Source organism: Leucopleurus acutus (genome assembly GCF_964270905.1).
Source record: "Leucopleurus acutus genome assembly, chromosome: 1".
NCBI lineage: Eukaryota > Metazoa > Chordata > Mammalia > Artiodactyla > Delphinidae > Leucopleurus > Leucopleurus acutus.
Window position 1 is genome coordinate 202,025,643 of NC_139142.1, and position 144,179 is coordinate 202,169,821.

The following is a 144,179-nucleotide window of genomic DNA, read 5'->3' on the forward strand; positions in this document are numbered from 1 at the left end:
CTTTCCTTCTACTTTTAGTATGGGGCTTTGAGTCCATCAACAGGGTTGAGCTGGGTTTAGGATTTGTTGTACACCCGTCTTCAAATTCTTCTATAAATACTTGTGTTTAGGGTGGGGCTCATTTACCAGAGGATTTTTCTCAGTGTCTGCTCCTCCTTCAACTTTAGGCTATCCTTTTGTGCTATACCTCTTGATTCACGTTCTTACAATTCTTGCAAGCAATGTTCCACTGTTACTTGTTACTTGACACAGTCATGCGGCAGAGGTCTAAGGGGAAGCACCCACTGTCGTTCTGATTAAGCGTCAGTCTAAAGCAGGCCTTGTGTCCCTGAGTCTAAGGATGTGGTCCTCTTAGTGCTTCTGTTCCCACAGTTCTGGGCCCTCCATGTATTGCTATCCTTCCTCAGGGAAGAGGTTTTTTTCTTCCTTTTCCCTTTCTTCAGCTGCAGTGGTGTTTTATCAGTGCCCTCAGAATGAGCATTTGTTACCCTTTCCTCTGCAGTTTAAGGTTTTTAAGGGGGAAGGGATCTGGGTAGGGTTTCATACCTTTCCCTCCAGGCTGGCACAATGAGAGACCATTTCTCAGAAGTTTCATGTATCATTTCTGTGGACACCTGGTGAGGTTTGTGAAGAAAAGTATACACCTGGATGTAATTTTCCCTTGTAACTGCAGTCCCCACATGCTCCAAATTCTGTCACCAATCCACCTTGGCTTTTACCTATTTTCTAAGAATCCTAGCTAAGTTCTTCTTCCTGATGTTCAGCTGCATCTTTCCCAGGTGAGCTTGCATCTTGTCTCTCCCTGCATGTGCTTGCCTCTCCTTAGATTTGGGGCTAGCTTGTAGCACTTCAACCTCCGCTCTCTAATGGGGTCAAGAAAGTTGTGAACTTGAGGTTTGCTCAAGTTTCTTCTTCTCGTGGTTGTAATGGTGACAGTGATGATCATTCCAGCTCACTGCCTCCTCCGTGGAAGCTGGTCCTAGATTAAGTATGTTTAGCCTCAGTAAATACTGCTAACTAGATTCCCAAAATGGCTACAGTGTATCATTTTACATTCAAACCAACAAAGTATGAGAACTTTAGTTGCTCTACCTCCTTGTAAACACATGGTAATATCAATCATTTTTAGGCAGCATCTGATAACCTCTCTCTGCTTTCTGTCTCTATAAATTTGCCTATTTTAGATACCTCATATAGGTGGAATCATACAATATTTGATTTTTTGTGTCTGGTTTCTATCACTTAGCATGTTTTTTAAGACTCATCCACATTGTAGCATGGGTCAGAATTTCCTTCCTTTTTAAGGCTGAATAATACTTCATTTTATTTATAAACCATATTTGGCTTATTCATTTAGCTATTCACCTGGATCATTTCCACCTTTGTACTGTTGTGAATAATGCTTCTATGAACATTGGTATACAAGTATCTGTTTGAGTCTCTGCTTTCAATTCTTTTGTGTATTTCCCAAAGAATGGAATTGCTGATCATATGGTTTGATCATTCTATGTTTACTTTTTGAGGAACCACTAAATGTTTTCCACAGTGTGCTGCTCCTTTTTACATTCCCACCGACACTGTACCAGGGTTCCCATTTCTCCACATTTTTGCCAGTGTGTGTTATTGTCCATTGTTTTAATATAATAGCCATCTTAATGAGGGTTTGAAGTGGTATCTTACTGTGGTTTTGATTTGCACTTCTCTAATGACTAATGATGTTGAGCAACTTTTTAGGTACCTATTGGCCATTTGTATAGCTTCTTTGGAGAAATGTCTATTCAAATCTTTTGCCTATTATATTAACTGGGTTGTCTTTTTGTTGTTGAGCTGTAGGAGTTCTTTACACATTCTGCATATTAATTCTTTATGGGATACATGGTTGGCAAATATTTTCTCCCGTTTTGTGAGTTGCCTTTTTACTCTACTGATACTGTCCTATGATGCATAAAAGTTTTTTTAAAATTTTTATAAAGTCCAATTTATCTATTGTTTCTTTTTTTGCCTATTCTTTTGGTGTCTTCCCTGAGATCATTAGTAAATCTAGAGTTATGAAGCTTTTCACCTGTGTTTTCTTCTCAGAGTTTTATAATTGTGGTCTTACATTTAGGTCTTTATTCATTTTGAGTTAATGTTTATTGTAAGGGTTCAACTTCATTCTTTTGCATGAAAAGACTGTCCTTTTATTGTGGACTAGTCTTGGCACTCTTGTCAAAAATAGACAATATTTATGTGAGGATTTATTTTCAGATTCTCTATTTTATTCCATTGCTGTATATGTCTGTCTTTATGCCACTGTTTTGAGTATTGTAGCTTTGTAATAAGTTTTTGAAATCAGGAGGTGTGAATTCCCCAATTTTGTTCTTTTTAAAGATGTTTTGTCTACTCAGGGTCACTTGAGATTTCCTATGATATTGAAGACCTAACCCTCAGGGTGACAGTATTTGGAGATAGGGTCTTTAGGCAGGTAACTAAGGTTAAATGATGTCATAAGGGTGGGACCCTAATCTGAAATGATTGTTTTGATTTTTCGTTTGTTTGCTTGTTTTTTTGGCCATGCTGCACAGCTTGCAGAATCTTACTTTCCCGACCAGAGACTGAACCTGGGCTCCCTGCAGTGGAAGTGCTGAGTCCTAACCATTGGACCGCCAGGGAATTCCCAATACTGTTGTTCTTAAAAGAAGAGGAAGAAACACCAGTGATCTCTCTCTTCACAATGTGAGGACCCAGTGAGAAAGCTGCCTTCTACAAGCTAGGAAGTGAACTCTCACCAGAGACCAGCCCTGGTGGCAACTTGATCTTGGACTTCAGAACTGTGAGAAGATAGATTTCTGTTGTCTAAGCCAACGGGTATGTGGTATTTTGTTATGGCAGCCCTCGCACACCACTACCCAACTAGTGTGTGTAAATGGAGAGGGGAAAATCAATACTGGAAGTGAGAACAGTTAGGAGTGACAGCAGCTTGAGCTAGGGCGTTTATAGTGGAGATGGTGGAAAGCAGACACAGCTGGGCTATGCTCTGGAGAGTAGCCCACAGGACATGCCAATGGACTGGAACCTGAGGATGTGGGAAACAAAGGTATCAAATTCCAGATATATAGGGAGGTAACTAAATCAGGCCAACTTTCCATTTTTAGTTTGGACTTTAAGAAGAACCATTTGGCTAAAAATGAGAAATAAGCTTGAAGATGAGTCAGAAGATATTTTCAGACAGAAAGAACAGTGAAGTTGTATAGGTCCTAATTGTCATTTAATACTATGGTGCAATTTATGTTTTTTTCATATAACAGGCTCCTGCAATCTGAGTAAATGGAGGCAACACCATCTGAGACAGACATAAATCACTTCCCCCAACTCATCTACATTTCTCCCACACAGTAACGAATAACTTCTTCCCTCAGTGGAGGAAGAATGTACATTTTGACGAAGGTCTATATTGCTCCCAAATCATTTGGGCACATATGAGAATAAATATCATTTTAATTCTGGAAATCTCTGGGAAGCCACTACTTTGGAGCCAAGTTGCAGCCCTCATTTTGCTTTCACATTTCCAGAGAGCACCAGCCCTTTTAAGAATAAGGTTTCCAGTCCACAACAGCAGCACAATCTGCTTTAGTAGCAGAGAAAAAGGGAAGTAATTAGTTTCTAATACACAAATTTTTTCTTGTTACCAAAAGTTTGCTTTTGTTTTTTTGGTCATCTTCAATAGCTTTTGTAATGTGACACCACACCACTAACCTTCCAGAGTAGCTGACTGGCCTTCTCTACCCAGAATGTGTTCTTCTGAGTATAGTTTCTCCTGGATATGAGGAATAAAGAAGAGACAGGAAGAGTATTGGGGGCAGAGACGTGAGAGGATCCTCTTAAATGAAGCAAACTGCCATTCTTTGTTACATGTCTGATTTGCCCCATTCTAAAGCCACCCAATCAGAATTGGAATAATAGCTTTAATTTATCCAGCGCTGACATTGTGATTCTGATCTACTGACCGATATCCAGCCTTACTGCCAGCTACGATGGTAAGCTGTCAAAAAGCACAAAATGCCACTTCTCTGCTGCATGGAAACGCTATGTGGCGACTCTTATTAGCAAAATTACTATTAAATTCATTTCTAAAGTTTTTCCTATCCAAGACTAACTATGGAATTTTCTCTTAGTCACAGCTATAAACTCCTTGAAGATTAATATTTATGTTAAGAAACACGCATCATAATGAATATTATATCCAAAAAGGTATCATGGCTTATTGATGTATTTCAGGACCAAGTATTATTACTGTATGTTTGAAGGATTATTTTTTCTGGCGTTACATCTAGAGTACATATAATCTTGGTATTCATCACTTGTTAACTACAACTTGTACTGGCAAAATTAAAACAATATCCATCACTATTCTTGTATTCTTTTTTCATATCAATGTGAGTCATGAAACTTCTACTTTTTCATCACTTAAGGCTAAATTCCCCTTTCATTTAAATGAGCAGGGCGTTCTAATCTAAAGCAGCTTTCAGAGGAAGAGACCAAACACAGACACAGACCCACAAAATTATTTTCATTAAACCTAAAAAAAAGATATAAATATACAAATTTAGGAGTTTCTTGCTATCTAAATTAATGTTTTTAGATCAAAAGGCATTATTTCTTAAAGAAAACTTAGAACCACATTTCCAGTTGTTCTGTTTCCAGATCAGTAATTAGCATGCCTACTCAAGCTTCCTTTCTTTACCCCTGTAACTGCTGTAATTAATATAAGTCCACAATGACCTAGTGCATAAAATAACTATTTTCCTGAGACATGAAAAATAGCGTACTGGCAATGGATACTTGTCAACACATTCAAAATTTATTTTTTTTCCTCTTACTAAGGGGGGAAGAAAAGCCAAAAGATTAAGATCAGTATAAAGCACTTTTATAGTATGCTTAAAAGAAACTAGGATGCTTTTTTGAATTAACATATTTATCATCATTAAAATGATTTTTAAAAGGTCAAAGAAATACCTTTTTAATGGATAATTGTAAGGTTATCAATGTAAATCTAGTTTACAGAGTAATTGGTAAAACCAAAGATTACTAATAAAAGCCAAGTTTAAAAAATTATAACCCTAAAAACTTTTATAGATTAAAAAAATTAATCAATACTGTCTTCTGCTTCCGCCCAAGATGGAGTAACTAGATTTACTATCCCACTTAAAACAACTAAAATGTTAAACTACGAAAAAACAGCTTTCATGACTTTGGACATAAAGGAAAAAAGAAGTGAGCCCTGAGAGAGGGTTCTCCCAGCTCACTGCCTTGAGTTTCCCAAACACATCCCTGGGAAGGGGACCCAGACAGAGACAAGAGGACTTCCTGAATCAAGAGGATGGAGACCAAGACACTACAGTTTGCAATGCAGAACGTTGGAGAGGAGAGAGGGGCACAAACAGTGTACAGTTGGATCTTGTTTTTTTATCCTTTCTGCCATCTCTGCCTTTTAGTTGGAGAGTTTAATCTATTTTCATTTAAAGCAATTGCTGGTAAAGGTCTTACTTCTGCCATTTTGCTATTTGCTTTTTTATATATCATATTTTTTGGTTCCTCAATTCCTCCATTACTGTCTTGTTTAGTGTTTATTTGTTCTAGGATACTATTATGATTCTCTAATTTACATTTCTGTATATTTTTTACTTATAGGGATTAACATCTTAAATCTATAACAATCTAGTTTGAATACCAGTTTAGCTTCAATAGTGTAAAAAATCTCTGCTTTTACACAGCTCTGTCCCCTCTTTATGTTGTAATTGTCACAAAGTACATCTTTATACATTGTGTGTACATTACATAGATTTATAATCAGTTTTATGCATTTGTCCCTTAAATCATATACAAAGTAAAAATTACCAGAAAAATACAGTAATGCTGGCTTTTCTATTTACCTACATAGTTGACCTCATTCTCGTACTTCATTCTTTCGTATGGCTTTGAGTTATGGCTAATGCCCTTCATTTAAGCCTGAAGGTTCCCTTTAGCATTTCTTGTAGGGCATGTCTCCAGGTGACTGGTTGCCTCAGCTTTTGTTCATCCAGCAAAATCCTATTCTCCTTCAGTTTTGAAGGATAATTTTGCCAGATACAGTATTCTTGTTTGACAGGTTTTTTCCTTCCAGATTTTCAATATATTATCCACTCTCTGGAATCCATGATTTCTGATAAGAAATTGGCTGTTAATCTTATTCAGGATTTCCTGTACATGATGGGTCACTTTCAAGCCTCTCTCTGGCTTTGATGGTTTAATTATAATGTGTCTTGGTGTGAATCTCTTTGAACTTATCCTGAGGTTCTTGCATTTGTAGATTCACATCTTTCACCAAATTTGGTGAAGGTCATTAATTTTTCAAATATTCCTTCCGCCCTTTTCTTTCTCTTCTCTGCTTGGGTTTCCATTATGCATATGTTGTAAGCTTGATCAGGTCCCACAAGTCTGTGGGTTCTGTCCACTTTCCTTCATTTTCTTTTCTGCTCTCTAGACTGGATCTCAACTCACCTACCTTCAAGCTCACTGATCCTTCCTTCTACCTACTCAAATCTATTGTTACATTTTTCCAAAGAATTTTTTAATTGTTATAAGTTTCAAATTTTCTATTTGGCTCCTTTTTATGGTTTGTGTCTCTTTATTGATATGCTCTACTTGGTGAGACATTATTCCCCTATTTCTTTTACTTCTTTGTTTATGATATCCTTGATCTCTTGGCATATTTAAGATGTTCTAAAGTCTTTGTCTAGTAAGTCCAATGTCTCTGCTTCCTCTGGGACAGTTACTGTTATTTTTTTCCCAAATAATGGGCCATACTTTGTTTCTTTGCATGCAACATAATATTTTTTGAAACCTGGACATTTTGAATATTATAATGTGGCAACACTGGGTTTGTTGTTGCTACTTTGAGGGAGGTTGTAGTTGCTTGTTAGTGGTTTTTCTAAAATAAATTTGTAAGGACGGTATTCTTTGTCATTAATGGCCACTGAAATCTCTGTTATTTAAACTTATTGGTCAGCTAGTGATGTAACAGAGATTTCCTTAATTGACTTGATCTAATCATCATTGTCATCACTGTCATCATTGTCACCTCCCAGTCTTTGCAGATTGGCTCTGTGTTTAAGCACTCCAGTGCTTAGTCAAGCTGTGTATGACTGGAATTCCTGATTCTCTGGAGCCTACATGTCAGTTGGAGGTGAAAGCTTAGGATCTTCTCAGGTCTTTAATGAGCACACCTCCAGTCCTGTGCATGTGTGTGGCTTTCTAGATTCCCTGTATACCTGAGAGCTTTTCGAAGCCCTTATATCCCTATGCATTTCCTTTCCCAGTCTCTTCTTTCCTGGAATTTTTCAGTGTGTCTACTGCTTGTCCCAATTGTTATCCCAATTGTTACAGCTATAGCAAGTATATTTGTCACTAAATGCTTTGGACAAATGTTTCCCGGGAATCTCATGTGTCTCTGAGAAGGTTCTGAGGCAGATGAAAGAAAGCCAAGCCCTTGAGTTGATTCCTCAGGGAGTCATCAAATGGATCAAGACACATAACCACAATTATTTGAGAATTGGGTCCATATTACCCCCTCCGCACCAGGAAGCTAACTAAGTAGATGGGTTGCTATCTTCATAGTCACTGCCGAGCATAGGAGTAATAAATGGCAAACAGGTGAATTAAAAGGCCACGTAGCCCTCCCTGAAATTCAGCAGCTTCCTTTTTCATTATGCATCCTCCCATTAAGTTTTTTTTGTTGTTAGATTTCAAACTTCAAGAAAAGTTGATTCTGAAAGATTTTGCCAGCTTAATCCTTGTTTCAGGGGAGGGATGGCATTTCGGAGTTCCCTACCCTACCATGTTCAATGATGACGCTCATGGACAATGGCACGAAGTCAATTTGATGGATAACTGCATGCAAAACAAGGTACTCAATCCATACTCTACACCGCATATAAAAATTAACTCAGAATGAAACATAAACTAAATTTAAAATATAAAACATCTGCAAGATGTAAAATGTAAAAATGTAAAACATCTAAAAGAAAACAAATGAGAAAATCTGTTGCCTTGGATTAGGCAAAAATGAGATGTGACTGCAAAAGCATGGTCCATAAAAGAAGAAATGTATAAACTGAACTTCATCAAAATCTAAAACTTCGGCCCTTTAAAAGATACTGTTAAAATAACGCAAAGATAAGCTACAGATTGAAAGAAAATATACCTGATAAAGAACTTGCATCCAAAGTATATAAATAATATTCAAACCTCAATAAGAAAACAACTCACTTTTTTAATTATGAAAGATATGAAGAAACACCTCAATAAAGAACATATATAAATATTGAGACCTTCAAGATGGCGGAGGAGTAAGACATAGAGATCACCTTCCTCCCCACAAATATATCAGAAATACATCTACACGTGGAACAACTCCTACAGAACACCTACTGAACGCTGGCAGAAGACCTCAGACTTTCCAAAAGGCAAGAAACTCCCCACGTACCTGGATAGGGCAAAAGAAAAAACAGAGACAAAAGAATAGGGATGGGACTTGCACCTCAGGGAGGGAGCTGTGAAGGAGGAAAGGTGTCCACACACTATGAAGACCCTTCACTGGCGGAGATGGGGGGTGGGCAGGGGGGACGCTTTGGAGCCACGGAGGAGCACGCAGCAACAGGGGTGCGGAGGGCAAAGCGGAGAGATTCCCGCACAGAGGATGGGTGCCGACCAGCACTCACCAGCCCAAGAGGCTTGTCTGCTCACCTGCTGGGGCGGGCAGGGGCTGGGAGCTGAGGCTCTGGTTTCAGAGGTCAAACCCCAGGGAGAGGACTGGGGTTGGCTGCGTGAGCACAGCCTGAAGGGGGCTAGTGCGCCACAGCTAGCTGGGAGGGAGACCAGGAAAACGTCTGGACCTGCCTAAGAGGCAAGAGACCATTGTTTCAGGGTGTACAAGGAGAGGGGATTCAGAGCACCACCTAAACAAGCTCCAGAGACAGGCGAGAGCTGCGGCCATCAGCGCGGACCCCAGAGAAGGGCATGAAATGCTAAGGCTGCTGCTGCAGTCACCAAGAAGCCTGTGTGCGAGCACAGGTCACTATCCACACCTCCTCTCCTGGGAGGCTGTGCTGCCCACCACTGCCAGGGACTTATGATCCAGGGACAACTTCCCCAGGAGAACGCACGGTGCGCCTCAGGCTGGAGCAACGTCACACTGCCCTATGCTGCCGCAGGCTCACCCCGCATTCAGAGGCCCCTAATCAGCTGCTACTTTAACCCCGTCCTGCCTGAGCGAAGAACAGACGCCCTCAGGTGACCTACACGCAGAGGCGGAGCCAAATCTAAAGCTGAGCCCCAGGAGCTGTGCGAACAAAGAAAGGAAAATCTCTCTGTGCGGTATCGGGAGTAGCAGATCATATCTCAACAATCAACTTGATGTACCCTGCATCTGTGGGATACCTGAATAGACAACGATCAACCCAAAATTGAGGCGGTGGACTTCGGGAGCAACTGTAGACTTGGGGTTTGCTTTCTGCACCTAATTTGTTTCTGGTTTTATGTTTATCTTAGTTTAGTATTCAGAGTTTATTATCATTGGTACATTTGTTTATTGATTTGGTTACTCTTTTTTTAGTTTATATATATATATATATATATATATATATATATATATTTTCCCCCTTTTCTTTTTTGTGAGTACGTGCGTGCTTCTTTGTGTGATTTTTGTCTGTAGAGCTTTGCTTTTACCATTTGTCCTAGGGTTCTGTCTGTCTGTGTTTTTTTTTTTTTCTTTAGTATAGTCTTTAGTGCTTGTGATCATTGGTGGATTTGTTTTTTGGTTTGGTTGCTCTCTTCATTCTTTCTTTTTTTATTACGCTTTAATTTTTAATAATTTAAAAAATTTTAATTTTTTTTCCTTTCTTTCTTTCATGTCCTTCTCCCTTTTCTTCTGAACGGTGTGGCTGACAGGGTCTTGGTGCTCCAGCCTGGTGTCAGGCTTGTGCCTTTGAGGTGGGAGAGCCGAGTTCAGGACACTGGTCCACAAGAGACCTCCCAGCTCCACATAATATCAATCGGCGAGAGCTCTCCCAGAGATCTCCATCTCAACGCTAAGACCCAGCTCCGCTCAACGACCAGCAAGCTACAGTGCTGGACACCCCATGCCAAACAACTAGCAAGACAGGAAAACAAACCCACCCATTAGCAGAGAGGCTGCCTAAAATCATAATAAGATCAACAGACACCCCAAAACACACCACCAGAGGTGGTTCTGCCCATTAGAAAGACAAGATCCAGCCTCATCCACCAGAACACAGGTACCAGTCCCCTCCACCAGGAAGTCTACACAATCCACTGAATCAACCTTACCCACTGGGGGCAGACACAAAAAACAACAGGAACTAAGAACATGCAGCCTGTGAAAAGGAGACCCCAAACACAGTAAATGAATTAAAATGAGAAGACAGAGGAACACACAGCAGATGAAGGAGCAAGGTAAAAACCCACCAGACCTAACAAATGAAGAGGAAATAGGCAGTCTACCTGAAAAGGAATGCAGAGTAATGATAGTAAAGATGATCCAAACTCTTGGAAACAGAATGGAGAAAATACAAGAAATGTTTAACAAGGACGCAGAAGAACTAAAGAGCAAACAAACAATGACGAACACCACAATAAATGACGAACACCACAATAAATGAAATTAAATATTCTCTAGAAGGAATCAATAGCAGAATAACTGAGGCAAAAGAACGGATAAGTAACCTGGAAGATAAAGTAGTGGAAATAACCACTGCAGAGCAGAATAAAGAAAAAAGAATGAAAAGAATTGAGGACAGTCTCAGAGACCTCTGGGACAACATCAAATGCACCAACGTTTGAATTATAGGGGATCCCAGAAGAAGAAGAGAAAAAGAAAGGGACTGAGAAAATACTTGAAGAGATTGTAGTTGAAAACTTCCTTAGGATGGAAAAGGAAATAGTCAATGAAGTCCAGGAAGCACAGAGAGTCCCATAAAGGATAAATCCAAGGAGAAACATTCCAAGAAACATATTAATCAAACTATCAAAAATTAAATACAAAGAAAAAAATATTAAAAGCAGCAAGGGAAAAACAACAAATAACATACAAGGGAATCCCCATGAGGTTATCAGCTGATCTTTCAGCAGCAACTCTGCAAGCGAGAAGGGAGTAGCAGGACATATTTAAAGTGATGAAGGGGGAAAACCTACAACCAAGATTACTCAACCCAGCGAGCATCTCATTCCGATTTGATGGAGAAATTAAAACCTTAACAGACAAGCAAAAGCTAAGAGAAGTCAGCACCACCAAACCAGCTTTACAACAAATGCTAAAGGAACTTCTCTAGGCAGGAAACACAAAAGAAGGAAAAGACCTACAATAACAAACCCAAAACAATTAAGAAAATGGTAATAGGAACACATACATATAATTACCTTAAATGTAAATGGATTAAATGCTCCAACCAAAAGACGTAGACTGGCTGAACGGATACAAAAACAAGACCCGTATATACACTGTCTACAAGAGACCCACTTCAGACTTAGGGATATATACAGAAAATGAGGGGATGGAAAAAGATATTCCATACAAATGGAAATCAAACGAAAGCTGGAGTAGCAATTCTCATATCAGACAAAATAATTTTAAAATAAAGACTATTACAAGAGACAAAGAAGAACACTAAATAATGATCAAGGGATCAATCCAAGAAGAAGATATAACAACTGTAAATATTTATGCACCCAACATAGGAGCACCTCAATACATAATGCAAATACTAACAGCCATAAAAGGGGAAATCGATGGTAACACAATCATAGTAGGGGACTTTAACACCCACTTTCACCAATGGATAGATCATCCAAAATGAAAATAAATAAGGAAACACAAGCTTTAAATGATACATTAAACAAGATGGACTCAATTGATATTTATAGGACATTCCATCCAAAAGCAACAGAATACATTTTCTTCTCAAGTGCTCATGGAACATTCTCCAGGATAGATCATATCTTGGGTCATAAATCAAGCCTTGGTAAATTTTAAAAAATGGAAATCATATCAAGTATCTTTTTTGACCACAACGCTATGAGACCAGATATCAATTACAGAAAAAAAATCCGTAAAAAAATACAAACACGGGAAGGATAAACAATACACTACTAAATAACCAAGAGATCACTGAAGAAATTAAAGAGGAAATCAAAAAATACCTAGAAACAAATGACAATGAAAACACGATGACCCAAAACCTATGGGACGCAGCAAAAGCAGTTCTAAGAGGGAAGTTTATAGCAATACAATCCTACCTCACGAAACAAGAAACAACTCAAATAAACAATCTAACCTTACACCTAAAGCAATTGGAAAAAGAAGAACAAAAACAAGCTGACGCTAGCAGAAGGAAAGAAATCATAAAGATCAGATCAGAAATAAAGGGAAAAATGAATGACTGGTTCTTTGAGAAAATAAACAAAATTGATAAACCATTAGCCAGACACATCAAGAAAAAAAAGGGAGAAGACTCATATCAACAGAATTAGAAATGAAAAAGAAGTAACAACTGACGCTGCAGAAATACAAAGAATCATTAGAGATTACTACAAGCAACTATATGCCAATATAATGGACAAATGGAAGAAATGGACAAATTCTTAGAAAAGCACAACCTTCTGAGACTGAACCAGGAAGAAATAGAAAATATAAACAGACCAATTACAAGCACTGAAATTGAAACTGTGATTAAAAATCTTCCAACAAACAAAAGCTCAGGACCAGATGGCTTCACAGGCGAATTCTATCAAACTTTCAGAGAAGAACTAACATCTATCCTTCTGAAACTTTTCCAAAATACAGCAGAGGGAGGAACACTCCCAAACTCATTCTATGAGGCCACCATCACCCTGATACCAAAACCAGACAAAGATGTCACAAAGAAAGAAAACTACAGGCCAATATCACTGATGAACATAGATGTAAAAATCCTCAACAAAATACTAGCAAACAGAATCCAACAGCATATTAAAAGGATCATACACCATGATCAAGTGGGGTTTATCCCCGGAATGCAAGGATTCTTCAGTATAGGCAAATCAATCAATGTGATAAACCATATTAACAAACTGAAGGAGAAAAACCATATTATCATCTCAATAGATGCAGAAAAAGCTTTTGAAAAAATTCAACACCCATTTATGATAAAAATCCTCCAGAAAGTAGGCACAGAGGGAACCTACCTCAACATAATAAAGGCCATATATGACAAACCCACAGCCAATATTGTTGTCAATTGTGAAAAACTGAAAACACTTCCTCTATGATCAGGAACAAGACAAGGATATCCACTCTCACCACTGTTATTCAACATAGTTTTAGAAGTTTTAGCCACAGCAATCAGAGAAGAAAAAGAAATAAAAGGAATCCAAATCTGAAAAGAGGTAAGCTGTCACTGTTTGCAGATAACATGATACTATACATAGAGAATCCTAAAGATGCTACCAGAAAAATACTAGAGCTAATCAATGAATTTGGTAAAGTAGCAGGATACAAAATTAATTCACAGAAATCTCTTGCATTCCTATACAGTAATGATGAAAAATCTGAAAGCGAAATTAGAGAAACATTTCCATTTACCACTGCAACAAAAAGAATAAAATACCTAGGAATAAACCTACCTAAGGAGACAAAAGACCTGTATGCAGAAAACTGTAAGACACTGATGAAAGAAATTAAAGATGGTACAAACAGATGGAGAGATATACCATGTTCTTGGATTGGAAGAATCAACATTGTGAAAATGACTGTACTACCCAAAGCCATCTATAGATTCAATGCAATCTCTATCAAACTACCACTGGCATTTTTCACAGAACTAGAACAAACAATTTCACAATTTGTATGGAAACACAAAAGACCCCAAATAGCCAGAGCAATCTTGAGAAAGAAAAACGGAGCTGGAGGAATCAGGCTCCCGGACTTCAGATTATACTACAAAGCTACAATAATCAAGACAGTATGGTACTGGCACAAAAACAGAAATACAGATCAATGCAACAGGATAGAAAGCCCAGAGATAAATCCACACACCTATGTTCACCTTTTTTTTTTTTTGCGGTATGCGGGCCTCTCACTGTTGTGGCCGCTCCCACTGCGGAGCACAGGCTCTGGACGCGCAGGCCCAGCGGCCACAGCTCACGGGCCTACCCGCTCCGCGACATGTGGGATCTTCTTGGACCGGGACATGAACCCGTGTCTCCTGAATCGGCAGGTGGACTCTCAACCACTGCGCCACCAGGGAAGCCCCTGGTCACCTTATTTTTGATAAATGAGGCAAGAATATACAATGGAGAAAAGACAGCCTCTTCAATAAGTGGTGCTGGGAAAACTGGACAGCCACATATGAAAGAATAAAATTAGAACGCTCTCTAACACCATACACAAAAATAAACTCAAAATGGGATTAAAGACCTAAATGTAAGACCAGACACTATAAAACTCTTAGAGGAAAACATAGGCAGAACACTGTATGACATAAATCACAGCAAGATCCTTTTTGACCCACCTCCTAGAGAAATGAAAACAAAAACAAAAATAAACACATGGGACCTTATGAAACTTAAAAGCTTTTGCACAGCAAAGGAAAATATAAACAAGACGAAAAGACAACCGTCAGAATGGGAAAAAATATTTACAAATGAAGCAACTGACAAAGGATTAATCTCCAAAATTTACAAGCAGCTCATGCAGCTCAATATCAAAACAACAAACAACCCAATCCAAAACTGGGCAGAAGACCTAAATAGACATTTCTCCAAAGAAGACATACAGATTGCCAACAAACACATGAAAGGATGCTCAACATCACTAATCATTAGAGAAATGCAAATCAAAACTACAATGAGGTATCACCTCACACCAGTCAGAATAGCCATCATCAAAAAATCTACAAACAATAAATGCTGGAGAGGGTGTGGAGAAAAGGGGACCCTCTTGCACTGTTGGTGGGAATGGAAATTGATACAGCCACTATGGAGAACATTATGGAGGTTCCTTTAAAAAATCTAAAAATAGAACTACCATATGACCAAGCAATCCCACTACTGGGCAGATACCCTGAGAAAACCGTAACTCAAAAAGAGTCATGTACCACAATGTTCATTGCAGCTCTATTTACAATAGCCAGGACATGGAAGCAACCTATGTGTCCATCAACAGATGAATGGATAAAGAAGATGTGGCACATATATACAGTGGAATATTACTCAGCCATAAAATGAACTGAAATTGAGTTATTTGTAGTGAGGTGGATGGACCTAGAGTCTGTCATACAGAGTGAAGTAAGTCAGAAAGAGAAAAACATATGCTAACACATATATATGGAATCCAAAAAAAAAAAAAAAAGAAAGAAAAAGGTTCTGAAGAACCTAGCAGCAGGACATGAATAAAGACGCAGACGTTGAGAATGGAGTTGAGGACACAGGGAGGGGAAAGGTAAGCTGGGAGAAAGTGAGAGTGGCATGGACATATATACACTACCAAATGTAAAACAGATAGCTAGTGGGAAGCAGCCACGTAGCACAGGGAGATCACCTCGGTGCTTTGTGACCATCTAGAGGGGTGGGATAGGGAAGGTGGGAGGGAGACACAAGAGGGAGGGGATACGGGGATATGTGTATATGTATAGCTGATTCACTTTGTTATATAGCAGAAACTAACACACCATTGTACTCCAATAAAGATATTAGAAAAAAATTAGCGAACTAGAAATAATAGGGAAATTCCTTGAAGAAACATTTGCATTTGATATTATTATCTACATAAGCAAATTAAGAGACCATCTAGGCAAGCTGATTTTTTTTAAATTATGGATACAAAGTCAAATAAAATTAGTGTATTTGAACACCACGAACAATAAGTTAGAAAATGTAGTTTTAGTGTCTTACTCCAAGTAGCTAACAAAAAATAACATTCCATAGAATAAATCTAACAAAAGATCTGTAAATGCTTTATGAGAACAAATTTCTTACTTTATTGAAGGATATAAAGGAAGACCAGTTGGAGAGGTATACCACGTTCATGGATGGGAAAATGCACTATAATAAAGATGCAAATGTTGAAGGTTAATCTATACAATCAATATAATTTCAAAGATTTTTGTTCATAAAACTTGACAAACAGACCCTTATATTCACAAAGAAATGTTGAAGCCCAGAATAGGCAAGACAATTTTGAATAAGAACAGGGATGAAACACCTATAAGATGTGAAGACTGGTTATAAAACTTATAAAACTTATAAAAAAGTTGATTTGGTGAAGAAAGAGATAATTAGAAAAATGTAAAAAATAATTACAAAACCAATCCAGAATATGACAGACTATATTCACAATGAATAAAGCTAGAATACATAAAAAGCTCTTAAAATTAATAGGGAAAATACAAAACTGAGTAGAAAAATGGCAACAGCAATTTACACTAGAGGGAACACAAAATAACTATAAATATTTGGAAAATGTGCTTAGGGAACTGCAGGGTTTTTTTTTTTTTTTTTTTTTTTTTTTTAAGCCGTATCATCAAACTCTCTAAGTTTTCGTAGCGATGTGGAAATTTTGAATTTTTGTATTTCTGGTAGGAGGGAAAGTTTTTACAATCACTTGGCAAAGGAATTTGGAGGTATCTGCTGCATTGCATTGATTCTAAGATGCTTCTCCCTGATCTCCACCCCCTACCCCCATACACACACATTTTAACATTTCGGAAATGCAGATCCATTTTACAATTGTTGGTGTCTTAAGATTTTGAATGATAGCATTTTGGGTACAACTTACATTAAATGTCCTCTCAGTTTTAATAAAATATGTAATAAAGTTGAAAAAAAGGATATATATAAAGTATATAAAGCTATAAGTAGATAATAAGAATGTAATGAAGAAGATATTCATAGGACATTAGCAAGATGGCAGACTAGGAGGTCTCAATCCTAGAACCCCCAAAAAACAACTACTAAAGTTTTTATCTTTGAGGTGTTCTTCGTCCTGTATAGCTTGTGTCCTACGAATCACTGTTTTGCTTTCTTCGATGTAACAGGCTTCTCTCAGATATCTTGTGTACTATTTTCCTACTGCTGCACAAATTACCACAAATGTAGTGCCTTAAGACACCACAGATTTCTTAACTTACAGTTCCATCGTCAAAGACAGCAGTGCAGTATCTTCAAATACTTCTCCACCTGACCTCTGAATCCCTCATCACATCTTTTTCCCTCCTACTGACCCTTATGATTACATTGCGGCCACTTGGAAAATCCAGAATAATCTCAGGGCCTTTAACTTAATCACACCCACAAAGCCCCTTTAGCCATGTAAAGTGACATGTTCAGTTTCTGGGATTAGAACATAGACATAGTTGGGGCCTTTATTCAGAGCACAGCTATAACCTTTGACTGTTTACTGATGAGGATGATTACTCATATCAATCTTCATCCTTTGACTCCAGTCCTGAACAAAGATATTTACACTGTAAAGTGAATAAACAATAATTTAACTTTCACAAGGGAGGTTTTCCCTAATGTATTGATTTCCTATTACTGCATAACAAACTCCCACGAACTTAGCAGCTTAAAACAATATACATTGATTTTCTCAGTTTCTGTGGCTTGAGTCAGAAATCGATTTAACTGGTCCTCTTCTCAGTCTTAGAGTGCTAAAATCGATGTGTTGGCCAAGGTGTCATCTCACCTATGCTCAGGATGCTCTTAAAAGCCCCTACATTTGTTTATTATCTCACAGTTTCCTTGTGGCTGGGAACAAGGCCCCTGCTTGCTTGCTGGCTGTTGGTGGGGACGGCTCTCAGCTCTTAGAAGCCACCCTCAGGTTCCAGCCACGTGGCCATGCACAATGAGACAGCTTACTTCTTCGAAGCCAGCAGAAATGTCTCTCTCCAGTCGGCTAGGAGTCATATCAGGTAATAATCACAGAACGATTCAACCATCACCTTCGCCATGTAACACAACCCAATCAAGGGACTGACTCACAGGTCTGATCACACTCAAGGAGAGGGGGTTACACAGGGGTGTCCTCCAGAGGGTGGGAATCTTGGGGCCATCATAGAACCCTGCCTACAACACCATGCATTAATTTTGAATCCTTCTTTTAGAAAAAGAAGTTAAAATTTTTTAAATGGAAGCTGAGCTCTTAAATTTTTCCTAGTACTATTTTTATTTCTTAATACCTTTAAAATCATGGGCTAAGAATGGGGGTGGGATAAGGGAAAGAAAGCAATGTTTATCGATTACCAAATATGTGCCAGGCACTGTGCTAGGTCCTATACTTACTCCATATCAGAGAAAAGAACTGCATTGAAACCGATGTACTGTAAGAAATGTGACCAAATCAAATATTAAGAGTGTTCTTAAGGCTTTTTTTTTTTTTTTCGGTACGCGGGGCTCTCACTGTTGTGGCCTCTCCCGCTGCGGAGCACAGGCTCCGGACGCACAGGCTCAGCGGCCATGGCTCACGGGCCCAGCCGCTCCGCGGCATGTGGGATCTTCCTGGACCGGGGCACGAACCCGTGTCCCCTACATCGGCAGGCGGACTCTCAACCACTGTGCCACCAGAGAAGCCCTCTTAAGGCTTTTAAGTACAGATAAGAAAATCAGACAATCATAACAAATGCCATTAAATTGATAGGCTAAAACTAGTATTTCAAAATTTTCCTAAATATGTGACCGGGTATGCTTTTGATGGTCTTGGATAACAAATACTCCACATTTTCCAGTGCAATGAACTTTTTATTTTTAAAGCAAAACAGATTTCATTGCACAGAATTTAAAACATACCATAGCTTATGTAACTAAATTTAATGGCCTAAAATATTTTCTCTTAAATCACGCTGCACATATTTTACTAATCTATGAATAAAATTTATTCCAGGATGGTACTGTACGTATTTAATCATAGTCAAATCTTTCTTCATCTAAAGATCAAATATAGCTAATATTGCTTAGAAAACGGAAACTACAGAGGGCTTTAGAATTAAGAAACATTTTAAACCACATTTAAATTCAAATACTACCTAACACAATTTTCACCCTGAAGCGTCGAGAAGTTTGAAGTACTGGCTTTGTTCAGAGCAACCAAGATAAAAACACCGAATTATTTTGCTTTTCAAAATGATTTTATTAAATATTTAGACTTGAGTTAAGGTTTCTGGCAATATGGCAATGCTAGAAGACAAGTATCAAATTATAATTTGAAAACTAACTCAAAATTATGATAGCTATTTTTAATTGCTACCTCTCTGTTACCTAAACAAATATAGGCTGATAATATAGCCGAAAAACTACAAATATGAAATAGCTAAATATTAGAAAAATAACTTATAGAAAAGAAACACGAGTTATTTCACTGATGTAAAAATGCACTAAAATCCTGCGTTCATAAATAAGATACTCTAACAACATATGCCTAAAATTCAAAAGGGAACTCTATTATAAATCATAAAATTTCCAAGGGGTTTTTGGCCTAAAATGCTTTCATTCTTGGTCTCAGCCCAGATAAATATTTTGGAAAACTGGAAGAAAAATTGTATTTCACAGTTGTTTGAGGTGTCTGAACATGGTTGGAAAAAGAAGATATTTTCCCCATTCTTATTTGGGCACTTTGCCACTCATTCATTCACACATGGCATAAATTTAAACTTTCAAATGGCATGGACAAAATCCTCTATGAGGAAATCACAATCCAGAAGTAAAAGCTGGAAATTTCTGATTTCTGAAGCCGAGCACAGAACAACACCTGCAGAACCTTGTTTCCTCAAGGGTGAACTAGGCTTTCACTTCAGCCAGGTGTCCGCACTGCTAGGTAAAGCCCAACTCAAGGCTTTTCGGCAACTGAGACATCATGTGAAAGCCCCTTAGAAGGAAGTAAACTAAATGAACAGTATACGTCATTCCTATAAAATTAAAAAAAAAAAATATATATATATATATATATATATATACACACATATGGGATCAGAAGCTGGACTCAAAAAGAACTCAGTGGCTTCCAGTAATGGCAGTCTAGGCAGTACATACCAACTCTCTCTCTCTCTCAGCTGTCTTTGCCGCTGGGCAAGACAAAAAGCAGTTGCTTGAAAGCATCCAAATGCTATCAAGGCAGTGAAAACCTACAGGACTGCAGAGACGCAGACCTACACTAGGTGAGCCTAGCACGTGGGATTGCTTTCCCCACAGGGACGCCTGCGGATGAGGCAATCAGAGCTGAGCAGGGCTTTCGGAAGGATCGCAGGGAAAGGGAGCTCAGGACCTAACGAGGAGAAGGGGCCCCGCTGAGCCCTCCTGGCTTTGGGCGAGGCTAGAATCTGGAACTGAATCCAAATTCAAAATCTTAAGCCCCTTCTGGACCACAGTGATCCAGGATCATAAGTACTCCCACCCACCTTCCAGAAGCAAAAATAAATCCATTCTGAAGGGAAATCAACATCACCCTCCCTCAAGTAATCTATTTTCCACATACAATGTCAACACACAAAACACCACCAGTCAGGCATCCTAGAATAGAAGTCAGCATCATGAAACACAGAAGCAGACCAGATAATCAATCAACTTATCAGACAGACTTTATAAGAAAATCAAAGACGAGACTCAGAATTCTGTCAGAAAATTAGAAAAAATAATTTCAAATACCAGATAGAAATCCTAGAACTGAAAAAACAAAAACAAAAATAAAAACCCTACTGGAATTGAGAACTGAATGAATGGGTTTAAAAAATTAGACACCTCTAAAGAAAAAAACTGATGAGCTGTAATACAGATTAGAAATACCCACAATGAAGAGACAAAGATAGGAAAAAAACAGGAAAGAACATGATTGAAAGTTTTCTAAATCTGATAAATATTCTTATGTCATTAATGTTGAACAACTCCACAGCACAGAATCATATGCGCCAACAAAATCAGCACCGTCCGTGTTGTGGGAAACTCCCTAAGACAGATAACCCCATATCTTCAGTATATCGCAAAAGAAAAAGAGATGAAGTGTAAACCTAAGAATTCAAGAGACTTCAGAAACAGGTCAACCAATCACAACATGGGGACCGTAACTGGATCACAATTCAAACAGACAGTCTTGGGAAAAAACAACTGTGACATCCATAAGACAATGGAAACTTGAACTCTAAGTAGATATGAAGATACTAGAGAATTACTGTTTTGTTTGTTCTTCTTAGGTTTAATAATGATTTGTGATTATGTTAGAAAAAAGCTCTTATCTTTCGCCAGTAACTGACATATTTACAGATAAAATGATAGAATGACTGAAATATACTTAAAATAATACAGATTGGGTAAGTAAATGGGTTATATATTAAAGCAAATTTGCCACGAGTTAATTATTGAAACAGGTGATGGATTTATGCAAGTTCATTATACTTTTCAGTTTACTTTTGCCTGGGTTCAAAATTCTCCATAATAATAATGTTTTATATAATTATCTGCAAGCTTGACCATCTTTATTACTTGTCCATTTTAACTGCTTCTATGATATAGCTTTGTTCTGCCTATTTCTTATACATTTGTGGAGCTCATTATTAGAAAAATTGGCCCTTTTTCCATTAGGATCAGAATTTTGGTTATGGCTGTTTTGTGGCATAGCTTTCCATTTTAAAGTAGTCAAATTTATCAATATATTCTTTTACAAATGCATGTCATCCTTGAAAAGGCACCCTTCCCTATCCCAAGTTCATAATATTCATCCAGGGTTTCTTTAGGACTTTATGATTTCACTTTCTTCCCCTCCACATTTAAATTAAAACCCACCTGGAGTTTATTTGGGTATTAGAGTGAGACTAGGATCAAACTATTTTTTCTCCAGTAGCTACCAGTTGTCCCAACACTATTGAATAATCCATCTTTCTAATCATTTGAAATGTTGCCCTTTATCATATCACTGTAAATTCCCTTATATATCTTGAGTATATTTCTGTTACTGTTCCATTGGTTTGTCTATCTCAAACCAGTAGTATTATTTTAATTACCGTGCCTTATATTTTAATGTTATTTGTTGAATTTTTAAAAATTTTTTCTCCTATTTTTGTATGTTTATTCTTCCTCATACACTTCCAATGACTTTCAAGTTTCTTTAAAAAATTCTTAAAGAATTTTAATTGACTGCATCATCATTAATTGATACGTAGGCAAAACTGTTACCCTTACACTAAGCCTTTCTATCCAAGAACAGAAATCATTTTTCTGGCAATTCAAACCTTCCGTCTCTAGGTATGTCTCAATTTAGAGGGTCTGGTACATAGCAATCACGGGTAAATGTTTACTGAATGAATGACTCTGTTGTACCAGTATTTGGGGGATTAAGTGTCATTAGTAGAGAAGTTTGAAGACTTTCAGAAGTCAGTGGAGTTTATAAACAGAAGACATTTTGATGTTACAGAAAAGAATCCAGTGCTTTGTACTAATTAGAACCTTCAACTGGTATATGTTTTGTACACCTGATATTTAGAATGACCTTAAGCTCTGCACAGTTTCAAGGTATCTTTAGAACTGCAATAAACACATATAATTTAATGTTAATTTACCATAAAAGGTACTTTGACTCCTATTCCTTTGAAAATTGACGGTTTACATGGGTACACAGAAGAGGGAAAACAGTGGGTTGGGAAACTAGCTAATACATTATTGTATTAAGTTAGAAGGGAGGTAATGACATAAACTAAGCTAATGGCAACAGAAATAGAGAGATTAATTAAACAAGGTGAAAAAAAAAAAGGAGTCTAAAAGGATCCCAGAGTCTGAGCTATGGTGGCAGAGAATAAATGATACCAACAACAGAAATGAGCCAATTATGAGGTTAGCCAGTTTTGAGGAAGAAAATAATTTTAATTTAAAACAGGTTGAGGGACTTTCCAGGTGGTCCAGTGGTTAAGAATCCGCCTTCCAATGCAGGGGACATGCGTTCGATCCCTGGTTGGGGAACTAAGATCCCACGTGCCATGGAACAACTAAGCCTGCGCACTCTGGAGCCCGCACATCTCAACTACTGAGCCCGTGCACCACAACTAGAGAGAATCCTGCAACGAACAGCCCGCGTGCCGCAATGAAGACCCAGCACAGCCTAAATAAATAAATAAATAAATACATACATACATACATACATACATACATACATAAAACAGGTTGAATTGGAAGTAAAGCACAAAGTCCAGTGCACAATAATGATGAAGTTCTAGAGGTGGGACTAAAATAATCATTTGACGGTCCTATGTCCAGAGATGAGGATAAAGCTCTGGAAATCAGTGTTATATGAAAAATGTGTTCATTTGAGCCCATCTTACCACTTAACAACAGATAAGTGAAGTACCACTGCTCACTGTTATTCTAGTCATCACTTTTTTAAAAAAGAAAGATATCAAAATATAAAAATATTTTGATCAAATAAAAAATATACGAAAAATGCTGTAATCCTCTGTTTTAAAAATTCAATTATATAAAGCTGAAGAAGACCCCTCAGTCCTGATAACTGAGCTTTACAACCAGTGATGCCAAGAATCTAGCAGGGAAACGCCAAAGATACTTGCTTTAGGTTTGATTAGAGAACTGGGGGGAAAGGGGACATTATCACATAAATCATAAACAAACAGTCCTTCTCAAATCACCAAAATCAACTGCTAAAGAAGAAACACAAGGTGAAGCTTGTGCTACTTTTAGACTGACAGGCGTATCTACAGAATTATAATACACATCTCACATGAAGTAAAAAAAAAAAAAAATCAGGCTTTGAGTTTCAAATTCCACTGCAAGACATCAGCCAGCTTCATAATCCACCTTTTACTCAGTTTTTGAGACAAAGAGATGTTAATGTTATTTCACACCACTCTCCAAGCCCACGTGTAAGTTTAGCAAAGATGAATTAAAACTCTAACCATTAGGCACCATTAATCTAAGCCAAGTACCAGTACCTCTGTAATAAGAAGCTTCAAGATGTATGACTTCCATTGTGCCTGACACGTTAATGAATTTGGTGACACAGAACATAACACAAACCTAATTTGTAATCTTTCATTAACTTGCTCCATCTTATTTGACGGCATCCATTGTAGTAAGTTTTCAATGTGTCATACTTCAAAATAAACCCAGAAAATATCATTTATAATTTATATTTTTCATTATGTTGGACTTGCTCCATTCCAAATTAGGTATTTTACCGTACTATGCATTCTTCACAGTGTAACATTTACTGTTTCAAATCCCATCTTTCCAATACTCTCTTTAAAACATCTCAGCACCCCATCCTAAAAGATTAGAAACTTTGCCGTGAAAAAAAAAAAAAGTTTAAATGTATTCATCTGAAAGTAGACAGAAAAAGTGACTAATGACTTTGATCTCGTTTTGACTGCACTGAGCACTTAAAGCTGGGTGGATACACGTACACACACAGCATAAGGGGCCACATTTGAAATACAAAGAGTGTATTTTCAAAATAGTTTGTGGTGATTTATATATCCTGCATCACAGATATTTCTGATTAAAGATTCCACCTAAAACAGACATTTTCTGGGAGTTGCTCCATGGGAATTCCAGAGGAACATTGTAATGTTTATATTCGTTGGAATATGTATCCACAAGAAATTGAACTCAGCATGGAAACTAAAATAAGCCTTTCAAGTATTTAAAATAAAATTTCCAACATCTTCCCAAGGTGAAAAGTGACTTCTGATCATGTTTTCGTTCCTGTCCAAGTATATACTGCAAAGAATTTCTCATTAGGAAGGCTTTACATAAAATTACATACCATGACCTGATGATATTTCCTGATGATGGCTTTAAGCCACTTAAACTTTGCCTTCTTGTTAAATACTCTCGTGAGGTATATGAGAGTCAGCTCCTGGACCTGTGTGGAAAATTTAACAGCCAAATTTTATCTAACTCAATGATGGAACCTAAGGTACTCAAATTTGCTAAGAAAAAAGCAGCGGCGCTTGATAACTACTTAGTATCAACAGATTAATCATCTAAAGTACTGCTTTAACTTTTACTACTCTCGTACACAAAAACCTTCAATGCTCTACGGCTGAAAATATACTCAACCTCCCTAACTCGCTGTCCTTCACCATCTTGCTCAACCTCGACTCTCTGAGTATCACAGCAAAAACCCCACCCCGGCCGGTCAGGCGGCCCGCACTCCAAACGCGCTTCGTCCTCCTGACTCCCATTTACACTGCCTTCTGCTCCCAGAATGATAATCCCTATGGCCCCTCCTTTGGTCTACAGGGATTACAGTTCCTTCAAGGCCTGCCCTATTCTATTTGATGAACATCGGCCTCTTCTATCTCCGGTAGAAACAGTTTCTTCCTTGCTACAGCGTTTTGAATGTTCCCCTCCCACAACGGCTCCTGAAGGGGCTGAACCGAGACACTAGGACAGCTACTCACCAACTGAATACCAAACTCTGGAGAGTGGAGAAGAGAGCTGCTACCCGGACGTGCTGCGACTGCCTGGTGGCTCTTTCTGCTGGTTTTGCTGCAGATGTTCTCTGTGCAGGTTTAAATTATACATGTAAATGTGGCGTTTGCCTACTGTGGCAGCAGCAGGCTGTAACGAATTGAATAGAGCTGTATGTCTAAGGCCAAGTGATTTCTAGGAACATGAAGTGACTTGAAACCGTCTAATTCTGGTCTCACCCTAGAGCAAAACAAAGAGCTAAGTAGTGAATGATCGCAGGAAGAAAGTCCAACTGCAACTGTTTTTATCCTCTCTTCTTCTCTACGATGACTGAAGGTTTGTGAATGAGACAGATTATACGTTGTTTTCCTAGAATGTCTGGACAATTCTCTGATTTCCTAAAAACGGATAATAACTCCACGAATTAGCCTAGTGGGCTATAAAATCAGGAATGATGTATAATGAAATCAATCTGATTCAGGTAGGCTCACACCAAAGTTACTTTCACACAGAGAATAAAACTTACTGTTCATGAGAGTTAGTGGATGAAACCCTCATAATAGCTAGAAAAGAAAAACCTTGAAAAATTTTCCTTACCTTTATTGCTGCAGTTAGTTTTAACTAAGAAATGGCAATGACAAATAACTGCTGATTATCCCCTAAGATGTAATAAAAAGTATCTTTTAAAAATTTGGTAAGTGATACAATGAACTTATGAAAAAACATAATACATTTGTTTGTAGTCATATGCAGTTTACTGGAATGAAAACTTCATGTTAAAAGATTAGTGTAGGGACTTCCCTGGTGGCACAGTGGTTAAGAATTCGCCTGCCAATGCAGGTGACACAGGTTCAATCCCTGGTTCGGGAAGATCCCACATGCCGCAGAGCAACTAAGCCCGGGCGCTTCAACTACTGAGCCTGCGCTCTAGAGCCTGTGCTCTGCAACAAGAGAAGCCACCGCAATGAGAAGCCCGCACACCGCAACGAAGAGTAGCCCCCACTCGTCGCAACTAGAGAAAGCCCGTGTGCAGCAATGAAGACCAAACACAGTCAAAAATAAATTTAAAAAATAAAAATAAAAAAAGATCAGTGTAGATTAAAACATCCTATAATTAAACCTCATTCTGAAAAGTAAAACAGACCTAGAGTGTCAAAGTTATTCTATAAATTACAAAAAAGAAAAGAAGTGCTAACACATATACATACTTTATGTGCTTAAATGACCATTTTAGACTTAACACCAACCAAAAAATGAAAATGTCCAATCAAATACCTGTGAACAGAAAAAAAAAATCATTTCATTTAGAAACTCTTAAATATTTATGCTTTTTAAACCTCTTTTTAACTCTCAATACAGATTTCTGGCCCAATAGAATTAACCTAATTAAAAAACAAATGAAAAACGGCTTTTAATTTAAGGACACCGCCTGTATAGAAGAACACTGATGCCTGTTTGTTGGTTTCAGATGTGAAATCAAATAGCACGGCACATGGGCACAGAACTTACTTGCTTCATGACAATTCTATTAATGAGTTTCCCATAACGCCCCAAGCAGAGCTCATTATCGTTTCTGACCTAAAATTTAGATGGGAAACTATTTTGAAAACCAGTACAAATGCTACATCTGTATTCTGAGTAGCAAGAATAATAATTCTATACCACAAACATTACAAACATGTGCTAAGTGCCAGGCCCATGACCTTGCACTTTCCTATGGGCCTCGCCTTAACCTTCACAGCCATCTGGTGAAGGAGGCACTATTATCATCCCCATTTAACAGAAGAGAAAACTGGGGCCCAAAGCGGCTGAGTAATTCACCGTGAAGTCAGCTGGCTCAAGTGTGTATTTTCCAACTCTATATTTGCTGCATAAACTGAAAGTTACTCTACAGGGAATGTAATGGAAATAGTATTTCAATACATACCTATTCCCCACAGGGAGAAAGGAATTCTTAAAAGAGAAGTGAAGGAATATTGGCAATACCACATACTAGTAGAAAAAGGATTTTATTTTTGAAAACAGAAAAATTAACTAAGTAATATTTTTAAATACAGCGCACTAGTATTTTCATATATTTGGCTTAGAATACCTAGAATGTAGTAACTGAAGTGTCTGCATTCATCTGTTTTAAAAACATGAACGTTTTTGGAAATCAGTACCCATCTGCTTTTATTTATATGTGAATACGAGTACTTTGAAGAATACAAAAATAAAGAGTGCTATCAAATTCTGCAGCTTTACTGTATTCATTGCCTACGTATGTACATGCCTAGAAGTCCTTCTAAATGATTTACACCCAGAGACTGATGCAGATTTCAACAATGGTTTGATTGTAAAACTAATTTTTCCCACTTGCTTTGTATATTTTAACTGAAGTATATTCCAATCTTCTTCCACCTGTTCCCATGGCTGGCGTTTTAATACAGTGCCACTGGCTTTCACACTGAAAACATCGCAGAATGTCAGACCAGTTTAAGGGGCCCAATGAGAAGATCATGGAAACAGAGACGTCGGATGAAAGTGTGATCTGCCAGAATTTCACACCATTCTTCCAGGCAGTCCAGTGATTACCTTAGAGGATAAAACCAGTTCTGAAAGCGAAGGAGCAGCCATCATGCCTGAGTACTAACTGCTCTTTACCCATTGGTGGCTGTGGAATTTTCTGTACTCTCACTTTTTATGGATTCCAACAAGTTTTTAATTCTTTCACTTGCAGGCTTCTTTTTCTTCTTGGCAAGAGACATACTATTTGCTACAGAAGGTAGCAGCAGGGCTGCCAGCCCCCAGGGCTGATTATTTGATGGCGAAAGGCGATCTTTATCTTCCTGATGCAAAATCCAGGCACTTTCTCTGGCCAGATCTACAAATTTTTGCAGCTGATTTTGACTTACATTTTTGCTAATGTTGAGAGAAGTTTCAAAAGGATTCTGAATGTGCAGTGGAGAAGATTCAGGTTTGTTTTGTTCCCTTCCCTACAGATAATTACAAGGAAGACAAAGATGTATAAATATATGAAGGGCTCAGATATAAAAACTGTTTGGTTTAATAAAACGTCAAAAATGCACAAAATACCAGCATTAACTTTACAGAGTAAAGAGTTTCTTCCCCAAGGGGAGTGGGTATATATGCATGTTATGAGTTAGTGTATATGTGTGTGTGTACTTCTGACTGATTTTTTCCACTGTAGTTTTATGAATATTCTTTAGAGAAAAGTAAATTAGGTTTATGAGCTACGGATGATGATGTCACTGCTCTGATGAGAGGTATCTGGGCTGAGTCAACCAATGAAAGTATTTTTAAAATAACATAATATTTACCTAACAGAACAGAGCTGGGAAAGAAAAAAAATATGAAAAAGAAAAATGGCAGCAAACAAGATACAGTTATGTTTGAAACTTGCTAAAAACATACTTATTACAGTGGGAACAGAAGCACACAAAATCAGAAGCCTTAAATTAAATATAGTAATTAATGTTGCACAAATATGAAATGAGAAAGGAAGAGAAGGAACAAAGGATTATTCATTTAAAAACACTAGACGTTTCCCATCTACATTCCTAAAGATCCAACTTAAATAAGGCTCTGCCAGGTAAGACACAGAAATAAAAAGAAAAGCTAGAGCTCGAGTCACACAAACATCAGTGATCCACTAGCCTATCTAATCGTTTCCTCTTGCAGATGACACCACATGTATGACTCAGACACTGCAAAGCCAGCCGTCAGGTCTCCGACGCGAGCAGCCCGTTAATTCCCCAACTCCTCCCAAGCCGCTGCCCAGCAGGGTCCTGCCTGACCACCATCCCCGAACCTTAAGGGGTAAGGGTGCAGAAAGGGTGACGAACTCCCTATGCTCCGTGCCCTCTTCCTTCTAGACTGCAGTCCAGAGCGCTGTGCCTCCACCCTCTCCCAACCCCACACTTTCTTTCTTTTTTATTTGTTAAAAACAAGATCTCCATGAGCAGAATAAGGGTTAGGGAAGAATGAAAAAAGGAGAGTTGAAGAAACAAAAACAATATCTGAGTATGTGCTTTATGAAGCCCGTCTTCTAAGGGCTGTAACCAGATACCTACACACTGAGCAGAACAGACCCGGAGCGCCATCTCGAGTATTTCCCACGTGCAAACAAGTTTTGCTCAGGGTTTACTCCGATAGATTCTCTTTAGGGAAAATGTCTGTCATTCCAGCTACTCAGATGAACCCAAATCATAATTCACTTGCCTAAGTAATTTAAACCCTAAGGGTTCAAACTGAGGGAATCACTCACATCTATCTTTGGGACTAGGTATTCTGTTTCTTTCATAGAAACCCAAATCCAGTTTAAAGAGAACTATACGTAAAATCATGCTTTCTAAAAAGCTTTCAGAATATATTCCACATTTTGAAGGACACAGTATTAGTAGTAAGTGACACAAAGTTACTTGGCCACGTGACAAAGGCAGAAGTTGAAAAGAGCTGGCCTTTGCTCCTCCAGACACTAGATGACTGATCTTAGCCAAGTCATGTAGCTCCACTAAGGCACCAGCTTTCTTATTACCGTCTATCACCACAGAGGGGACATGCAATGACATTTGTTACAGTGCTTTGAAAACTAAACTCGTTAAATATTAGTGCAGTAGAAGACCATGTACCTAATAACCAAACATTGAAACAGTATTTACCTGTCGAATATTAATGGAATTTTTATTGAACGCGAAATTTCCAAAATATTCAAAAAATTCTTTCAGTAGTAATTCTGTAAGAAAATAAAACAAGGAAAATAATAAAAAAGTCTGTTTCAGTCCAAAAGGAACAAAGAACAAGAAAACACCTACCTAGTGTTTCTGCGTTTCCTGAAGGTTTAATTCTACTGAAGTCGCGAACAAATGTACAGTTGTGGCCTTCTATTATACACTTATCTTCTGCATCTTAAATAAACAGAAATGAAAAATATTTAACATTCTATTTCAAAGATATTCCCTATTTCAGAAATCTATAATCACATAAATCAAAGTTACAGATAAATGTGCCCTATTATTAGTCAGTGTTTTTTATATATAGTATAGACGGTTAGTAAGATTAAAACTCGATTAAAAAAAGATTTGAGAGCAATTTTACTTCGGTAAAATTAACTTCACATGTACTTTAGCAAACTAGAATTGTCTATCAACACTCGATGATTCCTAATCTATCTTTTGAGGTCATCAGTTTTCTAGCTGAAAATGTAGACAGTTCCCATCTTTCACCAACTTAAACCCTGGCACTATCTTTGATCAATAATATTTAATTTCCATTTTCAGTCTTATCACCCTTTTGTGCGTTTACTTTCAACAATTCATCCATGATACATACAAATTGAATGTTCTAAGAATTTTGAAAACCTTCCAGTAATTTCTAAGATGCAGGCCTCTAGAGTGACTGGGATTCAGTACCACACATTTAACAGCACAGTGGACTTAAACATTCACCTTTCCTAACAGTATATACATCTTCAGAGGTAAACATTTCCCTAGTTATCAATAAATATACAGCTACCATGAAATCCTGCAACCATTTTAACCTACCTTCCACTGTACAACATGCAGGCAAACTCCCATTCTGGAAAGTCTAATGAGTGGCCACCTAAAAACGGCTTTCGCCTTCCCTAACTCCAAGCTGGCGCTCCAGCCTTTCTGTTCCGTGCTCCACCGGCACTTGCCCGACTGCGCTATGACTGCGTGCATGCTGTCTGCTCCCTGACCCCAGTCTGGGGCTACAGAGGCCACTGTCCAATCAAGGCAGTGATGACCTTCCCTCCCCGCTCCCATCCAGCCCATAAGAACAGAGTCCAGCGTACAGCGGGCACACAACCAGGAATCTGAATGATCGCTGATATTTGACTCTGAGTGTTATCTATAACATCCAGAAAGAAATTTAGAAAGAGATAAACAAGATTCCTTCCAACTTCTGTCTCCCCTTTTTTATGATTTTGGTTATTTTTTGGTTAAGACCTGAGTTACTGACTTAAGTTGTCAAAAAGCATTCCAGATTCTACCATTAATTCTGGATTCTAAAATTAATTGCTATTAATTTTAGTAGCAAATTTTATGTACTCTACTATACAACTGAAGAACTTATATACAGTTCCACTTAGATCTACTTTTTATGGGACCTGGGCATATGTTTTATTATTTCAAATTATCAACAGTTTATATTTTTTGTGACACAGGCCAGTCACATATATTGATGCTCTTTTAGCTGCTATGTCCTTTTTCCCCCCCAGAAATATAATTCTAATAGAAAAATGAGATCCACATTAAAGTATTTCTACATTAAAGTATTTCTAGGAATGTACACTGATGAAAAACAGACTGTGTCTATGACTGCTGGTCTTCACTAAAAGAGTTTTTAACAAAGTAGTAAAACTTAAAGGACAAAAATTATCCTCTGATTTAAGATAGGGCCATTTTTTTTTCAAAATCCCCAAGGCATTCAAACCTAAGAAACAACTCAGCTGTTAAAGTCTTCCCCTTTTTTCTCTCCCTCGTTTTTCTGCTATTAAACTATCACCCAAACAACAGCTACACAGTCCAATATAACAGCCACTAGACACATGCAGCCATTAAAATTAAAAATTCAGTTCCTCAGTCACACTAACGATGTTTCAAGTGCCTGACAGCCACAGATAACAAGCGGCTGCCCTCATGTACAACATGACCACAGAAAGTTCTACTGGACAGCACTGCCACAGAGACATGATGCTCAACCTACTCAGACGTAAGATACCCTATTACTCTTCGTTAATTCCCGCGGCAATGACTTTCTTCTTAAATGTACTGTATGAAACACTGGCAAAAATTCTTAACTAAATACGAACTTTCTCAGCTGTGGACAAAATAGCCGTGTAAGCTCCTTAATTAACTCAGAATAGAGTCCTTCCCCTGAAGTGAGCTTCAAAACGACACGAAAACAATCAGGATTATGTATTTACTAAATTTGATTTTCTCGCTTCCTTTGGAAATCTTTAGATTTTCAATGATTGGTACAGCAATTACTGTTTTTCAACATGATACATATGACAAATGAAATTCACTGAATAACATTCTCACAGACATATCCAGATTGATAAACGTACCCACATTCGTCAGGGAACTAATAGTGAACTACCATAACTCACAGTCTGCCAGAGAGATCACAACTGGCAAGAGTTGGTATATGTTGATAGATTACTAGGGGCTGCAGTAGAGACAGTCGTATCTACGGGGTTATATAGTTATTTAGGTGCATCTTTCTGTCCGAAAGAACCAAAATCAACTCTGCGCCAGCCACGTGCATCTCTAACAGACAACCTGAAGTGGGCAGGCATCAAATAAGGGGCATAACAACAGGCACCAAGTTCACAGGAAAGCTGATTAATGTTTCTTTGGTAACAAATCCTTTATCATGTCCTACTCTTATACGAAGAGTTTACTGGAATTAAACTTGAATAGCTACAATTATATAACTAACTACATTCCGCTTCTATTGTAACTATTAACAGCGCCAAGCCTTCCGGTATGCCATGGGTCAGTAGTAACTGAGAGACGCCAGCAGGTGGCAGGGGACTCCGCCCCACTCACTTGTGAGGCTAACTCTTTAATATCTGGGGGTGGGGCGGGGGTAACACACCCGGGCAGTTGCCGTTTTGCTCCCTTCTAGTCCACCAGCCAGTGATTTTTGAAAATGCACATCCAAGGGATCGCCTCTCAAGTACCTGGATCTAACTCTGTGAAGACTCTGAGTGTCATGGGTATATCCCCCCTTGAAAGCAGCTCTAATACCTCGTAGCTCACGCGACTCCAGAATAATTCACACTTAGATGCTGTTCCTCACACGTGTGCATCTGTAACACAGACTACTTACTGCTAATCACCCGTGCTAATCTACAGACGAGGCCAGGTCCTTCTACGCGCCCCCCCCCCCCCATCACGCCGCGTGCTCCAGTGACACTCAGCCCCTCTGGGGTAAAGATGGCAAAATAAACTCGGGCATCTACCTTTACCCCCTCCCAGAGCACCACTGAAACGACAGTAAGATGACACACAATCTTAAAGGTGGAGAAAAGAAGAGCCAAGAGCAACCAACATTTTTAAGATGAAGAACAGATGCACAAGCAGCAATGACTCAGGCAATGTGCAAACACCGGGTCCTAAACCAGCAGTAAAGAAAGCCAAGAGGAAACCAGATGTCCAGGCAGAGCTCCCAATGGCTCAGGAAGCGCCAGGCCCAGCCTGGACGCCTGACGGTGACAGAAGCACTGAGACCCTCCCCCGACCCCAGGTCTCTTCCTGATGGAAAATGTCGCATTTATCCTGGAGACAGAAGAAAGAACCTCTAGACTGGGAGATGCAAGACACAGCTGACGGTGGGAAAACTGTTCTAAATGCAATAAATGGCACAATAAATGCCAAAGTTTCAGCATGCCAGTAGCCAGGCCTTTTCTGCCAGAGAAAAAGATCGAAAGAGTCCTTTCTGGGGAGCCTGCAGCCCCAGAGGAACGACCCGGATGTGGGGACCCAAAGCCCCAGAGAAGAGCCCGGCCGGGCCCTGTATCGTGTGTCACAGCCAGCAAGCTCCCCCCGGGCTCAGAGACTCAGATGAGCGTTTAGTTTCTAATTCAAACATGAGAAGAAATTCAAAGATTACCAGACACCTGAGGAAGGCCTCTAACATGAGACTAAACAAAATAAAATGAAGAACTATTTTTAAAAACAGAGGCTAGGCAAAGAAGAATTAATTAACAGAGTATTTGATGCTTCTATTTTGAGAAAAGATTTATTGAGATAACTCATGGCAAGTTTGAGATTCAATTAATGTTAAGTACATGAAAAACTAAGCAAACAAAATAAATAAGGAATATTAAAAACTATTAACTCCAAAAAATATAAGAAGTTGGGCAGGAAAGGAAATTAATTTTAGTTTACTGCATGGATCAGATATGAATAGTGCTTCCATAGTCACAACAGTGTCAAGAGTGCACAGCAAGATCATGCCGTAGCTCTCGTCACAATACGAGGGGTGGAAAATACGTGTGTATGTGTGAGGGCCCTACAGGAGCAAGAGTTATTCCTCCTCTTCCATAAAGGGAAGTCACAGACGGTGCCGAATGCTAAAGAAAAAGGAAAATCAAGAAACAGCAATTCAGGATTTTATTTTGGAAATATGGTTTAAAATATTAAACAGAGCAGGTAGAAGAGTTAAAAGCGGTTGCCTACAGTGAGAGACTAAAGGAGTAGAAGGCACGGGCCCACAGGGCGAGCTACAGTCACAAAGTCCGCAATAACCATGCGTATCTGTAACTGATATCACTGAACTTTGAAAGCCACAGTCCTTTTCATCAGACACTATCAAGGGAGTGAAGGGAACCAGTGTGCACGTATTTGAGATGCACAGATACGCATATACATACAGAACACGTGACCAAGGACTCACATGCAGAATATGTAAAGAATTCCAACGAATGAATTAGAAAATGACAGATAATCCAACAGAAAAATAAGCGAAAGACTTACAGAAACTTCACAAGAGATACCCAAATGGCTAATACATATATGAAAAGGTGCTCAATGTTATTAGTCACCAGGGAAAAGAAAATCAAAACGAACCGCGATGCCACGACACATGCAATTAGAAGAACTACCATAAAAAACGATAATCCCAGGTGTTGGCAAAGACCAACAGCATTTACAACTTGTATACTGGGCCTGCGGGAGTTCACACTTTGCAAAACTGTTTGCCAGTGTCTCTACCAAAGCTCAATATACCCGATGCCTGAGACTCAGAAACTCTACTCTTCAGATACACTGGACAGAAATGAGTACCTGTGTTCAGTTCTCACCAAAAGAAATGCGCCAGAACAGTCACACCAGCACTACCTGTCACAGTTCCAGACTACAAATTACCCAAGTGTCCACCAAAAATAGAACTTAAAAAAACTTCTGGAATATTCATGTAACAGAATACTACATAGCAATGGAAATGAATGGTCCACAAATGCACTAAGATGAGTGAATCTCCTAAACACAATGTTGAGAGGGAAAAGCCAGACACAGAAGAATATGTACTCTGTGATACCTTTGACATAAGAGACACGAACAGGTAAGATTCATCTACGCTGTCAAAAGAGACTGGGCTGGGGGAAGGTGGACAGTGACCAGAAAGGAGCACAGCTGGTACTCCTAGGTGCTTTATCCAATCTGGGTGGCGGTTACAGAGGTGTGTTCAGTTTGCGAAAATCTATACACACACACACACACACACACACAAACACACACACACATATGCACTTTGATGTGTATTATATTTCAGTTGGAAAAAAAGTATAAGTTCTGAAAAGTGCTTGCATTTGAATTCTGACTCTAGCATGTTCTAACTACGTGAACTTAGGAAATTGAGACGATGCATAAAATTTTTTAGCCAAGTGCCTGGTACTCAATACATTGTTACTGGGTCACAGAAAGCTGGCAAATAAAGCTCTCTTCTGTGCTGGGGTCTCCGCATCAAATTTGCTGAAAACACTACCCAGTCGTTTCTTCCTCAAACCTTTAATTTGTCATAGGAAAGAAAAGCAGGAATCCTAAACAAAAGAGCTCTAATCAAACAACTGAGTATAAGAGGAAGATGCTATATTAAAAGCATTAAACACAGAAGTAAATAGAACAAAGGTAGCAAAGCCCAAAAAAGGGCAGAAAACCCACGAAAATAAGACACATGGGGGAAAGTAGTAGCGACTAAGAAAAGATAAAGAAACAAAAATTCAAGAATAACCAAAATACGAAACTTGCCAGCATGCTCAGTACAAAACCACCTTCAACTTTAAAATGTTCATCCAATCATTTCAATCTATTTACCGAACTTCTCTAAGCCAGGAGCAGAAAATGCAGAGACGAATCAGACAGCCTGCCCTAGAAAAGCCTGGCCAAGGCAGGCAGGTACAAGAACGACAGCAGTCTACCCGCTGTTACCAGCCAGGTGCGCTCCAGGTACTTGGGCGCCGACAAGGCACTGCCTCCTGGGAGGCAGCGGGGAGAGAGAAGCCAGGAAAGAGCTAACAAGCAAGTCTGTGGACTGGGCATGTCCTCTCTGCCTTGATGATGAGGGGGTCCTCCAGGCAAGAAGAGGAGGCAGGAGGAAAAGGCCACCTCCAGCGAAGGCACAGAGATGTGCAGAAGGGCTGCAGCTCCCGATCTACACACAAGAGGGAAGGTACAAGAGGAGGAGGAAAGCGAAGACCACGAAGGACCCGAAACACAAGGATAAGAAGTTTGGCCTTCCACTTCTGGATTTCAAACAGCGGCTGGCAAAGTCCTAGAAGTGCTAACAGGCGGCCCAGAAATTGACGCTGCCGTCTACTAACAAACAAGCCGGCAGGCAGGCAGGCAGGTAGGCACTCGTGTCGGCGGGGCCTCACTGTCTTCTTTGTGAAACAACACAAACGACAGCCTCTACTTGAATATCCAATGAGAGGCGCAGTTTAGAAGACAGGGACTGCAACAGGACACAAGTCCCTCAGCTGCTTAGTTATGGAGTGCCCAAGATGGCTTGATTATTTCACGATTTAACACTGTTTTTATTCTCAGCCATATACTGTTGAACGTACATCAGTATGCGACCATTGGTTAGAATCAGAAAGTATAAAAAACATGGACTCTGAAAAATACTTAAATGAGTAGGAAAAAAATATTTTGACAAATTCTCCTCAAAATCATCTTCACCACATCCTTCATATACATTCATCCACAAAAAATTATTTTACAAGTTCAAGATTTCACTAGAACTTCAAAAACCAAAGATAAAAAAGTAGCAACATCAAATTCGCTTTACATTGTTGGCAATTCACACCTATAATGTGCTGTGTGGAAAGAAGCAACTGAAGTGGTCCGAAGTTTCTCTGACCACGTTTAAAAACTAACATGAAGAATTTTTAACAACTAATTTGGTGTTTTTAAGTAGAAAATGAAGGAATTCACAAACTAATTTTGTCGGTTTTGATGCCATAAGATGTGAATAAATTTAAATTGGGTTTAAAATAGATTTGGAATAAAAACTCAACATGTCTTTTTTTTTTTTTTTTTTTTTTTTGTGGTACGCGGGCCTCTCACTGCTGTGGCCTCTCCCGTTGCGGAGCACAGGCTCCGGACGCGCAGGCTCAGCGGCCATGGCTCACCGGCCCAGCCGCTCCGCGGCATGTGGGATCTTCCCGGACCGGGGCACGAACCCGTGTCCCCTGCATCGGCAGGCGGACTCGCAACCACTGTGCCACCAGGGAAGCCCAACATGTCATTTTTAATTAGTTCACAAATCATATTTTTTCTGAAACAATTAGTGAAAATTAAAAAAAAAAAGATACTAGGAAATTACTGAAGGATTTCAAGAGAGAGAATACTACAATTAGACATGAATTTCTGAAAATCACTCTGTTAAGAATGGAGCAGTGGGAAGGAGAGAAGCGGTATAAACCTCCCCGGGCAGGGATGCGAGGGGCCTGAGCGTGGCAGGTGGCAGCGCTTGTCAGACTGGAAGAGAACAATCACGATGTTAGTAGCAGTCAACCCCCAACATAAACCTGCCTCAATTCCTCCTCTTTTTCAGTTTCTACTCTTTCTTAGCTTCTGAACTCCAAGATTCCATGATATTTCCCCAAAGTGGTTTCTAGGAGAGCAGTCAGAAGCGTCAGGGCACACAGCAGGGACTGAGCAGGAAGTGCTATTTCCAGGCTGCTTACTGGTGAGATCTACCCATGTTTTCTGTTTGTTTCTTACCTCTTTACTAGACTGAGTTACCTGAGAACATCGTCTGTGCCAAAAATCACACCTGACACATAGTAAGTCACCAGCAGATCTTTAGTGAATGAAGGACACCAAACGATGAGATGAGCACTGGCGTGGACGATGCCCTTTATCCCAACCTCAAAGATGAGACACAGGCTCACCACTCCACCTCCCTGAAAACTTGCTACTTTCCATTAACCTGCCACATGGAGCTTTTTTTAAAGCTTACTTTCAAGCTGTACCACCACTTACAGTGTTCACAGGAAAGAAGAGATTACTTCTAATTTGAATAGTAAGGAAAAGTGGCATGGAAGGGAACTTAAAAGAACTTAGAGAAGAAAAGGCACATTCTAGGAAGAAAAACACACAGCATAAATGAAAGAGCTAAGAGAAAATGTTATGAACGTGATATTGGCTGAAACGTGGGAACACATGAAGAAAAATGGTGGGAGAAGAGGTTGGAAAAATTGGATGTGGCTACAGGTGAAAATCTTAAACACCAAGCTAAGTCAACTGCTTGAGGTTTATTCTACAGGGAATACAATTCCTTTAAGGTGATTTTAAACAGGGGCGATTCAGGGATGTACTTTAAAAGAACCATTCGGCAGCAATATACAGGAGGGGCAGAAGATGGAGTGCGCACACTTTGAGCACATCCCTGAATCATCTTCCTTTTAGAATTTAGGACTGTAATACTTTAGTATCTCATCCAGCAGTCTAGCAAAATTTCAATTTATTTAAGATATAAATTAAATAGTATACTAATTTTAAAACCATTTACCTACGATTCCTTATAAGCTTTAACAACAAAAAAAAATTTAGGATCTCAGTAAAGCAATTATGATCCAATAAAGATGCTAAAACGAAAACAACAAAAAAACATGAAACAGTTTTTAGCATCTCTAAGAGAAATCTGGAAATAGCTTCAGACTTGGAAAGCCATCTCTGAAGCTGGGATCCTATCAGAAGCTGCATCTGGGATACATTTATTTTCCAAGGTCATTCCAAGATTGGTAAACCAAGGGAGAGGTTCCAACTGGCTCAGGAGATTGTAAACAACATTGCCAACTGACACAAGACAGAACTCTCAAAAAATTCTAAAGGCCTCAGCTTCACAAATCATCTGCTCTCATGACCTCTGCTGGACATTAAGAAAATTAAAAGCTCTTAAATTTTAGATTCATAAGGCTTTGAAAATACATGACCACCAAACACACACACATGCTTTTGAAAACACATGGTAATTCTATCCATTCAAATGTCAGAGAGAAAATAGATGCTTCCAGTCTCACCTGCAAGGGTTTTTAGGTAGTCTAGTGTGGGAAGAATAGGGGGTGATCTCCTCTGGAGAAAAAAGATGACCATCACGGTAAGGGAGAAATTTGTAATCCAAGCACCAGGAATACTACTCGTTAACGAATGTGCTCGAGCCCAGCATCGGATACTGAACACCAAGGCTCTCACTCGGGAGTCCAGGGCACCATATATATAAAGGAGTTCAGAACTCTTCAAGGCAATCCTTCAAAAGAGAAAAATAACAGGAATTGTCAAACCCCCAAATTATGATCCCAGAGTAGAATAAAACACACACCTGGGGACGTATCTAAATATCTTACTCTACCTGAACATATTCAGAATAACAAGAGCGGATCATCAAAAGCATTATGTATTCGCAATATAAAATTTAACGTGAATGGTTATACTTTCATTACCCTTAGAACATTCTTCTAACTGCTGACAACCATAATGCAGTTCTAAAGCTTAAAATTTTAAAATCAAAGTTCCTAAACATGACCTAATAAGTGAAATACTACCTAAGCACTCTTTATTAACTAGCAGTAAAGACACCAGCACATCTGTAAATAAGACGCTTCCCACTTCAGTTGCACACCTGGATTATCTAGTCCTTTTTTCTTTTTTTTTTTTTTGAGCTATCAGTTCATGTGTTTATTTGTTGCACCCATTGCTTTTCCAGTGTTTTTAGGGAGCATTTAAGAACCCCTATAGTAAGTTGTCCAGGTATGAGTCTAGAAATTTAGATCAGAGAAGATACAGACGGAACGAACAAAGTCAGCACCAGAATGCATTCGGGCTGTAGGCATTCCAGCCCGATGGTTCTGCAGATTAATTAAAATTTGAGCTGCAAGTTTATTTCTGATCTTCCTACCAGAAGTAGCTAGAAATGAAATGCGGTCATTTGTAGGATTTACACTGGCCACAAGGAGAAACATGATAATTCTTCCAGGGTAAAGATTTCCTGATAACTGAATTTCAAAAACAATTTGATCTCATTGTAGATTATAGGTGAAATAACCTTATACTTTATCATCTAAATCAGGACACTTTAGAATGGGAAAGGGGGGTTATCTAGTCCTTTGACAGACAAGGAAAACATTCTACTTATTTTATCAAGAAAGTATAAATGTCTTAAAATTCAGCCCAAATTACTTAAGCTTAATATTTATAAAAACCACAATCCATGAAGATAAAATGTCTATTAAGAAATCAATCTTCAGAGCCTGTTTTCAATAAGTTTTCTAGTCATAATGTTACAGTGCAAAGAATTATAAGAATTATTTTAAAATTAACCTCCTACTGATCAAGACATGTTTTTTAATTACTCAAAGAGCTGAGAGAGGGCACAGCATCATTTCACAGTATCAGCTCCAAACTGTCTACTAAATACCACCATGGATGGCATTTACCTCCTGAGTTTAAGGAAAAGAGCAGAAATGTCAAATTAGAAATTCATGGTGATTACATGTTTTATCCATGTAAATGAAGGTAAATTAAGCTGAAAAATAAATATCAAATAGTGCAAGGTATCTGATATAAAAAAACAATGAGAGTATAAAAACCTGAAGCATATTAAAACAAAATTTTTAAAACTGTACCAACAAGACCATGAAAATAACACTGTTACAAAGATAAATGTCCTTTTAGAGACACAGATGTAGAGAACAAACATATGGACACCAAGGGGGGAAAACCGTGGGGGCGGGGGGATGAATTGTGCGATTGGGATTGACATGTATACACTGATGTGTATAAAACTGATGACTAATAAGAACCTGCTGTATAAAAAAACAAACAAACAGGAAAACAACTAATACTAAACTTTCTTTGGGTTATTTGTATGGAAATATGTTAATATAAATGTTTCAGACGTTACATGAAATTTCTAAAAATCTTATATGTCCTGGTATAATGTTATAAGTCATAATTCTAGTTATTACTTTAAAATGTATATCTCAGAAATAACTAAATTTCCTTGTCAACTGCATTATTATAAACTTTTATCAAATCTTTAACTGTGGTCATTTTTAAGTCTTTTGTCATTTACAGACAGTTCTGGGTGTACTCTGATGCTCTTGCAAAAATGTTCCTATAAAAGGGTTTCATCTTCAAGGAATTCATGGAAGACTCTGACAAGTACAGGTTTCTGGTAACTGACTATACTGCTGAACTGAATGAATAAGCATTTTCAGAACTCTTATGGAAAACTGATGAATTCATAAAAGTGCTAACAAAAGATCAAGATGAAAAAAAAATTAATTACATGGGACTGAGTGAACTGATGAGGATGATTATAATTTTTGTGACTTTCTATTTGAATAAAAAAAAAAATCCCACAAGGACTCAGAAGCAAAATATATACAAATCAATTTTCACTGCAAAGTAAAGGAGCTGTTACAGTGGACGATTCCTGGACTGAATGTCACTATTATGACATAGTGTGAGTGGGTTTCATGTTTGGTAATTGCAGTCATTGTTGCTTTCGTTGTGGTCATCCATTTACAATGCTTGGTGTCAGTCTATCTCTTGTAAAAATAAAATATAGCGTGTATGTGTGAAAAAAAAATTTCAGTAGTTTAAAAACTATTCTGATTGTATGGATTTATATAAAGGTGTTTCTTGGTAAAAAAAAAAAATTAATGATGTAATCTTTCACCTCTAAAAAAAAATTATTTTATTCTATTTATATACTATAAAGAAAATATAGTAATGATAGAAATACAGTATATATTTTTATTATTCAAAAGTACTTAGCACTGACTTGTTAGTGAACACTTGAGTTTAATCAAAACTGCTCTAGATTGGATTTTCTGAATCTATTTGTACTTCTGATTATGTACCTAGCAGATAGTACAGTGAAACCAAACACACGTAATGAGCATACTAGAGTGTAAAGAAACAAACTCCTCAGCTGAGAAGTCTTCCCTACTGAGAACCAAAGAAAAGTCGTCAGAGTATAAAAGAACTTGTCATTCTCATCCTACGTGTTTTAAAGCAAACAGGTTGAAAATAAAATGAAAACATGCTGAAGAAAAACTACGCAGTCTCATTAGGCTGCTCAGACCACCGTCTGACTTAAGCAAATGCTACCTCTGTTTGGACACACGGTCCACTGCGTCTGGAAGCAGCTGAGAGCATAAACCCAAGGTGCCGCTTTATTTTCCGAGTGCGCCAGAAGGCTCTACGCGTCGGGATTTCTGAGTGGTTATCAGGCTACGTAAGTAAGAACAATGAAACACAGGTCTTCTCAGAGGATGTTAGTTAGGCATGTTAACATTTTAATAATTGAAGACCCTACTTTTCAATTCAAGTGTTCAAATTTTTAAAAAATTATTATTAAAGCATATCAAAGAGTCGAAAGCCATTGTTTCTGTACCAGAAAAACTATCCTAATACCTTATAACATTCACATTTAAGATAATAAATAAGAGACCATACCTATTGTTAGTAGTCAAATCACACTGAAATCCAGAGGCCTGGTGTGAGAACCGGACAAGGGGGCACCGAGCGTTTAGTATTTTCTGCACTCCCACACAGCCCGGGCCAAAGTGGTCAAGGCATTCTCCTACCACAGACAGGATCTTCTGTGTTGCAATTCTTTCCGAAGGAACATTTTTCACTTGAAATTCCATCAGAAAATTTCCTGAGGCCTGAATAATAAAAACATTTGTAAACAGGAGCTTTCCATAAAAAGGAATTTCTTAAAAAAACTTTTCTAAAAGGATGCTCTAAGTCATTTTTGGCCAACACACACACACACACACACACACCAACAAAACTCAAAACGAACAACGAAAATCAATAACCACACAAACACATACACAAAAAATTCTTCATGCAATCACAGCCAAAAGCAGACCAAAACTCTTCAGCTCTCAAAACAGACAACCTACAGACGAGGAGGGAACATTGCAAACGACGCGACCGACAAGGGCTTAATTTCCAATCTATACAAACAGTTCATATAACTCAGTAACGAAAAAGCAAACAGCCCAATCCAAAAATGGGCAGAAGACCTAAACAGACATTTCTCCAAAGACATACAGACGGCCAACAGGCACATGAAAGATGCTCAACATCACTAATCATTAGAGAGATGCAAATCAAAACTACACTGAGGTGTCACCTCACACCCATCAGAATGGCCATCATTAAAAAGTCGACAAATAATAAATGCTGGAGAGGGTGTGGAGAAAAGGGAACCTTCCTACTCTGTTGGTGGGAATGGAAATTGATACAGCCACTATGGAGAACAGTATGGAGGTTCCTTAAAAAACTAAAAATAGAACTACTATACAACCCAGCAATCCCACTACTGGGCATACACCCTGAGAAAACCATAATTCAAAGAGTCATGTACCACAATGTTCATTGCAGCTCTATTTGCAATAGCCAGGACATGAAAGCAACCTAAGTGTCCATTGACAGATGAATGGATAAAGACAATGTGACACACACACCCCCCACACACACAATGGAATACTACTCAGCCATTAAAAAGGACAAAATAATGCTATCTGCAGCAACACGGATGGACCCAGAGATTATCATACTAAGTGAAGTCAGAAAGAGAAAGACAAATATGTGATACCTTTTGTGTGTGGAATCTAACATATGATACAAATGAACTTATTTATAAAACAGAAACAGACTCAGAAGACATAGAAGACCAACTTGTGGTTACCCAAGGGGGTGGGGGAGGGATAAATTAGGAGTTTAGGATTAGCAGATACAAACTATTGATACTATACATAAAATAAACAAGGTCCTACTGTATAGCACAGGGAACTATATTAAATATCCTGTGATAAACCATAATGGAAAAGAATATGAAAAAGAATATATGTATGTATAGCTGAATCACTTTGCTGGACACCAGAAATCAACACAACATTGTAAACCAACTATACTTCAATAAAAATACTTTCAAAATATCTTCAGTTTTCTTTTGTTTCTCTAGAGTAAAAATACTAACCTGAAAAATCATTGGCTTTTTATAATTAACTTACATACCACAGTATATATCATAAAGTAATACTATAGTAGAACCATAGATTCTATAAATTCTGTGAACATACATGTGCCCTTTCCAAGTTAGCCTTTCCATTTTAATAAGATCTGTAAACCCACAGTAGTTATAACAGGAAATATATGCACGAGGACAGTAGATCAACAGAAGAAAACAGTACAAACAGACCTAACTACAGAAATTTAATAGTTAATAAAATGAACTCTGCAAATTACTGCAGGAAAATTGCTATTGAAACAATGAGCCAAGTGGCCATTAAAAAAATACACTAGACTAGTCCAAAACCGAAGTAAATTCAACACAGACCAAAGACTTAAACATAAAAGGTTTCAATCAATAAAGTACCAGAACACAATGGGTGAAAGTTTCTACAATCCTGGAGTGAAGGATTCTCTAAGCATGACATGAAATTCCAGAACACACAAAAGAATACGGATGAATAAAAATTAAAACCATCTTCAGGCCAAGCATATATTCATTACTAGATAAAAGACAAATGAAGACAATAATGCATATCATATAAAGGGCGAACTTTCCTAATTTATGAAGGGCTTGTACAAATGGAAGGGAGGAAAGCCCACCCAATTCTAAAAATGGACAAAAACACTTGAATAAGAAACTAACAGAAGAAATAAAAATGAGCAAGAAACATAGAAAGAGATGTTCTTGTTGTCCAGAAACTAAGAAGAAATTAAAATAACAATGAGATTTTTCATTTATCAGTCTGGCAAAGACAAAAAGGGTGACAGGACCAGTGTTGGTGGGTGAGGGGAAACACATACATCCTGTCAGTGGGAGTGTAAACCGGGACATACTTTTGGGACAACTTTAGTATTGAAATAGCAAAATTTTAAATACATATCAATAAGCTTTTGATTAGCTATTCAAATCCTAGGAAATCACCCCAAAGGAATGCTCATACAGATGAGCTGATTTGCAAGGCTGTCCCCTCATTGCAGCATTATTTGTGTGGCAGACACTTTTTAAGAGCTCTGTCTAGCTTAGTAAAGCCTCCTACCCCTCTTTGAGAACTCAGTCCCCCTGAAAGGACCATGGCCCTGACAACACATGTGGACCAGGCAGGGCGGCTGATGTGAGCACTGTAGGGGCACCCCTCATCCAGCCAGCCGTCTCCACCAGGAACTGCAGCTGAGGTTACGAGGCAACCACGTGGTTGAAATATAACTCAGAAGCTTTGGGGCAGGCACAGTCTACACTATGAGGATGAAAATGTAAAGAAAATCGAAGCGGGTGGGGAGAGGGGAGTGAAGGGAAGGAAGATATTAAGTAAATCAAATATGTGGAGAAGAAGCAGAACCCTTCGTGGACTCTTGATTGGTTATACTTCCTAGTGCTGTCCTTTCCTAAGACTCACCCACATTCCTGACCCCGGGTTCTGGGATGCTTCCTCTACTTCTTTTGTTTGCTTGTTTAAGCTGCTTTGGGTTGGTTTTTGTTATGCACAACCTAAGAATATTACCTAATACAGTTGGCAATAAAGTGGGGAAAAAAGATACCGTCCCCTGTCTAACAAATAAAGCACTGGTTAAGTAAATTATGGTACATTCGTTCAACAGAACATTCTGCATCCATTGAAAAGGATGCAGTAGACTGAGATGCTGAGACACTATTAAGTGGGGGGAAAAAATCACGTTAAAAGCTGTATAGATTATATTATAATCTCTTCCTAACTGCCCTCAACTCAGGCTGAAGAATAAAACAAGCCCAGGGAAGCACACACCAAGGGGGAGTGCTGGGACACACGGAGCACCAAGAGGTAAGAGGGAGAGGCTCACAACTGCATACAGTGGTCAGGAAGCTGCTTTATGGAGGATGAGTTTAAAAGTGCTGGTTTTTTAAAATCTATTCTTATTTATTTAAAAATAAAAAAAATAAAAGTGCTCCTGTTTTTCATGTTTCATTTTTAAAATGTTTCTATTAGCAAAGCTATTATCATCTTAAACCAGCATATATTTCAGAGTATATGTTTATAACAACACTGCAGAAGTTAAACCTACATACGAAATAATGTTAAATTGTTTAGTGAGACTGGAGCACCGTCTTTTAAAATATCTTTTCCTAACAGCTCTCTATTTCAGAAATCTAAGATCCAACTAAGTTTCCAACTCCTTCCTCTGCTTCCAACAGAAAAAAAATGTATTTCTCACTGTCTAGCAATCCTCTCAAACACCCCATGAGCTGGCATTATAGCACTATGCCAATTTTATGGCTAGGAAAATCGAGGCACAGAGAAGGTAAATAACTTCCCCAGGGTCATACAGCTGGTAAGTAAAAGAACTACTATTCTGCCCTCCCGAGCCCAAGCTTTCACCATTACAACACATTATAATGCACTTTAATTATTTGGCAAGGTCTTTTATTTAATATAAAAATAGCCTAAAATAATTTAAGTGTCCCTGCCAGGAATTTAATACAATTTCAAGTACATGTTAGTCTTAATCAGACTGACCCGTTTCACTTTCATGTGTTTCGTATTTCTTGGCCAGTTTCAACTATGTAATTACATGTTGAGCAGATAAAGTATGGCGGGCACTGTGTGGGATGAGAAAATGAACAGACGTGGATCCTGCCCTGCCCACGATTAGGATACAGTGAGAGACACAGATCAACCACGAACTAAACGTAACACAGAAGGAATCTGGAGACAGAAGTATGAGCTACACTACAAAAACGGAGTGATTAATTTTGACTGGAGCAGAGGAAACAATCAAGTATGGTTTAAGACAGTGGAGTCAGAACGAGGCCTTGAAACCCGTGTAGGAATGGTAGCCAGGAGTGGAAGGGAAGCGCACTCCTCAGTGAAGACACAGAACGACGGTTCAGTGGCCATTCATATCCTAAAAGTGCCCCACAACTGGTAATTAAATGATGTGATTGGAAAACTGGGTGTGTGAAGATAGAGAAAGACAAACGATTACTAAAATCAATTATGAGACAGATCATTTCAATTCTGTGTTAAAACCAAGAACTGTTCTAAGCTTGTGGATGATCCAATCTGTGTTTTAAGGTAACTCCAGCAGAGACTGAGGGCTGGAATACCAAGGCATGACACGAGAAGCACGTGGAAAGCAGGATGTTGCTACAACCATCTAAGTGAGAATTTATAAGGGACCTTGTCACTATAGCTTTGAGTATGTAAATGAAGAGGTAGACCTGAAAGATTAGCTTAGATATCTTCGCTTAGACGACAGCAAATGTCAGGAAAGCTAAAATGCCACTGATTAACATGCGACACATACCTAAGAACTTTTATAAAAACTTACAAAGAATATTTACAAGGAGATGAAGATAAAGTTTTGTTTTCAAAATGTCAAGTTTGAAGTTTCAACTGGACATCTACACAGAGATGATTACTAGTTTGAAATACGTAAGAAAGAACAGTCCTAAAAAGCTAAGATTTTACAAAAACACAGAAGCCTTTTCAAATCAAAGTTGTAATGAAATTAAAGCACCTCATATTGTTTGGGATGATGACAGACACACTGATTAAGTTTACTCTGTCAGACACGCATGTTAATAAGAACATAAATGGGATATACAATTTCTAAACTGTAACAGGAAGGGAGGAAAGGGCAGACTAAAGAAAGAATCCAACAGGAGGAGGAAAGGAAAGGAATGAAAAGCAAAGAAAAAGCATAGAAAATAGGAAATAAAAAATAAGACCGTAGAAATAAATCCAAAAATTACCAGTCATAATAAATAAAAAGACTCCCAGATTGGAGTAAAAGCATAGAATTCAGTATCTGCTATTTATACCCAAAACGTAACAACACATGTAAAGGCTGGAAATGCTGATGCAGGAGGAGAAGGTGCGTGAGACAAGTAACGAGCAGCCATCTTAACCAACAAAAAAGAATTGAAAGAAAAGGCATTTAGAGATGATGGACAAAATTTACTGATAAATGAACAACCCAATAAAAAGGTATAATAATCATATACCTATATGTAGCTAACATAGTCTTTGAATAAAACAAATATCAAAAGAATTCTGAGAAATGAACAGAAACAAAAATCATGAGATGTAAAAAGCATTTCACTAACTAGATCACGCAGATGAAAAAATTAGTTAATACACACATAATCTGAATAACACAGTAAGGAACCCTGGCCTACCCCCCAAAATTCTCAACCCTCAAAAAGAACAACCATTTTATTACATGTTTAAGATATTCACAGAAAAATGATAACATTAGACCAATACAAAGAAAGACTTTACAATTCCAAAGAATCAGTATCAAACAGACGCTATTCTTTAACCATATTGCTTCTTAAGCTTAGAAATCAAGTTGTAATTTTATTAAATCCAAAGATTTCCTTTATTTTTTCTGACAACGTTGTGATTTAAAGAAATGGAATTACCTTGTGAGTACTAGATTTTTCAATTTCATCTAGATCCAAAAACATGTCCAAATCACATCCTAATTTTCCAAAACTGTTCACTGAAGAGCCAAAGGGTCTGACGGTGCAGTCCGGAAAATATGCAGCGGCTACATCTTCAATAAGAGAGCAGGTGAGATATCGGAGCTTGGTGTTCTCCTCTGTGAGCTGGAATTCCCTCAGGAGAGTGTTCAGCTGATCATCGACCTAGCTGGCCAGAACAAAAACAAGAGAATATGGAAAATGTTAAGGTCACGTGAAATAATTGTCATTTTACTTCCAGAAATTTGATGGCTCAGGAGACCTACCTTAAAAGTGCGCAATCTTTTTACATGTAGCCTTAAAAGTGGATTTTACAAATGCTCTTTAAAAAGCACTAAGGAATGAGGACACCAGCAAAAAACAAAAGTTGCCTAGAATTAAAACTACTGTTTTTCTTAGGCCATGAGTATAAAGTATTGTTTTAGAAATTTCATGCAAACAGTAAAATGCCCCAGTAGAGGAGGTCAAAGCAACCACAAAGCTGGACATTTAAATGAAGTTGGGGGGAGAGAAGAACCAATGTTAAAGGCAAGTAACACCAGAAATAAGCAAGGCTCCGAGGAATGCAGGCCCAAGGTCCCCCAGTTCCTCCGAACAGCAGGCCTGTGTGTTCCCTAGAAGGCTGGTGATAGAACGATCACACACTGTGAAGGCGCATGCTGGAGCTGAATATTTAAAATGAAAACCACAGCCTTAAATGCCCACATTTGAAAATCATATTGAAAATAACTGAACTAAACACTTAACTCAAGAAAAATAAATAACAGAAAGCAGAGGAAATACAAAAGGTTTTTTCTTTAAAAATTAGAAAATCAACCCCCAAAATAGTATTTTGATAACTAAAACCATGAACATATTCTTGGAAAGGACTAGCTAAACCTTTGACGAGTCTGAGTAAGAAGAACCAAAACTACTATAAACACTGCTAGAGCAGAAAAAAGAGATAGAACCGGAAATAAGGTATTGTAAAATTTATAAAAGAATGCCATGTACAATTATATGCCATGTTGACAAGAGAAAGAAAGCCAGAATAATCCAAAGGCCCAAAACTTTGGAAGAAGGTGGTTCCTTCTGAGGATTACAAATGGGATATGGTGGCAGGGAGTAGGGAAGGATTACTTGTACTTTTCACTTAGTATGAGTATCTAATAATAAAAACTTACAATATACAAAACAAGTCAAACACACACACATATCAAGTCGGGGAAGGATACCTATAAACTTACACTTTCTGCACAACAAAGTAATTCAAAAAGCTTCTTGCTTGAAGGAGAAGACTGATTCCTACATCGAATACTTGACGGCTCAGAAGTCTGGTTTAATGGAGTCTTCAACTTTAAATTGAAGTAACGTGATCTGAATGGAATTGCAGCCTCTGTGCCCAGGCTTGGAGTACGAGTTACATTCTGCAGTGAAGCTACGCTTTCCTTCTGACTGAATTCTACAACAGCATAAAGACCCTATACCAAAAACACAAGAAGAACAGAACACATTTCAAAATTCTATTTTTAACATAGTATTTAGTTCATATTTCAAAGCAATTATCATAACAGGCAAAATACTAATTTTTAAAATTTACAATGATACACTTCTAACACAAGCAATGGTTTTAACCATTAAAAGCAGATTAAGAAAAGGAACATTATAAAGTGGTATTAGTTAAGAGAAGCTGAAAATAATGCTGAAATAGAAAATTAAAAGGCAAAACAAAGCTCTCCCACTGGCTTCTACACCTAAGGTAATGGAACGATTTAAAGTATTCAAATTATGAAATGATTCAGGTATAATTATGCTTATAATTCTGTGATACTCCTATAAGGATTTCTATTCTCATATCAAAAAAAATCTCATTGAAGAAATTTAGACAAAGATAGATGCAGGATATCAAAAAAGAATCTAACGTTACCATATTGCAGAGGCAACAGAGCAAAAAATAACTTTAAAAAAAGTATGAATGTTAAGTTAGATTGTTTTTCAAATACTTACAAAGCTTTCATAGAAGAAGTGGTTGTTAATAGATCCATGTTGGGATAAGTACTTGAGAAACTTCTTCTCGCTGATTTTGTTTGGGCAGTGGATTAACACAGTCCGCTGGGCCTGTTCTCGTCTCTCTTTTTGCACCTCAGAGAATCTCTTTTTTGGAGTCCTGTCTTCAGAGCCTGTGAATGAGACAAGACATTCCCAACACACACACGTAAAATTCAAAGCATCTCTTGGTGTGGTATACAAAGATTTTACACCTGACCACACCAACTTCATCCTCATTCCGTCTGCTTTCTTCTCCTTGATAAGGGGGAAGCTATACTATTCCCAGTCTTCCTATTACCATTCTCTTGTGATTACCATTAAATTGTCCACTCTGTTTTGACTGACTATACTCAATGCAGAGCGCTAAAAAGGGAGCACTCCACAAGATTTTAAAAGTAAAACCACTTCCACAAATACACACATACAAAGTCTGTATAAGCTGTAACATTCCAAAACCTGAAAAAAAATGATTACAAGCCTGAGCGCAACGAGACAATGAGTTTAGAAGTTTAACGTATTAAAGTAAGTTATTAGTTTTTGGGACTTCCCTGGCGGTCCAGTGGGTGAGACTCTGCCCTCGCCATGCAGGGGGTCCGGGTTCGATCCCTCACTGGGGAACCAGATCCCACACGCCGCAGCTAAGAAGTCTGCACGCTGCAACTAAAAGATCCCACACACCGCAATGAAGATCCCCACACTGTAACTAAGACCCGGCGCAGCCAAAATTAATTAATTAATTAATACTTAAAAAATAAAATAAGTTATTAGTTTTCCTCTGTAAAGGGTCTTGATCTGGCTCAAACAGTTAACAATGAGTTACCCACTATCATGTGCTCTGCATCACAAGGAAATCTGCGAGCCCGAACCCTAGCTGCTGCCCATAAAGAGCTCATGATACTTTGTACTAAAGAAATAGACGGGTTTTTTTTTCCCATTAAAAACCATCCGGGGTTAGGGAGTTTACGATCACAGGAAATGCAGGCAAGAGCTGTGACAGGCAAGACGTAAACAATCCACTGACCACAAAGGGAAGATCAACAAGTGAACTAAACACAAGGAAAATGAAAATCATTCAAGTTCTAATTCCAAAGAGGTTAAATGTAACTGATGCACAGAAATCAGCAAAAGCTTTCAGCTTCATCTTCTTTCAAAAGGTCACAAAACTGACGGATACAGGAAATACCGCACACACACTGAACCTTCATTTCAGCAAACCCCAAGACATCCTCATGGCCAAGACAGAGGAAGGCAGGCAGTACGCGCCGGTGGGACCCTCCAGCCTGCTGGGCTGCATCCACCTGGAGGCAGGTCTCCGCAGAGCACTCTTGGCCCTGCCCTACTCCACATTTCTAACAACTGATCAAACATACTGCGCGTCTTCCCTACACTCACTGTAGAGATGCTAAACGTGCACCTCTTAAATACGCGTCCTCTCCTCTACTCCGGATGCCAATTCTTCCGCATCGATCTCTCATCTCAGGCCTGGAACACAGCAGCCTGATTGCTGAACTGGTCTCATTCGCTCCAGTCTTGTCCTTCTCAAGCCACTCTCCACACTGCTGCCAAAGTCAGCTCTCTAAGGAAATCGTTTTCAGAGAGTCTTCTCTGACTTCCCTGCCGCATCCGTGATGAGGTCTGAGCCCCACAGCCCGGCTATGAAGCTGCCGGCATCTCAGCCCCTCCTCAGCCATGTCAACCTCAGCCCCACCTCCTCCACGATGCTCACACACGCTGCCCTTCACAGGGCACCACCACACACACTTGAACTCTTCAGTCTTCTCCTCTCTGGCTGGAATGCCCACCTTCTCATTTTCTGCCCTGCAAACTCCCATTCATCCTCCAAACTGTGCTCAGCTCCGTGAAGAGCTGACTCTGCAAGGCAGAATTGCTTCCACCTCTGCACTACCTCACTTCAACATCTATGGAAGAAGGTAAGTCACGGTGCTGTGTTTACGTAACAGCACGGAAGAATGTCTGTCTTCCACGCTGAGGGCAGGGACTACTCTCACTCACTTGGACCTCAGTCTACTGACAGCCCTTCCAACTGGTCCTTCTTTTTCTTATGGTCCAGGCTTTCCTCACCCGCTTTTCCAGCTGGAATTACCACCTCTATCTTCTTGTCTCTGATATTTACCGAGTCTACACTGACGTCCAACTGCTTACTGTAAAAGTCAAGTCAAGCTGTAAACTTTCAGAGAGTAAAAGTATAAATCCTCCCCTTGTTCCCTCCAATACCCACTTACTAGGTGTGACATAAACATATACATTTGTATCTCTCCGGAGATAAACATTTTTCACACAATTACTGAAAATGTACTATACATTCTCTTCTGTAACATGCTTTTAAATATTTAATACATAGTTGATATCTTTTTGTGTCAGTAGATATATATTTACCTCATTTTTAAAATAACTGCATAAACATTCTTAGGTGTTTATGGTAATTTAATCAATCTTCTGATAAATACGGAGATGGTTTACCTTTTTCACTATCACAAACAATACTGCAATATCACTGGTATACAATGTTTTGCACTATTATGCAGGTATCCCTGCAGCTGGATTACTGGGGAAGAGCAGGACCGCGTGCGAGAGGGAGACAGAAAAGTGTGATGACAGATGGGGCGACAGGCTTGAACAAGACTGACGGCTCTAACCTTGAACAGCAGTAGGCACGACGGAGTAGACGGGACAAAGTCATGAGGGGGACAAAAAGTTCAGGTAGCATAAGTACATGACCTTGTAAAAGGCTTGTCAAATCTACAAACAACACAAAGTTGGGAGGAAAAACTAATGAGTGTTAGTATTTTAAGACAGACTCAAATTTGCAACGGTCTTGATAACAGAATCTGAAAACCATAAGCACAAAACACACTGTCCTGCGTTTAGAATTAAAAACAACATAAAGACACAAGCACATAATGGGGGGGGATTCAGCCAGCAGTAGATGGACAAAAGAAGACCAAAAGTTTGATCTGATGAAGGCTCAAAATGAGCCAAGGGAATGTCTTAGCTTCCGGGGTTAGGAAAGGGAGAAGACACATATAGATATCAAATCCAAACCCGAGGGGGCAAGAGCACTTCCTTCCTATTTACTGGCCAGGCCAAACTTCTGGCAACGAGTTCTCACACTGAGTGAAAAACTGAACTGGAGATTTCTCAATTTCCTTCTAATTATAAAAGTATATGCTTCTAACCTAGGGGTAAGACAGGAATAAAGACACAGACCTACTAGAGCATGGACTTGAGGATATAGGGAGGGGGAAGGGTAAGCTGTGACAAAGTGAGAGAGTGGCATGGACATATATACACTACCAAACGTAAGGTAGATAGCTAGTGGGAAGCAGCCGCATAGCACAGGGAGATCAGCTCGGTGCTTTGTGACCACCTAGAGGGTGGGATAGGGAGGGTGGGAGGGAGGGAGACCCAGATGGAAGAGATATGGGAACATATGTATATGTATGACTGATTCACTTTGTTATAAAGGAGAAACTAACACCATTGTAAAGCAATTATACTCCAATAAAGATGTAAAAAAAAAGTATATGCTTCTAAGTGAGTTATAATAATCACCTTCTTCTCTTTAAAAATGGAAAAGAAATTCAAATGAGGATTTTGTTACTTGTTGTGCCTCACAAGAGTCCCCGGATATTTAGCCAGTCCTGTTATCCTAATGATACAAGATGAAACACACTTCCTGAGAAAAACAACAAAGCCCTACTAGGTGCAGCCTTGGAATCAGAAGGGTTTATTCTCACCTCTGCTACTGAACAGCTAAGCATGATCCACTTACCAGCCAGCTGCACCAGCCTGTTTCCACATCGATAAAATGGAGTAATAGCAATTCCTTCCAAACCTAGTTCACAGAGTTTTATATCTCAAAGAGCATATGAAAATACTCTAAAATTTAAACCACTATACACATGTTAAATCACAATAGCTCCTTTGGCAAAAGCCTTACTCACATTTTCAGTCACTTAAGAGTTTTTAACAGAAACAGCTTCTACTAAATACAGTCCAATCAGCATTTCAATGAACTGTCATGGTAATTGATATTTCCAACGCTCTGTCAATATGAGTCTCTCATACAGTCTGATGAGGACAGCAACCCTATCATTTACTTTACGGGAAAATACCGTACTTGTTTAGCCTTCTTTAGAACTGTTCCCACAAATAATCTCATACCTTAAAACTACAGCTCCAAGAAATGGTAGAAATCAACACCTTTTATTTAACAGCGGGGCTCGAGGTCTAAATTAACTCAGCGGCAAGTCCCTCGGCTCTCTGCGCCTCTGTCTCCATCTCCAAAATGGAGACCGTGATACAATCCTGCCAGATTGTTTTAAGAATAGTAAATAACATAAACGCAGCTCTTGGATCACAAGAGGGGGGACTGGGCTTCTCAACACACCAGCCTATAAACTTAGAACGCCTGCCTGTTCCAGCCCAGGCAAATCTGTTACCAAGCTGATTCTCGGTAGAATCAGAAAAATAAAGCAAACGTCAGTAACTGCAGAGGCAGAGCCTCCACTGGAGGACCAGGGGTCCTGGTTATTCATCAAGGCTTCACTCCGCTCGGCCTCCATCGGCAACTTGCGAGCATCAACCTCAGTTACATCCGTGAACGAAGAAGCGACTGGCTCAACTGCGGCATCACTACCGTAACTGGCAACAGCGTTTCGCCCAGCTGTCAGACACTAGCAAACTCTGCTCCTGGCCTGCGCTGCGGAGCTCTGAACGACTTCATCACTGGGCACGCAGTCCCCGAAGGAAGGAACGTCCCACACCGCGCCGCCGCCACGCCGCCGGAAGCACGGCGGCAGCCCTAGGTTCCCCGAGCGAGGCCGGGACACTGCCGTGCGGTCCCCCCGCCGCTTCCACCGGCCCTGCGCCCGCCCGCGACCCCAGCCCCGGCGCCATACCTGTCTCCGAGCTCCCCGAGGACTGCTCTTCCCTCCCGAGGGCTGCGGCCACCGTTCCTGGGCAACTGAGAAGCCTGCAGAGAGGACGCTGGACTTGACTTCTCCGAGCACGGAGGGGCAAACTGGTCAACAGCCCCAAACCACGAGCCGCCATCGTCAGAAGTGCAAGAGCGCGGACGAAAGGGCGCCGCTTCCGCGCATGCGCCCGGAGGAGGTGGGGAAGGATGGGAAGCCTAGAGGGTCAAACTAGGCGAAGGACGCTCGCTTATACGAGAGAGCGAGTTGCGGCTTGAATGAGGCTTTCGCACGTGTCTGATTTCCCGTCCCACGGTTCTCTAAAAGAAGGCTCCCAGGAGAACGAGCACGCCACCTACTTTTTCAAACTGAGTCATGAAAATAGAACCAGAGAGCAAGGGCATGAGGAAGGAGCACTGACTTGCGAATCTATACTTAGAAGATGATAAACGACACTTTTTCTTTACCAAACACTGTTCTAAGTGCTCTACGTGGGTTGACTTTTTTAATCCTTACAACAAGGCTGTGACGTAGGAACTCTTATCTCCATTTATTTATGGGGAGGTTAAGGCATAGAGACGTTGAGTAACATTCCTAAAGCTCTACAGCCAGGCAGGGGCGGAAATGGAGGTTAAACCTAGGTTTCCTTATACAGGGTATTTTTCTTTCCCTCCTTTCCTCCCCTTCCTTCCTTCCTCCCTCTCCCCCTCGCTCCCTCTTTCACACTTTCTGTAACAGTTTGACTGAGATTTAAGTCATATACTACACAATTCACCCCTTTAGGTGTACCATTCAATGGTTTTTAGTATATTCACAGAGATGGGCAATAATCACAATTATGCTTAGAACGCTTCATCACCTCCAAATAAGAAGACAGCCATGTAAAGTCAGACACACGGGGAGAATACCAGGTGATAACAAGGCAGAGATTGGAGGGATGTAGCCAAAAAACAAAGAACACCAAAGTTGGCCAGCAAACCACATAAGCTGGGAACAGACAAGAAAGAATTCTTCTGTAGGTTTCAGAGGGAACATAACCCTGCTAACACCTTCACTTTGGATTTCTATCTTTCAGAACGGTGAGACAATAAATGAGAAAGTAGGGGCTGAGGGGCATAGAAATGAGAGACTTTTAGCATCTCGGTATTTTTTAAAAAAACAAACAGGTATTATTTTTATCATTAAAAAGAAAAAGGAATCCTATGCAGGTTGGAAAGCCAATAGAAAAAGAATTAGCGAATTCTTAAATTGTGTCTACATTTCATATGCCACTAAAATACTTTTTACACGGTAAGCTAGTCTTTGATAAAATGTGAACGTGTGTGATATAAGGCTCCAGAAACCATATATTCAGGTTGTGCCCATGTAATTATTAACTCCACACTCTTTCACTCTCAAAAGTGTTCCCATTCGGATGATAAATTGTCCGGCTACCTTACTAATGCCCTTTCAGATCCTGGTTTCCTGTTCAAGTCACCAAGAAGGATTTTCACATTCAAAGCTGACTATATCGACTGAGAACAGCTCAGCAAGCAGAGATGCCAGGGAAAGCTTTACTAGCAAAGAAAAGCAAACTTATAGTCACTGGGATTTTGAAAAGAATGAGCTATCACAATCTTGCAATTTCTGTGAAATTATGTTTTTTATCTATAAAATCATGAAAAGTTTGCATTCTCTACAATATTTATATTTTCGCTGCAATAGAAAAATAACACTTTTCCTCACTATAGAATTAAATTAGTCAGCCCTCTCTATCCACCGTTTCCACATCTGCAGGTTCAACCAATCACAGATGGAAAACATTTGAAAAATAAAATTCCAGAAAGTTCTAAAAAGCCAAACTTGAATTCTCCCCATGAAAGCAACTCTTTACATAGCATTTACAGTGTATTAGGTATTATAAGTAATCTAGAAATGATTTAAAGTACACTTAGCTCTTGAACAACACGGCTTTGAACTGCCTGAGTCTACTTAACATGTGAATTTTTTTCAATAAATGTATCGGGAAGTTTTCGGGACATTTGTGACAATTTGAAAAAACTTACAGGTGAAACTCATAGCCTGGAAATATCAAGAAAAATAAGAAGAAGTTTACGTTATGAATTCATAAACTATATGTAGATACTAGTATATCCTTACATAGGCATAAGGTGAGTGATTTTTTTTTAAATTATTTATTTTTGGCTCCCTTGGGTCTTTGTTGCTGTGTGTGGGCTTTCTCTAGTTGCCGCGAGTGGGGGCTACTCTTCGTCGTGGTGCGCAGGCTTCTCATTGTGGTGGCTTCTCTTGTTGCGGAGCACGGGCTCTAGGCGTGCGGGCTTCAGTAGTTGTGGCACGTGGGCTCAGGCTCAGTAGTTGTGGCTCGCGGGCTTATTTGCTCTGTGGCATGTGGGATCTTCCCGGACCAGGGCTCGAACCTGTGTCCTTTGCACTGGCAGGCGGATTCTTAACCACTGCGCCACCAGGGAACCCTAGAAGCTATCTACTTAAGAAACTAAAAGCTTCTTTTAAAATCATATTCTCTTTTAGTTAATCATTATGAGTAGGTTGTAGAAACCAGGGAATCAAGGTTGGCATGATGTTCTGTGACATACAATCGATGAAAATATGAAAATTGATCATCTGACAAGCCAGTTGTTAAATATATTCAATGTGCTCATTATATAAACTCCTGCTCCAGAAGTTCAAGCCAGGAGGCCTTTGGTGAATTAGAGCCTGGGTATCAGCTGCCCATCCCAAACACTCACTAAAATTCACTCTTAGAATTCGTTGGGATTTATAATGGACAAATACGACTGCCAAAGTATGTCTCGTGGTTATATTATGCAGGGAGATCAACTGTTCCCATGCAGTTTCACAGAAATGATGATAAACTGTTTCCCCAGTTCATTGGTATCTAGGAGGTCATCCCCTGTCAACCTTTAAAGCAATCGCTCAGGCCGTTCTATTCAGATCGGCGGAGCCCCTTATCCCTTCCCTGAGTCTGTCGATCTCAGGTTGTTCAAGAATCCCAGGCACAGGCTTCTGCCAGCGGACGGTCTGGTCAACCGACACCGGGAGAAAGATCTGAGGGAATCTCATCAATTCTGACGACACAGGCCTCCCTTCCGCGGATGCTGTTTCTATTATGGCCACACGGGGTCACTGTTGGAAACTGGTGATTTCAAGCAGTGCAGCTCAGACCCCTCCAAAGCTGACGTGAAGCCCTGCTTACTGTTGGGGTCTCAACGTCCCAGCAAAATAGCTTACCTTCATTTTTAACTTACTCTGGGCCAGTATTGTATGCTGTCTAATTGCCTCGTTTAATTTAAACCTCACAATATGCCTGTGTTAAAAAAACAAAATTCCACCGAGTATATTTGAAGCTCTGATTAGTTTCATTCAACGGTTCCTGAACAGGTCAGCACCCAACCTTGCAACTAAAAGGCACCCCAGGGGGTTCTACAAAATGGAGAGTTATTATAGAGAGACGGGCGGGACAAGGGAGCTATTAACAAAAGAAAGGAAAGGATTATTTTCAGGCCAGGACACTTTTTGGGGGGGGCAGGGTGGGAAGGGAATAGCAGCTGGCTATTTATCAAACAGCTGGCCTCTTCCTCTGGGGGGCCGCGGGGGGAATGGACAGGGCCCCCGTGATAGAGGATGTCACTGGTGCTGACCAGGAAATTCCAGACTGGTTGATTAAGATTACATTTCCAGGGGAGGTTGAAACTGCAAACAGGTGAGGTATTAAGTCGAGGCTTGATATCTTGGGCTTTAGCCCAAGTGATGCCATTCTGGGCCTGTAGTTTTTCTCTGTAACACCCGTGGATTTTATTATTACCCCCATGTGATACCTGCAAAACTTGAGATGTAGAAAGATTACATAAAATGACTAAGATCCTTTGGTGATCCTAACCCAGGTTTGACTGACTTTAAGTCTGTCCTTTCAACACGTCCTTGCTTTCTGACCCGGTAATTCCATTTCTAGGAATCTGTCCTAATTAGAGGTGCACTTAAAGGTTCACATACAAAGATATTTGATGCAGAACATAATGGTAGGAATAGTGGAGACAATCCAAAGGGCCACCAAGGAGGGACTAGTTAATTTATAATCCATCCATGGGTGAGAATATTAAGATTATATTTATCAAGTGATTCATTATTAGCGAGTCACAGTTCTAAGCATTTTGTTTTTTGACTCAGTTAACCCTCGCAAAACCTTAGGATATCCATATTATTATCATATTTCGTCTAACCTAAGACATCCTCATTATAAGACACTCCATTATTTTATGCACCTCTAAGAAAAATCTGCCAATTAATGTAGGACACAATGCTTTTTAAAAAATCGTCAATGGAGAGGTGCACTCTGATGTCAGCAATATCAAAATATGGGGAAAATGTTCATCTTAGAATTGATAAAATAAACTATTATCATCCTCATTTTATGGGTGAGGAAACTGAAGCATAGATTAAATAATTTGCCCAAGGTAAAAGAAAAAAAAAAGGCTGTGAGTAAAGGTAGAATAGTAATTAGGGTAACCAACAGTCCCCGCTTGGTCAATACCTCTTTCTTTCTCAAGAAGAAGTATGATATTTTAACAGTACTTTTTACAAACAACAACAGAAGACCCTTAAGGAAAGAGTAGTTCAGGCACCTCCAGACACATAGAGGGCTTTTGTACAAACCTCAAATCACGGGAAATATTTCTATTAGGACCACAAGAATCTCTTCTATTAAGTGAACTAAGCAGAGCTCTGAGCTACAAAGTTGCCTTAATGGAAAGTGTTTTGTATCTTCATTCCCCCGAGATGCTTCATATAAAGTAGCGGCACTGACAGTTTTTCTCTTTCTCCTGTGACTTTTTTTTTAAGTGGTTGCTACTGTCTGGGGAACATGAAGATGGAACATTAGGTTGAGAGTCCTGTACAAATGCTTATAATCAAATGTTTTCAAATGTGAACATAGGCTTTGGAAATGTGATACCGATGTTCCTGCAGTTTTCCTTCATATATTTCACACTAAGTGTTCTTTCTCTTTGGGGATGCTAGGATTTCTGAAGTTGGTCCAGGGACCTGATTCTTGCATCCGAAGCATTTGGTGAGCTTGCTAAAATAGAGAGTTCTGGGTTGTACCCCCAGACTTACTTAATCAGACTATCCAGGGGTGGGATTCAGGAATCTGCATTTTTTTACGAGCTGTTAGTGTTAGGTATGCTCAAGCTTCAGAATCACTGCTCTGTGTGTGCCTCTGGGTGTGTGTGTGTGTAGAATCCCATGGAATTCTACACTTTTCTGAAGAAGTTGTTTAGCCCATGAAAAAACACCTCATCTAATCTAGTCATTGCTAGAGTTATTATGTACTTTTCTCCACGGAGATGCTTTTTGCCATATTCGTAATGCAGGGGAGGAAAACTTTTCCTCTTTCCTTCTAAGTTCTTTGGCTGATCTAATCATTAAATTGACACAAGACACACCGAACAGAAGAAAAGCAAACTGAATTTTTGTATGGAAGGGAGTCCATAAATATATGAGACTCAAAGAAGTGACTAAAGCAAGCAGCTTTTTTTTTTTTTTTGCGGTACGCGGGCCTCTCACTGCTGTGGCCTCTCCCGTTGCGAAGCACAGGCTCCGGACGCGCAGGCTCAGCGGCCATGGCTCACGGGCCCAGCCGCTCCGTGGCATGTGGGATCCTCCCGGACCGGGGCACGAACCCGCGTCCCCTGCATCGGCAGACGGACTCTCAACCGCTGCGCCACCAGGGAAGCCCAAGCAAACGGCTTTTATACCTTTTAGACAGAGAAACAGTAATTTGTGAAGAATCCACACACGAAGAAGTGTGGGCTTGGGGCCGTAAGTTAGTGAGCAAGTGAGATTTGTCTCCACAGCCTTCTCAGCCCTGAATTCCCTGTCTCTGGTGATAAGGATGTCTTTCTACCCTCCTGGTACAGGGAGGATAACTTCACATGGGACACTTATCTCCTGCCTCCAGGGGGAAAAACGAGGGTCAGTGTGTCTTGTACCAGCTGTTTTTCAAGTGAACTTAATTCAGAATAATCAATACACTACACTGGTATATTTTGAGGTGGCCTATTTTACTTCCTCTTAATAGTAATAATAATAATGGCTATATTTGCCTATACTATTTTTTTTTTCTGTGTTGGGTCTTCATTGCTGCGCATGGGCTTTCTCTAGTTGCAGCGAGCGGGGACTACTCTTCGTTGTGGTGCGTGGGCTTCTCATTGAGGTGGCTTCTCTTGTTGTGGAGCACGGGTTCTAGGCGTGCGGGCTTCAGTAGTTGTGGCACACAGGCTCGGTAGTTGTGGCTCACGGGATTAGTTGCTCCGCGGCATGTGGAATCTCCCCGGACCGGGGATGGAACCTGTATCCCCTGCACTGGCAGGCGGATTCTTAACCACTGCACCACCAGGGAAGTCCATGCTTATGCTATTTTTTTTTTTACTTAGATTACAAAGAGTTCTACTGATTCACTTATAGGTGAGTTTTCATTGTGATCCTGTCTTTAATGATGAGGTCCATGACCTTAGATGCCAACAAACCCATGAACTCAGACACGGAGTCACCAGCACAGAAATATTCATTTTTATTCTTGCCACATTTAATGCTAACTCATATCTTATTTTCTTAAAAAAAAAAAAAAAAGGAAAGGAAAGAAAGAAGAAAGAAAATTTCTTTGAAGGGGCAAGAGGGAAGTGAGATGGCGGTACCAGGTTTCTTTCCTCTGCAGGCCGGTGTCCCTTCTCTGGGCCATCTGTCACTGGCTGCATTGCCCACACATCTGGAAATGTTGCTGCCAGCAAGCCACAAGAATGCCTTTTTCTGGGCAGAAATGCCTGCCGGGGGCTGCAGAGCAGAAGAAAGCAGCCTTGAGCTGGAGGGGGCTGGTATCTGGGAAGAGTGTGATTCCCATCCTTGGGATGCAGCCGCATCTTCTCCCCGGATCCTTCTCCCACTCCTGCTTGGTCTGTGGGATATCCCCAGCTGGGATAGGAAAAGAGCAGCCTGCTTGAGGAGCCGCAGAGCTAAAGGCGCAAACACATTAAAATTTGGCTTCTTCCTGTGTTTCAGTGTTCTAAAAAAATGAGCATTCCACGGAGATCTCTGAGACCTAAACATGGACCTTTAAATTGACCTTTCTAAAGAGATTCTCAAGATCTTCCTAACACCTCTGCAAACTCTGTAGAACAGTCGATGGTTTCTTAGTTGGGTATTTCCTTCAAAATGCCCTGGCTGTGATCAGTTTCAGATAATTTTCCAAGAACCCCAGGGAGATTTGCAGAGGGATAATCCAGTTCACTGGTAAAAATGATACCACTACCACACAGCTGATGATGCAATAAATAAAGCAAGTGTTAGAAACCAGGCACCAAAGAAAACCGGAAGGTTTGGTTACTTAAAGAGAAAAACCACAGCGATACAGCTTCGAACTGCTGGATTGGTTACCAGGTTTCTCCACACACTGACCCAGGGTTTCTGTTACTAACCTGAGCCCTACTCAGTTGCAAGAAAAACCCAACCACTGGCAAGCTTGACTCTATTTCCCCTGTGTAGAAGATGTTAACTTTTATCATTCTACGTATGCTATATTTCCCCCTTATAACCTCTCACTATTTTCTCCATTTAAACATTGGAATAAAAACCACATTTATGATGCATCCTGGTTTCATAAGTAAGGACACTAAAGCCCAGAAGATTAAGCAGCTTTTCCAAATCACACAGCTAGGGAATGACAAGGAAGAAAAAAAAGAAAAGAGAGAGAGAAAGAAAGGAAGGAAGGAAGAAAGAAAGAAAGAAAGAAAAAAAAAAAGAAAAAGAAAAGGCATCCGGATGTTATGTAACTGACACTAAAACCCTTGTTCTTTCTTTCACCCCAGACTTTGCATCAGGGAAAAAAAAAAAAAAAAGATACCAGATACTATGTAATTGATTATATTTGATTACAGTGTATTTATGGGAACAATATAGAGCAACATTTCTTTATATTATGCTTCTCTAAAAGGAGATGCATGTTATAGTAATAATAGATGGGATTTGTGGGTGACAAAAGTTAGCCTCTAGACGTATTTCTTCTCTTTGCTAGTAACATGATTTTGGCTAAGTCACCGCCCTGACATCATCTTCATCATTTATAAAAGTGAAGGTGTTAAATTAAATCACCTCTAAGATCTTTGCTGACTTTGAGACTTGATCGACATCAGCTCATAACAAAATTGAAGCCTGGATTTAAGAGATTAACAGCTACACCTACACGGTGACTTCTGACCTACATCAGGCTGCTATCATCTACATCGTCATCTTTATGTGAGGGGCACATTCTCAGAAAGGTCCTCTCTGAGCTTCGCAAGATCCAGTTCATAAGCATCTTTCACTTCCCTTTACTTCCTCCACCTTGTTCATTTCCGTCATGGTACTTGTCAGAAGTTGACCTCTTAGATGTGTTTGTTTCTTCAGTGTTCTGCTGTCCCCAGGCTACAGGTTCCCTGAAGGCCATTGAGTTTGTCCACTGCTGTTTCCCAGCACCTGGAACTGTGCCTGCCGTACAGTACTCGCTCAAGTGTTTGGTGAATAAACAAATGAGTGAGCAAATTGCCTTCTGAATAGTGTGGTGGTTACTCTTTGCTTCTCACTTGCAAAGCTAATTTTAGAAGCAGTCGCCAGGGGTAAAGGCAACAAAATCTTAATTTCTGTGCATTACAAAAAAAAAAAAAATCAGAATGACGTTCCCTACAGTGTTACAGTAGTCATGGCTGACCTGAGTATTGGGACGGGGGCATATTCCATCATCTCTATTTACCAGAATGTCTTTACTGAACATAACTTGTTTTGCCATCAGATTGAAATTTTTACGAAGTACAGATTCTTGGTGTGATCTCTAATTTGGAGTTCTTTGGGGGGCAGTTAAAGCTACAACCTGAGCACCGGGAACAGGGGCGCCTACATGTGGTGTGTCTGGAGCTTCTCCGACTTTATTATCTACGGCTAAGGACAGGCATCTTACTTTTCCAGCCCCTCTCAGAGGTCTGTGCCCTGGAATATGCTCATGAATCTTGGATCTGGTGGGTGAAGCCCAGGTTGTTGACTCTCCTGCAGTTCAATTAGCTAGAACCACCCATAGTGGCAGGTTTCAAGCAACCAAGATGGGGTTTGGGGGAGGCTGGTGTGGCCTCTGAGAGCAGGGCTGCAGGCAGAAGTAGGGAGGACTGGCCAGCGGCTTCACGGACAATAAATAAAGAGCAGCAGATGCACGGTGAGGTTTGTCCCTGGAGTCTATTGATCCCCATAAGTGGCTCTTGAATGAATGACTTATAGCCCCCGCTATGTCAAAGAATATCATAAATCTAATGGCTGCATGGGCTTTTGTTTTTTTAGTTTGTTTATTTACTTATGTAGTTTTTAAATTTATTTTTAAATTTTTATTTTATATTGGAGTATAGTTGACGCAGCGTTTTGAAAGTAGCAAGTGTGGGTTAGAATTATGGCTCTGTGTATTATCTGAGTAATCTCAGATAAATGACTTACTGTAAATTTCAGATTCCTCAAATGTCAGACAGGCCTAATGACAGTCACTTTCAAGGTTATTGTATGAATGATAAGAACTGACAAATAGATGAAAGTATTGTGTTTTTCATAAGTATTTTAGTATAAAGACACATAATAATGGATTTCGCTTTGCTCCTGGTGTCAAAGCTGTTGAGTTGTTGATAGCACTTGATGTTATTTTTTAAAAAAAAGGAAAGTGTAAAAAGCAAAATGAAAACAAAGTAATTTTTATTTGTTTTCCTTTCTATAAATAAAGAAACTAAAGCTCCATGAATTTATTGATTTGCCTACAGTCACATGGACAGAAAGTGGTAAAGCACAGGTGTGAATGCAGGACATGTTCTTTTTGCTTGCCCCATACTCCCCTTCTCTTGGAGCTTTCTGAAATTCATATCTCAGGGGCCCAAGCCCCTTTATACTGAACAAGAATTCCCCAGGGGATTCCTAAGAGGCAGTGGGCAACCCTGATCGTAAACCCAGTCAGCATCAGCTTGGGAGTTTAGATTAGGAAGGAAAGTGTCCGCTGCCACCGCTCCCGAGGGGTCAGCCCAGGCTGCAGCCTCGCTCTCAGGACAGACCCTCCATGCCCTTCTCCCCTTCCCATGGCTCTACTGTTAGAACAGAGATGAAGCTCCAGGAATGACAGAGAGATGGGGGCCCACGATCACCCTTCATTGTTGGAGATTTTGCTACTTGGGTAGAAATAAAAGTTATTCCGATGAATTATTGAGTGTTAGAAAAGGGAGGGTAGAGTCTAAAAGCGAATAACCTGAAGTGTGTCAGAAGTACCTAAAAAGGGCGTCACAAGTACCTGGATGCAGTTCTGTGCCGGCAAAGGTTTAACAGCCAGCGCTGTGAAAGCCCTGCCCTGGTGTGTAGCATTTGCTGGTTTCTGTGGTGTAAATACTCCCACGATGGCCTATTTTCAGTTGCTAACTCGAGGCCACCTAGTGCAGAGTTGGAAAGAGACATACAGGAACCCCTCACGGTGCAGTATTTCCACCATGTGGATGTAATAGACATGAGTGAGAGCCTGGACAGCAATAAAATGCAACAAAATAATCGGGAAGTGGTAAGTTTTTCATATTTATTACATTGTCTTTAATATATATTTCATTTACTTGTAATTTTATATAATTTTATTTTTATTCATGACTCTATTTAACAACCAGCTGTCACAGTTCCTGAAGAGTTCATCACCGGCTCTGTGAGCTGATAGAAATAGGTTCCGTCCATCCTCTGTAGGGCTTTGGGTGAGGACCCTTGTTTTGGGGAGAGCCTTGGCCTCGGGGGGCTGTGCTCTGTGCCAGGGCTGGGTGGGTGAGTGGGAAAAGCTGCCGGTCCATCCGCCCTCAGCATCCGTGAGAACATTTCAGGACGCTCTTAAGCCCCAGCAGTGCCTCTAAGCACACATCATCCCACCCAGAGCCAGGCGCTGAGGGGGCAGGAAGTCCCTCTGGGCTCCCACAGACCCCCAGAGACATTAAAGACATTTCCCTCAAGCATAAGCAAAACTAGCGTTCTGTTTCTGAGTTTTCCTGGGCTCGGCCCTCTTCCACATCTCTACCCCCTGGGAGACAGATGAAATGCTTTCAGAACCTCTCCTCCCATGGTTAGAGATAAAAGATTGTCCAGCTGAAGACCCAGTAGAGCTATGTCTGACATTTATTCATATGTGGCAGAAGGGAGCCAGAGGCTAGAGCCTGAAAAGGGAGACCAACCTCCCGCAAAGGAGAGGCCAGATGGGAAAGCGGTGGGAGGCCTTTCACAACGGGCTGAGGTTCAGTCCTGGTCTCTTCCGAGCGGCACCAGCAGACCCAGCCATGCACCCAGGCGCTTTTGCGTCCATCTAACCCCGTGCTGGTAGATGCAAGACATCGCTTCTTTGGACTTGGGATCAGACACGGATTAGCGTCTGGTTTCCTTGGACACATTAGTTAGCCTCTTTAAAGTCATGTAAATCCTACTGGCAAAAAAGAGAGACTCGTGCCCGTCTCGGGAAAGCAATGGGCACAGTGCTCGGGACGCAGCTAGTGCCTAAAAGACGACAGCTACTAGCATTATTTTCAATACGGTCGGAACGTATCAGGATGCTTCATTATTATGCAGTCCATCCATCGAAGCATCTTGATACTTAGAAAAATGTTCTCATGAACATTAATCCCGGGCTTTGGTTAAGAAGGGGGAGAAGTCTCCCCAATACACGCTGAGAGGAACCTGTTGGGAATTGTTCTTAGTGTTGTAACTGCAACGGCAAACCCCAAAATGTGTTTAACTCACTTGGTTTCAACTAATCACGTGAGAATAAGCATGAAACACCTTTTTTTAAAGGCTGTGGAAATATTAATCCGGCCAATTTCCTAACATGTAATGTGTGAAGAACACCGTTTCAAAGGAGGTTAGTAATGATTGTTTTTGGAGAGGATGCTCTTCTGGTGTTTTTTTTTTTTTTTTTTCTACCTCTATATTTACACTTGCAGATCAGCCTGTGCTTAATTTTTTAAAACAATTCCTTGCCTCACCCAAGCAATAAGTTGCAGGTAGTCCCTCACATCGTGTTTGCAGGTGATGTGTGGTCCTGGGATGAGGGGACTCTGGCTAATAAGGAGTCGTGGGAGATGCTTAGGAGATAATTTCCACAAATCCATCAGGGACTGCTCCAACATTTGGCCCCATGCAGTTTGGGGGAGCCTCACTGCTGAGCCCTTTTCCCCCCCTCTAAAAATGGGAAAAATGAAAGTTATTGCACTGGCCGGAGGAGAGAGCCTTGAACAGTTCCTGGGGGCATCCCAACCCATGTGGTAATCTCGGAAGCTCGAGATTAAGAAATGCTGTACCAGGAGTTTCCACTTGGGGGGTGGAAGAGAGAAGCACAGGGCAGTAGTTTCTGTTTTCAAAGTGTGGTTCATGGACCTCACATTTGGGGAAGTCACAGCACAAAGCCAGGAACAAAAAAACGTAATACGTTTCACACAGAACGGCGTGATGTAGGTTCTTTGAGAGACCCGAGGTTTAGCTCTCTGCACATGAGAACAAAAGGTGTCTGATTCACACCTAGGCCCAGTTTAAACACGGCCTTCAGAGATAAACAACGGCCACAGCTGAGAGCATCTGGAAGCAGGGGATTTCTCCCCCCATCTCCCCCATGTGAGGTCTCCATCTCTGCCCCGGGCCCCTTTGCCCTCCTTCCTTGCTGTTCCCACTTTGCACAGTGATGGCAGAAGTTGTGAGTACAGAAGGTGAGGAGAGACACAGGAGGGATGAGGACAGAGGGGACTGTCCCTTTCATCCTTGTCCGCCCTCTGGGTGGTCTGCAGGGGAAAGCCTTGCATGCCGATGTGGCAGGAATATAGATACCCCCGGATTCCTTAAGGCATTCAGGTGCCTCTGCAATCTTCTCTGGGATGCCGTAGGGTGGCCAGGGCGGCGGGGACGGCAGAGCAGAATGTGATGACGCAGACGTGGTGGTCCCCACAGGTCTGTTGGAATCCTAATCCACCTCAAGATGCTGCGAGAGGCCAGCAGGTTCATCGCCAGCAGCTGCAGGGGGCCCGGGCCGGGCTGGAGGAAGCAGTTTGTGTTTCAGGTACCAGAGGAGCAGCGCCAAAGTCCAAGGAGCATCAGCCTTGGGAGTGGGGGGACAGGGTGGGTCTGACGGTCCTGAATCTCCTCCCCTGGGTGCTTCATCCTTCCATCTGCTGTGTCTTTTTAGTGGCATCCAAGCTAAATTCTCTGACAGTGCATATGCAAGTTCTGCAAATTACAGCTTTATAACTTAGAAAGACTTAATATGAAAAAGTTCAATTATCACTGAAATCCACTCACATTATCATAAGAAACTTACCTCCGTCGATGAAAAAAATAAGACCTGGACTTCTAAAATACAATTTCAACTGTTCAAAAAAGTTAAAGATTGTAATAGTGGTTTTAAATTGATTACTCACGTGTCTGTACAGTTTCTCATCTGAAGGTTATTGTCAGAAGTTTAAAGAGGTCATTGTTTAAACCTCTTGATGGGTAAATATGTATAGCTGCAACCAAAGCCAGACAGAAAAAAGTTATGCTCATGAAATCAGGCTCAAGTTCCTCTTAACTTTAAAAATATCTTTGGCTTCCCTGGTGGGGCGGTGGTTGAGAGTCCGCCTGCCGATGCAGGGGACACGGGTTCGTGCCCCGGTCCGGGAAGATCCCACATGGCGGCTGGGCCGGTGAGCCATGGCCGCTGAGCCTGCGCGTCTGGAACCTGTGCTCCGCAACGGGAGAGGCCACAGCAGTGAGAGCCCCAAATCTTATTTAAAGCTTTACTGAAATTCAGTATTTAATGATCTTCCTCAAACCCTTTTGTATTTTACTGTTATTATAATTTAAGAAAAAGAAATACATTTTTTCACCAAGCCACATATGGGTATCCCCTACTTTTTTCCAGTTTATCCTAGTATTCTCTAAAAATATTATAGTTTTTGAATATGAAGAAGACTGGAAAGCAGTGTCCTGTATTCTATTTATTAGTCTAGAGCCCGTTAAGGTTACATAGGCTGATGCACTGACTGGGTCACCTACTACTGTTCATCGTTTTGGTTCTGTTGAGTAAATGAGCTCTGATTTCCAAACTACAGATGACAAACCTATTATTGTCCCAACCTGCCAGTGGAGAGCCTCTTCAGGTACACTGCAACCCTGCAACTCAATTTTCAAGTGCATTTTGTTGGGCGCAACCAGCTTCCAGAGCTGTTTTGCCATGTGCTCTCATCAGCCACCTCCGGCCGTGCACACTCCCGCTCAGGTGGTTTCTCCTTGGCAAGTTTAAACCTCACTGTTCTAGCATGCTGAGCAGTATTGCTTTTGCAAGCCTGCGTAACAGAGTCTTGACGGAGAAAAATGCAAGTAGTCTGCAAACTTTTTCTTTCTCTTCAATTGTCCTCTCTCTCCGGTAATCCGGGTCACCAGATCCAATCTCTGCTAGACTTTAAAAATGTATTTGAGTAAAATCTCTTAATCGACTCCACCAGATGAACGCTGCTACTGCATAAGCAATGAACAGCCAGAGAGAACCCCGCTGCAGCAGCCATTTCACCAGCTCCCTAAAATGCAACTATATTTGGAAGACCTCTGTGTAGGAAGTAAGACTAATACTTAGTTCCCAGAAGATTAGGTGTGGTTTTCATTAGCTCATCAAGGGGGTGGTTCCATGTTTCTATTTTTAAAATTGCTTATAAAGATCATCCTTCGTTGGTCAGAGACAACAGATAGAGGAGAGACGTCTCTCACGTTATGATCAGAGGCAACAACCAGGCCAATCTGGTTCCCAGAGAAAAGGCGAAGGGAGCTGATGCTACAGTTTCAGCCGAGACTGGGATAATCTGCTTTTGAGTCCCGGCCAAATTCCACGGAGTCCGCGGCCAGGCCAGCCGGGCTTCTCCCCGCCTGGGCGCGGGCTGCATCTACCGAGTCAGGGCAGCAGGGTCGGTCCAGGCAGCGCGCCCTCCTGAAAGAGCAGAAGAAGCCCAGTCCCCTGGACCAGGGTGGGGGGCGGTCCAGCCCTGAGACCACTTGGAAATGGTGCTCGCCCCGCGTCATTCATGCCGCTGCACTCTAGTACTTAAAATGATTGGGGGGTGGCTCAGTGCCTCCAATCAGTCGCCACCGTTTAATTTGCTAGTTCCCCTGGACCAGGGTGGGGGGCGGTCCAGCCCTGAGACCACTTGGAAATGGTGCTCGCCCCGCGTCATTCATGCCGCTGCACTCTAGTACTTAAAATGATTGGGGGTGGCTCAGTGCCTCCAATCAGTCGCCACCGTTTAATTTGCTAGTTCCCCTGGACCAGGGTGGGGGGCGGTCCAGCCCTGAGACCACTTGGAAATGGTGCTCGCCCCGCGTCATTCATGCCGCTGCACTCTAGTACTTAAAATGATTGGGGGGTGGCTCAGTGCCTCCAATCAGTCGCCACCGTTTAATTTGCTAGTTCCCCTGGACCAGGGTGGGGGGTGGTCCAGCCCTGAGACCACTTGGAAATGGTGCTCGCCCCGCGTCATTCATGCCGCTGCACTCTAGTACTTAAAATGATTGGGGGGTGGCTCAGTGCCTCCAATCAGTTGCCACCGTTTAATTTGCTAGTTGCGCTCGCTTTTACTAAAGTCTTGGGCGCCGGTCAATCCCCTTGTTATCACCAACGCCGCGGGCCCAGAAGCACAAAGAAGTGATGGGCGTTTAGGTCCTACAGCGAGGGCCTTGCTTCTCTTCTCAGCTAGCCTCTGTCCGCCGGCAATTCTCAGATGACTTCCTTGGGTGGGAATAACAATTCACTTTCCGTTGGAGAAACGCGGAGAGTCTTCGAGCGGCTCCGCTGCAGTCTTGCCCTTGTGTGCGTGTGAGGGTGCGTGGGCCCGAGACGAGCTTGGGGACAGGAAAGGGCCGGACGCGGACTCAGAAACGTTGGAATCTGGGCTCCACCTGGCACGTCCAACGTCCGGGTCGCCGAGATGGAGAGGGTCGGTGCCTTACAGCGTCTCTCCCTCTCGGGGCTGTCTTGCAAAATGTCCCGATACTCAAGAAGTACTGGCAGGGGCGCGGGGCAGGGGGGAGCGTGTGCCGCCTCTCGGTGGGTATCGGCAATGTCCAGCAGAGAGGATTTCGCGGAGAGAGGCGCTGTTTCCCTAGAACTTCCTTCCGGCTTCGCCGCGAGAAAACGCTTTCTACTCGAGAAGGAAGATCGCTCTAGACGCATTTGGACCTTCTTCCCCAGCGGGACAGAGAATCCCAGACCCGAAGCTGGGGCTTATAGGAAGAGACGGGGCAGATACACTTTGTAACCGGGCGGTGCCACCTAACCAGTTCCGATAAAGGCTGCAAAGAGCGAAACCAGGTTTTGCTGGCGGGGACCCCGGCCCTCGTCCAGCGCCCCGTCACCTCCCACGGCAGCCTCTCCCAAGCCCTTAAACTGGGTCCGTGCTGGGGGCCACGCATCACCGCCCTGCGTGTGTGACCTGGACCGAAACCTGAGCGGGGCGGGCCGCGGTTCCGGGAAGCTCCCTGCGCCTCCTGTAGCGCGGCGGGGGCAGCACGCGGCGCCCCTGTTCGCCACTCCCCCCCCCGCCCCGAGCACACAGACACACCCTCCGGCATGGGGTGCGCGGGAAAGGGCCGGGGACCCCACAGCAGCGCCGAGGGCGCCGGCACCTTAGGAAATACGAGCTTCCCTCGGCGGCCGGGGGCGGAGGCAGGGTCGCCCTTTCCAGCTCCGCGTCGGGGCGCCCTCTACCCCCGGCTGCCGGGTCCCCAGGTCGGAGGGAACTCGGGGGTGTTTTTCCACGCTGTGGGCCGGGGCCGCGCTGCCGGCGGTGGCCCCCGGGAGGCGTGGCGAGACCTACCCCGCTCCCGGCGCGCCCCACAGCAGTCCCACCTCCAGCTCCGCCCAGCGCCCCGAGGGCAAGCGGGGGGAGGCCGGAATTTCCCCTCGCGGGGGCTCGGGCAGCCTTGCAAGCCGGCGGGCTCTTTCTGTTTACGGAGAGAAAGGGGAAATGGAAGAGGCGGGGAGGCGGCGGCTGGAGTCCGCTGCGCCGCCCCTCGGCCGGCCCAGAAGCTGTGAGTCAGGGGCCGACGAGGGCAGCCCGGGCGCGCGGGAGGCGCGGGGCTCACTCGACCGCTCGGGCCCGGACAGCGCGCCAACGCTCCGGGGCCGGTAGCCCTGGTTCCCGCTCCTGCCGACGCCGGACCTGGGGACCCCGGCGCGCCCGGCTCCCGGGGGCCGCCCGCCAGCTGCGCCGCGAGCCGTCGGGGGACGGCGGCGGGGCCGCGCGGAGGCCGCAGGTAAGAGTTCCGGGGCTCGGGGCTGTCGTTCGATCGCAGCCCTGTTGGGTGCCCCGGCGGTTCGCACCCTGAGGTCCGGGGCGTCCCAGCGTCCGGGAGGGCTCCGGGGCCCTGGGGGGGGGGGGCGTGCCCGTCTCCGGCTGCGGCGCTTCGGGGCTGCGCGCGGGTCGCGGCTGCAGCCGGCGCAGCTGGAAAGCACCTTGCGCAAGGGTCCCACGGGGCACCGGCCGCGACTCCTCCCCTTTCCTCCTCCTTCCCGGATCCCTAGCGCGCGAGCAGGGCAGGTCCCGGCTTCCCGCCGCGGGCGCCACCCGCAAGGCTGCGCCCTCCCTGCTCAGACCCGGTGAGTGTGCCCCGGAGGCGCGGGGCCCGGCTGCCGCTGGCCCTGGCGATGGGTGCTCTTCTCATGTGCAAGTCCTTTAACGCTCCCTTCGTCTTAAGGACCGGGAGGAATGGAGGGGAGGGGGTTTAGCAGGGTCGAGAGCCTCCGAGCAACTTCACGCTTGCATCCCGGATCCCATTCTGCGACCAGTAGGGTGGTTATAGCAGAACACGAATGCTGGGCTTTTGGCCTAAGAAAGAATGTTAAGGGGAAAAATGTTATTTCACAGATGTTTCCCCGTGGAAATGCAGTATCAGGATTCCGAAGTTCTAGTTCTAGGAGGGGAACCACGTTGAAAAAGGAAGCGCAGCGTCCAGATCGTCCCAAAAGTTAACGGGGAAGGCCGCGAGCTATCGTTAAGAAAACATTGCAACGTCTGTTTCACTTTTGGAAAGACGTATTTTGGCCCAGAATAAAGGACTGCTCCCGACAAAAACAGGGAAAGAAGCAGTAATACAGTTGCTTTGCGTATCTGTGGCCTCAGTTTTAGGTACTTGCCAAGTAGGAGGTAATCTGAATCGGCAGACGGCCCCGGATCTGATGGCTTGAGGTTGGTGTGCGGTATTTCTGGCAGATGTCCTATAAGGAAAATCGGATGGTTGGGGCATCTAGAGGTTTTGAAGTGGCTGTGCTTCTAATACAGCTAGAATGTCTTCATTTTCGGTTTCTTTTAAAAAATAAATTTGTTTATTTATTATTTATGTTTGGCTGTGTTGGGTCTTCGTTGCTGCGCGGGCTTTCTCTGGTTGCAGCGAGCAGGGGGTGCTGAGGTGCGCGGGCTACTCCTTGCTGTGGCTTCTCTTGTGGCGGAGCACTCGCGCTCTAGGTGCAGGGGCTTCAATAGTTGTGGCTTGCGGGCTCAAGAGCGCAGGCTCAGTAGTTGTGGCACACGGGCTCTAGAGCGCAGGCTCAGTGGTTGTGGCGCGCGGGCTCTAGAGCGCAGGCTCAGTGGTTGTGGCGCACAGGCTCTAGAGCTCAGGCTCAGTGGTTGTGGCGCGCGGGCTCTAGAGCGCAGGCTCAGTGGTTGTGGCGCGCAGGCTCTAGAGCTCAGGCTCAGTGGTTGTGGCGCGCGGGCTCTAGAGCGCAGGCTTAGTAGTTGTGGTGTGCGGGCTTAGTTGCTTCGCCTCATGTGGGATCTTCCCGGACCAGGGATTGAACCCGTGTGCCCTGCATTGGCAGGCGGATTCTTAACCACTGCACCACCAGGGAAGTCCCAATTCTCGGGCTTTTTGAGAAAAAAATATTATTAGAAGAAGTCTTATTGGAGGTGTGCCCTGAGGGGCAATGTACTATTTTGGCAGAAAAATCTTTTAAATGTGAAGTAACATGAGGTATAATCATCCTTTGTAAGGCAGGAGCCTACACCAGTAATCTTGGCCATTTTCATTCACACTTGCCGGGAAACGCTCACCTTTTGTCTATGGAGATGGAAGTAGCTGAGAGTATGCCATTCTGTTTAGGAGAGTATCTCCTCTTGGCTTTACTGCCAATTTCAGAAATTATTTGAAGCAGATCATTTTGACTGTATCTGCCCATTTGTCCATTTCTGAAATTGGTATAGTGTCCTCCTGCGTTAACAAGTGGGGATTTAATGCAGATTTTTATTGAACACTGTGTGGGGAAGGGTGCTTGCTGCTAAAGTGAAATACAGATCCCTTCATCATTCACTTTTCTAGGCGTCTACTGGTGGCGAGGAACGCAGAAATCATCAGCACCTTGTCTGCTTAATGAAGGCCTGAAAACGCTGAGGCTTTCGCCGGCACCCCGAGCGGGCGGTTGTCAGGGTTTTCTGGGGCACACACGGGTTTGCACGCGGGTTTGCAGGAGTGGAGGTTGGCGTTGCTAGGGGATTAGTGGCACCGAAGACACACGCCTCCACCTCCCTGCCCTCCCCCAGCAATCAGAGTACGGGCGTGTGTGTTTCCGCCTCTCAGGTTTTACATACAAATGTTCCAGACTTTCTGCAGGATTTAAAAACCAAAACCTGCCTTTCCTCTCTGGACCAGCTAACCGACTTGTAAACTGTATGGACCTTTTCCTCTCTTTCTATAGCCCTGTTACTACTGGGAACTTTACTTTCTCTCTGGCCAGCCATTCGCTAAGTAAATCCAGCAGCTTTGGAACTTTTCAGCCAGTGGGGTCCTGAATTGAGCTGTTGTTGTTTCAATTCCATTTTTTTCCCTGTAAATTCTACAAGTAGAAACGGCAACTAAATGGCCCCATGAAACCCAGTCCAATGTTCCTCCGTTAACCTAAAAAATTCCTTTCATAAGTCAAGAGACTCCAAGAGCCTGAATCGGTCTTCCTCAAAGACCAGCCAGGTCTCAGAGAGGGGGCTTTCCTTTGCTCTCCAGATGTAACTGTAATGATAACAGCCATCAAAACATTTCATTGGTTTCTGCCTTTATTTTTTTTCTTTCTTTGTCTCTTATTTTAGAAACAGTCTTTAAAACCTTACTGTGAAGAAGGGGGAGGATGGGGGTTGGAGGGGAATAGGTAGCCGCAGCCCATTTGCCGTTAAGAAAGGCGGCCTGATGCAGTACCTGCAAAGCCAGGGATCCGACCCAGTCCTTCGATTTCATGCGCATCGTAGCAGCTTCAAAAGACATAGTTTATGTACTATGCACCAGACTCTGCGCCCAGCACCTTATGCTCTGGAACTCCTTTGACCCTCACAACCACCTACAAGGGACATGCTGTTATTACTTGCATTTTGCAGGTGGGGGACGTCGACATGAAGTGAGGTTAAAGTACAAAACTTGACCAAGATCATGCAAACACTAAAGGAGGGGCTGAGATTGGCCCCGCGCAGCCTGAGTCTAGATGCCGTGTCATAACTGCGTAATCCTAGACTTCTTTCCCCATACACAATTTGTAGTGGCACAGGGGTTAAGACTCCACGCTCCCAATGCTGGGGGCCAGGGTCCGACCCCTGGTCAGGGAACTAGATCCCACAGTGCATGCTGCAACTAAGACTTCACATGCCACAACTAAGGAGACTGTGAGCCACAACTAAGGAGCCCGCTGGCCACAACTAAGACCTGGCCCAACCAAGTAAAATAAATATTTTTAAAAAAGAGCATTAAAAAAAAAAAGAAAGAAAGAAAGAAATGGATCGTCCAGTAACTTAATAACGACACTAAATTGCATGGTTCTTTTCTCAAGTGAAATTCACCAAGAGGCCTATGTCTGGGTCTTGTGGGCAGGTGGCCCCAAGGTGGAATATTTCCTGGAGTTTGGTGCTTGTGCTCCAGGTTGATGGGAGCCTGTGGCTTTTGTTTAGCCCTGTGTGTTGAACGCATTGAAGGCTTGTGCTTTCAAGAACCTGAAAGACTTGTCAGAGAGAGGCTGCTTCCAGGGGCACAGTAGTTTAGGCAGACATACATACCTTTTCATTTTCTTAGGTCTCTTAAGTCCTTTTACCTTTAATCCTCTGGAATGGTGTTGTTCCCAGATCCTGAGTAACAGCATCACTGTTTACCCTTGACTTACCTTCTTCTTCTCATTTACAGATCCCCAAGGCTCCTGATTTGTATAGAAGAGCTGAAATACGGTTTTGGCTAATCAGAGTTAGTCAGTCTTGCCCATGTCTTGCTTATGATAGGTTTGGCTTCCCTGGCTTCTTTATAAAACCACAACTTCTAGAAAGTCATTGATCTAGATATTAAGTTAACCTTCTTGAGTCTTTGAGATGCATGCTTTGTACTGTTAAAGAATCCTGGTGACAGGAGGGGACAGCTGATGACAGGTTAAAGGAATCTTCTCCTTTCTCATACCCGTCCTCAGCAGAAAGAAGATTTGAGATTTGCCGTCTCCTTTCTAAATGAGCTGTTATTTGTGTCAGAATTATTCCTGAAACTTGACTTACCATCATCACATTTGCTCAGATTAGAATCCGTGTGACATGCTTCTGGCTTCAGGGCCTGAATTTTATTTGCAAAGTTAGCTCCTGAATTTGGTAAAGGAGTTTTTTGTTTTTAAGTAAATTTCCATTTTCATTTTATTTATTTATTTATTTATTGGCTGCGCTGTGTGGCTTGCGGGATCTTAGTTCCCCAACCAGGGATTGAACCCGGGCCACCACAGTGAAAGTGCTGAGTCCTAACCACTGGACTGCCAGGGAAGTCCCAAGGAGTTTCTTTTTTTTAAAAAAAAAGCCACCCACGGCCTAAAAGCCACAGAGATCATGCAGGGAAGATTGTCCCCTGCGGTAGGGTTGGAAACGGTCAAATGAGCGCCGGACTAAAGGTTATCTAAGGTCCCTTTCTTCACTGTCTGTGCATTTGACCTCACACACACTGTGGCCAGAGCCCTTATTTTATTTGTTTGTGTGTTTTTGTGGTACGCGGGCCTCTCACTGTTGTGGCCTCTCCCGTTGCGGAGCACAGGCTCCGGACGCGCAGGCTCAGCCGCTTCGCGGCATGTGGGATCTTCCCACACCGGGGCACGAACCCGTGTCCCCTGCATCGGCAGGTGGACTGTCAACCACTGCGCCACCAGGGAAACCCGCCCTTATTTTATAAACAAAGTCGTATAGAAGCCTGTTCCCAATCCTTTCATGTCAGTTTCCCGTTGATCTCAAATGCAAATACAAATACAGCAAACTAAGTAGTTGAGGTTTCTTTTGCAGACTCTCTGGAGAGCCTGACAGTGATGGAGTTCATGAGCACTGGAAGTGACAGCAAAGAAGAAATCGATTTATTAATGAAGCATTTGAACGTGTCTGATGTAATAGACATTATGGAAAATCTTTACGCGAGTGAAGAGCCTGTGGCCTACGAACCCAGTCTGATGACCGTGTGTCAGGACAGCAATCACGAGGAGGAGGGGCGTGCCGACTCCGTGCTGCTCAGCGGCCAGGAGGGGCCTTGGCTGTCATCGGTCCGATACGGAACCGTGGAGGACTTGCTTGCGTTTGCAAACCACATATCCAACACCACCAAGCGTTTGTACGGACACCGACCGCAAGAATCTGGAATTTTATTAAATATGGTATGTTTTCTCCTGATCAGTTGAGTGCTGTGTGTTCAGCTTACTACTGCTGCTGCACTTACTGCTGAGTAGGATGTGAACCTGGTTCTGACTGGCTGCCAGGTATGGTGTTTAAAAATGGAATATCTGTAAGAGTCACCTCCATGTGAAAGGCGCAAAACACGGTCTTCGTTAAAAGTTCCATTTAAAGAATCTTTTCCATATTTTAGGAGTAGTTCTACAAATAGGTAATTAAGAAGAATGAATTTTAATTTAACAATTCACTGAAGAGCTCATGCGTCAATTAGGCCGAAGAGAAAGGCTTCCTGAGATTCCTTCATCTGAGGGGGGAATAAAGGCTTTGTCTTTAATGAACATGTATTTTTTATGTAGTACCGTTCATGTATAATTTTTTATAAGTTATAGGTGTACAATATAGTGATTCACAATATTTGGAGGTTATACTCCATTTATATGATTATGAAATATTGGCTGTATTCCATGTGTTACATGGTATATCCTTGCAGGTTATTTTATACATAATAGTTTGTGTCTTTTAATCCTCTACTCCTTTCCTCTTCCCTCTCCCCACTGGTAACCACTAGTTTGTTCTCTATATCTGTGGTCTGTTTCTTTTTTGTTATATTCACTAGTTTGTTTTATTTTTCAGATTCTACATATAAGGGATAGCATACAGTGTTGGTCTTTCTCTGTGTGACTTATTTCACTTAGCATAATACCCTCCAAGTGCATCCATATTACTGCAAATGGCAAACTTTCATTCTTTTTTATGGCTGAGTAGTATTCCATTGTATGTATATGTGTGTGTGTGTATATATATGTATATATATATAAAACACATCTTCTTTATCCATTCATCTGTTGAGGGACAGTTAGATTGCCTCCATTCCTTGGCAATTGTAAATAACGCTGCTATGAACATTGGGGTACATGTATCTTTTCAAATTTGTGTTTCCATTTTTTCGGATATATGCCCAGGGGTGGAATTGCTGGATCATATGGTGGTTCTTTTTGGTTTTCTGAGGCGCCTCCATGCTGTTCTCCACAGTGGCTGTACCGGTTTACACTCCCAGCAACAGTGCAGGAGGGTTCCCTTTTCTCCATATCCTCTCCACATTTGTTATTTGTGTTTTTTGATCATGGCCGTTCTGACAGGTGTGAAGTGATGTCTCATTGTGGTCTTGATTTGCATTTCCCTGATGATTAGAGATGTTGAGCATCTTTTCATGGGCCTGTTGGCCGTCTGCATGTCCTCTCTGGAAAAATGTCTCTTCAGGTCTTCTGCCCATTTTTTGATTGGGTTGTTGTTTTTTTGATGTTGAGTTATAGGAGCTGTTTACATATTTTCGATATTCATCCCTTCCTTATTGGTTGTATCATTTGCAAATATTTTCTCCTGTCCAGTAGGTTGTCTTTTTGTTTTGTCAATGGTTTCCTTTGCTGTGCAAAAGCTTTTAAGTTTAATTAAGTCCCATTTGTTTATTTTTGCTTTTATTTCCTTTGCTTTAGGAGACAGAGCCAAAAAATATTGCTACAATTTATGTCAAAGAACGTCTGTTGAATTTTTTTGAAGGCTGAATTTTTGTGCTCCTCTCTTGTCACGTCTTGAAACGTCACGATATTAATACTGGCTACATTCAGTTCTTGCAGAAATGTAGTTTGTGGCAGTAAATAGTTATCCACAGATTCACTCTCTTTAATTGACAAAGTATGAATGACAAGGGCTATACTTGTTTAGTCACCCCAAGTATCCAAAAGATCCAAAATATTGTGACAACACGTAGTTGCCACAGTAGGGGATCAGGTGATGTGTTCGGGTGTGGTCAGTGTCTTAGTCTCTCAAAGGTGAATGTAGTTGCTGGCTAGAGGTGATGTTATTTTTTAAAAAGGACAATTCACAGAGGAGTGGGTGGGAACTTGCAAAACTCGCTTATTGATGAGAGTGCCTCCTTTCCTCTGGTGTATCTAAATGGCAAGAAGGCTAATGTATGGGGGGTGGTGCTGAACAAGTAAAGATTCTGGACCGAGTACTTAATTACTATTATTATTTTTTGCATACCACATTCGTTCAGTTCAAAACAACACAGTGATTTAGGTCAGCCATGTAGTGAATTGTTTTGTTAGAAGCCAGTTGTGTTCAGCTATAGCTCAATTTGCAGCAGAATTGCAAAATTACCCCCCCCCACAAAAAAAGATTACATTTGGCATCATTGTATGACTTGCTTTGGTCTGGATATACCAAACTGTACTTGATAGTTAACTTTGCCTTGAGAAGAGTACTTCTGTTTATAAATGGGAAGTCATAATTTGAATAAGGGTCAATACCTGTTTGTCTTAGCTAAAATATAGCTGGAGAATTCTGGTTCAAAATAATATATATATCTATAATCAGAAGCATAATTGTTTATGTATTTCTCTCTCTTTTTTTTTACATATTTATTTGTTAAAATGGGTGTCTTAAAGGAAAACATGCAGAATAAACACATTATCTTTGCTTGTAAATATGTAGAGACTTGGGCTTATTTCCCCTGGACTATCAGACTGATGAGAGATGGGCCATAGAGTTGGGAACGTACAGAGGGAATTCAGGAAAAATATAAAGAGTACAAAGGAGTAGCTTCCTGAAGGTTTTGGAGTGAGGGACAAAAAGAAGCTAATGCAGCAAAAGAGAGAAATGAAGGCATTAAAAGGAGGTGAAAATATTATCAGCAACGCGTAAGAGTAGATTGTTGTTAGTCCTGTCATGGAGCCTGTGCTCCAGAAATGAATCAAGGCATATTTGGGAGAAAATCTGCAAATAGGACACATCAAAAAAGCAGGGAACTTTACAACTTTCAAAAAGCTTTTTGTTGGGCTTCCCAGGTGGCGCAGTGGTTGAGAGTCCACCTGCCGAGCAGGGGACACGGGTTCGTGCCCCGGTCTGGGAAGATCCCACATGCCGCGGAGCGGCTGGGCCCGTGAGCCATGGCTGCTGAGCCTGCGCGTCCGGAGCCTGTGCTCCACAACGGGAGAGGCTACGACAGTGAGAGGCCCGCGTACCGCAAAAAAAAAAAAAAGGCTTTTTGTTTTAAAAAGTGATCAAGAATATAAAATACAGCAAGAAGACCTAACCTTAAAATCCACAGGAAAGTAGACCATGCCTTATTTGGCAAATCACCCTATGATTGATGGCTCAGGGGGCTGTGATTGGCTTTCCTGTCACTGTCCTTAAGGATTAGATGCATCCCTGTGCCAGCTAGTAGCCTGTCACAGCTCCGTGTTTTATAAATAATGGCACAAGAACGGTGACTTGCCATCCCAGATCATAGCCAGTCTGAGACAAGCTGGTGAAGGAGGCCACGTTGGCTCCTGGCTTCCTTCAACCTCACGTGTGTTCTCCCGGGAACCATCCCACCTTCAAGACCTTCCTCTTCCCATGGCCCTCCCCCTAAGACCCCATCAAAACTTTTCTCTCCTGGCCTTGCTGCTGTCTGTTTCTCTGCTTCACAAGGTGGCAGCTAATTATCTACCCAACAGATTGGTTCCAAGGTAAAGTCGACCTTCAAGTGTATCCACATGTGGACCAAATGCTTTCCTTCCAGTATTCATCCATTCATTTGCTAGACAGAGCTCAAACTTCTGCAGGGGATGAGGTACTTCTCCAGGTGCTGGAGATACAGTTTGTGTCCCCTGGTAGCTTTCTGCCTGCTGGAGAGGGCAAGTAGACAGGTAATTGTAATGCACTGTAGGACTTCTCAATACAGCTAGCCCTGATCGCTATGGGAACACTCAGGCGGGATACCTCACATAACCACGAGGGTGAGCAGGTGGAAAGGAGGAATGTCAGATAGGCTTCCAGGAGGAATTAAAAAAAATTCTTTTTTTGGCCGCACTACACAGCTTGTGGGATCTTAGTTCCCCAACCAGGGATTGAACCCAGGCCCTCGGCAGCGAAAGTGCTGCGTCCTAACCACTGGACCGCCAGGGAATTTCCCCGAGAGGAATTGATACCTAAATTACTGAGCTGGAATCAGCCAGATAAAGGGGCTGGAGAGCAGGGAATGTTTCAGATGGAGAGAATGGAGTCACAGACGCCTGGTGTATTACAGGCAACCTACCAGCACAGCGCCTGTGGAGTTAATTAGGGTGGGGGACCCAGGAGTTACAATCATATCCTGAAGCATAGGCGTGTAAAATGGTGGTCTGCATGTGTGTGCAAGTGGGTGCTATTTTCCTGAAAATAACATTTAAAAGATTCCACCAACATCCAGCAGGACCTGGGGAAGAAACTTTAGGAGACTAAGCCAGGGGTTGCTTTGTGTGAGGGTGCTACAAGTTACTTATAATCTAGACCAACTGTCACCCTCACCTGGGGATGAATAACCTAAAATGGGTTCTAAACACTCAACTCTTGGGTGATTGTTTGGGAAACTCACGAGCCCCAAAGAGCTCGCTCATAGATGTGGGTGTGAGATGCTGTCCTGCTCCACAGGCCGAGTCACGGATTCCTGGTGTCTCAGGGTTAAAAAAACCCTTAAAGATACTTGAGTCAAGCTCTCTGTCTGAAGCTTGAATCACCCCCTTTATCAGCTCCAATAATTGCTGGGCCATCTTGGTCTGTGCTTGGAAACCTGTGACGAAGCATGCATCATATTCTAGGGCATTTAATGTCATATCGGGCCAATGCTGATTGTAGGGAAGTCCTTCCTTAGAGGGGACTAAAAGCCATCTCTGACTCCCCTGACTCCTAAGCCCTACTTCTTGGCCATAAAAATGTGTATATACATATACGATGAGGAGTAGTGAAGACGGCAGGCCCTTGAATTAAAGTGCCCAGCATGTGTCTCAGCTCTGAAATGGACTAGCTGGGTGACATTGGGCCAGTCATTACAACCTCTATGCCTCTGTTTACTCATCTGTAAAATGGGCACATGGCCACCTTCATTCCATACAATGAATGCACGTGACCTGTGTACACACAGTGCGTGTTGAAAGGATGCAAAGCCACCCTTGTAACGAGTGTTAATGTAAAATACCTTTGCTTAGCTCCCAGGAAGCATCCTGACCAGGCCCGCCTGTGAATGGCTTCACGAAGGAAGAAATTAACATACCCCTTCCAGAGCGTCACCAGAAAGTAAACCAGTGCATCTGAGAAAAAAATGGAAAATTTTATTTGAGCCAAAATAGAGGCTTGTATCCTGGGAAGAGCATCTCAGAAAGCTCTGCGAACTGCTCTGCCTGTTATGATCCAGGGACTTTGCAGAACCACAAACTGGCCATCACCTGCATGTCACACCACACGTTCAGGGACTGTCGTCTGAGGTGGCCCGGGAGAACTTGCAGGGTGTTTGGAGGAGGGTCCCCAGAACGTTGGGGATGATAAACTGCAGTGACGGAACTGTAGTATTTGATCTAAAGAGAAGAAGGCCAAGCCGTGCTCAGTGATGTGTAAATGTAGACATCTAACAACTGTGTTTTGATCACAGCGCAGCTTGAATTACAGCCTCTGCAAGATCAAAGGCTCTTACCTAAAGAACAGGAGCTGTGGCTTTGGGGTCAGACAGACCTGAGCTTGAATCCTGACTGTTGCCCCCTAGTGAGTTCCTTAACCTCCTGAAGCCAGTTTCCTCATCTGTGAGTGGAGATAAAAAGAGCCCTTACGTCACAGGCCTGTTATGAGAAATTGCTGAGTTAATGTATGAAGTACTCAGCACAGCGTCTGGCCCAGAATTAACGCTCGGTAGATGGCTGGCGTTACTACTCTTCATCCTGTCGGCTAAGAGCGCACCACATCAGAGGGGGTTAGAGCAGATTTGGGTTGGACAAAAATAAAACTTTCAAGTGAAGTAAGTCAGACAAAGACAAATATCATGTGACATCACTTATACGTGGAATCTAAAAACATGATACAAATGAACTTATTTACAAAATGGAAATAGACTCATAGACATAGAAAAAAAACTTATGGTTTCCAAAGGGGAAAGGGAGGGGGGGAGGGATAAATGAGGAGTTTGAGATTAACAGTTACACACTACTATATATAAATAGATAAACAGCCAGGACCTACTGGTTACAGCCCCGAACTTGAACCTGGCTGTCCCTTTGCTGTGGGACCAGCAGAGCAGGACAGAGCCACATCCCACGGATCTAGAACAAACTTATATACAAAACAGAAATAAACCCACAGACATAGAAAACAAACTTACGCTTACGAAAGGGGATGGGGGGAGGATAAATTAGGAGTTTGGGATTAACATATACATACAGCTATATATAAAATAGATAACCAACAAGGACCTACTGTATAGCACAGGGAACTGTATTCAATATCTTGTAATAACCTATAAGGGAAAAGAATCTGAAAAAGAATAGAGATGTATATGTATAACTGAATCACTGCCATACACCTGAAACTAGCACAACATTGTAAATCAACTATACTTCAATTAAAAAAAAATTTTTGTTTTAAGTAAAACTTTTTTTTTCCAAAGGTGAGTTAAGCCCTGAAGTGGATTCCTGGAGAATCGAATGAAATTGGGTCTGTAAATATTTAATAACAAGGAAGAGGCAATAAAGCGAGTGCAGCTGAGTGCCGTGAGCATGGTTCTGTCTGCATGTGGCTCCCAGCGTGCTGTAGAAGTGGCCTCCAGGAACTTGAGGTGACAATTCTTGAAAGGACGTCATATTTCAAACTTGGCAACGCCGCGGTCTGCACTTAGTCATTTTCCCTCTCGGGACCTGCGCAGAGGCTGCACTCAGTGAATACTGAAGTTTTTAGTGTAGTGGCTTCACATTTCGAAGTATTAGCGTTCTTTGCTTCATTCCCAAATAGTGAGCACGCCTGTTCACGGGATGTAGCTAAGATGAGCAATAGTAGATCCTGAGTGAATAACGCTTGCGGCCACCAGGATTATTCCCAGAGCAGGGCCCGTGTAAGGCCCCCTGCATCTGGAGATGGCTCGGAATCTACCCTTTACCCACGTGATCCGCACTCCCCTTCACCCTCTCCCATTCCTGAAATAACTTCATGTCACTTTGATAGTTTCATAATCCCCGAATTCATAATCTGAAGTCGTAATATTCCTAATGAAACGTAGGTAAAACCTGTATTTTTGAGACTCTAACCCTTGAAAGCATACCCAACACATTTTTTTTAGGAATGTGCTCCAGGTCATGTCTCCCACGGACTATCTTATTAATTTGTTTTCATTTGATTTGTAATTATTTCTCCTCTCAATTTTTCACTTTTGAAAAATTGACATAGACTTTATATACAGTAAAATACACAGGTCTTTAATATCCAGTTTGATGGGTTTTGACAAGGGTACATGCCCTTATAACCCACACTGCTATCAGGATATCTCTCTTAATTTTTGTTAATTGTTATTTTTATTCATTTATTTAAAAATTGAAGTATAGTTGATTTACAATGTTGTGTTAGTTTCAGGCGTACAGCAACGTGTTTCAGTTATACTATACTGTGTATATATATATATATATTTTTTTTTTCAGATTCTTTTCCCTTATAGTTTATTGCAAAATATTGAGTATAGTCCCCTGTGCTATACAGTAGGTCCTTGTTGGTTATCTATTTTATATATAGCTGTATGTATATGTTAATCCCCAACTCCTAATTTGTCCTCCCCCCGTCCCCTTTCGTAACCATAAGTTTGTTTTCTATGTCTGTGGGTTTATTTCTGTTTTGTATATAAGTTCATTTGTGTCATATTTTAGATCCCACATGTAAGTGATATCATATGGTATTTGTCTTTCTCTGTCTGACTTACTTCACTCAGTATGATCATCTCCAGGTCCATCCATGTTGCTGCAAATGGCGTTATTTCATTCCTTTTTATGGCTGAGCAGTATTCCACTGTGTATATGTGCCACATCTTCTTTGTCCATCCCTCTGTTGATGGACACTTAGGTTGTCGCTCTCAGCTTTTGAGTCGGCTGGTGTTCAGACCTCTTGTTCAAACTGTTTACTGGCTCATGAACCCTCAGAGGTCAGGGGTCATCTGTCTCTTGTTCATCGCTGCCTGCTCAGAACCAAACACAGTGCCTGGCACATGCCATGCACTCAGTAGATATTAAATGAGTGAATGGATGAGAAATGGTGCTGCCCTCACTTTGCTTACGTGGCGCTGTCAACTCATAGCTCTGGCATAACACATTGTTTTCCAGAATCCTCTGTGATCATCAGTTCATTTCCCTACTCTCTATGAGTGTGCGTCACCTCTGAGTAATAGGTATGCAGGCTAACAGGTTAGCACATTTGAACTGGAAACGAGTCAGCTTGCAGGCACAGTTACATGTCTGCAGCGTTTCTTTTCAGCCTTTTGGTCACAGCAGTCGCGGCGCATACGGTAAATCATTTTTAAAGTCCCCTTTGGCAGTGAATTACTCACACGTAGATAGAAATACGATCAGGTCTGACCAGGGATGTGTTTCTGTTACATGCTTTCCCTGTTTTGCTGAAGCTCTGGATAGGAGCTCTAAGAGGCTTCTGTACACTGTTATGGTTATATACGGTGACATTAATTTTGAACCCTGCGTGTAGGAATGCGGTCTAACGTAACCAGTTTCTAAAGGGCGGGTCTCAGAAAAGGACTTTGCTGAAATTCTTACCCTCCTGCATTTTTGTTTTGTTGTAGGTAATCACTCCCCAGAACGGACGCTATCAGATAGACTCTGATGTTCTTCTCATCCCTTGGAAGCTGACTTACAGGAACATTGGCTCTAATTTTATTCCTCGGGGGGCCTTTGGAAAAGTGTACTTAGCACAAGACATAAAAACTAAGAAAAGAATGGCGTGTAAATTGGTACGTGCTTCATAAGCAGACAGGGGGCCCTGCGTGTTCGGCATGGGGGCTTTTGCGTGCTCGTTTATTCACTTTACTCAAAGCTGGCTACCCCTTGACGGCCTCTTATCTAAGGGTGCTGAGTCCAAGAAAAGCATCTCTGTTTTACAGGTTTGCTTGCTACCTGGGGCCATTCAGCCCCCAAGTCTGCTTAAGGCCATAGTTGATTTTAATCAGTTTGCTCTGATAACAAAGAAAGTACCAGCTTCTTTAGCGCCAGCTTGGATAACTTCATCCCTCTTGGGGTGGCTGAAGGGGAGCTACCCTGCAAGAGCACATCTGTTTGCTGCTGCTTCAATGCCACCCACTGGGGAGGGGACCAGGCAGGGAAGCAGACCCTGGGAAAGCCGTAAGTCTCCTCAGGACTGTAGATTAAAGGGCTGAATTTCAGAGAAAAAAACCCATCTCTTTTTTTTTTTTTTTAAGATGTTGAGGGTAGGAGTTTATTAATTAATTAATTTATTTTTGCTGCATTGGGTCTTCGTTTCTGTGCGAGGGCTTTCTCTAGTTGTGGCAAGCGGGGGCCACTCTTCATCGCGGTGCGCGGGCCTCTCACTATCGCAGCCTCTCTTGTTGCGGAGCACAGACTCTGGACACGCAGGCTCAGTAGTTGTGGCTCACGGGCTTCGGTGCTCCGCGGCATGTGGGATCCTCCCAGACCAGGGCTCGAACCCATGTCCCCTGCATCGGCAGGCAGATTCTCAACAACTGCGCCACCAGGGAAGCCCCGCATCTCTTCTTATTGAGCAATCACTGCTGAGGTGCCCCACTTTGGAAAACCGTTTGGCACGACCTAGCAAAGTGAACGCGCACACGCCCTGTGACCCAGCAATTCCACTCCTGCAGGTGCTCGCCCAGCAGGCATGCACACGTGGTCACCAGAGCCACGTGCTAGAGTGCTCATAGCAGCAGTATTTGTAATAGCCCCAACCTGGGAAGTTTCCAAGTGCTGAAATATGGTGTATTTACATACTGGGATGCTGTCCAGTGAAGAGAAGAAATGATTTACAACTTCCTATTGACGATGATAGATCTACAGTAGGTTAAGCCAGGGCAGCTGGACACAAAATAGGATCTACTGTATGAGACTCCTCTTACATAAGGGCCGAAAAACGCTAAACAAACCCATGCTGTTGGAAGTCCCATGAGTGGCTGCCCATGAGGAGCAGGGACAGGCAGGGGGCAGCAGGGGGCTTCAGGGCGCTGGTGGGCTTCTGTTTCCTGATCTACATAGTGGTTACATGGGTGTGTTCAGTTGAACATGTATTGAGTTTGATACTTAACCAGTTTTGCACTTTTGTGTATGTCTGTTCTACTTTAAAGTTTTGTGTTTTTTTAAAGTGCAATAAAACAAACTCACTGGGCTTCCCTGGTGGCGCAGTGGTTGAGAGTCTGCCTGCCGATGCTGGGGACACGGGTTCGTGCCCCGATCCGGGAGGATCCCACATGCCACGGAGCGGCTGGGCCCGTGAGCCATGGCCGCTGAGCCTGCGTGTCCGGAGCCTGTGCTCCGCAACGGGAGAGGCCACGGCAGTGGGAGGCCCACGTACCGCAAAAAACAAACAAACTCACTTTTGATTTAACGAAAACAAAACATAAAATAATTACTGAATATCATCTCAGTCTCTCTTATTGTCATGTGGGCCTTGTTTGTTCCCCCTTAAAGGGTGGCCAGAGCAGCTGTTATTAAAAGGAAGAGGGCTTCCCTGGTGGCGCAGTGGTTGAGAGTCCGCCTGCTGATGCAGGGGACACGGGTTCATGCCCAGATCTGGGAAGATCCCACATGCTGCGGAGTGGCTGACCCTGTGAGCCATGGCCGCTGAGCCTGCGCGTCCAGAGCCTGTGCTCTGCAATGGGAGAGGCCGCAACAGTGAGAGGCCCTGCGTACTGCAAAAAAAAAAAAAAAAGGAAGAAAAGGAGGTGATATAGTAAGTTACCTGAAGGTTGCATTTAGGAGATACGTCCAAGTTAAAAAAAAAAAATCTGGAGACATTATTTATAGCTCTTCGAACCAAACTGTTCTGTTTTTCAGTTTCATCGCAAAAGGCGTGGGAAATAGATTTGTGGGTTTGTTTTCCTTGCAGTCCTGATATTTAATATTGAAGCCATATTTTTTCTTAAAAAACAGAAACATATAAGATGATTAACAACCCCAAACAGGTCCAAAAGGATGCAGGCTAAAGAATGAGATCCCTTTCCTTAAAGTAACTACTGTTAACGGGTTCTTGCATGTCCTTCCAGAGAATTTCCATGGACATGTGTATGGCTGAAGAGTTCATTACAAGCGGGAATGTAATATATGTACTCCTGCATCTTGATTGTTTTCAGTCTATCAGTATATTTTGGAGACATTCCATATCTCTCTGCACTGAAAGAGCTACTTCTTTCTTTATTAATGACTTCCGATTTTCTGTAGAGTGGATGGCCAGTGCTTATTTAAATGCATTGTTAGAACACAAACTGAGAGACCAGAGACATTATGTTATTTCGTGACAAGGAATATTGAAAATATGGCCTAAAATCTAGGTGCCATAGAAATTACATGTATAAAAGATGGGAAATGACCTCCTTTGTTTCAATCATCATGAAAAATTCTTCGGTTGGGTACCTATACTCTAAATGAAAGCAGTATTTCATTATTTTGTTTTATCTTTTTTTTTTTTTTTACCTTAAGCAGACATGAATGTAAAGGTACATCTCAGTAAACATTATCGTAACTCAGGAGTAAATTTCACAACACGTCCGAGTATCCTTGAGGGCATTTACTTGCCTTCTGGTTTGTGAGCTGACCTGTGCTGTGTATTCTTTTCTTTATCCTGGGGTTGTTTAGAATCTTCCTTATGTTTTGTGTTCTAGATCCCAGTAGACCAATTTAAGCCATCTGACGTGGAAATCCAGGCTTGCTTCCGGCACGAGAACATCGCTGAGTTATACGGCGCGGTTCTATGGGGCGAAACCGTCCATCTCTTTATGGAAGCAGGCGAGGGAGGGTCTGTCCTGGAGAAACTGGAGAGCTGTGGACCCATGAGAGAATTTGAGATTATTTGGGTGACAAAACATGTTCTCAAGGGACTTGATTTTCTGCACTCGAAGAAAGTGATTCACCATGACATTAAACGTGAGTTCTCCTTGGACGTGTCCCTTTTTGGCTTAAAAAGGACTAGATAGACCTTAGGCACATGGCTCCTCCTTCAATCTGAAGGTCCTCGGTGGCAGGGAAGACACCCCTCCCCCGCTTTCTCCCTGGATCCCTGAGATACATTTTAGAGTCCAGTGGGGTCACGAGAGCTTTCAAAGTCATAAGGAAGGATGATTTTCCAATTGTTGTGGAAGAGATTATAGCCACATATCATTAACGACTGCCTTGTACTAGGCTTTAAAAATGGTAACATACTTAAAAACACAGTCAACGTTTTTGAAAAACAAATTGCTTTTTAATTTTGAATACAGATTTGGCAATAGTCCATTAAAGAAGCTTCACTGACTGCTTTCTAGGAATAAAGAGATTGTGGGGAAATACACAAGAGAGACCTGCTGTGAACCCCTAATATCTAAGGGTAAATTGGACTGGCAAAACTTGTCCTGACAGAAATTGGGTATTTCACTTTTTTGTTTTAGGAAGTGGCTTGATAATACTATGCTTATGTCTTAGAATTTGAAACTCAATATGTACAATATAAGAAATATTTTTTCCAGCTTTACTGAGAAATAATTGACATGTAACGTTGTGTGAGTTTAAGGTGTGCAAGGGAATGATTTGATATATGTACATATTGCAAACTTATCACCACAATAGGGTTAGTTAACATCCATCCATCTCATGTATTTATAATTTTTTTGTGTGGTGGGAACTTTTAAAATCTATTCTCTTAGCAACTCTCCAATACGCCATTCGGTATTATGGACTATAGTCACCATGCTGTACGTCACAGCCCCAGAACTTTTTCATCTTCTTATTGGAAGATGACATAATATTCATCTTATTATTATTTTTCATCTTATTCTTTGTAACCTTTGACCACCTTCCTGAATTCCCCCCACCTCAACCGGAGGCAACCACTCTGTTCTCTGTTTCTATGTTTGTTTGTTTTTTTCTTTTTTAGATTCCACATATGTTAGATCATACGGTATTTGTCTTTTCCTGGCTGACTCATTTCATTTCGCATAATGCCGTCAAGGTTCATCCATATTGTCACAGATAGCAGAGTTTCCTTCTTTTTTATGGCTGAATAATATTCCATTCTATATACCACACAATTTATATGTATATATTATGTATCACAAAAATTTATATATATATACAAATCTTCTTCATCCATTCATCCATCAATGGACACTTCGGTTGTTTCCGTGTCTTGGCTGTTGTATCTTGAGGATTATTAATGGCTACAATCATTTATATCCACCTTGGCTGAATTCTTGACAAATCTGAAGTGATTTTTACCTAAACTCTCACCCAGATTCATCCTTCTCTTTTGAACATCATAAGCCCACTTTAGTAGGGAAAGCATTTCAATCTATCTTTATATGGAACTCGTTGTTTTAAATCATGTTTTCATTTTATTTAGGGATAGATACACAATTTTTTTACTGAAAAATTTCCTCTCTTTATAGCTAGCAACATTGTTTTCATGTCCACAAAAGCTGTTTTGGTGGATTTTGGTCTAAGTGTCCAAATGACTGAAGAGATCTATTTTCCTAAGGAGCTGCGAGGAACAGAGGTAATTATGTTCACACCAGAATGGGCAATATCTTACTAAGAGTAAAAATAAGATGTGCTAGCATTACTGCAGAAAGGACAAAGAAGGGGAAGAAACCCATTACATTAAATCATTGTTATCATTGGACCATGTTTAATGAGCATTTACTCTGTGCCATATACTCTTTAGCCCTTGAAATAAATTATATTGTTTAATCCTCACAATACTATTATTATAGGCAAATACTATTATTCCCATTTTAAAATAAGAAAATAAGCTTGAAGAGGTTAAAATAAAGTGCCCCAAGTTACTCAGCTACTGATAGATCAGGGTCTCGAAATCTAGTTCTTTCTGAGTCTAAAGTCTAAGGTGTAACGGCTCTGTAACTTTTTGATATAACTAATATATGTGGTTTTAGCATAACTAATATTACTGTTTTGGTTCAGTTACAGCCATAATTGTCATGGTCCTTAAGAACATTTACTGAGAACTGATGGCATTTCAGGCCTCTCTTGAATCCTGGAAATCTTAAAAGAAGTCTCATTTACTGGAGTACAAATGAATCTTATTTGAAGATATAAACTTGCTGTAGTATTTAACTCATTTGTGAAGCAGGAACAACAAAAACAAAACTTTCCTGAATCTAAGTGGGATTCAGAGAAATGCGTTCCCGGGCTGTCAAATAATATATTTAGTGCTCACCTTACTAGGCTGAGCAGTTGACCTGTGTAGTGAGTGTCTATCCGGCACCTGCTGTGTGAAGACTGCTGTAGGTGCCAGGGATGGAGCACAGGGCAAAGCCAATAGGAAGGAGGGAGGACCCATTTTAAATTTACCTGAATTCTTAACGTTTAACCGTTTAGTTCACGGTTGGTTATGATGGGTATGGGGTTGGATGCATCTGGGAAGGTACGTGGGTGTAGAATCTGCCTTCCTGACCCATCTCCATGACTGTGAGATGATAAACTATCAGAGGGGAACCGTCAGAGCCTCCCAGCCCCATGCCCTTGTAGCTATAGAAAGTACCCTCAGGAAATGGAGAGGGGGCAGTTGCCTGGACGTTTGCCCCAAGATTATCAGGTCAGTCCCAGTGTTAATCAGACGACAACCTCTAGTTTAGCTAGTGAATGTATTGCACTGAACTCATTGCAGTGCTAAAAAAAATTGTCTGCCTTTCAAACCAAGATTCTGTAAGCCTTTTCTTAAGTCTCTGAAAGCAAAGACTCCCCCCGGGCAGCAGAAAAGATCTTTGATTTTGCTGTTATCACTGAACTTATTCTGGAAAATACTTGGGAGAGGATTCTAGAGAGTTGTCTTCAAGCAGAATAATGTTCAGAAGAAAACATTATTTATTTATTATTTTTTTAAAGAATGTTTTAATCACCAGATCTTAGGAAAACTTTCCCAAAGCACAAAATCTAGTAAGACAACACTTATGACATGTTTTTTTCGGAAAATACTTCAGCATGTTTGGCAGTCATCAGACATTCAGATATGTGACACTCTACCCTTTTTCCTGGAGCCGTTTGAGAAACAAGCTGTTTATGGTATTAAAGATGGAAAATACCTTTCTCTTCCCGGCAGGGTGATCAAATTGAACATTTTGCAATAGCCAGGGAAAGACATCTTCTTTCTGGGATTTTCTAGCAGAAACAGAGTGTGTGCTCGGGTATGAGATAGGCGCACAGCGTCTGTTCCTGGATAGTATTTGGATTGAGGTATTTTCACCAAATGTAAATTGCTTTCCATGACGGGATAAACTGGCCTTGGTGTTCCTAGTTATAAACTATTCTGATAACTCGTGTTTGTTCACCCTCTGTATGGCACTCACGATCGAAGTGTGATGGTGAGTGTGATGGTGAGAGTGATGGTGAGTGCGACGGTGAGTGTGACGGTGAGTGCGACGGTGAGTGTGACGGTGAGTGCGACGGTGAGAGTGACGGTGAGTGTGACGGTGAGTGTGACGGTGAGAGCGACGGTGAGAGCGACGGTGAGTGCGACGGTGAGTGTGAAGGTGAGTGCGACGGTGAGTGCGACGGTGAGTGTGACGGTGAGTGCGACGGTGAGAGTGACGGTGAGTGTGACGGTGAGTGTGACGGTGAGAGCGACGGTGAGAGCGACGGTGAGTGCGACGGTGAGTGTGAAGGTGAGTGCGACGGTGAGTGTGACGGTGAGAGTGACGGTGAGTGCGACGGTGAGTGCGACGGTGAGAGTGACGGTGGGTGTGATGGTGAGTGTGACGGTGAGTATGATGGTGAGAGTGACGGTGCGTGTGACGGTGAGACGGTGAGTGTGACGGTGATGGTGAGTGTGACGGTGATTGTGACGGTGAGAGTGACGGTGAGTGTGACAGTGAGTGACGGTGCGTGTGACGGTGAGCGTGATGAATTGGGAAGGAAAGCTCTCGGCAACCTTGTTATGACTCCTCATCCTTAGAGAGCAAGAAGGTATAATTAGTCAAGGTCACCCGTGCAGATTCGCTTCCCATTAGAACTTGATCACTTAGCTGCAGATGATTTCTGATGCCCCAGCAGAGCTCCTTCAAATTCGGGACATGATCTTATAACCGTGTATTGTTAATACAGTGACAGGGTTCATCCGTCCTATCTTTAAGCTATTGTTTTTGAATTCCCTGCTACAGAGAAGGAAGGAAAAATCAGCGTGAATAGCTAATTAGAATTCCTTTGATTGCATGCTTCCTTTTGTAAAGTTCTTATGTAAGGTCCCTCGTCATCCTCTCGTGCCCGGACACACACACACACACACACACACACACACACACACAGTCTCTTTCCCTTTGTAATAAATGTTATCAGAGGTGAAGGCCTTGATCCCTGACCTCTAGGCTCCTTTGCTCCAGTGCCCACACCCTCGGGCGCACAAGCCCCACAGAGCCAGCCCTGAAAGGAAGTGCCCTTGACCCCCACGCCCTGCTGCTCTGGTGGCTTGAGGACCCAGGAATGTGAGCCGTGGGCCTCTGCGGGGTGATGGGGAACGGCCCGAGGGGCCGCAGCCAGGCCTCCTTGTGGGTGGGATGCTGCCGCCCCCGATGTGCCCAGTCCCTCCAGGGCCCTGAGCACATCGCGGTCGGTGGTGATGCCCGCAGTAACGGTTGCCTAATCCTTGCTTAGGGGAGCGGGCAAAGGTGGAGCAGGGTGGGCACTGCTGTTGGCAGCTGTCCTGACCACTGTGCATGGCGCTAAATCTTGTGATTTTATTTGGTAAGAAAGCCCTTCAGAGAGAGAGAGAGAGAGAGAGAGAATCAGCGAGGGAACCAAAGCCAGCCAGCCCGGAATTGTGTTGTAGCAAGTACTTGAGGCAAGTTAGGAGGGGGAAACTGGGCAATTTCCCCAGGTTTTGTAAGCCAATTCTTTATTTATTTACTCTGAAATGTATTCTGGGAACACTCACCCACGTTTCCATATTCAGATGACAGGCAGCATCAAAACTTCTTAGAGCTAAATATTGACGATGAGGGTAGTAACTGCTCTCTGCCTGTACCCGCCGTAAAGACACGGGTCCCCAGGGTTTGCTCTTTTTTACGTTTAGGAACAAACGCTGCTTAGAGAAACTATCTAAAACTAGCCCTCCTTTTCCAGCATCGGCTCATAAAACCAGACAGAACTTACACAATGTGAATGTGGCATGCCTTTAGTATTTAGTCACTGGGCTCCCTGGTGTGTAGAAATAAGAAGTGGGTCATAGAATTGACCAATTAGGATCACTTTCCCATCATTACACTTTAAATTCTTCTCTTCCGCGTAGTCGGTGTTGATACCATGGAGACTTCTGCTGCCTTTGATGACTGTAGATAATTAGTGGTTTGGCATTTTAATGACAAACATGAAATGAGGACACGTATTTCAGTGTCATTTAAATATGAAAGGAATTGGTGTTTTAATAGAAACAGGAAGCATCGATCTGTGCTTTGCAGAACTTGGATGGGTGGGACTCCCAGGTGGGCTCTCGGCTGCGGGTCCTTTGCCGCCTGGTCTGCCTTGTGTTCAGTCTGTGCGAAGAGGTGTTCTGAGGCTGCAGGGGCCCCTCGGCCAAGGCTGCCTGGGTCCCCGAGGGTCTGTGCTTCTCCTTCGCTGAAGGGAACACAGCAATGCCAGGCCCTTCTGAGGGGATGAAGTGTGCGGTGAATATGGTGAAACTTCCTGAACTGGATTAGGAAGTGGTACCTAGACAGGTGAGGGGAGTCAGACTGAACTGTCCTGCTTCTCTTTCAGATTTACATGAGCCCGGAGGTGATCCTGTGCAGGGGCCATTCGACCAAAGCAGACATCTACAGCCTGGGGGCCACGCTCATCCACATGCAGACGGGCACCCCGCCCTGGGTGAAGCGCTACCCACGCTCCGCCTACCCCTCCTACCTGTACATAGTAAGCAGGGGCAGCGGGGCATCCCACCTGCTCAGGAGAGCTGCTCTTTCTCAGATAACACACCTGAGTGGGATGATGGTGAACTATGACCCATGAGGGGAAGCTGAAAGTTCCTCCCACGTGGAGCGATGACCCGTTCCCGCAAAGAAGGCATCGCTGTTTGAGTGGGAACCTACCCCAATGTGCATGAGCAGAAATTATAGCTATGCTGTTATACAAGATGCCACTGAAGAGCATCAGGGTAGCATAAATCCTTGCGCCAAGGAAGTCGTATGTGTTCTTTGAACACGTTCCAAAATAAGAGGTTCGATTATAGATCCCCACGGCAGCCTGGAACATAGTGAAACACGCAGGCCCCCTTTGACAGTGGAGAGGTTGAGAAGTAGACCCTTCCCCGTTACTGCACAGGGACCTTTGGCCACTGCTCTGCTGGAAAGCTGTTTATTCAAACCTCGCATGTCTCTTTGACTGCATTCAACCAAAACATGGATTTCACTCAGTTTCCTTAGGAAATGTTCCTGAAGGGTATGAACTGTATTTGCTTCGAAACAAAAGACCGCGCAGGTCTTGTAACTAAAGCACTTGTGCTGTCGAGGGTAGATTTTCATACCAGTGACGCTAAGAGAGCTGGTTTGTTCATAGATCCACAAGCAAGCGCCTCCTTTGGAAGATATCGCTGAAGACTGCAGTCCTGGCATGAGAGAGCTGATGGAGGCCGCTCTGGAGAGGAACCCCAGTCACCGCCCCAGGGCAGCAGACCTGCTGAAACACGACGCCCTGAACCCCCCTAGGGAGGATCAGCCCCGCTGTCAGAGCCTGGACTCTGCCCTCTTTGAGCAGAAGCGGCTGCTGAGCCGCAAGGAGTTGGAGCTTCCTGAGAACATCGCCGGTATGGACGCCCTGCAGTGTGCAGCGCCCTTGCTTCCCTTCTTTGTCTGCCTCTGTCCAACTTCTAAGAATTAGAGCTCATGAAAGCACTTGGGACAAAAATGGAATTAGCAGATGCAAACTGGTATCTATAGGATGGATAAACAGCAAGGTCCTGCTGTAGAGCTCAGGGAACTATAGTCAATATCCTGTGATAAAACCAGGATGGAAAAGAATATGAAAAAGAATATCTATGTGTATAACTGAGTCACTTTGCTGTACAGCAGAAATGAACACAACATTGTCAATCAACTAGACTTCAATAAAATTTAAAAAAGTTGAAGTGACTTCCTGCATGCCATAAGTTGTTGGAGAAATTTCAGCAAGAATGTTAGCTAAAGCATATACAAAAAAAAAAAAAATTGGCTGGGAATTCCCTGGTGGTCCAGTGGTTAAGACTCTGTGCTTCCATTGCAGGGGGCACGGGTTCTATCCCTGGTCAGGGAACTAAGATATCACCTGTCGCGGGGCACGGTCAAAAAGAAAAAAATCACAATTAAGAAAAAAATTGGCTAATTTATCAGCAAAGTCTAAGTGGTTTCCAGGCAAATGGAGATAATGCAGTCTTTGAGAATTGCTCTGCCTTGCTTTTTTGCAGCAGAGAATTAGCATTTGCTTTTAAAAACAGATCAAGCATGACAGTTTTGCTGTTAGCAAAGAGCCGGGTTCTTTTTAATGCAATTATGGTAAACCACACCAGCGCTTGTTTGGAAACATCACGGTGTTGATAAAATATTGAGTTTGAAGGCAACTTGCATTTCTGCTTCCTCTGCTCAAAATCTCTCTGCCAGCTGTGAAGCTTTCGCATTTAGGAATGACAATACGCATTCCAGGAGCATTGAATATGCACAGAGAGGGGTTTCCGTTTTTCTTATGAAAATCTGTGACATTCTCAATCTGTTTGGGTCCAAACCCAGACGTCAAGCCTGGAACTCTGGTTTGCATTTCTCGGCTTCTTGTCTGACTTTTCTGCATTTAAAAAGAATCATCTGGGATGTTGGAAGATGGGCCAGGATTTCTAGCTGATTTCTTGTGGTCGTTGACTCCTTTGAATTCTTTTGTCTGTGTCGTACCACACAAACTAGCCAATAGTGTTCAACTCTGTGGCTCCTTAATAAAACCAGAGTTTGAATGCCGTTCCATTAGGCCCACAGTTTGCTGTTGTTTCTGTTTTTTTTGCTGAAGAACCAGGCATTTATCATTGAACATTCCCCTGGTCATTTATTTTATTTTTTCGATGTTTCCCTTTTCAGATTCTTCATGCACAGGGAGCCCTGAGGAATCGGAGGTGCTGAAGAGACAGCGTTCTCTCTACATAGACCTTGGGGCCCTGGCTGGCTATTTCAACCTTGTCCGGGGTCCACCAACGCTAGAATACGGCTGATGGATGGCGGCATTTGCCCTAAATTAGGACTCAGCATTTGCTGGTCTCTGGGAAGCTGATTCTGCTGACTCCGCGCAGGGGCTCTGTCAAGTGAATTGTGCGTTTATCGGCTGGGCTCCCACGACTCATGGACGTGACTCCACGTGGCTCCTGTGTGTTGATCTGTGAAGCTGCCCGGGGCCCCATCAGGCTGGAAGGTTCTCATTTCTCAGGTGGTACGTCTGACTCAAAGGAAGCTGAGAGTTCACCGAAGGATCATTTCCAGTGGCTGATTCCATTCGCTGTGCACTTTGCTCAAAATTTTAAAAATACCAATCACAAGGATAATATATTAGCCTAAAATTACTATTCTCGGTTCTAATTTAAGTATGGGAAGTTCATTGAACTCAGAATAGTTTGGTGTATATTAGTGTGTATTCTATGATAACTCTTTGAGTCTTTGTCAGTAAACCCCAATATAAATGAAAATATTGTAACAATGAGCTGGACTAGCGTCTTAAAAATGGCTGATGAGTTAGGAGCCATCTGGCGGCAGGCCACTAGAGATGGGTTCTGTTACGTTCCTATGGAAACATTTTGTACTGTACGTGCTATGCTTCAAACATTTAAAACGTGATGTTTTGAATGTGGATAAAACTGTGTTAAACCACATAATGTCTGTACATCCCAAAGGATGAGAATGTGACCTTTAAGAAAAATGGAACCCTTTATAAATTCTTAATAATGCGACTTTTATAACTCTTATTTCTCTCTTTTCTTTAAAGCATTTGTATATTAAAATAGCATACTGTGTATGTTTTATATCAAATGCCTTCATGAATCTTTCTTAATATATATATTTTTTTAACACTGTAAAGTATGTGAGTATTCCTACTTCAAAGTATGTTTTTACATCATGCAAATAAAAATGACACTTTTATCCAACGTGACTGGTCAAATCAAGTGAATAAATTCAGTATTTTGCCTGAAGTCTTGTAAAGGGTGTGATTCCCAACTGGCACGGGAATGGGTTTTAGGTGTTGGAATGGAACTCGGAGGAGATCAACTATCACGAAGAGGCAAAAAATACCTGAGAGCTTTGAAAACTGTGTGTGTGCTCCTCTTGCTGCTGTAGGAAGCCACTGCTGTCATCGTCTGGATCGTGTTTTATCCCTTTGGTACCTTGTGGTAGGAAAATAATTCTTGGCCGCCTGTTCAGGCTAAGTGTGATTCTGTTTTGCATCCTGTGTTTACATATTTATGCTACCTCTGAATATCTGCTTGCATCCTCCATGCCGATTATTGTCAAGTGAATAACCAACCTGCCTTTGTAGAAGGTAGATTTCGACCACATCTACCAAACTCTAATCAACGCTGTTGAATGGGAGTTTGGTCCATCATTCACTGAATGAACAGAATTAAACACTCGTCTCCGCGTCACATAAACACGCCCTCCCTGTGCTTCTCAACAGCACATCTGTGAAGGAGGCGTTGTTACCTTTGTTTGTTTTCAGAGGAAGAAACTGAAGCAGAGGGAGGTTAGCTCGAGATCACAAAGCAAGGAAAGAGGCAGCTGGTGTTGGCACCCAGGCCCCTCTGGCTGGCATGCTTAATCTCTTCCTCACGTTGTCCTTATGATGGTGACAGACCAACACAAGTGATGGAATATCCACGGCAGAGAAGCACAGTGTCCCCAAGATTCAGGTCTCCAAATAAGGACAGAGGTGGAATTACCATGAAGCCTCAGGGCTCCTCCCTCGCTTGGGCCCCTCCGTGGCCCTGGGTCTGCTTTCATACTCTCCCAGACCAGGCCCAACAAACCTGGATCTGCACTAGTGTACAAGTGTCAAGGTGCACAATTTTGATGATTTTCATAAAAAAAACCTAAAGAGCCTATGTGATTTGAGTTCCAGTTGAATTCCACTCGGGGAAGAACATTCCTTTTAGATGAACTAGAGCTCTCGTGGAAAGATCTGGGTTCCACTTAAATTCCACTTGGGGAAGAACATTCCTCTTAAATGCACTAGAGCTCTCGTGGAAAGATCTGGGTTCCAGTGAAATTCCACTCGGGGAAGAACATTCCTCTTAAATGCACTAGAGCTCTCGTGGAAAGATCTGGGTTCCAGTTAAATTCCACTCGGGGAAGAACATTCCTCTTAAATGAACTAGAGCTCTCGTGGAAAGATCTGGGTTCCAGTGAAATTCCACTCGGGGAAGAACATTCCTCTTAAATGCACTAGAGCTCTCGTGGAAAGATCTAGAGCTCTCGTGGAAAGATCTGGGGATGTTTGTTTGCCAAGAGGTGATCAGGGCTGGAGTGGCTGGGAAGGAGGACAGCCAGGGGAGTTCAGGGCTGGGACCTGTGCCCCACGGACTCGCAGACCTGTCAACCTGGGAAGCCACAGGTGCAGCGAGATGGGCCACCAGACAGAGCATCAGCTTAAGAGAAGCGAGGAGGCCCTGAGACGGTTCGAGGGAATCCACTGCTCACCTCCTCCTGAGAAGGTGAGCAGTGGGGCTGTCAGGCCGCGCGTAGCGAGGACAGAATGATCACATCCTGAAACCAACATCTGCCCACCCAGGTACTTCCTGCTTCTGATGGTGCGGGTGCGTTGGAATGCATTACGGAAGATGGATGGGACCTTTCCAGCTTGGGCCTTGGAGATGGTCTTGTCTAAACCTCTCTGAGATGGCCTGTATGTAGACGTGCTCACTGGGGGTCACACAGGCAACGCTGGAGCCGGGTCTTCTCATGCTCACAATGCCCCTTGTGTTTGCCTTGAGGTCTGAAACAGATCACGAAGACTGCCTACAGGAATGAGCTGGACCGAATGGGGGTTTGCACAGCCTCAGAGAGATGGCTCCCAGCTGGGGGGTCAACTGGTGCATCCACACTCCTGGTGATGTTTCCACTGGACGTGTGCCGTGTCACGACCCCGTAGGACCTGAAAGCAGTGGGGTGCTTTCTATCAGCCCCTGAGTTCCTCCACTATCCAAAAGACCAAAGCCAATCGATCTTGCCTTGATAGCAAATTTCTGTGGTGTAACTCAATAGAAAACAATGTTTTCTAGACAGCCTTGGGGATTTTTTAGTAGGTCTGCAATGTGATTGGAAGTAAAGATTGGCCAACCCCTGGGGGCAGCCAGGAAGCAATGCGCTGCCCAGTGGGTGAGCAGTTGAGTTGAAGCCATAAGGGGACCTTCTCTGGGCAAAGAACTGGGCTGGCCCCTGCGGGGGACACAAGTAGCGAAGGGTCATAGCTGTCTCACACATCCAGTCCCTGCTGAAATGAAGCACATCCCATTTTGGAATCGTTAGAAAATTCTTTGTTTTGATATATTACTTGCTGTTTCCAAAAATACGTTTTTGGCCAAGCATTTATCTGCAGTTTTACCTTTTTGCCTGTGAGCTAGGTTTTCAGATGTCAATTTAGTCTCAAATGCACAAGAAAATGATAATCGCAGTAACATGGTTTCAGAACTTCACTCTGAGCCAGAGAGAGGAGAAATGCAAAGTGGCTGCGCGCAAAGCACTGTTGTCCCGATCTCGCGCATCCTCGCGGGGATTTTTGCTTGGCTCTCTGCGGGGTAGGCATTCAGGTGACAGTGTCGGAGGGAGGGGGCATCGTGCGATCATGGGCCCTGGAGTAGCAGCTGTCCGCCAACCTCTACAGCTGGAGCTGGGCTCCTCCCTCGGTAAGGAGCACAATTTCTCCCCGTTCTACCTATATTTCACCTAGATATGGGAAGTCTGTTTTGTCTCACTCCGAAGTTGAAGTGACAGATGACCGCTGCAAGCGATCACACGTGAGGACAGAGCGTGGGCTTCGTTTATGATCAGTGCTGGGGGAAGTTCTGAGTACTTAACCTTCAGACGTCCGTTTCATCAGAAATTATGGAGATAGAAGTGATAAAACCTGGCTTATCTGGGTGCCCAGAGCATCAAAGCTGATGTCATGAGATCCTGTTAATTCTGGTGACCGTACAAGGGAAGTGAACTGGAGATACAAGCAGTGAGGAATCAGCTAGAGAACAGAATAGTCTCTCATTACAGCCTTCCGTCCATGCAGAGGTGCCCTGAGTTGACCTGGTAATTCTATCATCCTAGGAATGACACTAGAGATTAAAAGAGATAGGGAACCACTCTACAAATGTTTGCTACTCTTATTATTTCCTTTAATAGATTCGTGCTAATTTTTCTCTCTTTGAAGCTTCATGTACATCCGGTCTCTCTTTCCCACGTGGATGTAGAATTCCAGAGAGCAGGAATTGCCTTGCGTTTCATCGGAACATGTCTCTGTCGTGGTCCATCAATAAACTGCAATAGACTCGATACTTCTGAGCCTAACTAACACTCTTCCAAGGCATCAGGGGGATGAAAAGGAAGAAGAAAACTCTCAGGAACAAGAGAGTTAGTGCACGCCAGGGGTGGAGCCGATTTCTAGTTCAACACTGCTTCTCACCAAAGCACGTGTGTGGACTCCAGGGGCCGTGAGCCCACGGGCAGTGAGGAAAATGGAGAAGTTACAGGATGACAAGAGTTGGTGCCCACAAGGTCTTTGCCAACTCTGGGGCTCAGCAGAGCCTCCCCGCTCTCTGCCTGGGTATTTCTTCTGCTTGGAAATTCAGGTCTTGCACAAGCTTTGCCCAATAGAAGAGAAGGTTGGGTGGGGACTCGGGGGTCCAGGAAACGCCCTGGACCTCTCACAACTTCTGGGTGTGGATTTATTTGTGAGTCCTCTCCAGGGCCAGCGAGCAAGAAAGTGCCGATAGCTTCTATCTTAATTAAGTTACAGAGGAAAGAGAGAAAGAGAACAGGGTAATTAACTCAGGTTTCCTCACTGAAACCCAAAGTTCCTTTTGTCGCCTGGCCAGCAGGCAAGAATGAACAGAAAGATTTGGTAAATACCTTCCTCATTCTCCTCTGCAGCCCCACCCAGTCCCCAGCCCACTGTCCAGAAGCAGTCGCTGCTCCCAAAGATATTCTGCACATGTACGTGATTATCCAACGCCCTTCCTTGGAAAACTATAACAACAAAATACATACACGGCAGCATAATGTGTACATAGCTTTACGTCTCGTCTTTTGACGGAATATTTCCCAGCGATGACAGAAGGAAGTGTTTTAATAAGAGCAATCATATTTAACATGTGTCTTGCATTTGTCTTAGACAAAGCCTTTTCCCAGCTGCTTCTGCCAGGAGGCGGGGGCTCCAGTCTGGCGCCCCTGCTTTTCTTTCCTCTCGAAATGGAGGGCTGGGGCCAGAGGGCCTCTCGGTTTGCTCCCAGCCATTGGCATCTTTAAGATTCATTGTACGTTGGACAGGCCAAGTTTACCAAGCCACCGAAGGTCCGAATTAAACTGTTCTCAGGACAGGGATGGGAACCAAAGCTTCTGACTTCTAACATCAGGGACTTGCCCCCAGACCACGATGGGGCTCTCGAGGACCTGGGCAATCCCAGAGCAGAAGCAAGACAGCACTTTACACTCCTGTTAGCTTTGGGGTGCACCGAGTGGATAGGACTGAACTGGACCCGTCAAGTTTCCCTTCTGTGGGTACCAGGAGGCTGGATCCTGTCTCCAGCTGAGGTCATGAGATGTGACCTATGAGAACAGGCTCTGGGAGGAAGGATGCAGGAGGGAGAGACTCTGTACATGGAGGAGCATCAAGGTGAAACTAAAGGAGAAGAATTGATGGTGTTTGATACAGAAACAAGGCCATGAGCTTCTCATTAAAGTTAACAATGACAAAATATGTTGCTAGCTGCCCACTCTGTGCCCCAGAGCTGTGGAATGCAGTGCGGAGAGATGGTCCTATTCCAGTGAACGAACTCTATGGCATTCAAACTCCTTTTCATGCAAATTGTGTTGTAATTTTGATGTTGAATCAATTTCTAGTCAACAGTTCTGATGCAGGGGGTGGTTCTCCACGTACCTGCAATTCTCAGGCACCAGCTGGCTGTCCTACAATTCAACACGATTCTGACACATTCTACCCAGAGCCGGTATCAGATCCCAAGGAGAAGGGCTCAGTCCTACAAGACTGCCCTCAGCCCCCACTCCAGATGCCAGTCCAGGTTGTCACCTGGGCTTCTCAGGTTCCCATGACCCCCTCCTGGGGTTCGATTAATCTGCTACAGTGGCTCACAGAACTCAGAGAATCGTTTTCCTTACTAGATCCCCTGCTTATTACAAGGCATATTAAAGGGATTAACAGCCAGATGAAGAGATCCACAGGGCGAGGTCCTGAACCGAGGAACTTCTGTCCTTGTGGAGTTTGGGACCTTGCCTGGTGGCAACTGGAAAGGTCTGGTTGGAACCTGGAAGCTCTCTGAGGCCCTCCCTTTGGGTTTTTTTTTTTTTTTTCTCCCTTTGGGTTTTAATGGAGGCTTCATTACACAGACACGACTGATTGAATCATTGGCCATTGGTGACTGATTCAACCTCCAGCCCCTCTTCCGTCCCTGGAGGTTGGAGGGTGGTACAATCCGAGGGCAGTGAGAGTGAAAGAAGAGGGAGTGAGACGGAAAACGATGGGAAGCAAGTCAATATATTACTGAACTGGCCGCAGCTTCAGGAAAAAGCACAGGTGTCCTGTCTCACTGATCTAGGTTTGCCCATGAGTGTTGGCTCCCCTGCGCCACGGGGTTCAGTCTCCAGGCACCTTTGAGCGGTTGCTGGGAAACCAGTTTCCACGTGCTCCAGCGTGGCTTCACTCAAATCCGTACGTGAGGGAGGAACCAGAGCCTCCTGGGTCCCGTCAGGCCTGGGCGCCAGAGCGGCTGTGGTTTCCACCAGCGAGCGAGCGATGGAGGCCATGTTGGCACGTGGCCGCCTCCCTCGGTGGAGACCTGGTGATAAGGTGGTGGCAGGTGTGGCAATGGCAGGGGGCTTGGTTAGCCATGAGTAAGCAGACAAGGACACAGGAGACTGGTGGGGTCACGTGATTCTGGGGAGGTGTGTGAATGGTATTCAATACAGAGCTCCAAGGGAACGAAGGCAGACATTCAAGAGACAGAGAACCTTCTAGAGGATCCTTTTCGAGGGATAAGGCAATCAGAAAAACTGATTCTGTTTCTTGGCTATTCCTCCCTTGTCTCTGCATCCCCACCCATCCCTGATTAGCAACTGTTTGAATCTGCCCTTCGGAACTCAGGGAAGGTCATGGAGGCTGGAGTCTATCCCCTACAAAGAAGAAATGGGGGACAGAAAGGCTTCCATACCCAGGAGCCCCACAGGGTCCTACTCGGTTTCAGATGGGGCCTTGGGAGCTGTCCTCCAGGGTTCAGGGGATGGCGGGGCACTGTCTACAGAGAACTCACAAACTATAATGAAATCAGCACAAGCTGCTGTGCTTTTGATCACTACTATGTCCTGATTGGTGCTAAAACGCTCCTTCCTGAAAAATGATCTCTTGACCTAAAGTCTAAGCAATTGCTGTGGTGACTGTTGACTTTTCAATACAGGTGTAAGCTAAAAGTTAGCACATTTTAATTACTTACCCTTTTTTTGTTTTTCAAAAAATTAGTTATTTTAAAAACTGTGGTAAAATAGGCTACATAAAACATACAACTTCCCATTTCACCACTTTGAAGTGCACAGTTACGGGACGCTAAGCACATCCACGTTGTTACGCAACCATCACCGCCACCCATCCACAGAACCCTTTCCATCCGGCAAAACTGAAACTCTGGCCCCACTAAACACTAACTTCCTGTCCCCCTCCCCTCAGCCCCTGGTGACCACCCTTCTACTTTCGGTCTCTGAATTGACTGCTCTAAGTACCTCATAAGAGTGGAGTCATTACTTATTTAATAAACGTATGGTGCTGACTTTGGGAGCTAATTACAAAGTTATCCCCACAGAGAACTCAGCTCCATATACTTGTTTCAAGAGTAAGTTTCCAATGTGACATAACTGTGGACCGTCGCTCAGTCATGGCTGGTGTCTGCAGCCCCTTGGTCTTTCGCATCCCCGTGCTTAAACCGATTCAAAATAAACAATGACTGATAGCCCAGTGGTTTGAGAGAAGAAGAAACAGATTTGAGTCACTTCAATTCTGTCATTCTATGTGACCGCTTGGAGTTCCTATTCGTGTTTAAAATTTGAAATAGTAAAAAAGAGCTCACCATGAGGTACAATATTTTTGTTTTGTAAAATTTAGTTTACATGTGAAATATTTTAAATTTGAAAAGCATCTTTAAAATTGAAATTATTTTTTCTTTTTAAATTACTGATTGTTGTTTTCAAACTAAAATACGGACCAAAAAAATAAAACTTTTTTGTGTGTGGCCAATACCAGGTGCATATGACTTGAAGAGTAAGCTCATCAAGAAGGAAAATGAGTCTCTCACAATAATGATGGTCCCTACTCTACCGTTTAAAAGAAAGGAAAGAGAGAATAAAACAGGCAATATCATGATTTCATAAATGTCTACCGAGTACCAAAATTACAGAGAACATAGGTGGTTTATTAAAATTATTTCCTTCCAATTTTATTGAGACGTAATTGATATACAGCACTGTATAAGTTTAAGGTACCATGCCGGGGCCCACACCAGCCAGCAACAGACCAGCAACGTCCTCATGAGGCAGGGCCGGGCAGCCCACTGGACTGGGGGTCAGCCCCACCTACCAGCACGCCCACAGTAGTCAGCCCCACCCCGACAGAAGGGGCCCCGCAGAACACACAGCGGCACCCCTAGAGCGTGCAGTTCTGGTGACCAGAGAGGAGTGTGCTGCAGGGTCCCACTGGAGTCTCCTACGTAAGGCCACAACTCCAAGATCAGAAAATGTAACCAACTTACCTAATGCATACAAATAAAGAGTGTATTGCGCATGAATATGCAAAGATCAATCAAACCTCAGGCTGTCATTGACAGAGTCGCAGGTGTTATGGCTGGAAAACAGAAACTATAATTTATTATTGTCTACTGCAACAGAAACAAGTACAGTTTTTACCTCTTTCAAAAAACAAATTAATGCAATTAAAAATATTAATCATTTGACATTTTTGTTTTTTGAACTGTAATATTTATTTCATTTTTAATATTTTTACTAGCATGGTTATTAGATAGTTGAAGCTCAGTAAAAGAACATTGTGCTCCTTTTATGGTCATAACTATAATTTATTTCATTTCATACTTGTTTTGTCATATAGAGGAAGGGAGTGTTAAAACATGATACGCTCTGGGCATTATGTTAGGTGTGCCACTGTGATAGAGTCATCTTTGCAAGTTGTACAAAAACGTCTTTTTTTATTGAGGTATTCAGAACACTGAATATCTTCTTAACTTTTGATCAGAATTTGAGAGTAGACCTGGGAGCCGGGTCCCACTTTGCATCATCCAGATCCTTGTATAGTAGAGTGTGTATCACAAAGCTCACTCACAGTGGGTTCTTTAATAAACATTTTTTGAATAAATGAATGAATAAGTGAATGAAAGACTTCTACCTGGCAATCTGCTTCTGTACAAAGAAGCATGTGGAATTTTAATAAGACTTAGAAGAGATTTAAAAATACACCCAAAAATGTACCAAGGATGGGATAGTTTATTAGTATAAGGTTTCTGGAAGTTCTATAAACTTTGGTGTGGTTTTTAATATCCCGGCCGTACAAAGCATAGTTTGCAAGAAATTGTGAACCATGAAAATGGTGTTTCCTTAATGAATAAAATTTAATTTGAGAGGAAGCTAGGTGGTCAAGAAAGATGACACCATAACAAGAAGAGTTGCAACGAGTAGGAAATAACATGGAGAAGCAGGAACGCCACGTTACCTAAATAGTCATAGAACCACCAACACTTGTTTTGGCTTTTTGATACCCAAGCTGGAGAAATGAGGTTTAGTGATTTATGATACTGGTGTGAAGCTTCCTCAAACTTTTAGTTCAAATCTTCAATTGTGGATCCATGACATCTGACCTAAGATAGTCCAACAACTCAAGAAGGGTGGCATACGCTTCCCTCCTCTCCTGTACTCACTGATGGTAATTAAGAGGTAAGCTGGGGAAACTAAAAAAAGGTCCGAAGAAAAAGAGGAAGTGTGTGAAAAGGGTTGATGTGAGTTTTCAGTCCATTTTCGGTTAGTGTGTATGGTGTCAATGTACCACCATGCTGTCTACCCACTGGGAATCCCGGCTCCTTTCGGAAACACACGTGAACCTGTCCATTCCACGGGGCTTTCTTTATGATGTGAAATGTGCGAGAGTCTCTGCTGCAATGCTGAGAGCTCCCGTGGAACTTTGGTAGTGGATGGAGAGGTGGGTGAACTCGGACAGTCAAGCCCAGGTGGGACCTCCTATCCAGCTGCTGGTCCTAATAGGCCCTGCTAAATCTGTAGGCTGGTTAAGTGCTTGGATTGGAGGCATGAACTATGAACTAGAGTTGGAACAAAGAAAACATAGGGTTAAGTACGTAGAAGAGGCTGTTCAGTTAGCGTCCCAAAGGGTTTCAGTTTGTGCAGAGGAGAACCCAGGAGAAATATGTTTACTGCGACGTTATTTATAGCTGTGAGATATCAGGAACAGCAGGGAGAGGATTAAGTAAGTGATGGTACCTCCACTTATGAATCTCATGTTACCAGTAAAAAGTATATTAGGGAGAGTTAATAATTAGACAAAGGAGTTGATCCCTGCTTCATGACTGTAGCTACAGTTGTCTTACAGGAAAATCTAATCGTGCTCAAAAGGAAGTGTCTGGTGCTCTTAAGATAAAATACACACTCAATAACCTGGCTCACACCGTCCATTACCGCCTCTCCAGAATCAGCCTTTAAACTTCTCTTGCCCTTTCCCCTCTGCTGCACACATGCTGCTTCCTGTGCCTAGAGCAGTCTTTCCCTATTGCCAGGTAACCCCTGATAATTCTTTAGATCTTAGGTGGGACCTCGCTTCACTGCCGGGAGCCTTCCTGATCACCCCCTCCAAGACTAGACTTTATGCTTTCCGCACAGTGTCACGAGTGCCCTGTGACTTCTGACATTAGACCATAAACTCAAGGAGCGTGGAAAGCATTCTACCTCCAGGACCTGAAACACTCCTTCACACACAGATACACACGATGAATATCTGAGGAACGAGTCTTAATAGTAAGTGAAAATGGGAGGATCTACAACTGCATATGTAATATGATCACAATTTAAAAAAATGTACCTTTTAAACAGAAGAAAAGATATACTGGACAGCAAAAGTTAATATTTCAATTGACAATTTTCTATTGAAACCATGTATTATTTTCACAACAACAAAGAATACCTTTGTTATTTTCAAAATACAACAGAAAAGAGGAAACACTCTGAATTCAACTGTGCCGTTGAGAATGGGGTTTTAAGCATAGTGCCTGTATCTGTGATTTGAGTTTAAAAAAACAAAAAGCCTGGGGTAATCTCTGGGTGGAAGGAAGTTACATTTATATAAACTACTCACATGCAGGCCACAGCAGAGGTGGGCCCAGAGCGAGAGGGGAAGTGAAACAGGGCTGGCAGGGGACCGCTAGGGCAAAGCTTGCAGGACAGGTTTGGGGCAGGAACAGGGGTGGATCAGGGCATGCTGAAGAAATTGAAGGGGTGCTGAAGAATTAGCTGGGAATAACCACGAGAAGAGTGAAGGACAGGCGGAAGCAGATAGTCCCCACTGGGGCAAGGATGGGCTTGTGCGGTTTAGATCCCTAAAGAGAAAGAGGGAAGGGGAGGCACCGAGGGAAAATCCACCAACTGGAGGTGATGGAGGTGGTGGTGGTGGGTATATGTGTGTGGGTCTGTGGATCTAGGGCACATGGGCAACAAGGTCCTCGGAAAAGACCCCAAGAGAAATTTGAAGAAGGAGACACTCCACTTGACCAAAGGGAGCAACCATGCTTTATCTGAAAAGAAGTTCAAGGTGCACAAAAGAAAGGTGTCAAAGGTGAAGGAAACTTGGGAGTTCAACTCAAATGAATCAATCTCCCACGTGATAAAACTCAGCTGAAAGTTGACAGGCATGTGACTAATCCAGGGAGCAGCAAGGGACACGGGGGAGGAAGTGGGGAGATGGGTGCGGGGGCAGAGATGAGAAGTTGTTTGTTGTGCTAGAACAACGGGGTGGAGGTGAGTGTCCCCGACAATTTCTGGCTTGTTGGGCGGTGGCTCGGGCAGTTATATAATGACAACTCCCAAGGACATTCCTAAAATAACAACCTCACCAGCAGCTGATAATCACAAATAAAACAATAACAAAAAAGGAAAGTAGAGTGAGTTTAACTGATAGAGCGTTGCACACTAAGCAGGAGAAAGCACATCTCCCAGGGGTTAGGAGAAGAAACGAGGAAGATGATGGATGGTCCGTGGGGTCCAGGAGACACAGGGTAGAGGAATCTGTGGGACTCTCCACCAGCACCTCCATCCTCCCGGAAAGCGCCCCTGCCTTTCTCGCTCTGGCTCCAGCTCGTCCACTTAGGGATGGAGAATCAGATGCGAGCTGGCTCCTGTCTGGAATTTTGGACTGGGGACCCAATGCCATGGGGTTAATTACCTCAGTGTCAAAAGCACTAAGGCATGTCAGACGTTCACCCAGCACACACCAGTTAAGCAAAATGAACTCTTCCTCACCCAGTCATCAACCCAAACTGGCCGAAGATCTGAGAATGTACCAGAAACCACCCGGGTACATAGATCACCAAGAAACCTGTTTCCTGCCTTAAGAAGCAAGCGGTTGGGAGATCGCTCCCCTGTGTCCAAACAGAGATCTCGTCAATGCTCCAGACAGGAGATAAGCCTCGACCCACTGTGCCCTCCCAGCCAGGTGTGACCTCAGGAACTCCTGGTGGTCCTACCCCAAGTTCATACCTAGGAATTGATGGAAATATGGCTATGGCTGTCCCCCGTCTCCCCAGCACGAAGCTGTAAAACTTGGGAGGACAGAAACCACATTTCCTGGCATGTGGTCACGCTAGGCATCAAGGGGGAAGACTCAAGCTGACGACGCAAATAGGTCAAGAGATGCAGACGGTCTGGGGCACTCATGTCTCTGGTTCCAGTCTTTCCTCAGGCTCAGCTGCATCACATTATCAACATTTTTCTTAGCTCCTTGAGTCAATGACTTCCCCATTGGAGCTAAACTGGCTTGAGTTGGGGTTCTATCTCTTACCATCAAGACAATACAGAGAGGCTGGTGAAACCAGCGTGGGCACTTGCCCAAAGCACCTAGTTGCTGAGGAGGAAGAGCACAAACTTCACAGCAGAAGCAGGCTGGTGAGGGTTCGGGTGTTTAGGACCCAGAGGTTCTTGCTCTTGACTTTGGGGCTATGCTGGTGAATGCTGCTATAGGTGACTAAAAGAAAGACAATCAGATCGAGCCGGAAAGTTGGGACAGGGTGGATAAAGAAGGTACAAAAAAAAAAAGCTGGGAAGTTGATGGGGGTAAGGCAAGGATGCAGATGCTACTGGTGTCTGAATGGCAACTCCAGTGACCATGACCATGAACAGGACGGCAGGTTTAACCTCCAAATTAGGGATCTCATCATTTAGAGGAGAAATTCGGCTGATCTAGGGGATGGTCAGAGACAGACATGCAACGCATGTGACTCAAGAAAACATGCATCAGGAATAGTGCTTCTAATCTGCAGGATTAGGACAGAAATGCAACTCGAGAGAAAATTATATAAAATGTCAGCCGTATGGTAAATCATATGTCTGCACACAACGGGGTGACCATAAAACCCCGCCTGCAACAGTCCTGGTTTACACCTATTGTTTTGGCATAATTGTTAACAGCACCCTCCTTCACACTCAAAAGTATCTCAGTCTGAAAGATCAATTCTACCGTCACCCTAGTGAACAGCTAACTTGCTACCGTGTCACAATTGACGGGAGTGTTAGATTTCAAGGTCCCAACTGAGGAAGGGGAATGGTAACTTTTGCCCTGAAAAATACAGGGGAGCCACAGAGAGCAGTGAGAAGATGGGAAGGAGGGAAGTGGCAGTTTGAGGAAGAAAGAGAAGAAAAATGAAACTGCTATCCATAGTTGGTAGGAAAAAAGAGGAAGATATAAGGAATAAACAAAATGGTATGGAAAAAAAATCAGCAGCTAGAAGAAAAGTGCTGAGGACAGAATGGGTGGAGCTGCTGGTGAGGTCTGGTGAGCTCAGAACCACAGGACATGTGATCCCGGGCACAGCGGGATGACCTTGGGGAACCCTGGAGTGTCACAGATGGAGATGAGTAAGTCACAGAGGTAGAACCAGACTGGGCAGAATCCGAGGCTGTGTAATTTGCTGCAGGTACTCAGGTCAGCGTGCGTCACTTCCAGGAACCAGAGCTGTGCAGAACTGATGATTAACCGGTTCAGGACTAAGGTCTGGGTCAAGGGGAGAAGATGGTCACCAGGGAGCCCTCCGAGGAAGCCGTTGCTCTGAGGTTCCCCCAAGGACTCGTGCTTTTTATCCTGAGAAATTCAAGGTTATCGGTCAACTTTGACTCTGGGGTGGACAACAAATCTTAAAAATATGAACATCGTAGATCAACCCCTTAACTCGGGCGGACAAGAAAGATGAGATCCAAGTGGGTTAAGTGGCTTGCAGTGTCCACAGAGCCCGGCAGTGGCAGACCTGCAGCTAGAATCACAGTAGCCTGATCCTCAGGGTGGCACCTGTGTGTATCATAAAGAACACAGTGGTCCATGAGATGCTCCCAAGAAGCCCTTCCTTTTGGAGATTAACTATGTATCCTAGAACAGTACAGGGCTTCAGAAACCTCGAAGTGAAAAATCAGCTTAACCCAGGATTTTCTGAACTTATTTGATTACAATACCTTTTTTTCATGGAACGTGGAATTTCGTTTTGAGAGGCACATCTAAGAACATACTTTGGAAATGCAATCTGTGTGGTCCTTGGGGGCTTAGAACACACCCGATTTCCCTGGGGTAGAGGGTGCTTCCTTGTCTCCCAGGAGCCTTTGCAATACAGGTCTGAACATGTAGTCGTGCTCTTTTGGTTGGGAAGCGTCTCAACCGAAGTCCATATTTTTGGTGGGTTTTATCGGGTCCTAGGGTCCTTGTGTAGTGTGTCTTCCATTTGCCATTCCAGATCTGCTCTCCACCTTTTCTCCACCTTCTCTGTACCAAGAGGCTGACCTGTATGGACCACATGAACAGACTCCGGCTCCCTTGCCACTCTCCTTCCTGGTGTCCAGTTTGGGCAAAGGGAACCCAGAGGAGGTGAGGGCAAAACATGAGGTCAGCCACTTAGTTCCTTGGTTCCCTCCCTCAAGCCAAGATCCCAGGTGCTGCCAGGTGATGCTTGATCTCTCTCCAGGCTCCGGTGATCACTCTCTCCATGTCCCTTGGGCCCTGGGGTGGTAACAGCATGCCCCCTGCCCTACACTTTATGGTTTCTCTACACACTTCCCACACCAGGTCCTCAGGTGGGAAAGAGCTTGGCACGTTTAAAAACATGGCAGCAGGCGTGTCCAGATCCACATGGTGGTGTGAGACAGAGCAGGACGGTGGCTGGGAGGAGCTGGGGTAGCTGGGGCCAGATCCCACAGGGTTGCTGGCTCCAGGGACGAGAGCCTTTGGTCTTCTCTTCCTGGAGACCCCCAAACAGGTATCTCCAGCCTGTTTATCCGAGCCCTAGTTACCTGCACCTGGGAGCCCCACATGGGAGCCAAGTGTGGGGCAAATGGAGACCTTTCTTCTTTTTGTCTAAGCCTGCTCCTCCTCTCACGTCTTAAGGAACCTCATTACAGACGAACCTCAGAGATATCTCAGGGTTGGTTCTAGACTACCTCAATAAAGTGAATATTGCAATAAAGAGAGTCACACTGAATTTTTGGTCTCCCAATACATAGAAAAGTTACGTTTACACTCTACTGTAGTACATTAAGTGTGCAATAGCATTATATCTAAAAAATGAATTTACATACCTTAATTTAACAAATGCTTTCTTGCTAAGAAATGCTAACCATCATCTGAGCGTTCAGTGAGTCCTAATCTTTTTGCTGGTGGAAGGCCTGGATGTTGATGGCTGCTGATTTCAACCAGTAGCTGACGGTTGGGCTGGCCATGGCGATTTCTTAAAATAAGACAACAGTGAAGTTTGCCGCATTGGTTGGCTCTTTCTTTCACAAGTGATTTCTTTCGCACACAATGCTGGTTGATAGCACTTTACCCACAGTACAACATCTTTCGACTTTGGGGTCAATGCTCTCAAACCCTGCTGCTTTATCAACTAAGTCTATTGAATATTCTAAACCCTTTGTTTTCATTTCAAACAATCTTCACCAGGAGTAGATTCCCTCTCAAGAAACCACCTTCTTTGCTTATCCATGAGAAGCAGTTCCTCATCTATTCAGGTTTTATCATGAGATTGCAGCAATTTGTCCCATCTTCAGCTCCACTTCTGGTTCTCTTGCTGTTTCCACCACGTCTGCAGTTCCTTCCTTCACTGAAGTCTTGAACCCCTCAAAGTCATCTGTGAGGGTTGGAATCAGCTTCTTCCAAACTCCTGTGAATGTTGATATTTTAACCTCTTACCATGAATCATGAATGTTCTTAACAGCATCTACAATGGTGAATCCTTTCCAGAGGGTTTTCAATTCACTTTACCTAGATCAGTCAGAAGACTCACTGTCTATGGCAACTATAGCCTTATGAAATGTATTTCTCAAAAAAGAACAGGAAGTTGAAGTGAGCCTTGATCCATGAGCTGCAGAATAGAAGTTGTGTTAACAGGCATGGAAACAACACGAATCTTGTCCATCTCCATCAGAGTTCTTGGGTGACCAGATGCCTTGTCAGTGAGCTGTAATATTTTGAAAGGAATCTTTTTTTCTTAGCAGTAGGTCTCAGCAGTGGGCTGAACATATTCAGTAAACCATGTTATAAACTGATGGGCTGTCATCCAGGCTTTGCTGTTCCTTTTACAGAGCACAGGCAGAGTAAATAGATTTTGCATAGAGTTCTTAAGGGCCCTGGGATTTTCAGATGGTAGACGAGCATTGGCTTCAACTTCAAGTCAACAGCTGCCTTAGCCCCTGAGAGAGACAGCCTGTGCTTTGAAGCTTTGAAGCCAGGCATTGACTTCTCCTCTCTAGCTATGAAAACCCTAGATGACATCTTCTTCCAATAGGAGGCTCTTTCATCTACATTGGAAATCTGTTGAGTGTAGGTACCTTCATGAATGATCTTAGCTAGATCTCCTGGGTGACCTCCTGCAGCTTCTACACCAGCACTTGTGGCTTCACCTTGCACTTTGATGTTCAGGATTTGTACCAAACTTTGTTCAAAGTTTTCCTGCTTGTAAAGCTGAAATTCCATTTCAAAAGGAGAGGAAGAGAGGAAAGAGAGAGAGAGAGAGACTCTTCCTGGCTACAATGTGATGCAACAAACCACCTGGTCAGTCAAGACCACAACTGGGTCCCAGCAGAGGGCCTCCCAGGGTACTTCCAGAAGAAGTGTCGGGGAATCACTCTAGCGTGCAACCCTATATGCAGGGCCAGAGAGAGAAATTTCCCCCACCTGGCGCTGACCACTGTTTACCTCTTTGAGGGACTCTGGGCACCTTGCCCTCACCACTTCCTTCTCATGCCCTCCCTTGCCTTCTCTGCCAATCTAGAAACACTACAGTACTAACGCCTAAGTCTTGGAGAAATGAGTCATCCTCATCTAAAAAACAACTTTAATTCTAAACTGCTGCCTGTAGAATTGGTTACTTAGGACAAATAGCTGTTTAGACCTAAATAGAAGAGTTTAGCACCATCTTATGTATTTTTTTAGATTTTGTGGCCACCAATCCCTGAACAATGAATTGAGAATATGCTATAAGGTGAAGGGATCATAGCAGAAAGAGATCTTAGGGAAGATTTAGCAGGATTCTGCTAATTTAGAGCTGTAGGGATGATCTTCCCAGAAGGTAAGATGATGGTCCCAAAACCCCAGAGCTGCCGAGAGCCAAATCCAGAAGACCCCAGGTATCTCTGACAGCTGGCCCTGTCCTGTTTCTAGAACAACATGGTTCACAAGACCCTGAAGAAAAGCCTGTTATATCACAGTTTAGAATGGAAGGCTGAGGCTGGATGGATTCAAATTACAGATATTTTTGAAAGCGAGATATAAGAAGTGTAATGTGACAGTAATTAGGGAAACTATGAAGATTTCAGCCTGGTGGATTTATCTTCAGAATTCAGCAGACTGCTTCAATGGCAGCCCATTTGGGCAGAGACTATACATTCTCAGGGGACAAATCCTACCATCCAGGGGACTTGTGTGCAGTGCCCACCGTGGGAACTTGGACCACAGGGGCTCAAAAAGCAGCTGTCACAGTGCCCCACTGTCTAGGACACCCCAATGTCCAAATACAAAATTCTGGAAAGATAGCACTCTGCTTGGATTTGAAGAAAATGGAAGACAATGTTGTACAGAATAAAGAATTCCAAACTTTAGAATTGGACAAAACTTACTACATTGTGAACTTAAACTGACTGAACAAGTCCTCACCTGGAAAGTGGGGTTCAGAGTTTTTACCCCATGGGTATGAGGATAAGATGGGATAATACATACAAAGTAACAGGAATGTAGGAAAGTCGATGTAAGACTATTCTCTACCCTTTTAACATTTTAAGGTATAGAGTCCTAATCTAGACCCCCGTTAGATTAGGTTTTATATATTGGGTGGGGCTAGACTTGTCTTCAAAACAACTGGCCTTTCTAGTTTTTTATCTGTAAAAACTATCATTTTGCTCGTAATGAGAGGAGAATAAGGCTTAACAAAGCTTTCAAAGCCAAACATTCCATGTTGATCCTTGGATACTTGAGATCCACTTTGAGTTGGTGAAAATGCTTTCAACAGATACTGCAGCTTAAGGAAGTGTTGCGATCGTAAAAAATCTGTTTACTTAAGGAAGTAAAGAAGGAAAAGGGGGCAAAGGAAGGAAGGGAGAAAGGAAGGAAAGGAGGGAGGGAGGGAAGAAGGAAGATGGCCTCTTCAGTTTCCCCACGTGGAGTTAGTGAAGTGGTCAAAGGAGAAACACATGGAGAACAAAGCCCGAGGGAGGGAAATGGGAGGTGGAAGTTCAGAACAGGTAGGCTTTCCCTGGAACAGCTGCAGCCTGGAACTATCAGGCAATTCCTGAAGCTAGAAATGGAGTTCTAAAGGGACCCACATATTTCTAACTCCTTCCCCTAGGCAGAGTGTAGTTTAGTGTTTTTCAGATTGTGGTTTCGAGATCTCTTAGTCTGCTAGGGCGGCCATAACAAAATACCATATACTGGGTACCTCAAACAGCAGAGATTTATTTCTCACAGGTTCTGGAGGCTGGAAGTCTGAGATGAGGGTGCCAGCACCGTTGGGCTCTGGTGAGAGCTCCCTCCCTGGCTTGCAGATGGCTGCCTTCTTACCTTCTAACTGTGTGATCACATGGCTTTTCCCGGGTGTGTGCGCACCTGGGGGAAGTGATGGGGAGAGTTCTTCCTCTTCTTATAAGGACACCAGTCCTATTGGATTAGGGCCCACCCTTATGACCTCATGTAACCTTAATTCTGTCCTAAACACCCTATCTCTAAATACACTCACATTGGGGGTTTGGGCTTCAACACCTGAATTTTGGTGGGGGAGACCCAATTCAGTCCAGAGCATGGGGTATGTAGTTAATTTAGTGGATTGCAATGAACATTTGTAAGAAATTGAATCCAAGTAAACAGAATGAAATGGCTTGCCCACAGGGCTGCTAGGTACAGATGTGCAGGTTGTACACTGCACACTCTATGAATGTCATTTGCTTTATAGTCTATGTGGATTTTTGTGCACCACTCGTGGGACAGTAGGAGGTGGGTCTTATGTGTGCTGTAAAATGCATTTCTTACAGTCATAGTCAAAAAAGTTTGAAAGCTCTTATTGTCCCCGTGTGTCATTTTTTGGTTGCCCAGCACTGGAACTCCCTTTCTGGTGTTGAGGAATGCCTAATTGTGGGAATCTTGATGGGGCCAGCGTCCTGCTTTCCTCTACAGAACCCAAAGTGGGAAAAGTATTCTGTCCCTGCTCTCCCTGGGATACAGAGTATGAGCTCATTTGCAAGGCAGGGCCAGTTGCTGCTTCTCAACTAAAGCTTGGAATCTTGATGGGGTGAAGGAGAGGCTCAGGCAGGTAGAGATTCCTCACGGTGGCAGAATGGGGTTGAGTTGCAGAAGAGCAACCAGTCGAAGGTGGACAGCAGCAAAGGCCAGTGGCAGCGTTCTAACTAGCATGACTCTGTGATGTGCTCAGATGCCCGACCACCCTTGGCTGCTACCTGTTTTCTGATGAGCCATTCAGTATGTTTCCAATAAATTGCTTTTTTTGCATACATTTGCTCAAGTCAATGTTTATTGTTTGCCACCAATAACTCTGACCAAGATACACTCATTTTCCTGGGGTGCTGAACTTCGGGTGTGATTCACCCATCCCCTAAGCCTAAATTTTCGAGCAACCGAAATGTATCGTTGCAAATAAAGAAGTAAAGAAATAGACTTAAGAGGTACAAACAGCTAGGTTTAAAACAAATAAGCCACAAGGTTATGTTGTACAGCCCAGGGAATAGAGCCAATATTTTATAATAACTTTAAATGGAGTCTAATCTATGAAAATATTGAATCACTTTGTTATACACCTGAAACTAATATAATATTTTAAATCAACTATACTTCAATAAAATTTTAAAAAAAGAAATAGATGAAAAGAGAAAAAAATATATTCTTTTAAGGTATTTTTTCAAAGGTATGGTTTAACAAGCTTTGTTTCAGGACAGGAGAAATGAAAGAAGTAAGCATTTCCTTTTATTGCAGTGGTGAAAACACCAACGACGGCCTACGTGTCAAAACCATAGTTCTGTGATTTTCCTGATGCCCTATTTTGACTGCTACGAGTTAGTATTTATTAGCATTAACTCTTCTCCTGAGGCATTTACTATTTATATGACATTCACAGCAAGCAAGACAATATTCAGAATATATGCAGAAAATACCCAGAGGATCTTCCAGAGACCAGGAACTTCATTTATTTATTTTTTGCTAGAGTAAAAAATGATAACCCCTTCCTATCATTTTTTTTTTTTTTGCGGTACGTGGGCCTCTCTCTGTTGTAGTCTCTCCTGTTGCAGAGCACAGGCTCCGGACGCGCAGGCTCAGCGGCCATGGCTCACGGGCCCAGCCGCTCCGCGGCATGTGGGATCTTCCCGGACCGGGGCACGAACCCATGTCCCCTGCATCGGCAGGCGGACTCTCAACCACTGCGCCACCAGGGAAGCCCCTTATTGGGTTTTTTGATGTTGCTTTATTGAGACAGTGTATAGAGGAAAAGAAGCAATTGATAAGATCATTTCAACAAAGGGGACATTATTTTCAGGCTTTTAAAGTGGATGTTCCAGTTTGGCATAATTTTATTCAGTTACCCTTTCAAGAGGGCTTGTGTTTATATTTTGCACTTTACCTGAGTAGAAAAACATCTCATTTCTCGTACTTAGGAAGTGGTTTCAGCACTTGGAAAGACCTCAGTCACAGGGTGTGATAAGCAGGCCTGACCAAGCCGGAGGTTCTGACAATACCTGCCCCAGGCAGCCCACTGAGAGGAAGAACCCTCCAGAAATGACACATGTCAGTGGGTAAGGTGTAGCCATTTGAGAGTTTGCATCAATCTGCCCAAATGAATGACGAAAAGCCAAAGAACTCACTCAATCTAGTGTTTATGCACCAAACAGTTTCTTATAAACCCGTTCGTTGGTTACAACCGTTTGTCACCTATTAAGACAGGTCTGAAAACTCCTGAAAGTTTAGCTAATTTCCAGTTTGTCACAATAGCATTTTTTTCTTCCTCTCTGACTTTTCTGTATCCTTTGAGCCGTTGTCTCCTTGTGCCTCAGCCTTTGTGAGCAGCGTCACGCTTCTTTGGCACATACTTGCTGGGGACTCGGTGCCTCTTTTCTGTCAGTCTGCAGCCCCTGTGGCCATTTTTTGTTTGATGATTGCCTACCCTTGAGGCTCCTCTCTCTATGTAGCCAAACTCAAGTGATCCTGAGAGAGTTCCAGTTGGATATCTGAATTATGTGTCAAAGCGGATTTTCAGTGCGAGAGTGTAGACACACACACACACACACACACACACACACACACACACACACACTCCTCTAGACCACTAGCTTGAGTGATTTCTTTGGCTTTTCGTCATTCATTTGAACAGATTGATGCAAACTCTCAAATGACTTAATCTTAACCACGGACATGTGTCGTTTCTCGGTGGTTCCTCCTCTCTGGCTGTTCCCTCTCTATTTCCTTTGCTGCTCAGTACTCAACCCTTAAGCTGTGGGCTTCCCTGGGGTTCTGCCCAAGGTCTGTCTGCTCCAAGCTCTCTTCCCAAACCACCTGTTCCCAGGAGTTTCAATTACCGATGTCTATGTGTTAATGATTGATATTTGCACATCTAGGCCAGATCTTTCCTTTAAACCTATGAATCTAATTGCTTCCTTGACATCTTGACCCAGAGGACTTTCAGACAAAGTCAACTATGGTCGCTAAAACAGAACACATTCACGTCTTTTGTTTCCACCCTGCACTGAGGTATGTGCTTTATCAAGGTGCACAGCCATCCTTCAGGACCTCAGGATGCCGGCCAGCGTCCGGGACACCCCTCTTTCTCCCCCTCCGGCTCCTGGCCCCACCCCTCAAAAGTTCTCAGCATCCTAGACATGAATAGTAAACGTTAGTCTGAGACATCCTTGCACAGAGAACGATTCAGTCTTCCCATGGCTCCTAAGATGAAGCCCTGAGATGATGTGGCTCACAAGGTCATCCGTGTCCCCACTTGACTGTCCCGGCGCATCTGCGTCCTTGTCCTTACTGATCGCCGGGCTCCAGCCGTGCTCACCTTGCACAGCCCGGGGTCAGACATGTCCGCGATGCTCGGTCCAGCTCGCGTGCTCTGCCCTCAACTCGCACCCACCTAACTCTTCTCTCTCCTCCAAGGTCTCCTTGGGTCCTTCCTGTTTCTTCATACTTGGGTTCCTCCTATTGTATTCTTTTGTTCAGCGACATATTTTTATTTTTAAAATATTTATTTATTTATTTGGCTTCCCCGCATCTTAGTTGCGGCATGCATGCGGGATTTAGTTGCCCAACCAGGGTTGGGACCCGGGCCGCCTGCATTGGGAGCGCAGAGTCTTAACCACTGGACCACCAGGGAAGTCTCTGGCAATGTATTTTGAAACGAAAGCTATAGTTGTGCATGGTTTAAGAGTTAGATTGTTCTTTATGGTTTTTAACCCCCAAATCCCAGTTGGCCGAACTACCCCCTCCATTTTCTGCTCCCTAAAAGGGCATCTAATACTTTCAAAAGTTTTAATTGACTCTTTTGGTAACAGTCACCTCATCACTAAATAAAATACTTACTACCTGATTTTCCTGCTTAGGCGTTATCTATTGATTTCTCCATATAAAACGTGACGATTTAATTCTCCTTCCGCACCAGCTTCTATGACATCCTCCGACCCTTTCTGATTCCCTATTCTTCCAACATACGTCATAATTTCAGTTAGGTTACACAGTGTGGTGTTTCTATTATTATTATGCTTTTTAGAGCTGAGTCATGTAGCCATGGATGAAAAATGTCGCCTGCCATGTCAGTAATAAAGGATGTTGCGGGCAGCAAGCCAGCAGCCACTGTAGCTGCCCCGACTGTGCACCTGGAATAGACTCAGGATGGAGAAAGGCAGGATACTGGCCCTAGATAGCTAAGGTCCATATCAAAGGAATGAATGCAATGAGGCCAGACTCTTGCATCTTCCCATACACAGAAAAGTACTAAATTCATTAACTTGAGGTGTCTGGTTTTCTTTAATTAACTGTCATCTTTTGATGTTCTGACTACCTGATTTTTGTTGCAGAACCCCCTTTATATCCTGACTCTTCCCTCACTTCTTCACGATGGTCCCCAGAGGCTGCCTCCCAGGCTTAAGTCCTCAGTATAAAACATAATTCTTTAGTCCACAGAATAAAACATAATTCTCAACTTCTAGGTTGTTAATTTTTCAGTTGACATGGTAAACTAGGCTTTTCCCCACTGGAGTTAACCATTGCCTTTACTGGGGCCAGGCAGGGAGATAATTGTCTATGTATTTATCACTACTCATCCTCAACTCCCTTCCACTTGTGTTAATATCGTTCAATAAAGTCAAACATATTGGGTGTTCTAATATTTTGTCTTCTTGAAGAATCTTTTCCAGGCATCTTCTAATCTAATTTGTTTTGCATTTGTGCCAGTTTGGGTCCTCCAGGAAACAGACACCAAGATGGTATTTAAAGGGCAAGGAATTTACTGGGAGAAACACCTGGGGAAAGATGAAGGGCCGAGCTGGAAGAGGTAAGGAGAGCCTTCAGGGCAGAATGCCAGCCTGGCACCTGGGGAGGGAGAGGGGAAGGAAGGAAGGTGGGGTAGGAAGAGCCTCAGACTGCAGTGTGGCTCTGAGGATATCTCAGCACGGCAGCTCGAGTCCCCTTAGAGGGCTGCCAGGTCGGGGAGGTGGCTGGCTCTAGGGCCCCTGCTGTGGCAGGAAGGGGGATCCCTTCCAGGGACTGCAAGTGGGCTGCTGTCTAACGCTCAGGAATGAATCGTCCAAGGAGACACACGTGCTGACAAAGTAAAAGACTTTATTGGGAAGGGGCGCCCGGGTGGAGAGCCGCAGGGTGAGGGAACCCAGGGGAATGGCTCTGCCGTGCGGTTCACAGGGTTTTATGGTAATGGGGGTAGTTTCCGGGTCGTCTCTGGCCAGTCACCTTGCTTGGTCCACATCTGGTGACTCAGGATCCTTCCTGGTGAAGTGTGCATCTCTCAGCCAAGGTGAATTCTGGGAGGTTGGCAGGATATATGATGGGCTGGGGTCTCCTCCCTCCTTTCGCCCCCCCCCCCGGTTCTCCCAATTAGTTCTCAGCGGCAGCACTGTGGTCCTTACTGGGAGCTCCTCCTGTGAGACAGCTCATGTTGTCACACCTGGCCAAGGCAGGAGGTTTCAGCCAACGGTTCCCTAGCACTGCCGAGCTCAGGCATTGTCTGGGGGCAGCCTGCTGAGAGTAAGCCCAGCATGGCAGCCGGAGGCTGTCACTGGCTGCTTCCCTTCCAGCAGGTGCTCTCCTGAAGGAAGGGCTGAGGGGCTCACCCACGTCTTCACAGGTCGGTGGATCTCCTGGTCTCCTGGTCCCTAGAGCCACCAAATAAGGCTGGAGATCTTGAGAACGTTCACCACCACACGGTTTCCATCCTCTTTCTTACCTGTTTACTTCTTCATCTCAGTATTTCTCTGTAGCTTCCTGAGAAAGGGTGCATGGGAGACGGTTTTTGAGAACTTGTATCTCTGAAAATGTCTTTATTTTACTCTGTAGGGGAGCAAGATTTGCCACCCCAGAATGTCTCTTTGGGGACTTCCCTGGTGGTCCAGTGTTTAAGACTCCACACTCCCAATGCAGGGGGCCCGGGTTCCATCTCTGGTCAGAGAACTAGATCCCACATGCATGCCACGACCAAGAGTCTGCATGCCACAACTAAAAGATCCCGCATGCCGCAACTAAGACCCGGCACGGCCAAATAAATAAATATATATATTTTTAAAATGTCTCCTTGAAAGGCAGATTATTTTGAGCTGAAAACAATCAAGGCCAAAAAGACTCAGAGAGTAACTTTCACCTTGCTCCTTAGCTGCCTGAAGAATTTAAATAAAAGTCCTGTTTCCAGAATAGAGTTACTACCAGAGATGTCTGCAAAGATTATGTGCCAGGTGTAGTGGGGAAACCCCAGCCGGGCCTGGAGACCAGAGTCCACTCTGTGTCCCATTGTCTCCACGTGGGCCAGCAAACATCTGTTTACCAACGTTTGCTTTTCCATCCTCATGTCAACTGTCCTCTCCCCTTTGAAGTCCCAAACCTCTAGCCCAGCATCCTCTTTGGTCTTCAGTTGAAGATGGTACTTAAGGTGTGGGCTTCAGCCATTTTGGTGAGTTACGCAGTTTTTCTGGGTCTCTCCCATGTAGACATTTTGTTAACCTTTTGTTTGATTTTCTCCTGTTGATCTGTTTCATGTCAATTTAATTTTTAGACCAGACAGAAGAACCTAGAAAGACAGAGGAAATTTCTTCTTCCCCAGTGACTCTCATGCTTAATTGATAGTTAGCTGAGTATAGGTGTCTAGATAAGAAATAATTTCCCTTGAAAATTTTGTTCTGTTTTCTCCTGCCTTCCGGTATTGCTCTTGACAACTTTGAAGTCATTCAGATTCTTGACCCTTAACTCCCGTGTTCTGAAACTTTGCGGTAATGTGTCTCGGCACATCATTCTGGCATCCTGGGACTCTTAATTTGGAAACTCAGCTTCAGACTTGGGGAAATTTATATGCATAATTCCTTTAATGTTATGCTCTCTTTTATTTTCTCAGGTAGCTTTCTCTGGACTCTTAATTAGCTCCTAGAAATTTCTTGTGATTGTTTTTCCTCCTATTTTTCTTTTTAATTTCTGGGACATTTTCTCAATTTAACTTCAAAACCTTCCGGAATTTTTTTCTCCTATTATATTTTAATTTTAAAGCACAATGTTTTTTCTCAGGAAAACTTCTTTTAAAACATTGTTCTTATTTTATGCATAGACTATCTTATTTTGTTCTGAGGAAATTGGTAGGTTTCTAACAAATGTTTCTTTTCTTTTTTCTTTACATTTTTATTCTTGCTTCGTTTGCTTTGACCTCTGTTTTTCCTGTTAGAAGGCTTTTCTAATGTCTGCTGATCCTCGGCTGTTCACTTGTGTCTAACCGTTGGATGCTCAAAGCTGATTGGCTGTGCTGGACGTACAAGCATGGTTTTTAACTGTGGGATACACTATAGCATGATCTGGAAGTGCTCTTTCATTGGAAAAAACTCAATATTTGTATCAATATTTGTATCTTTACGTCTTTCCTTTTGGAGTAGATTTTTTTTTTTTTTTTTTGCGCCTTGCGGGCCTCTCACTGTTGTGGCCTCTCCCGTTGCGGAGCACAGGCTCCGGATGCGCAGGCTTGGAGTAGACTTTGAATTTTCTGGTCTCCTGTTGGGATGGTATAAGCCTGTGGACAAGAATGTCACCTGTCACATCAGCCACGACAGCTGCCCCTAACGGTGCACTCTGAGGGCATTCAGGATGGACAAAAACAGGCTACTGGCCCTAGATAGTTAAGGTGCATATCAAAGAATGACTTCAATGAGCCCAGACTCCAGCGCCTTCCCATAAATACACAAGTGCTAAATTAATTAACTTGAGACGTCTGGTTTTCTTTAATTAACCAACAGTAATCTTTTGATGTTCTGACCACCTGGTCTTTGTTGCAAAAACTCCTATACATCCTGGCTCCTCCCTGACCTCTTCGGAACAGTGCCTCAGAGCTATCTGAGAGGCTGAAGTCCTCAGTGTGTCCACTGAATAAAACGTAATTCTCAACTTTTAGATTGTGCGTTATTTTTTGTTTCAGGTGACAAGCCTGGCTATCAGCCTTCTGGGAACCAAGCATGGAAGATGGTTGGAGTCTCAACGTTCAGTATGTCTTCAATTAATCCTTTTTTCTTGGAATCTAAGCATCACCCTTGATGATTATGCCTGGCTTCCCTCAGTCCAGAAGCCTTCTGTTTTCCTCTTTCCAGAGAGTAACCCTCCAGTCTTGCACTAGGGCAGGGAGGGAAGTCTTAGGAGTAAAGGAGTGGGGGCCTCTCACTGCTGCGGCCTCTCCCGTTGCGGAGCAGAGGCTCCGGACCCGCAGGCTCAGTGGCCATGGCTCACGGGCCCAGCCACTCGGCGGCACGTGGGATCTTCCCGGACCGGGGCACGAACCCGCGTCCCCTGCGTCGGCAGGCGGACTCTCAACCACTGCGCCACCAGGGAAGCCCTTAAACAGACTTTTAACCAAATCTCCAGTCTTCAGTTCTTCAGAAGTACCCGATGATGTCACGTCTTCAACCTTTGGAGGTCTGTAGCTTATGTAAGGTACTTTCTCGACTTTTCCCAATACTGGGTTAGTGTTCAATTTCTTTGTTCTGCTAAGTCAATTACCACCTACTTGTCTGCTTCCCAATTCCCCCCTCCCCATTTTTTCCTGGTCTTTATGCCTTTAGAAAATCCTTTGCTGTTATATTAGTGGTGATTTAGGAGAGCGTGGAGGCTAAGGCATGTGCTCAGCGCATCATCTTTAACTGGAAGTCAGCTGTACGAGCACGATGAGTGATTAAAAAAACTTTATTTCTAATTTCTCTTAAATCCAAAACAAATCCTTATGCATTAAAAAGTTTTTTGGATATATGTGTAGGTTTTATTGTCTATCGGTTTCATTTTTCAGTAGTAAAGGAAGCCTTTGGTATAATGTCGAGGACCACTGAACGGCAGAATGTAGAGTATGCAGTATTTATTACCTACATTCTGCCCCTAAAGGGTTACTCTTTATGCTAAGCTTTGATGAACACACAGATGATTCAGCAAGTAATTATTCGGAGCAACTTCATCTTCAGTCTGTAATCCTTAATTACAGAAAAGTAATGAAACTTTTACTTTTGAAAAGTACAACTTCGAAGAGTAAAACTTCCATATTCCTGTGCTTCCTCATATGCTATCTGTTCTTGTTTCAGTTTTTAAATGGAGAACAAATATCACTGGAACCACCTATGCGCCTGGTGTTAGGTTACCTGAATGCACAAAGTTCTCCAAGCCCAGTGGGTTGTGATGGGTGCATTGGTTAAGAGCTGGGTTTTGTAGGAATAGACGTGGCTTCAAAAGTTGACTTAGCTCTCTGAGCAAGCTGGGGTCCTCAGAATTTCATATGGAGAATGGGGGTAATTATGGTGCTAATTCATAGGGCTGCTGAGGGGTTTCTGTGCGATAATGCATGTCAAGTACTCACCGTGGCCCCTGTGTAGATAATGCTAGCTGTCAGGGAGGAGCAGGTAACGATGTGGACCCTGGGATGGACAGCCCAGGTTTGAGTCCTGGCTGGACCACTCGTGACTCACTCTGTGACTTAGGCAGTTATTTAACCTCTCCATGGGTTGGTTTTATTTATCTGTAAAATGAGGATTATAATTTTGCTGCCTCAAAGAGTTATGAGGGTTCAATGAGGCAATGCACATAAAATGCTGGGGCTATGGCCCGACCTCGCTCACAGTTAGTTATCAGTATCCCAGAGGGTGTACCATCACCAGATCACTCCTTCATTTCCTTGCTGGGGAGTTTAAGGAGATGTGGTTGGAAAATTGATTCTGGTTCCTTCGGAGCAGAGGTACATCTTGAATAAATGTTTTCGTTTAGTCATCAGAGCTCTGCTCTTCAAAACAAACAAAAGCTCTTCCTGAAGAGTGTATTTTAAAAATAAATTCGTGGTCAGCATCGTCTAAACTTCAGGATAGAATCTAAACTCCGAATCCACATTAACTGCCTATTGGCCCTTAAGAACTCTTTCAGACAAGAGGTCCCCAGCTGGTTCCACAGCTCAGGAGAACCAGAGGACAGCAGTAAGTGAGAGTTTACAAAGCTCATGTGAGAAAAAAAGTGTCTGGTTAGATTCCTTAGAACAACAAGAACCACAAAACTGAATCTAAGTTGTTAGTTTTTTGAGGGCGAGGGGGTGAAGTTGGGATGGCTTTGACATTCCATTTGAAGGAAATCAGCAGGGATGACCCTCTGAGGACTGGAAGCTAGGATCAATGGTGCACACAAGGTGGTACCACCCAAACACAAGGTTCATTATCATTTAAAGACTTTCCCGTAATGCCTTGCTGCTTTGATTCCCCCTCCCCCCATCATCTCCTCCTGGGCCCGAGGAATAGAAGATACACCCCTTAGCCCCTTCCCAAAGGAGAAACTGACTCCTTGGAATTGTTAATTTTACTTGGAATTGGTATCTGCCTCCTAGGACTTGGTAATTTTACTGTAGCTTAAGAAGTATCTCCAAGTAAGCAGATTTTTTTGGCTTCTGTTGTATCTGGGAAAAAGCCAAGTAAAAAAAAATATTAAAAATCATGATTTGACAAAGATATTCAGAAATCTGACTGAATATTTAGCTCTTGTGTTAAAAAATAACACTGGCTTCTTAAAGGACTTTTTGGTTAAATCTATCATATAAGAAATCATTCACTAGAACAGACTAAACCCTAAATTGATTTAAAATGTGCATGTCGTAATTCTTTGATTGTTTAGAAGTAGATTTTAAGTACTTCATGCAAAGGTAGTCCAAGCAAGCATGTCAATTAGTAAGTCATGTAAACATTTTTTCCTTTTGGTACACTGAAATAATTAATGCATGCCTTGTTTTTCAGTATGTAGAAGGAGCATTTTATTAAATAGGTGACAAATATTTTGGTTGAGAGGTTTCAAGATATAAGACTCGGGAGGGCTGGACTGGGAGTTTGGGGTTAATAGATACAAACGATTATACATAGGATGGATGGACAGCAAGGTCCTACTGTACAGCACAGGGAACTGTATTCAATATCCTGTGATAAACCATCATGGAAAAGAATATGAAAAAGAATATGTGTGTGTGTGTGTGTGTGTGTGTGTGTGTGTGTGTGTGTGTGTAGCTGAGTCACTTTGCTGTACAGCAGAAATTAACACAACATTGTAAACCAACTCGACTTCAACGAAAAAAAAAAGACGCAGATGGGTGATTTTGTAAGACTTCCCAGAAAGAGTGAAGATGGCAGGAAGCACCCCAGCCTCGCTGCCCTGTGCGCAAGCAGGACTGTGGACATGCTTCACAGAATGATGACAGTGAATGTTTTCCCTGAAACTACAGGAAACGTAACTTCAGTGCTCGTATTTCTTTCCTGTGGCTTCTTGAGATTCCTTTATCTATTGCATTTTTTTCCCCCTCTTAAGGCCGCTCCTCTGATGGACTTTTTGTGCCTATACTTTGTGTCTGAATCCAAACACACCCTTTCCTTGCGGGGGTTAGTGTGGGCCAAGCAGCCCGAGGGTGGAGAGGGTCTGGGGAGCGTGGCTGAGCTTGAGACAGAGGCTTCAGGTAATTTAGAATTTCGAATCAGAGCTCTCATTTTCTCCAGGGCACACATCGTCTTTTCAGACTGAAGTTTATTACCACGGCATGGATCGCGGGTGCAGTCATCCGCGCGTCATGCAGCCCCTTAGTTATCCTAGGTAACTTGTAGTAGGTTCAGGAGTTGACACTCTGCTCACTCTCCTTCAGGAAGACCTGCTCACTCTTTGCTTGCTTGCTTGCTTTTTTGGTAGAGAGGGAGACACACAAGTTACATTTCTACAATGCTTCTTGCTTTTCCGGGCACATTTGCTAATGGCAACACCTAGCCTGCCCCTTGGAAGGGAATTGGCCTCTTACCAGCCAATGTTGGGGAGTTTGTTTGGCTGTTCAGAACTTTAGTTTATCTCTTCCTAAAGCATGCACAGTAATAACTCTTAGAGGGCTATCAGGAAGTCCAAAGGGCTTTGCACATTGCAAAACTCTGCCTATGGAGAAGTGTTTATTCTGAACATAGCAGGTGCTTGAAAAAATACTGATTGAGCCCATTAGGCAAGCCCGCCGCCAGCTTGCACACTCAGTATTTCTTAGTAGAGTCACTTGCAGTTTAACAAGGGCTCCAAGTTCCAAGCGTTTATCTTCTGGCTGAGCTGGACCGCCCGTGTTTGTCCCCGGCTCTGTCACTTACCACCACCGTGACCTAGGACAAGTTACCGTCCGTCAGGGGGGAGTAGTAACACATGGGTTCTTACTGCTGACAGAGCCCACTTGCTTGGCCATAGCTTGTTTAATTTCTGAAACAAAAGTTAAAAAACCCCATTGAATTTGCGGATGAGATGATGTGCTATATGGGATTTACTTCAGAATAACCCAGGGGATGGGGTGGGGAAGTGGGGAGGGTAGGGATGAAACGAGACGGTCTTTGAATTCACAGCTGCTGAAGCTGAGTGGTCAGTACCTGGCGGTTTGTCCTAAATAATTTGGAAATATCTCATAACACAAAGTGAAAACAGACAAGCAAAAGAGTCCTTCAAAGGATTCAGGATGTAACAATTTGGAAACCAGCTGCTGAAATCCCATTTGGTGTCTTGGCGCTTTTTTTTTTTTTTTTTTGCTTTTGCTTTTATAAACAAGGAGAAAGCCCCTCAAGTACTTGAGCCAAGTGGGGGAAACATCAAGCCAGAGATTCTCGAGGGTAGCTGTTGTCTGACTCACCCCATTGCCCGGGCCGTAGTGAGGTTTTGTCTAGTGGACGGGGTGTTCCCCTGTCCCATGCTGGCCTGCGGTGACTCACACACCACATCAAAGGTTCACATCTGACTGTCATGGGCTTGGATTATCAGGGTGGGAACACCCAGGCCTGGCTGAAATGAGGGGGGCTCTTTGATACCCCTCTTGAAAGGTCACAACTTTCCTCCGGAGAAGCTTGCTCTCCATCTGGGAGCTTCTGTCTGATGTCACTCTAGCTAGGAACTTAAAAGGGGACGTTTCCTGAAAGTACACTAAGCTCTTTGGTGACATTCATTTTAGAGTTAAAATCTGCCTAAAGCATAAACTGACTTGTTTACTTAGAGGAAAGAAGCGTCTGGTGAGCGGGGAGCTCATCATAACCTAGGCTGTTTAGAGGGTCTGGACAGTGGGCCAGCTACGGTACTTGGCCTCTGACTTCACGAGACCATGGAACAGGACAGACCACCGCCCTTGATCTTGGCCCAGTGACCAGACATGAACAGGTCAGGACCTCCTCTTCCACTGAGGCCAAAAGCAAAGTCAGAAGTCTTCCTCACTCAGTGCGCCTCACTCAGCCGCTGCCCTGGGGGGCAAGTGAGATGGACGCTTTTCCTACCCTCGACTCAGTCTTCTGCTTTTCAAGCCTGGAACCTGAGCCTCAGGGCAGGAGTTGCAGGGACAAACGGCTTCCCTCAAGCCTTCCGGGTCGTGGCCAAGCTGGCTTTGGGGCCACCTCTCTCTGGGCCCAAGGAAGCAATAGTTGCTCTACGTAGAATTTAAAGATACAAGTCAAGGCAAAGACAAAAGTCAAGCCATTGACACAACTGTGTCCTGAGCAAAGGAGAGCCAACATTTACCCACATTTAAGAAATTTTTTTATTGAAACATAGTTGATTTATAATATCCTATAAGTTTCAGGTGTACAGCACAGCGATTCAGTTATACGTATATTTCTGTGTGTGTGTGTGTGTGTGTGTGTATATATATATATATATATATATATATATATTCTTTTTCAGATCCTTTTCCCATATAGGTTATTACATAAAATTGAGTATAGTTCCCTGTGCTATACAGTAGGTCCTTGTTTGTTTATCTATTTTATACATAGTAGTGTGTGTATGATATTCCCAGCCTCCTGATTTATCTCTCCCTCCACCCCCCCATTTCCCCTTTGGTAACCAGAAGTTTGTTTTCTATGTCTGAGTCTATTTCTGCTTTGTATATAGATTCATTTATGTCATATTTTAGATTCCACATATAAGCGATGTCATATGCTATTTGTCTTTCTCTGTCTGACTTACTTCACTTAGTATGATAATCTCTATGTCCATCCATGTTGCTGCAAATGGCATTATTTCATTTTTGTTTATGGCTGAGTAATATTCCACTGTATACATGCACCACATCTTCTTTATCCATTCATGTGTCGATGGACGCTTAGGTTGCTCCCATGTCCTGGCTGTTGTAAATAGTGCGGCGGTGAGCACTGGGGTTCAGGTGTCTTTTCGATTTGTGGTTTTCTCAGGGTATATGCCCAGGAGTGGGATTGCTGGATCATATGGTAGCTCTGTTTTTAGTTTTTAAGGAACCTCCATGCTGTTCTCCATAGTTGCCCACATTTTTCGTACCTTGAAATAACTGTGGGGCAACTGTGGCATCTCCCTTTTCCACAGAAGGAGGAGAGTCCGTCCCAGATCACAGAGATGGTGCATGGCGGGGCTACAGTTAAACCTTTCTTTATGCTCCAGAGCCGTGCTCTTTCTATTTCACTGGAGAAAATGGGTGGACCCTGGCTATGGTGGAGGCTGTTCTAAAGAAGCGGGTGGTAGGAATTCCTAGGGGATCGGGTCATGTAGTACTGCCCTCATTTTCCCAGGATCCTCTGCAGTTCTCCAAATCCGCACTCACCCCGGATGATAACTTTCCTCCCTTTCTCTCTAGTCCTTAAAAATCTTCTCAAGGCTCATCCTGAACGTCACCAGCCTTTCCTGATCTTCCCAGTTATGATATTAGTTCTAGTCATTCTTCCCTCGTGCAGTTTTCTTAAACATTTTGTGTCAGAGTTTTCTTTTCTTATATGTCTCACTTCCCTCCCTAGATTTCGAACAGCTTGAGGCAAAGGATCCTGTCAAATAAGTTTCATTTTTTTAATTAAAAGATGGTGAACTCTTACATACGTAGAAAAGAATCAAATACGCTTGTTCTTAATGAGGCTGAGATTATTAACCATCCTGCAGACTGCTCTGATCCCACATCCTTCCCGCCACCAGAGCTAACTGGAAACAAGGTCGGACTGTCTGTGTTCTGCAGCAACTTGTTTTTAAAATTTCGAGGCTTCATTCATACTGATGTCTGTGGCTGTCGTTCATTCATTTTCATTATGAATCTGGTGATGTGCAGTGTTCCATTATAAGAAAATACCATGATTTATTGATCAATTCTCCCATCAAGAAACAACTGGATTGTTTCTGGCCTTTTTGCTTTTTCAACAACGCTACCAGGAGCATTCTTTTCCTGTCCCTTGGCGCACATGTGCAAGAGATTCTCTGGGCTTCAGTTGCATGTGTGCGTATGTGTATCTAGTCTAAAAATCCTTTCCTACTTTGGGGTTGTAAGAATATTTTTTCAAAGCTCATTGTTTTGCCTCTGACATTTAGTTTCTAATCTACCTGTAATTCACTTTGTGTATGATATCATGTAGGAATCCATTTTCTCCTTTTTTAGCTGTAATGCATACCTACCCCTTTGAATGAATAGCCCCTTTTAACGAATGATCTATTTCTTCCACATTTATTTGCAGTGTCCCTGGTGGAAGCTGCAGTATTGCTAGTCCCTGGTGTGCAGCACCAATGCAACTGCACAGATTTTTGCCTCTCTTACACTGGGCTGGAATATAGGTGGAAATAGATGCATTGGCTTATACAGTGTCTCATCTGTCTGAAAGGTATACCTTAGTCATCAAAGAACTGTGGAATAGGGGGCTTGAATTGATGCTTTGAAGGAAGAAAATGTCAGGCTCGGGGCCATCAGTCATCAGTTCAAAGTAAAGTGTGGAAGCAGGGTTTCCTTGGCAGCATTAAACAAATCTTAATTTCTCCTAAAGTTAGAGGGTGTCCCAAGCTGAGTTCTGAGCTCAGGAACCAATTGGTTGAGTAGCAGAACTTTACGGAAGGTCACATTCTCAGCCCTGATAAGCCTCCTGCCAAAGTCAGGGGTCTGGTAGGAAAGAAGTAGAACCTTAAAGCTTTGCACGGGGCAATCTGGTTATTGGTATTTATAAACCACCAAGACACAAATTCCCCTAAACCGTCTGCAGCCGGGAAGTGGCCCACTCCCCCTCATAAAGAAAAGGGCTCTTTCCTCCTTCTAAAGAATAGCGACCCCTCGCCTCCCGAGGACCGTGCGGAAGCCTTAAATGAGGCAGAGACTGGTCGGGATAGTGCTTGTCCTCCTCAGCATCTGCCCTTCCCTCCCCTCCAGACCACCAGACCCATTCGAGGTTGAATCCCAGCCTGGCGTGTGCTAAGGCCGGAGAAGGATGTGCCCTCAAGTCACTGCAGGCCCTGGCTACTCAGCCCTGGCAGGAGCAGGAAGTCTGTATCTGGGAGCGGCTTTTGAGGGTTCAGAATCAAGGTGGATCCGTGTGTGTCTGGATAAGGGAGTGTTTGTCAAGATGGAGAGACTCCTATTAAGTAGGAGGGACCACCTTGGCAAGGGCCCAAGAGTGAGGACCTGGCTGCCTGGCTTCGCTCAGAAAGAGTGATGGGGAAGCAGAGTGGCTGCTGCCATGGCAACCGTGTGGGGAGGGGTCAAAGGCCCTGAGAGGTGGGCCTGCTGCAGTGATTTGCTATGTAAGATGGGGAAACCACCAGCTGAGGTTGCTTCTTGGGAGCCCCTGCAGAACACCTGTTTACTAAGATAATGAGGGATGTGCTGGCTAGGGGAGCACCGACTTTGCTGGCAAGCTCAGTGGAGGTGGTCTTCTGTACGCCTGGGCTGAAGGGGAGAGATACCGTTCCAGAATTGGGATCCCTAGCATTTAACCCTCAGAAGCCAGGTGCGTGTAATGACCAGAAAGGGCTGCAGAGTGTGAATAGCTCTTATCCATAGAGGTCCATAGCGATGGTTACTAGAACGTGTTGGGCCTCAGACAAGAGAGATGGACAGACTTCAAGGGTATGAGTCAATATATAGAATCAAAGGCCCTAAAAAATAGGTGAGCAGAAGGCTGAGGTCAGTCACCACAGTGGAAAGTTAGGGCCCTTTTGCTTTTTTTCTAAGTAGCTTTTAGACCTAAAACTTATCAGCTGAAGGAGAGGCTGGCTCGCCATAAAGGACCCTGAAGCATCATGGAAATTGCATAAAGTAGTGATTTTCCTAGTCCTTCCCCCCCAAATTTACTTGGGTACAAAATACTGAAGAATGTGGTACCGCCACACCTTTTGAGGACTATTGGATACAGGGCAGGTTGAGCTGATACTGCCATCCCGAGTAGGGGCACTTGGAAATCAGGTGGTAAATGGAGTCTTAGCCCAGGTCCGTCTCGTAGTGGGTCCACTAAGTGCACAGACTCACCCAATGGCGATTGCCTGCATTGCCGGATGTATGATGGGAATGAACATACCCAGTGGTATTGAGGCTGACTCCCTAGGCTGCCTAAAGGTAATACCAACTCTGGTGCAGTTGAAGCTCCAGAAATTCCTCTGGGATCCGACCAAAGCTAGACTCCAGGTAGATCACGTTCTTGCTAGTTTCTTTTCCTGCCATATCCTGCCTCCCTCACTTCCTTTTTCCCGAAAACGCTCTCGATACAATCCATGCATCTGAATTCTGTTTCAGGTCTTGCTTTTAAGGGAACTTGACCTAAGGTATGTACTAGCTCAACTGGTTTCCCTTCATTATGCCTTTGCTGTTGTAAATCATTAAACTCTTTCAAATTACCCCAGTTGAGTGTGCTTGGATCCTGACAAGTTTGCTGAGGTGTTTTTTTTTAATGAATTGTTGGTGAATTTTTATCAAATGTTTTTAACTAAGATCAAGTCCTTTTTATAAGATAAACATAGTTTTCTGCTTTAATGTATTTAGTGATAAAATATGGGACTGTTTCTAAATGAAGCCATCTGGCTGCATTCCTGGAATGAATTCGGTGATGATCTGTTTTTTTTGGTTTTTTTTTTTTTTTTTTTTTGCGGTACGCAGGCCCCTCACTGCTGCGACCTCTCCCGTTGCGGAGCACAGGCTCCGGATGCGCAGGCTCAGCGGCCATGGCTCATGGGCCCAGCCGTTCCGCGGCATGTGGGATCTTCCCAGACGGGGGCACGAACCCGTGTCCCCTGCATCAGCAGGTGGACTCTCAACCACTGCGCCACCAGGGAAGCCCGATGATCTGTTTTTTAAACGTGTTCTTGGATTCATTTTGCACATATTTTGTATAAAATTTTTGCATCTGTGCTCAAGATTAATATTTTCTTTCTCATACTGCTTGTATGATTTGATGATGATGAGGTCATATTAATCTCATTGGATTTGTTGGGTAATTTTCCTGACTTTATATATTCTCTTAAGGAATTAGTATATTCAAATGTTTGAATCCTTGAATAATTGGTGAAACTTGCCTGTAAAACTTTGGGGCCTGAATTTTCTTTGTGGGAATATACCCAATTATTGGTTAGTTTTCTTTAAGGGTTCTATGACTATACAATATATGTACTTTCAACATTAACTTTTTTGTACTCAAGAAATAATTGATAAATGAATGAATTACCTACTTAGGCATGTGTTTAAGGCATTATGCCTAAAGAAAGGAAGTTAATCTATCAGCTAACAATAAACAAACTGAAAAGAAAACAATAAAATACTTAGGAATATTCTTAACTAAGGAGGAAAATACTTGTATACTGAACACTACAAAACATTGCTGAAAGAAATTAAATACAACAGTAAATGGAAAGGCAATCCACATTCATGAATCAGAAGATTTAAGATTGTTACGATGTCAATAGTACCCAAACTGACCTACATATTCACTGCAATCCCTATCAAAGCTCCAACGACATGTGTGCAGAAATAGAAAACTCGATCCTAAAGTTTATACGAAATCTCAATAGAGTTTGTCCAATTCCCAAATAGCCAAAGCAATCTTAAAAAGAAGATTAAACTTGGGGGCCTCACGCTTCCTGATTTCAAATCTTACTACAAAGCTACAGTAATCAAACCTGTGATACTGGCTTACAGACAGACCCATAGACCAATGGAATGGAATAGACAGCCCAGAAATAAACCCCTATATATATGGTCAAATTTTTGTTGACAAAGATGCCAAGACCGTTCAATGGGGAAAGGACAGTCTTTTCAACAAATGTTGGGAAAACTGGATATCTACATGCAAAGAATGAAATTAGACCTTTACCTTATACCGTATACAAAAATTAAATACCTAAATGTAAGAGCTAAAACTATAAACCTCTTAGAAGAAAACATAGTGAAAAATCTTCATGGCATTGGATTTGGCACTAATTTCTTTGATATGACACCAAAAGCACAGGCAGCAAAGGAAAAAGAATAAATTAACTGTAACACAGTTAAAAACTTCTGTGCATCAAAGGACACAATCAATGCAGTGAAAACATAACCGACAGAATGGGAGACAATATTTGTAAATAATTTATATGATAAGAGATTAATGTCCAGATTATATAAAGAACTCCTACAACTCAGCAACAGCAAAACAAACAACCTGGTTAAAATATGAGCAAAGGACTTGGAGACATTTCTCCAAAGAAGGTACACAAATGGCTAAACAAGCTCGTGAAAAGACGCTCTTATCACTCATCATTGCTTGAATGCAAATTCAAACCTCAACGAGAGACCACCTCAAACTCATTAGGATGGCTAATATATACATCTATTAAAAAATAAAACACCCAGGAAATAACAAGTGTTGGTGAGGATGCAGAGAAACTGGAACACTTGTGCACTGTTGGAATGAATGTAAAATGGTGCAGCCGCAATGAAAAACGGAATAGTGGTTCCTCTAAAATTAAAAATAGAATTACTGTCTGATCCAGCAATTCCACTTCTGGGTATGTACTCAAAAGAATTGCAAGCAGGAACTTGAAGAGATATTTGTACGTCCCTGTACGTAGTAGCATTATTCGTAATAGCCACATGGTGGAAGCAACCCAAGTGTCCATCAACACATGAATGGCTGAAAAAAATGTGGCACATACGCACAACGGAATATTATTCCACCTTAGAAAGGAATGAAATTCTGATACACGCTGCAACACGGATGAACCTTGAGGACACTATGCTAAGTGAAATGAGCCGGTCACAAAAAGAAAAATGCCATGTGATTCCACTTATGGAATCATAAAATTCATAAAAACAGAAAGTAGGATGGTGGTCTCCTGGGGCTGGAGGAATGAAAGAATGAAGAATCACTGCCTAATGGGGAAAGAGTTTTGGTTTTCAAGATGAAAGGGGTCCTGGAGGTGGTTGCACAATAATGTAAATATACTTAACACAACTGTACACTTAAAAATGGTTAAGATGGTACTTTTTAGGTTATGTGTATTTTACCACAGTAAAAAGGGAAAAAAATGTGTTGGTTTATTGAACGAATCCCCTCAGACCTGTGATATGATATATCCTTGACCTCAAGTTTTCACTTCTCTCTTTATTCATAACTTCTGCCATCTGACTTTATAGTTCCTCCAAGCAACAGAGCCTATTTCTTTGTCCCTTGTCAAGCCAGCCTAGATGAGCTGAGCCCCAGAGAATGTGCAGATGCATGAGCGGTTATAAATGATTCCTGTTTAAAACCGCTGAGTTTGGGTGTGTTTCTCAGCAGCAGCAAGCTAATGTAAGTGTAAACCCACTTCAGATTTTAGAACAATACCTATAATGCCTATGTGCGTTTCAAATAATAATAACACTCACACTTAACATCAAAACTAACAGAAGAGCATCTATGCATGACCCCAAGTTAAGAACGAAGCATTTTACCAAATACCTTTCCTACATTCCTTTCCCAGAGCTAATTATGATCCTGATCACTTCTTAGCCTTCTTCAAAAATAATTTTACCAACTTTTTATGAATCCCTAAACAAGGATATTGCTTAGTTTTGCTTATTTTTTTTAACTTTATATAAATCAACTTCTACTGTGTGAACTTGGTTTGGCATAAAATTGTGTTTCTGAGTCTCAACCATGTGACGTAGGGCGTGTTTGTCATTCATTTTCCCCCCTCCATTGATAAGTTATTGGTTCTTTCATTGGTTCCCTTGATGATTTAACGTGAATAGCTTACAAAACCCAAAGTTAAGTAATAATTTTCTTTTCTTCCCAAATCAAAGAATCCTGATGCTTTAACACCAGTCTCTTTCCTCCCAGTTCCCGTACGAATGCTGTCCAATCACTTTGAACTTCACACGTTAAACAGTATAGCGGTTCGTATAGTCTATAGTTTAGATTTCCCACACGGCTTCCCTACCCTTTGTCTACTCACTGAACTTTCTTGTATCTCAAGCCTTCTCTCTGTCATCATATCCTTTTTCTTAAAGCCTGTTTTTTAAGAATTTCTTTTTGAGGATCTGTTATGTTAAACATTCTCATTTTTTTTTTCTTTTTTGAAAATGTCCCCATTTTTCTCTTTTTCTTAAAAGATAGTTTTTTTCAGGCAATTCTATGTTGATATTCACTTTCTTGTAGTATTTATATTGTTATTAATACAGTTTTCTAACTTCCACTTTTTGCTGTTGAGAAATAGCTATTCATTTTATTTTCATTCCTCAGCAGATAATCTGTCTTTTCTCTCTCACTTCTTAAAAGATCTTTTAGTTTTTGTAATGTTGAAGTTTACTATAAGGTTTCTATAGGTATGCATTTAAAGGTTACTCTGGGATTTGTTGGACTTATTGAATATACATCAATTCTGGAAATTCTCAGACTTACCTTTTCCAATAGTGCCTCATCCTTACTTCTGTTATATTTGCTTTGAAACCCTGATTGAATGTATGTTGGTCCCTCTCACTCTATGTCACTATGCCTTTCTTTAATGTTTTCTTCTTCTCATTTTCTGTCCCTCTAGGGTATGTATATTAGAACTATCTTCCAGGTTCCAATTTTCTCTTCAATTGTGTCTAATATGGTATTCACTCTTCAAATTTTGCTTATAGTAATTATATTTTTTGTTCATTGCAATGCCAAAGTCCTTTTGGAGAGCTCCCTGTTGTTTCTTCTTTTTGCTCATTCTTGCTTATGGTGTCTTGCTTCCATATGTGTTTATAGTTTTTTAATGTGAGCCCTTGCTATTGTCATTTTACTATGGGAATTATTTAAGGCCTCGTTGGTTCGAGTATACTTATTTTCAGGAGGGATTTGCATTTGCTTCTTCCCGGCAGTGAAGACATTGTCAATCATGTCCACTTTAAATCAAAAGTCTCCACTCGTGGCTTTCCAGGCTGTGCAAACCCTGCTGACATGAGGGCTGGTCAGTGGCTAGGAATACTCAAGGAGGATTTAAAAACCTTTTCCCAGAGCCAAAGCAGAAATAGACCTACCCTTTGTTCTATGCTCCCATGAGGTAGAGTTTTTTTCTTCTTACTTCACCCTTTCCTGGGGACCTAGTCTTTTCCTGGGTCTGGGCAATGTGCGTGTGCGTGTGCGTGTGTCTTTAGGTTATAGGGGGTGTTCATTGACTTGACTCCCTTTCAAATGGTGCAGAAGTCTTGTCTCCTCTGTCCCTAAACGCGGCTAAACAGAGGCTAAACCACCGTGGGTGATAAATGTCTCTGGATCAGCCACAAGGTCAATGTTGGCGTGTCTCCCCGAACTTGTGCTTCTACTTCATTCTTACGAGAGCTTCCTCAGTTTCTTGCAAACTCATCCATTCCCTTAAAATATTGAATTTTATCTAACATTTTTAGATTTTGTAGCAGGAGGGTTTCAGGATTTCTGGTCCACCTTCTTCCTAAAAGCAGAACTCTGATTCAGTTTTATAACCTGCTCGCCAATCTCGAATCTATTTCTTCCGCCTGGAAGGCACTTACATGTATGTTGAATGTATGTGAGATTGCTGTGTCATGTGTGAATTCCATCTCTCCCATTAGCCCCTGTCTTGCATTTCTTTTATGTCTGTCCTAGCACCTAGCTTAGTGTTATGCACTTGTTTGGGGCTTATCGTAATGCTTGTTGAATGAATATACAAGTACCTTGTCTTATCTCTCTGGTGAGGGAGGTGTTATACGCGTTCTCGGGAGCTGTTTTGTATATTAGTCATCTTTACATTAAAAACTGTCCAATCTCCGTTCAAAACTGCTAATCTATTTCCTTCTGTTTTGCCCTCTGTGAGCATGGAGAATAGGTGATTGGCAATTTTCTCATTTTAAAAACGGTTAAGGTTTTAAACATTGTAAATCAACTATACTCCAATAAACTTTTTTAAAAAATAAAAAAATAAGTTTTTAAAGACATTAACATGGCTGCTTAACATCTCTTTCCTAGAGTAAGCAGCGTCGTTCCCCCAGTCATGGAGAAATACACTTCATGGAGTTGGGTGCTGCATAGTTAAGGCTTTAGTCTGACAGTTCTATGTAACTGAATGAGCTCCAGTAGAAATAATATGCTTAATAAGGACCTGGACAGGGAGCTCGCCCACCAGGCATTCTCACTGAAACTCTCCGTGCATCACGGACTCCTGGGCACGGCGTTTCAGGTAACCCGGGCAGAGGACACAGGCCTCTGAGGCTCTGTGGTCAGCCCTTTACGAGAGCCGCATCCACGTTCTGTGAATCTGTGAGATGTGCAGGCTGGAAGTACGACGGCTCACCACGGCAACTGCCTCCCTGCCCGAGATGCTCTTCTCTGAGGCCTCGTGCGGCTGGGTGTGCCTGGCCCCCGAGTCCCACACCCAAGGCAAATGGAACTTGGCCAGAGAGAGGCTGAGGAAAGACCCAGACCTTCACGTTCCTTCCTGGGGAGGGTTCACCCTGGCCACATATGTACTTTGTGGTCATTCGGGTCATTCATCAGTGGACATTAGAGCAATGCTCATGGCATTATTTGGGGGCCCTGGTGGCTGTCACGGGGGCAGAAACACGTAAAGACTTCCCTGGATGAAACGATGGCCTGTTGACTTTTGCCCGTTCCATCACGTAACTACTGACCCATGAGCCAGAATGAACTTGGCTCCCTCACAGAGCTCGGCCTTGTCCTTTGCTCAGAGGGGAAGAGGCAACAAGACACAGGCCCTGCCTTCCGGATAACACCTCTCTAGAGAAGGGTTTCTGAACAGTCACTCATTCATTTATTCAACAAATATTTTTTTGAGCACCAACTACATGCCGGGTCCTGATGTGGGCATCTGGGATACAGATCGAAATAGACAAAGAGCCCTGCCCTGCAGAACATCCTTCCTAGGTGTGCACAAATGCATTTTTTAAAAGTTTTTAAATTTATTTATTTATTTTTGACTGTGTTGGGTCTTTGTTGCTGCACGCGGGCTTTCTCTAGTTGCAGCGAGCGGGGGCTACTCTTCGTTGTGGTGCGCGGGCTTCTCACTGCGGTGGCTTCTCTTGTTGTGGAGCACGGGCTCTAGGCGCGCAGGCTTCAGTAGTTGTGGCACATGGGCTTGGTAGTTGTGGCTCGCGGGCTCTAGAGTGCAGGCTCAGTAGTTGTGGTGCACGGGCTTAGTTGCTCCGTGGCATGTGAGATCTTCCTGGACCAGGGCTCGAACCCGTGTCCCCTGCATTGGCAGGCGGGTTCTTAACCACTGCGCCACCAGGGAAGCCCCACAAATGCATTTTTATTCTCGGAATCTGGTTTTTAAACACCCGCAAGGGAGACTGCTGCTTGCAGAAACTTACTGAACTCTTTCGTAAGACACGGGCTCCTTGCCAGTCTGACTCGGTGGAAAGCATGGTAGGAGCCCCTCATGGGTCTGCACTGATTTTGGAACCTTGGGCGACTCCCAGAACCAGGGCTAGGTGCATAATTTGCAAGGTCCGGTGCAGTATGAAACTGTGGACTTGTTCTAAAAGTGGGGAAAACATCTTCCCTGCCGCGTCTCGGCCCACCTGCCGTGGTGGTTTGTATTTTCTGTTTAGGGTCTTACCCCCTTAAGCACAGGGACAGCTCGAGGGTGAGTACAGACCCTCACAGACCCCCAGGGCCCCGCCGTGCGACAGGGTGCCTGGTGCGTGCATCCCAGCCTGGCCCTTTCCAGGCCTGTGTCCAGGCCTCGGCGGGTGGGACGGGCTGTGGCAGCCGGGAGCATACGGCCAAAAAGTTGGAGGCCAGGAGGCAGCAGGGGTGGGACTGCAGGTGACGCTAACCTCCCGACGTGTCCCATCCTTCTATCGGACTTCCCTGACAAAACACAAATTCAAAGACCAAACTGGAAAGAATGTTAACGGGTAATTAATTAATCCTCAATTTCTGAGACCTCAGAGTGTGGAGCCCTGTGTGACTACATCGGTTGCCCATCAGCGAGGCTGGCCCTGCACAGAGCTATTAACCTGCATATGATAAAGGGATAATAGTGCCTCTCTTCTAGCTCACAGCTCTGTTCTGAGAACCCAGGGAGAAGATAGAGAAAGTATTTTGAAGAAGTGCTGTATGGTATACATATAAGTATATAACATATTATATATCTAAATAATATAAATATATAGAAAATAGAAAATATATAGACGTAAGGCATTTCATTACTTAAGCCCACTTTCCTACATCCAAGATATCATGTTGGCTTAACGTGATCCACACGTGTAAAAGGCCTCATACCCAGTGGTCAATAGTCCACGTCCCGCCCCTATGGAAACAGCTTAGCCAAAGTATTGTATAAAGGAGCCACGTGACTGGGCCCGCTGGAGGCCACATAGGAGGCAGACTGCAGAAAGTCTCCAAGATCAGCGTTGCCCACGAGCCCCTGTTGAGTTACAGGAAAATTCCTTGAAGGGTTTAAAAAGTTTTTTTCTTGGCAGTTCACTGGTCTTGGGGGGCTGGAATAATGTAGTGGTTAATTAGGCCTGGATTTGAACCCTGATCTAC

At 42.8% G+C, this 144,179-nt stretch overlaps 2 protein-coding genes across 2 annotated transcripts; one reads left to right on the forward strand and one right to left on the reverse strand.

Annotated features, from left to right (window-relative positions):
- Positions 1 to 27,465: 27,465 nt before the first annotated feature.
- On the reverse strand, positions 27,466 to 56,109 carry MTPAP (mitochondrial poly(A) polymerase; the record flags this gene model as incomplete). The annotated part of the gene is made up of 9 exons (XM_082833959.1): positions 27,466 to 28,448; positions 30,135 to 30,208; positions 30,288 to 30,380; positions 39,533 to 39,759; positions 42,975 to 43,186; positions 48,946 to 49,170; positions 50,232 to 50,465; positions 50,992 to 51,164; positions 55,956 to 56,109. The coding sequence occupies 9 exons, from the start codon at positions 56,107 to 56,109 to the stop codon at positions 28,113 to 28,115; spliced, it is 1,728 nt and encodes a 575-aa protein (XP_082690085.1). The 3' UTR covers positions 27,466 to 28,112.
- A 17,512-nt stretch (positions 56,110 to 73,621) lies between these two features.
- On the forward strand, positions 73,622 to 99,546 carry MAP3K8 (mitogen-activated protein kinase kinase kinase 8). Its single transcript, XM_082837838.1, has 8 exons — positions 73,622 to 73,662; positions 78,332 to 78,693; positions 87,327 to 87,494; positions 90,390 to 90,651; positions 92,148 to 92,254; positions 96,466 to 96,618; positions 97,261 to 97,507; positions 98,799 to 99,546. The coding sequence occupies exons 2-8, from the start codon at positions 78,355 to 78,357 to the stop codon at positions 98,927 to 98,929; spliced, it is 1,407 nt and encodes a 468-aa protein (XP_082693964.1). The 5' UTR covers positions 73,622 to 73,662; positions 78,332 to 78,354; the 3' UTR covers positions 98,930 to 99,546.
- The last annotated feature ends 44,633 nt before the right edge of the window (positions 99,547 to 144,179 follow it).

Coding starts and splice junctions, on each gene's coding strand:
- MAP3K8 (XM_082837838.1), top strand. CDS start 78,355: ATGGAGTTCATGAGCACTGGAAGTGACAGCAAAGAAGAAATCGATTTA. Junction 87,495..90,389: donor AAAGAATGGCGTGTAAATTG/GTACGTGCTTCA, acceptor TTTGTGTTCTAG/ATCCCAGTAGACCAATTTAA. Junction 92,255..96,465: donor AGGAGCTGCGAGGAACAGAG/GTAATTATGTTC, acceptor CTTCTCTTTCAG/ATTTACATGAGCCCGGAGGT.